Source organism: Pygocentrus nattereri, chromosome 10, assembly GCF_015220715.1.
Source record: "Pygocentrus nattereri isolate fPygNat1 chromosome 10, fPygNat1.pri, whole genome shotgun sequence".
Taxonomy (NCBI): Eukaryota; Metazoa; Chordata; class Actinopteri; order Characiformes; family Serrasalmidae; genus Pygocentrus; species Pygocentrus nattereri.
The window spans coordinates 14,732,514-14,876,692 of NC_051220.1; the positions used below are offsets into that span (position 1 = coordinate 14,732,514).

At 40.2% G+C, this 144,179-nt stretch overlaps 2 protein-coding genes across 9 annotated transcripts; one reads left to right on the plus strand and one right to left on the minus strand.

Annotated features, from left to right (window-relative positions):
* Window positions 1-4,422: 4,422 nt before the first annotated feature.
* Window positions 4,423-86,333, minus strand: togaram1 (TOG array regulator of axonemal microtubules 1). 8 transcript variants are annotated; one of them, XM_017713802.2, is made up of 22 exons: window positions 86,247-86,333; window positions 83,540-83,970; window positions 56,018-56,081; window positions 52,387-52,485; window positions 45,773-46,014; window positions 45,419-45,648; window positions 35,631-35,707; window positions 34,806-34,970; window positions 34,634-34,699; window positions 29,934-30,103; window positions 29,232-29,379; window positions 28,910-29,137; window positions 28,234-28,351; window positions 26,627-26,732; window positions 21,380-21,615; window positions 20,423-20,581; window positions 20,150-20,276; window positions 19,761-19,873; window positions 19,496-19,667; window positions 13,002-13,221; window positions 6,332-6,418; window positions 4,423-5,867 (listed from the first exon to the last, which is right to left on the minus strand). In XM_017713802.2, the coding sequence occupies exons 1-22, from the start codon at window positions 86,257-86,259 to the stop codon at window positions 5,608-5,610; spliced, it is 3,531 nt and encodes a 1,176-aa protein (XP_017569291.1). In that variant the 5' UTR covers window positions 86,260-86,333; the 3' UTR covers window positions 4,423-5,607. The 8 variants fall into 8 exon arrangements, with proteins under 8 accessions (XP_017569291.1, XP_017569292.1, XP_017569288.1 ...); XM_017713803.2 differs by lacking the exon at window positions 86,247-86,333 and adding an exon at window positions 84,905-85,656; XM_017713799.2 differs by lacking the exon at window positions 86,247-86,333 and having other exon boundaries at window positions 29,232-29,334; window positions 83,540-85,661.
* A 21,571-nt stretch (window positions 86,334-107,904) lies between these two features.
* On the plus strand, window positions 107,905-113,630 carry LOC119264156. Its single transcript, XM_037541961.1, has 5 exons — window positions 107,905-108,147; window positions 108,790-109,865; window positions 110,133-110,449; window positions 110,618-110,787; window positions 113,613-113,630. The coding sequence occupies exons 1-5, from the start codon at window positions 107,905-107,907 to the stop codon at window positions 113,628-113,630; spliced, it is 1,824 nt and encodes a 607-aa protein (XP_037397858.1).
* Window positions 113,631-144,179: the final 30,549 nt, after the last annotated feature.

Consider the following 144,179-nt stretch of genomic DNA (forward strand, 5'->3'; position numbering starts at 1 on the left):
AGCAACTAATACTAATTCTATACTAATTTCAGTATAGACATGAGATAAAACATCTGAAATCTGATTTTGTGTATATCTGGTACAAAATGCCTTACAAGTAGTTAAAAGACCTATATTTTTCCTCATAATTCCACTTTTCTTAAAGACTCATGTGTCCATAGAATGATAAAGTGCAAGTGCAAAAACTCAGCAATACTACTTGTGCTGATTTTGTGTGTTTACTGAGATCAAAATGTGGTGCTAGTGGTCAGAGACCAATTTTCCCTTCAAAGAGCCAATTTACTTATACACTGCTCAAAAAAAATAAAGGGAACACTCAATTAACATCCTAGATCTGAATAAATGAAATACTCATTGAATACTTTGTTCTGTACAAAGTATGCTGTGCTGACAACAAAATCACAAAAATCAAATTTATTAGCCAATGGAGGCCTGGATTTGGAGTCGCACACAAAATTAAAGTGGAAAAACACTACAGGCTGATCCAACTTTGATGTGATGTCCTAAAAACAAGTCAAAATGAGGCTCAGTATTGTGTGTGGCATGCTCCTGATGAGGTGGCGGATGGTCTCCTGAGGGATCTCCTCCCAGACCTGGACTAAAGCCTCCACCAACTCCTGGACAGTCTGTGGTGCAACGTGGCATTGGTGGATGGAGCGAGACATGATGTCCCAGATGTGATGAATCAGATTCAGGTCTGGGGAACGGGCGGGCCAGTTCATAGTTTCAACGCCTTCATCTTGCAGGAACTGCTGACACTCCAGCCACATGAGGTCTAGCATGGTCCTGCATTAGGAGGAACCCAGGGCCAACCACACCAGCATATGGTCTCACAAGGGGTCTGAGGATCTCATCTCGGTACCTAATGGCAGTCAGACTACTTCTGGTGAGCACATGGAGGGTTGTGCGGCCCTCCAAAGTAATGCCACCTCACACCATTACTGACCCACTGACAAACCGGTCATGCTGAAGGACGTTGCAGGCAGCAGATCGCTCTCCACGGCGTCTCCACACTCTGTCGTGTCTGTCACATGTGCTCAGGGTGAACCTGCTTTCATCTGTGAAGAGCACAGGGCGCCAATGGCAAATTTGCCAATCCTGGTGTACTCTGGCAAATGCCAAGCGTCCTGCACGGTGTTGGGCTGTGAGCACAACCCCCATCTGTGGACATCAGGCCCTCATACCATCCTCATGGAGTCAGTTTCTAACCGTTTGTGCAGACACATGCACATTTGTGGCCTGCTGGAGGTCATTTTGCAGGGCTCTGGCAGTGCTCCTCCTGTTCCTCCTTGCACAAAGGCGGAGGTAGGATGAGCTGCACTACCTGAGCCACTTGTGTGAGTTGTAGAGTTCGTCTCATGCTACCACGAGTGTGAAAACACCACCAACATTCAATAGTGACCAAAACATCAGCCAGAAAGCATAGGTACTGAGAAGTGATCTGTGGTCCCCACCTTCAGAACCAATCCTTTATTGAGTGTGTCTTGCTAATTGCCAATAATTTCCACCTGTTGTCTTCCATTTGCACAACAGCATGTGAAACTGATTGCTAATCAGTGTTGCTTCCTAAGTGGACAGTTTGATTTAACAGAAGTTTGATTTACTTGGAGTTATATTGTGTTGTTTAAGTGTTCCCTTCATTTTTTTGAGGAGTGTAGATTGTTTCTTGAGTAAGATTATTGTAACCCAGACTTAAATACTGCTCAGTGGATTAAATTTAAAATAATAATTAATTCCAAAATGCAAGGTTAATATAAATATACCATGTACCTTAGCATGAGGGTCACTGTGAACTGGATAATAAGAAATGTTGAATTTCAGATAGTCCTATTTGATTTGAAATCTTGTCTCTGTGGACTTGGACTTTGTAGACAATTAATAATTAATTATTTGCAGTGCTAAAAATTATATAAACATATTAATTTTACTTCTTTGAACTAAAGAGTACTAGCCAATCAGGTTCAAGCCCCTCCTACCACACTCACGTCAGATATTAAGTTTTATCTGAGTGAGATACCACATCCAAGAAGCCCTGGAACTCCATTTTGACACTGAATGGTTTTATTGGAGCCTTGAGACAGCTTTAGTGTCAGAGTGTGGAATCCCTTCCCTTTGGCATCATCAACTCGAACGGTCCTGATTCCTCCTGTCAGGTTTCTTGAACACGTGGAACCTTGAGTGATCTAGCAGCCCTGATAGCAGGTCACCCCATCCACTGGCGCCCTCTTTGAATTCTGATTTCTCCGGTAAGGAGTGGCGAGCCAAATTCTGAACAGGAAATAAAGCAATTGCACGCAGAAGAGAACACCTTGGAACTGAACTGAAACACACACTTACACATTTTTATTTTTTTATTTTATTTCATTTGTAAATTCATTTGATTCATGTGTATTGTTTATTGAAGTGCTAGTAATCTCCAGGTTTCATAAGACCCCAATTAAACTCAGCCAATTGTGCTATTTTTTTTTTATAAAACATGGCCTCACTCACTGAATTTGTCCTTCAAAGCTCACCAGCTCCTTCACGAGCCTAGGTCTGGTCCAAACAGTATGCGGAACCTCACTACCAGTGTCGAACCCGTTACATTATGCTAATAAAGTAACAGTTTTTGTTCTATTCTGATATACAATATGGTGCCAGTGCGCCAAGGCCACATTTACTAAATATTACTGTTCTTAAAGAACCGTTTGTTCTGAATAAGATTATGTTAATGAAGGCTGGAAACTGTATTTCCTGTATTGCTAAAATGCTTTCATTCTTCAACAACTTTTTTGGCTTAGGCTGGAACCAAACTGCAGACTTGATCTGTTAGCAACTTTATTTGTAAATTTCTATAGCTCATTTTACGGAATTCTGGTCATGTGATAATAATACGTTGACCACGTGTGAAATAGGCGGTGCACAATCATAGTCACATGATTATAACATTTCGATTATGAAACTCATACGTATTATCACGTTCAGATTAAGTATCACCACCTATACGGGTATGTCACGCTACATCGATACCACGTTGCAACCATGCATTGCGTCTAGTCAGGTGTTGTCACGCTCCCTGATTGGATTTAATGTCAAAATGTGTAAACACGTAATTTGTTACTGCATTTTTTGCTTGCATTTTTTACGTGTGGACGCGTGAAATTTTCCCTCGTGCAGGCGATTGCTCATAAGCGTTTTGGCACTATTGGCTTCTTTGTTTACCACACAGAGAACACTCGGCCAGCCTATTGGTTAATGTCAAGCAACTTATTACTGTTAGAGTAGCAAGTCACAAACAGATCGAACCGACTACTGCTGGAAGCAAAGTTTTAAGCACTGTTGTGTATGTGGTACTGAGCACATGGTAAACTCAGTATCTGTACCAGGGCAGGCCGAAAGTTTCCTAGTGCTCCAGACAGCTACTAGCATGATTTACCTGTGAAATAGCAATAAAAATCATCTAAGATCCTTTAATTACAAAAAAGAAGGATAATAACATTTTTCCAGTATTTATGAAAATTTCTATATATAAATAAACGAGTCATATTAATCTGATAACATTGGTAACATTTCTTTGTAAAAATCCAGTCATATTTGGTTGTTTTCTCTTTAGGTTGTGAGGAGCTGGATGTGTGCCGTTTCTGTGTTTAGACAGTAATTAGCTTAGGAATCAATAGTGTTGAAGCATTTTCCCCTTACTTGCAAGTTCCTTTCAGATATCCATATGTCCATAATGGGGCTGATTACATACAAACAACAAAGCATACAAAGAATGATATGTATGATGAGCGAGGTTTTTCTCATAGTTTAATGGCTTTTATTAAATGTAGTGGCAGGAATAACAAAACATAATAGGAACTGAAAATGTGAAAGATTATCTATAAATAACTAAATAAATAATAATCATGCTGACTATAAATATGTGTTTGTCATAAAATGTTATGAATAAAGGTATTTATAATCATTCCACGATGAAGTAAACATTTTTCCTTTTGGATAAAGCCTGTTTTGTAATTGTTTAGGAATTGGAAATCCAACAATATCAAGCAATAAGTCTACCAAGAAGATTTTAAGTGAGAGAAAAGACAGTAGATTTTTCACCTATAACCAAGAGGAGTTGATTATGATAGACTGTGGAACTGTGTACAAAAGAATGGCTCTGCTCCAACAAGTACATGGTACAAAATACATGCCATGGTTAAATTGGGATTAAATGGGGGAAATGTGGCAGTAATGCCATTGCATCCTAGTCAAATAGTCAACAATGTTATTATATGACCCACAAATTGAAATGACATCATTCATCTGATTCTATGCTCCCAATAGGCCCCATCTCTAAAATTGGTATGGACATATGACTGGCATTATTAGCACTCAAATAGCTTTTGGTGCTTCATAAGAACTGTATGTATCTTTGTTGTACTTTCAGAATACAGTATACAATTCTGTATTTTATTTTGAGATTTTTTGTGGCAGTACTGGGCGTTTTTTTTTTTGTTACACTGGGGTATTAATTTTTCCCTTCACCTGTGAATAAGAAAATGATGCGTGTTGTAAATCTAAATCTAAAACATTTTGATCAATCTACATACCACAGATAGTTTATCATTTAATTTTCAGATTAATTTCAAAATAAGCTACTTGATACAGGCAGTATACTAAATAAGAATTAGACATCTGGGCATAAATTTGTGTTGTCTAATAATATACCTGTTAGTTTTAAGCCAGCTTTTACCATTTGCCTGTAATTATTCACCAGAAATAGTTGTTTTACATCCAGATTTCATTTTGGTGTCTGACTAATACAAATACATTCTTTTCATTCCACCAATAAATGTGTTTATGCAAAATGATTGGAACTAGGGTGCCACTTATAACAAAGGCCATAATTACTTAGCTAACTTACTACAGAAGTGTTCATCTATGCACATGATGCATTATACAGCAACTACATTAAGGTAATACTGTGCCTCTACACTTCCTAACTACACAGTACAAATGCTTTTTGTAAATAACTTTTACTTGCACAAATGTTTAGAACAACCACTTATGACTCTTCATATTCAAGTTTTTATCACAAACATCAAAAAAATAAGGGTACATAGCCTTTTCATTTTGCATTTCAAAAATTACATTCTGCATGGTTGTCTCAGGATGTCAGCATTCTGAAAAACCTACAAACAGAAAAATAATCACAAAACAATGTATAGTTATAGTCACCATACAAATTATGAGGATAGTGTTAATGTTTCAAAGTGCAAAAAGAGCAGCGCTCTTGGAAATATTAATCCTGACTACATAAACTAAAATCTGTACTCTTATACTGAAGGACTTTTCAGGACTTCATGTTCTGCTATTTCAAAGTTCTTTTGTCGCCTTTTCTTGTTCAATTTTTTAAAGTGCAAACTTTCTGAGAAATGCAAAAACATATCTACTGTAAAGTACTATAAACGTTTATAATCTGTGTTGTTTTAGTCTGGACATCTTAGGTGATAGATCTCAAGGTTGGGAGGTTATTCAGGAACAGAATCTTTTCATTTCTTGTTAAAAAGAACAGACACTGTGAGAAATGCAAAAACACATTTCCTGAAGTAGAATTCATGTTTGATTTCATTTGAGTGGGATATCTCATGGGGTTGGAAGGTTCTTCAAAAAGTCATTTAGGCTCTGGTGAATGTTCGAAGGTTGAGAAGCAGCGCAATCTATCAGCGCCTGGCCCATGTGCATATAAAGGGCTTGGCACAGGATGGCAGTGGCCCCTCTCACACTACCACCCCTCCCACGGACAGTGCCACTGTTGCTTGAAGTCCCCAAGATGTGCCAGAGTAGAGGCAGTACTTTCTGCTCTACTAGCTGTGGTTTGCGTGGGTACAGCTCCTTAACCAGTTCTACAAAATGAGAGAGAGAAAAAAACAAAAACAAACTGACAACACTAAGCATGGCATGCCACATCCTTCAGGAAAAGGATTCAGAGGATAAAGAATATGAAAGTAGAGTTTAGGTAAAACTATAACTTGGGTTTACATGTAAATAAATTTTTCCAGTGGCTAACCAACCTAACCAAGAATTTTTCATCATATTTTTACCTTATTTGCAACAGTGAAAACTACTTAAAGTCTTTGGTTATGATTACTGACAACTGATGATCCACTTAGACGAGATGGAATTCACTGATAAATGTAAAACTAGACTGAATGATTTTAGAATCAATGGCACTGTAATATGATTACTATGAATGATGACATTTTTGGCACAGAAAACTGCCAATAGTGTTTCTTGAAACTGTTGACTCTGTTCAGACTCTCCGTGATCATATCAAAGGCTAAATGCACTATAGATATCATGTACTTACCTGCAACTTTATCAACAAGGTCCACCTTAGCCTTCCCACTGAGAAACTGAGCCTTTGTGCAAAAGATCTGAAGAAGAACTGTATTGTCTGAAAAATGAGCAACAATTGGTAACTGTTTTGAACAAATGGTAACTCATTTGATTTCTCCGAAATGTGTTTTGCTCATTTTGCATTGTAAATTAAAAACTCAAACTATCCAAAGAGAATGGCTAAATATGATCACTAAAGACACATGCATTACATACTCTATTCTCTAACTTCAAGAGATCACACCAAAATCCAGGTGCAAAAACAGCCGAAGAATCCATCTATTCTAACCCACAAGATATGTTAACGTAACTTTTTTTTTTTAAACATCACCAGTTTAAACATTTTATAAAAATAATGCATGAATAATCTTTAACAATCTTATGCCATAAAAGTTCAATCTGCATTACGTTTAAATACTCATTCACCTGTTCATACACCTGTTCTTTTTTGATATATAGCATATCAAGGCTGGCTGGTAACTCTTTCACTAAAGAGTTGCCAGATAAGCAGTCTTTCCACCAAACTGTGTAAGATTTAAGATTAAGTTGTGGGTGAAAATTTGTGGGGTGGGTTTTTTTTGGCTAACTTTCAAAAGAATTGAACTGCTAAAAATTCCTTACCGAGTCATATGGGTGTACAATAGATCTAGTTTGAATAGGTTGAAACAAGGCTTTGATGTCATGGCATTGGTATTTTATCCTACATCCATGTCCTGACAAGCCTAAATCTCAAGATGGATGAATGTGCATATAAATTTATGAAAAATAAATATTATTAAGTCTACACTATCAACTAAAATCATTCATTAAAACCATTTTAAAAGCAAAAGTCATCCACAAGTAACAACAGTTGACAAAACAAAGATATGCACAAAAGGAAACCTCAACCAGCTAATGCAAAAAGCAACTAGAAAGGAAAGGCAAAGGTTTGAACATGCCCAGTTTTGAACAAGCTTTTCTTCCCACCATGGATTGAGCTGAAAAATGTTCAACTAAATGTTCAACTAAAAAGATCCATATAACTTTTCACAAGTCAACTAATCAAAAACAAGGACATGTCAAATTGAACCAGAGATTGAACATGGGGCACTAACACAGTTTTGCTCATATTTACAATTTTAAAAATATTCTGCTGGAAGATAAAAAAATATTTATTCACTGGCATTTCAGCCATTCTCCTCCCAAAAAAAGTGCACCAAGTGTCTCCTTAGTGGCAGAAGTTTTTTACAGGGGTGCTAAAATCTTTCACGAGTGGCTGCTTTACCTATGGCTATTGTGATAGCAGTATTAGTCACTTACCCATACTGGCCCGCAGTCTTAGCTACGCACTAAAATTAGCGTGAAGATGATATGAAGTTTCAGTATTCAAGCGCGCATCTAGGACTTGCTGTCACCTTAATTGCATCAAGGCTGGGTAGAAAATGACAGATTCTAACAGACAGGATCCAACATTTAAAAGTCCTACAGGTAAATCGTGTGAACATATCTGAAGCTTAAAATTTAAATGCTGGTGTGTTGACAAAGAACTGAAGGCATGAGGCAATCGCAGCTAGGAACCGTTGCTAATCAGTGACTGGAGGGCTGACAATAAGGCAGAGGTTGGTGTAGAGCATAATGATTTGACTGGCCATTATAAAGTGATCAATGAAAACAAATCTAATTTCTTTATCTTAAAAGTGCAGCTTTTTTTGTTTTCATTTTCTGTTCTCAGTGCAGTAAAAAAATGATTTAATCCACTTTAAGTTAATTTTAAGTAATGATACATTTAAATACCACAAGCCCTGTACTATATATTTTATCCAGAATTATGAGTGTGATGTGCCGTCATGTTGTGGTGGTCCTTGCGAAATTGATTATATTTAATCAACGTCTACATAGTCACAGCTAAATTAAACATTTGTGCTCTTTCGCCATTTTATTTATCAAGTTATAGGCTTATATATACATTCACAATACTGAGTACATATATACTGTTTGTGTATATATGTATGTATGTATGTATGTATGTATGTATGTATGTATGTATATATATATATATATATATATATATATATATATATACACACATACACACACGCACACACACCCACACACACCCACACACACCCACACACCCATACATACATACATACATACATACATACATCTGATGTTTCCTCAACGAGCTCAACAATTTCTATGCTCGTTTTGTTTAAGGGAACCCAACAACTGCAACCAAGGCAGATGTGTCTGCAGACCACCAACCACTGACTCTTTCTCCCACCGATGTAGGAGTGGCGCTGGGCAGGATTAAAGCCCACAAGGCTGCGGGTCCTGATGGCATCCCTGGACGTGTTCTCAGAACATGTTCTGGTGAGCTGGCAGGAGTGCTGACGGACATATTCAACATGTCCTTGGCCCGTGCTGTGGTACCAAGCTGCTTCAAAACCACCTCCATCGCCCCGATACCCAAACATTCCAAACCATCACGACTGAATGACTACCGCCCGGTAGCCCTCACCCCCATCATCACAAAGTGCTTTGAGCGGCTGGTCCTAGCACAGCTCAAATCCTGTCTCCCCCCCTCCCTGGACGCCCACCAATTTGCATACCGCCAGAACAGGAGCACAGAAGATGCAGTTTCCATAGCACTGCACTCTGTCCTCTCACACATGGACAATAAAAATACCTCCATCAGGATGCTGTTCGTAGACTTCAGTTCAGCATTCAACACAGTCATCCCCTCAAAACTCATCACAAAACTCACAGACTTGGGTATTAGTTCCCTCATGTGCAACTGGTTACTGGACTTCCTGACCAACCGACCCCAACATGTCCGGTGGGACAACCACTGCTCATCCACCATCACCATAAACACCGGTGTACCACAAGGCTGTGTGATGAGTCCCTTCCTCTACTCCCTCTTCACCCATGACTGCAAGCCTGTCGATGGTTCCAATACCATCATTAAGTTTGCAGATGACATCACGGTGCTTGGCCTCATCAAAAACAACGATGAGACAGCCTATAGGGAGGAGGTGGATCGTCTGGCTGAGTGGTGCGACACAAACAACCTTCTGCTCAACACTGAGAAAACTAAGGAGCTCATTGTGGACTTCAGAAGGAATGCTGACCCACATCCACCCATCCACATCAAGGGGACGGCAGTGGAGCGTGTGAACAGCTTCAAGTTCCTTGGTGTCCACATCTCCAAGGATCTCACCTGGACGACCAGCTGCTCCAAGCTGGTAAAGAAGGCTCACCAGCGCCTCTTCTTTCTGAGGAGGCTGAGGATGAACCACCTGTCCTCAGACATCCTGGTCAACTTCTATCGCTGCACCATTGAGAGCATCCTGACCAACTGCATCACAGTGTGGTACGGGTGCTGCTCTGCCTCAGACCGGAAGGCGCTGCAAAGGGTGGTGAAAGCTGCCCAGCGCATCATCGGAGCACCACTTCCTGCCATAGAGGACATCTACAGGAAGCGGTGTCTGAAGAGGGCTGGGAAAATCATCAAAGATCCCAGTCACCCAGCACACAGACTCTTCACCCCCCTGCCCTCTGGGAGGCACTACAGGAGCCTCCAGACTAAGACCACCAGGTACCGGAACAGCTTCTTTCCAACAGCTGTCACACTCCTGAACTCTGCCTCCTGACATCTAAACAAATAACACTGGACTGTACCCTAACACACATCAATAACACACAGACTTACACACCACTCAACACCACTTACCGGCACTTACATCTGCTGTATATACTGCCCATTATTGTATATACTGTGTAAATACTCTACCTGTTCATAAGTACATACTTATCCCCCTTCATATTTATAACCTGTTCATAGTACTTTATACCCCTTCATATTTATAAACTGTTCATAGTACTTTATACCCCTTCATATTTATAACCTGTTCATAGTACTTTATACCCCCTCATATTTATAACCTGTTCATAGTACTTTATACCCCTTCATATTTATAACCTGTACATTCTTGTTTATAACCTGTATAACCCCCTTCATGTTCATACCCCGTCATATTTTTTTAACTTGTATATACTATACTTACTGTACATTGTAAGATATATATTTATATTGCTTCTAAGCACTTCTGGATGGATGCGAACTGCATTTCGTTGCTTTGTACTGTACCTGCGACATACGCAATGACAATAAAGTTGAATTCTATTCTATTCTATACACACACACACACACACACACACACACACACATATATATATATATATATATATATATATATATATATATAGTGTGTGTGTGTGACTAAGAATCCTTATAATTATTCCAATAACAGCTTTTTGTGAATTTTCCCATTTGTTCAGTCTCAAAGGATTGTTTACATTTTGTTTTAACAATCAACAAATTGCAAAGTATATATATATATATATATATATATATATATATATATATATATATATATATATATATATATATATATACACACACACACACACACACACACTCACTGCTCAAAAAAATAAAGGGAACACTTAAACAACACAATATAACGCCAAGTAAATCAAACTTCTGTGAAATCAAATTGTCCACTTAGGAAGCAACACTGATTCACAATCTATTTCACATGCTGTTGTGCAAATGGAATAGACAACAGGTGGAAATTATTGGCAATTAGCAAGACACACTCAATAAAGGATTGGTTCTGCAGGTGGGGACCACAGATCACTTCTCAGTACCTATGCTTTCTGGCTGATGTTTTGGTCACTATTGAATGTTGGTGGTGTTTTCACACTCGTGGTAGCATGAGACGGACTCTACAACCCACACAAGTGGCTCAGGTAGTGCAGCTCATCCAGGATGGCACATCAATGCGAGCTGTGGCAAGAAGGTTCGCTGTGTCTGTCAGCGTAGTGTCCAGAGGCTGGAGGCGCTACCAGGAGACAGGCCAGTACACCAGGAGACATGGAGGAGGCCGTAGGAGGGCAACAACCCAGCAGCAGGACCGCTACCTCCGCCTTTGTGCAAGGAGGAACAGGAGGAGCACTGCCAGAGCCCTGCAAAATGACCTCCAGCAGGTCACAAATGTGCATGTGTCTGCACAAACGGTTAGAAACCGACTCCATGAGGATGGTATGAGGGCCCACATCCACAGATGGGGGTTTTGCTCACAGCCCAACACGGTACAGGATGCTTGGCATTTGCCAGAGAACACCAGGATTGGCAAATTCGCCACTGGTGCCCTGTGCTCTTCAGATGAAAGCAGGTTCACACTGAGCACATGTGACAGACGTGACAGAGTCTGGAGATGCCGTGGAGAGCGATCTGCTGCCTGCAACATCCTTCAGCAGTGGGTCAGTAATGGTGTGTGGTGGCATTTCTTTGGAGGGCCGCACAGTATGTGCTCGCCAGAGGTAGCCTGACTGCCATTAGGTACCAAGATGAGATCCTCAGACCCCTTTTGAGACCATATGCTGGTGCGGTTGGCCCTGGGTTCCTCCTAATGCAGGACAATGCTAGACCTCATGTGGCTGGAGTGTGTCAGCAGTTGAAGATGAAGGCATTGAAGCTATGAACTGGCCCGCCCATTCCCCAGACCTGAATCAGATTGAGCACATCTGGGACATCATGTCTCGCTCCATCCATCAACGCCACGTTGCACCACAGACTGTCCAGGAGTTGGCCGATGCTTTAGTCCAGGTCTGGGAGGAGATCCCTCAGGAGACCATCTGCCACAGGAGCATGCCCAGGCGTTGTAGGAAGGTCATACACAATACTGAGCCTCATTTTTTTGACTTGACATTACATCAAAGTTGAATCAGCCTGTAGTGTGTTTTTCCACTTTAATTTTGTGTGTGACTCCAAATCCAGGCCTCCATTGGTTAATAAATTTGATTTACATTGATGATTTTTGTGTGATTTTGTTGTCAGCACATTCAACTTTGTACAGAACAAAGTATTCAATGAGAATATTTAATTCATTCAGATCTAGGATGTGTTATTTGAGTGTTCCCTTTATTTTTTTGAGCAGTGTATACATCTTGCTGCTGTCAGAACACCTTGTATCTACATTTTTGACATTTTTCAGTTTTTGATAGAATTTGAAAGTACCCATTGTCCTTTACATTGTGTATAAATTCCATGATGAATGGACAAACAATAATGAGTAAGAACAACTTGCCAAAATGTCTAGTTCCATTGACTTACATTAAAAGTAAAGTATGTTTTTTCCTTTTCTTGTAAAGTTACCATTTTGGAGATTTTGGAGGTTTTGTTCCACCGACAGTGAATATATATATATATATGTGTGTGTGTGTGTGTTTACATACATATATACACACATACATGTATATATATAAAACTATAAAACAGTAAAAGGTAGATTATTTCATGCTATATACTTTCTGACTAAATTTACTGTAATTTAAAAATCCTTATTAAAAGTACTCAACATGTGAGTACATGGAAATGGTATAACTAATTATTAGCAGGGACTTCTGCTGGACCTGGCAAACCTGCCCTCAAGTAGTTTTTGATGCAACATAAGAATTGTGCTTTACATCAGTGACACTTTGTTTGTTTGTATAACTGAAAATAATTATACAAAAACATAATACAAAGGAAAATCTTTTATTTGCAGACCTCAGCAAAAAGTTGCATATTTTAAAAAGACAAAGGAACTCACCAATGTTACTGATGAGAGCTTGAATGGCACCTGTTGCAGCCATGTAAACTGCATCATTCTTGGAGTTGAGGTGATTGTCCACTATAGCTGGAACGAGGATGTAAACCACTTGGGCCAAGTTGTCTCTGAGCAATGGGATTATCTTCTGTAAGGCCTCCAAGGCATACAGGTTAACCTTGCTATTTGACTCCTGAAGTCGTGATTTAAAGGCATCAAATATCTGTTGCAAAGCAAGAGAGACCTATAGTGAGCAAGATGCCAATCATTCTTCACTATATTAGTTTGATTAAGCCCCACTGTCACATTATTTTCATTACCCTGTATACTAGCAGCTTCACTTTAAACAGAGCTTATTTAATATCTGGTGCCAGGCAGTGTGTGCAAGTAAGTGAACTAAGTTCTTTTTGAGTAATTTCTTGAGTTGTCTGACCAACAGCTGCTCATAATGCTTAAGCAGTTTGTTATTTATTGTAGTCAGCTGGCTATGGAAGCATATCAGTATCAAAATTAAAATGAAACTGTAATATATGTAAAATGACAATGTATTTTTATGTCTGCATATTTAAATTTTCCACTCATATATGTAAAGTTAAGCTCAAAATTCATATTAGTACTGATTTTAATTTGCCATTTTGTATACTATTATTGACATTTAAATTACAAATAGATTATAGAAGCTTTATGAGAATCTTTATTTAAATTAAAATGTATTTCCAGACCTGCATATTTATGTGTAATATGCTTATGCAATAATTTTCTCAAATTGATGTTGATTGTGATTATTAAAATGTAATTTATCTTAAATGCAATTTCACTCAATAATAATGCATTTCAATTGCATTATCAAAGAGAACATCAAGCTAGAAAATGGTGAATTCAATGCATATGGGAAACAGTGCTTCTCCTCTTTGTAGCTACATATTCTCACCTACTGCACTCATTCTGTATAAAAAAGTCTTTGACAGGTTGGGAATACCATTAAAATAATAGTCTGGTCAAACTCATTTTCAATCATCTTGTCAGGATGGGGCCAACAGTATGCTAAGCAGAAAAGACTTTATCTAAAAACATGGTGGCCTTAGAGTTTATGGCTACTCTTATGTTAGCTGAATTTGGCTAGAATATGACAGAGTACCAACAGAATCTGGAGAGATGGAGGTTTGCACTGGAGAGGAGAGGAATGAAGGTCAGTAGAGATAAGACGGAATACATGTGTGTGAATGAGAGGGCGGCAGGTGGAAAGGTGAAGATGCAAGGAGTAGAGGTCGTAAAGGTGGATGACTTCAAATATCTTGGGTCAACCATCCAGAGCAATGGACAGTGTAGAAAAGAGGTGAAGAAGAGGGTGCAGGCAGGATGGAGTGGGTGGAGACAGGTGTCAGGGCTGATGTGTGACAGAAGGATAGCAGCAAGAGTGAAAGGGAAGGTTTACAAGACAGCAGTGCGTCCTGCTATGATGTATGGTTTGGACACTGTGGCTCTGTCTAAAAGACAGGAGGCTGAGCTGGAGGTGGCAGAGATGAAAATGCTGAGATTTTCGTTGGGAGTGACAAGGCTGGACAAGATTAGAAATGAGCAGGGACAGTGAAGGTGGAGCAGTTTGGAGATAAAGCCAGAGAGGAAAGGTTGAGATGGTTTCTTCTTTCTTTATTTCTTTTTTTTTTTCTTTATACTTTTTTGATCCCACAACCAGGGAAATTCCACCTCCGCATTTAACCCATCCGTGAAACACCACATACACACTAGTGAACACACACACACTAGGGGGCAGTGAGCACACTTGCCCAGAGCGGTGGGCAGCCCTATCCACATCGCCCGGGGAGCAGTTGGGGTTTAGGTGTCTTGCTCAAGGACACCTCAGTCATGAAATGTCGGCCTTGGGGATCGAACCGGCAACCTTCTGGTCACAGGGCCAGCTCCCTAACCTCCAGCCCACGACTGCCCGGTTTGGACATGTGTTGAGGAGGAATAGTGGATATATTTGTCAAAGAATGTTGGAGGTAGAAGGAGAAGAGGTAGACCTCAGAGAAGGTTTATGGATGTAGTTAAGGTGGACATGGAGATGGTTGGTGTGAAAGTAGAGGAGGCAATGGATAGGGCAAGATGGAGGCAGATGATCCACTGTGGCGACCCCTAAAGGGAGCAGATGAAAGAAGAAGAAGAAGAAGAAGGAGAAGAAGAAGATGATGACAGAGTACCAACATGGTACAGTGGCTGATGCCACTATGACAATGCGGTTATGTGATTTACATGTGATTTATGAGTACATTTTTGGTAACAAATATAACATCACACACAAAACACAGTTGCTGGAACACAACAACATCTCTGATGTTTACAAGATAGAAAATTGCCCACAAACCTTGATTGATCTCTATCTCCTGCATCTACTGCCCATGGTTGGCTATCAAAAACATTGTTAATGCAAAGAGGATGAGCACTGTTTCCCATTTACATTTGAATTTTGCCATCTTTCTAGCTAGGGGTTTTCTTTGCTAAAGCAATTTAAATGCATTACTAGTGAGTACAAATGCATATAAAGTTGCATAAAGTATCTAAATCATTGTGTAAATAAAATGTCAATACTAATATACACAAATAGCAAATTAAAATCAGTCTTGAATCTGAATTTTCCTTTTGAGCTCAACATTGCACATATGTGTGGGAAATTTAAAGGCAAATATACAAATGCATTGCCATTTTACATTTTAATTTTAACACTGATATGCTTTGGTTACATTTAGAAATCTCTGTGCCTTCTTGCATTAACTACTTACACTTATCCCTGATATTTTACATGAAAGCAGCATGTTTTTTATAAAACATTTTTTATAAAAGCTCCTGGTAGGGTCTCCCATGGCAAACTGGTCCTAGGTGACAGGTCAGACAAAGTGTGATCCATAATAACCCCTATGAAAAGACAAAAACAGGACTTGTGTACCCTGCCCAGAACAGGGTTACCGGGGCCCCACCCTGGAGCCAGGCCTGGGGGAGGGGCTCGCCAACTTACTCATGGTGCCCGGCCAGGCCCAGCCCAAAGGAATTACATGAGTCCCTCCTCCCATCGACCCACCACCAATGGGAGGGGCAGTAGTAGGGGTTCAGTGCTTTGTGGATCGGCAGTGTCCGAAGGCATGGACCTTGGCGTTCTGATCCTCGGTTGCTGAAACAAGCTTTTGGAACTTGGAACGTTACCTCACTGGCGGGGAAGGAGCCTGAGTTGGAGCGCGAGGTTGAGAGATACCGGCTAGATATAGTCGGGCTCACCTCAACACACAGCTTGGGCTCTGGGTCCAATCTCCTTGAGAGGGGCTGGACTTTATTCTTTTCTGGAGTTGCCCATGGTGAGAAGCGGCAGGCAGGTGTGGGCTTTCTCATAGCCCCTCAACTCGGTGCCTGTATGATGGGGTTTTCTCCAGTGGATGAGAGGGTAGCTTCCCTACGCCTTCGGGTTGGGGAACGGGTCCTGACTGCTGTCTGTGCTTATGGACCGAACAGCAGTTCAGAGTACCCAGCCTTCTTAGAGTCCTTGGGAAGGGTGCTTGAAAGTGCTCCTCCTGGAGACTCAATTGTCCTACTGGGGGACTTCAACGCTCACATGGGCAATGACAGTGAGACCTGGAGGGGTGTGGTTGGGAGGAATGGCCTCTCTGATCTGAACCCAAGTGGTGTTCACAGTTTGTCCATCACGAACACCATGTTTGAACACAAGGGGGTCCATGGAAGTGCACATGGCACCAGGACACCCTAGGCCACAATTCAATGATTGACTTTGTATTCGTGTCATCGGACTTGTGGCCATGTATTTTGGACACTCGGGTAAAGAGAGGAGCTGAGCTGTTAACTGATCACCCCCTGGTGGTGAGTTGGATCAGGTGGTGGGGGAAGATGCCGGCCAGACCGGGCAAGCGCAAACGTATAGTGAGGGTTTGCTGGGAACGTCTGGCAGAAGAACCTGTCAGATTGATCTTCAACTCACACCTCCATCAGAACTTTGACCAGATATCGGGGGGTAGGGGACATTGAGAATGGGCCATGTTCCGCTCCTCCATTGTTGAAGCAGCTGACTGTAGCTGTGGCCATAAGGTAGTTGGTGCCTGTCAGGGTGGTAATCCTCGAACCTGGTGGTGGACACCCCAGGTGAGAGATGCCGTCAAACTGAAGAAGGAGTCCTACAGGGCATGGTTGGCAACTTCAGTCGTCGCCAAGCCAAAAACCCGTGTGTGGGAGGAGTTTGGTGAGGCCCTGGAAAGTGACTAAGTTGGCTCCGAAAAGATTCTGGCAAACCGTCAGGCGACTCAGAAGGGGAAAGCAGTGTGCCACTAGCACTGTATATAGTGGAGATGGTGTGCTGCTGACTTTGACTGAAGACGTCATTGGGCGGTGGAAGGAATACTTTGAGGACCTTCTCAAGCCCACCGACACGTTCTCCAGTGAGGAGGCAGAGTCTGGGGACATGGGAATAGGCTTGTCCATTACTGAGGCCGAAGTCGCTAAGGTAGTTAAGACGCTCCTTGGTGGCAAGGCTCCAGGGGTGGATGAGATCCGCCCTGAGTTCCTCAAGGCTCTGGATGTTGTGGGGCTGTCTTGGCTGACACGCCTTTTCAACATTGTGTGGACATCGGGGGCGGTGCCACTGGATTGGCAGACTGGGGTGGTGGTGCCTCTTTTTAAAAAAAGGGGACCGGAGGGTGTGTTCCAACTACAGGGGAATCACACTCCTCAGCCTCCCTGGTAAGGTCTATGGGGACTATACTGGAGAAGAGAGTCCGGCTTATAGTCGAACCTCGGATCCAGGAGGAGCAGTGCGGGTTCCGCCCTGGTCGTGGAACACTGGACCAATTCTTCACCCTCTCCAGGATTCTGGAGGGTTCATGGGAGTTTGCCCAACCAGTCCGCATGTGCTTTGTGGATCTGGAGAAGGCATTCGACTGTGTTCCCCGGGGTATTCTGTGGGAGGTGCTTTGGGAGTACGGGGTACATGGCTCTTTGCTACGAGCCCTTCAGGCCCTGTACAAACAAAGCAGGAGTTTGGTTCGCATAGCCAGCAGTAAGTCAGACTCGTTCCCAGTGAGAGTTGGACTCCGTCAAGGTTGCCCTTTGTCACCGATTCTATTCATAATTTTTATGGATAGAATTTCTAGGCACAGTCAGGGGATGGAGGGTGTCCGGTTTGGTGACCTCAGGGTCACATCGCTGCTGTTTGCAGATGATGTGGTCCTACTGGGGACATCAGGCCGCAAACTTCAGCTTTCGCTGGATCGTTTGGCAGCCGAGTGTGAAGCGGCCGGGATGAGAATCAGTACCTCTAAATCCGAGACCATGGTTCTCAGGCGGAAAAGGGTGGAGAGCCCTCTCTGGGTCGGGGATAGGCTCTTGCCTCAAATGGAGGAGTTCAAGTATCTCGGGGTCTTGTTCACGAGTGATGGTACAAGGGAGCGGGAGATTGACAGGCGGATTGGTGCTGGGTCAGCAGTGATGCGGGCTCTTTACCAGTCTGTTGTGGTAAAGAAAGAGTTGAGCCATAAGGCAAGGCTCTCGATTTACCGGTCGATCTACATTCCCACCCTTACCTATGGTCATGAGCTTTGGGTAATGTCAGAAAGGATAAGATCGCGAATACAAGCGGCCGAAATTAGTTTCCTCCGCAGGGTGTCTGGACTCTCCTTTAGAGATAGGGTGAGAAGTTCGGTCATCCGGGAGGGACTCGGAGTAGAGCCGCTGCTTCTTCATATCGAGAGGAGCCAGCTGAGGTGTCACAGGCAAGTCCACCTGGGAGGAGACCCCGGGGAAGACCCAGGACACGCTGATGTGACTATATCGCCCAGCTGGCCTGGGAGCGCCTTGGAATCCCTAGTGGTAGTGGCTGAGGAAAGGGAGGTCTGGGCCTCATTGCTTAGGATGCTGCCCCCGCGACCCAAACCCCGGAGAAGCGGAAGATAATGAATGGATGGATGGATGAATGGATGGATGGCATATTTTTGTTTGATTATTACATCATACATGTGTGTGCACAACTATCTATCTATCTATCTATCTATCTATCTATCTATCTATCTATCTATCTATCTATCATTATAAAATTAAATCTACATTTTTTTCTTGAGACTTTAAACTGTTTAAACTTTTTTCCATATTGACTCTGTAGTCTCTTTGTTCATGGTTCTGAGGTACTCCTAATGTCCAGTCCGTTTCCCCTTTTTATCAGGAATTAACTAGGCTACATTTAAAATAGGTTAAGAAAAATACAGACTGAAAATCACAAATTTCATTGCAACCTCCCATTGCCACTAAAAAGAGCAAATATTGCTTCAAATTTGGATAAATTCCTGGCATTTTTGGTGGCAAAAATCACCCAAAAAAGATGTCTTCAAGGTCCTTGGGGGACCTCTATGTGCATGAATTCTGATATTTCTTCTAATGTGTTGACATTTACATTGAAAAGCTGGTTCGAAAGCTGCTAAATGCACAAAAAATCAGTTCAAATAAGTTACCGGGAACATGTTGCCCAGGATCATATAGGGGTTATCCTCACAGTCAGTGACCAACTGATCAATGCCCTTGATGCGTTCCCTGAAGTCTTTTGAACTCAGCAGGACTGCAAGCTGCTTAATGTACTCTGTCTTGTCCGCAATGCTGTGGGTCTGTGCTTTTCCACTGTCTTTACTGAAATACACAACAGTAAAAGCTCTTTTACAGAGCCTGAGCAGACAATTTCTACAATGTATTTAAAATTAAAAGAAAATAAATCACAAAGACCTGAGGGCAAGTTGAGGTTCACGAGCATGAGAGGAGACACGCACCAGTCCACCACCAGGGATGGAGTGTCTGCCTCGAGCTGAAGGAGTATCATGAGGCATCTCACCCAGTCCCTGAAATCACAAACATCAGTCTCTGACTGTTGTGATGATTCTCAAAATAATAATGCAAAATTCATTACACATATTCAGATTCAGATTCAGATTCCTTTATTGATCCCAGGGGGAAATTGCAGTTGTTACAGTTGCAGCCATTTATGTAAAAATAAACATAAATAATAAATAAACACTTTACTAACAATACAGAACAAGTCAGTAAATGAGAACTCTGATGTTAACAAAAAATACTTGGCATTATCATGCTTTCAAATAGATGTGCTGTATTGTCACCTTGGTTTTCAGTGTGAGGACAGTGTCCCTGATGGCTGCCAGGTCTTTGTCAGGGATGTACTTTGCCATCATTTTATCAAAGTCATGATGAGATGACAGTAACAGCAGCATCTGTCGACCAAAGAATCTAAGAGAAATAATGGAAAAACAAAAGTTTAGTTCAACTGTCTCAATGTGTTGAGAAAACAGTGATTCAGTATTAGCTGGTTAATGTAAGCTCTGTAAAATATCTCTGTGATATTACTGAATGAAAGTAATAAGGGTAGTGAAAACCTGGTCTCTTGGGAAGAGTCCTGTGCCAGTTTGGCTACTGCAGGCAAGATTCGGTCAGTGAGATCTTTGGTCCCAGAAAGTAAACGCCCAGCACCAATCTTTTCTACCAGAGTAGCCAAGTGCTGAGAAGTGCACTTTCTTACTACTGGATTCAAGTGACTTTTGATGTTAAAAGAAAACAGAAAAAGTAACGTTATTTATTTATGGTATTCACAATTAAATGGATAACTCATCCATTCATATGAAATAGTACTTTCTAATTCTGTAAAAAACATTATACAGTCATAATTAAATAACATACTTTGTTGACTTTCTAAACAAAAATGCGTTATCACATATTGTACAGGGAAAAAAACGTAAATGGAAAAGTGGCATTACGAAATTTAGATTTATTAGCTTTAATACGGAGTTTAATATATTGGAAAAAATAAAACATAAAATGTGCCATAACTTTTGCACAGGCTATAATTTATGTATTATTTCTCTCAATATGTTAAATTAACCAACTACACAGTGACTGTGCAAAAATCTGTGTACTTATTTTCACTTAGAAGAAAAAAAAAAATCACCAAAACAAGTAATTTGACCAAGGGTGCCCTTGCATACAACATACAATTGCTAAATTTCCTTCGGGATCAATAAAGTATCTATCCATCTATTGATCCATCTATCACTGTATATAGTTATGGTTGGAAAAAAAAGTATCTTGTGCTTTTGAATAATTTTTATCTGTTTTTTGGACAAAGATGTCCTTATACATGGATGTACTATTTAATGCAGGATTACACGGGCATCCTACTATATAACAAGTACTTTATGGTGCACTGCCCATAAACATGACCATCTCTCACACTACTGTGTCAGAGGATAAATGCAGAAAAGACTTTGAGACAAGAAAAACAATAAAATATTATATGACTTCCTGTGACTGCAGCATCTAGCTGGGAGCTAACTGACCCAAGTCCTCCAGTGAGTAAGGCACTCATGCCGCGGGTAGGTGTGCAGTTCTGCACCATGCTGTCCAGCGCTGCATCAACATCCTGCCTGATAAAGGCATTGGATTCTCCTGCTTTGTGTAAGAGTGCTTTGGTTGTAGCTTCCAACTCCTGGTCCATTCCCTTCTGCAGACCAGAGTAAAACTCTCCCAAAGTCACTATTGCCATGCGTGACACTCCAGAGCGCAGGTTTCGAACCTTTTTGACCAACAAAACAAAGAACAGACATGCCAACATTTTGGCTTATTCCAAACATTACAATTAAGAAACAAATACAATCTTTACATGAACAACTTTGTATATGCTAGTTAGTAAGCTCAATGCCAAACAGCATTCTATTAGTAATGCTCCATCGGGGGGTGTGACTGAGCGGAACAGGTGCAAGGTTAGGGTCGGGGTCAATGTCGTCATTGCATTGCTGTGTATAGCTCAAAAATGGCTCCACTGGACCACAGCACTGCGAGACTATACAGTGACAACTAAAGTATGCTGACCTGTCAAGGAAATACAGATTTGTTTACCTGGTCTCTTTAAAGTAGCTCAATTTGTTCATTAGTGTCTGGGTACTTTAGACATTGATATTTAGCATGTAATGATGAAGTGCTTACTTCCTATAATTGCTAAGTGGCTGACAGACAGACTAGCAAACAAACTTCTGTGTATCATACTACAATTAGAATAACAGTTTAAAATAAAATGTGAAAGTTGTTTTTGAATAATAAATTTCAAGTGCTATAATAACTTTCACTAACTTTACTGAAAGACCTGTATACACTTTAAAGCAGTCACAAGGATTTTCAACGTACATGCTAATTACAAATAAGAATTTAAAGGTGTTATATCGATATTTATGAGTCAGTAGATTATTCGGGTTATTATTTAGTCAATAATCTTAAGGCAGAATCTTAAAGCTGTGTCATCTGGGACCACCAAATGTCGCTTGCTTTGTCAAACATAACATATATTAAAATAAAATAAAATAAAAACAATAATAATTATTATTATGCCATAAGTTTAATATGTCAATTCTGTGAATTTTAAATTTGATATTAATGATTAATATTGCATATTAACTGTTTTCTAAAGGGATTTTGCACTAGCATACTTCCCAAAACAAATAAAGAAGGAATACTCAAGAGCTGACATTGATAAGCTGTAATAAAACTTTTGCAGAACTTAAAAAAATGGTTTGGGGAGATATCAAATTTCTTAACTAGTTCCTCAAAAGACATCAGAATATCGTCATCAGATGTATCATCTTTAATTTGCATTATCCCTTTTTGAGTCGAGAGCTTAAAGCCTGTATCAATCCTGGTATGTGTAACTTATTTCCCCAAATTAGGCTGTAATAAAGAGAGAGGAAATGATTCCTTCAAATTTCTTCACTTCAGCCATATCACTATCATATTTCTCACTACAAGATTAGAGATTGATTTCTTTCAGTTTTGAAGGGTTGGCTGAATACAAAAACGAGGGTTTACCATCAGTGAAAATTACTCCATCTTTTCATACTGGTGTGTCTTCAATTGTGTAATAATGTTATAGACCTTCACTCAGCTGCCTAGTAATACAATCTTAAATTGAGTTTCAATCCCACTCTATCAAAGAGTAAGTATAAGACAGATAGACGCAGTCTGGGATACCTATTGTTCCAATAAAAATTGCTAAACAATTTCTGTAATCCTAAAGCAGAAGCAGGCAGTCTATTCTAAAAAAAATAGTAGTTTGGGGGAAAATATTCATTTTGATTATATTAATTCTTCTAATCAGTGACATTGGCTATGTTCACATGCAAAGATTTTTGCCAATCCGATTGAATACAATCGGATTACAGATTCAGACTGAGGTGTTTATATGCTCACTCTGCTCAACAATCTGATGAAAATCTTCATTTACATGCCCACTACAAGTAATCTGAATGACGCGCAAGCGTGGGGCAGTGCTTAGAGTAAACGTTACCATGACAGCGAGAACATGGTCCAGTTGGCGTGAGATGAGTTTCCAGTTGGCGCGCTTGTGTTTTTAATGGCTTTAAACTGATGTCAGGCTCAAAAAAATGTCTTTCACATGCTTTTATAAAGGAAGACGTCGTGCTCTGAGACACATTAAATGGACCTAAACCTTTCGCTATGACGCGACGCGCATGCGCAGAATGTTCTTACACCTTCCAATTGGAGTGTAATCATGCATTTACATGGCTATTATTTAACGGATTATTTAGAGGTTTACCTCATTCAAGCGAATAGAAATTGTATTCCGAATGGCCTAAATCGGATTAGTCTATTCCAATTGAGGTGTTTTCATGGACGTATTGTATTCCGATTGAGCTATTAGTCAGATTATTAACGGCTTATCAGGCTGCATGTAAATGTGGCTACTGAGATTTGTCATTCTATTAACAGATTTTTTAATGTGTTCATCTACTATGTTATAGTTAGAGTGAGCAACTTACTGTAGATTTGGTAGTATTTTTAGCCTTAAATAAATAAAATAATTTACTGTGTTGAATTTGCAATCCTGCTGTGAGATCTTCCTTTCTTCTGACTTAAGTAACAGAACAGAGGATTTTGAATTATTTACTCCGCACCCTGAGAGTTTGCTACAATTGTTAGTTAATTCCAGATATATTGATATAGAATTGTTTACATATTTAGAAAAATGATCATATCATCAGCATAAAGAGCCACCCGATGCTCCAGTCCTCCAATGTATATATCTTGAAGTCCTTAATAGCTGGTCTCAGCTTTAACTTGAACTTCTTATAAAAATTTATAGGCAACCCATCGGGTCCTGCTGCTTTTCCATATTTCATTTTCTCCAGGACATCCATAATCTGCATAGTTATCTCAGCCTCTAAAGGCTGTTTATTTGGGGGATATTAACACAATCTAAAAATGTTTTATATGCAACATATTATAATAACAGTTTATTGCACCTATTTCTTGATTTCTTTCAGTACTGTACAGTTTTTTGTGTAAGTTTTCACACATTTATTTTAACTGCTCCCCATTATCATTTTTAAGATCTTTGAGATCGAGTTTCTTAATATGCCAGGCCAAAGTTTTTTCAGGTTTCTGGTCAAACAAAGATCGTTTGAGTTTAAATAAGCTAGCAGCCGTTTCCAAGGCAGAGGTTTCATTATACTGGACCCTCAATACAAAAATGACTGAGTCTGGGCTTTGGGTCTTAAAAGAATTTGAGCTCCAATATTTTAGGTTTTCCAGAACCTGTGTAGCTAATAATCTGCCCCCTAATAAAAGCTTTAAAAGCTTCCTATCTCATCGCTGCTGTGGTTTCTACTGTATTTACTGCAAAACAGCTCTATTTGTTCACCAATATGTCAGATAAATTTTGGATCTAGAAACCATTTCTGTTGAAATCTCCATTTTGAAATACCTCTTACTAGACCACAATCTTCATAGATCAAATTAGTTGATGCATGGTCTGAAATCAAAACACTGTAATAATTACACTGCTTGACCTTACGTATTAAATTTGTTGAAATGAGAAAATAGCCTAGAGTATGAATTATATAAGCTAGAGGCATGAATATGTTACGTTTAATTCCTTGATGCACTATATTTCCAAATGTATTCACTCACCTATCCAAATCATTGAATTCCAGTGTTCCATTCACTTCTATACCCACAGGTGTATAAAACCAAGAACCTAGGCATGCAGACTGCTTCTACAAACATTTGTGAAAGAATAGGTCACTATCAGGAGCTCAGTGAATTCCATTGTGGTACCGTGAAAGGATGCCACCTGTGCAACAAGTCCAGTCATGAAATTTCCTTGCTACTAAATATTCCACAGTCAGCTCAAGAACAGTGCGTAGACAGCTTCATGGAATGAGTTTCCAAGGCCGAGCAGCTGCATACAAGCCTTACATCACCAAGCGCAATGCAAAGCATCAAATGCAGTGGTTTAAAGCACCGCCACTGGACTCTAGAGTAGTGGAGACATGCTTTCTGGAGTGACAAATCACACTTCTCTGTCTGGCTATCTGATGGATGAGTCTGGGTTTGGCGGTTGCCAGGAGAATGGTACTTATCTGACTGCAGTGTGCCAAGTGTAAAGTTTGGTGCAGACGAGCGAATACTATTGGAAATATAGTTCAAATTGGTTTGTGGTTTTTCTGCTTTTATTATGTGTCTGATCTATTTGTGATGATCTCTCTTAAATGGGATCTAACGCACAGCTCAAGTCTCCTGCCATTATATTATGACTGTCCAAAAATAATATTAGAGAAATGTTAGAAACAAATTATTAAAAAAATAAGATCATCATCATTATTTGGAGCAAAGTTAATCTACTCAGTAAGAAGAATATCTTGAAAGAACAAAAATCTGCCTTGTATGCCATCATTCTTTTAGCATTAAACAGATTTGCGAATGACTTTTAATACCCTTTGCTGATGACTTAAACTGTGTTGAAAAACTCTTTAGTCTAATATTATCTGACAGTGTTAAATATGTTTCTTGGAGAAAGATTATTTTAAAATCCATAGGTTCCATTCTTTTGAACACTTGTTTAATCATTAGTTTTCTGTAAACCTCTACATTTCCAAGAAGTAAATTGGATTTCTAATGCCTTCGACATGACTGTTTAAATCTCTCCAACAAGACAGCCATAGCATGCCTTTACTCCATAAGAGAAAACAAAAACAAAAAAATACAACACATGCAAAACATCAGTATGCCTTCTTCAATCCCTTAAACTAGACTTCATACATGAACTCCCAAATACAGCTACTGGAATTTGCCCCTCTCCCTTGTTGTTCATCCCAGAATCACTGGGTCTGCTGCTCCCTTTGTTACAAATTGCCCCATTCATGATAAATATTTCCCTCCCTCACATTCAGGAAGGCCAGCTATCCTTGCAGAACACTTCTAGAAAACAACAGAGAACATGGCCTCACAATGAAACAAAAAGTAAATCAATAGAAGTAAAACAGGAAAATCAATGCAAATAAAAAACAAGATAAAACAGAATACTAGAGATATAAGAGATATAGGAAAAGGGAAGTACAGAGTTTTCATTTCAGGGGAGATGGACAAGCAATTACAAGTATTGGGGTGAAACAAATGACACTGATATGCAAGTTATGTAGTCATTGAAGTGAGAAACTGATGTGTGGGCCCACATATGGGCCTTTTGAGTTTGAGAGGTTTAGTTACAGGGAATTCACAAGAAAGTAGTGATTCACCTCTTGAATGAGAATCAAGCAGACATCATGGAGCCTGCTAATAAGCACATCAGTATGATACTGTGCTAAACCTCGTAGAAAACCCAGGCCTTCGATTTTCTTTTCCCTGTATGAAGAGATCAGAAAAATACAGATACACTGAATAGGCAGAAGGTTATTGTAAGTGAAAATTAGTAATGAAAAGACAAGGAAAGACTGTATTAAACGTAATCTTGATGAAGCATATAGAAAAAGCAAAGTTACAAATTACTAAACACTTCGAGTTGACAGGTAAAATTAAGCTTTTGTTTTGGGTTCATAATACCAAAGCCCATTTTAACCCCTTTTCTACAAAAAAGACAAATGAGAAGTACACAATGTTTAAACAGTACAAAAAATAATGTAATCATTAAAAAACAATCACATGGAACAGCAACATCTGCTCTAATTTCTATATGATGTGGCAATAAAGTTTTCAATGGCATATTTGTCATGGCACGCTTAATAACTTGCTAGACATAGCAACAGCAACCAAGGGGGTAAAAGGACAGCTGATTTATTTGACATGTTGTACCCATATAAAAGCTAGCTATACTTGTACAGCTACTGAATGATGGCTATAAACTAGTACTCTATGTCTGCTCTTTTTCAGTGTATTGCACCCAACTTCTGTTTCTGGGAAAGCAGCCCAGATGCAGAAAGGTGTTTTAGTGACAGTACGACTGTGTCACACCCTCCGTTACACTCTGAGATTTAATGCTGGGACCCACAAGCAGCAGGAGATACACTGCTTGATAAAATGCTACTACTACGTTAGATTATCTTTTTTTAAGTTAGAAAACAATATTAGACTGCTTTGGGGATTGATTTTCTTCTATTTGCATGAATAGATCTCACACACACACACACTAGAAAGGCAAAAGGTTATTGCAACTGATACAGTACTAGCCTATAACTCTGCATAGACATTCCCTCTTTGAACTTCAACCTGTGAGTGTTTGAGGATACACCCACAAAGTCGCCAGCTGTTTTCAGCTCACTGTAATGAAAGAGAGTTAAGCAAAGCAGGGATACTGCAGAAATTAGGAAATAGAATTCCACTCTGAAACTATAGGTCTAGGGTCTTTACTATACTCAAATTATTGTAAAGTTGAGAATATTTTATTATTATCATTGTTATTATTATTAGCAGTTGCAATCCTAAAATTGGGGGTGCAGCAACACCCTCAGCACCCCCACTTCCCATGTCCCTGCGAAGCACTATGTATAGAACAGATGAAAATTATATTAACTATAAAATAAAACTTAAGTATAATAGCTAAAATACCTCATGGCACTTTTACTTTTGGTAATTAAATATATTTAAAGGAAATAATTTTGTGCCTTAATTCAAGCAGAAATATAAATAGAGGACTACTTTTATTGTAGTGAATGGTAGACTGAAGGGTTAGAGGGTTTGAGGCTAAGATGCATATATTTGAATCTCAGCACCCATATCCTAAATAAATCAAAATCATGTGGTGCCTAGAGATTCCCACCACTAAAAAACAGGCATATGTTATAAAGGAGATCATTCATGTGTCATTCATGTGCTTCATGGGTCATAATTCTGTCGGTGGCAAACTCACCAGTCTTCTGAGTTAAGCAGTCTGAAGCTCTGAGTAAGGGCAAAGTCTGGTTTAGAGAAAGGACGCAGTTCTTTTTGCTCAGGAGGATCTTTCTTTGGGGTACCTGGTGTGAATTCATCTAAGGAAAGATTGCAAATAAAAATATGTGATGATGTATCATATATCAAGCAAATAAAAATATATCAAGATGTGGTCATAAACAAAAGGAATTGATGGTTTTCTTTCCTAAACTTATTATATGTGCAAACTTGAAGTCCAGTAATAGTTGAGGTAGAGGTAAGAAAACATAATAATATATTTAAAAAATACATTAACTGTATATTAGTCTAGATCAAGGGTGTTTAATCTTAGCTGCAAATGGTCAGTACGGAGGTAGGATTTCCTTCCAGTAAAGCAGAAGAACACATGCTCAACTGTTAAACAAGTGGAATCAGGTGTTCACGTGTTTGTTTGGAAATGAAGACTTGCAGCCCTTTGCAGATATGATTGGACACCTTCCTCTAGATCAAAAACATTGGTTTGGATCGGGTGTGACATACGAAATGCATAGAAAAATCTGCTGAACAGGATGGAAAACATCATTCCATGTAGCAAGACATATTTTAGTTCTCAAAGTAAAAACAAATACTCACAACTGTAAGTCACTACACATAAAGGGCTGGACAACAACACTTACCAGAGCTATGAGAGAGAGATGGATGTGTTCTATTTAGACTGGTGGCTCTTCTCCGACGTGGCTGCATGCGTCTAGTGGGGAGTGCGGCAGGTGGACTGGGCTGATGGTGTGGACTGAAACATTTAACTGGATTTTGGCATTTCTGCAGACCAGTAGGGCTTGAAGCCAAATCATCTGCAGGTGTTTCTGTCTTACTTGAGGCTACAACAGTATCGTTCAGCTGAAAATCTAGGAGAAGTAGGTAAAGAGGCAATAATGACGCCATCTGTTTGAGCCCTGTTTGACATGGAAAAACAGGATAAATGTTTAGTTAATCTGTAACCTTTTGGACGTGCTGATTCATCAGAGTCCACTTCAGACACTGTGTGTCTAAGATGCTGCCTCATTCGTTCCATGCGCTGGGCTTCTTGTTGCTCTAAAAAATGCTGATGCATATTTTCCCTTGTGAACCTGGACATCTTTACTCTTTCCTGTAAATTTATAAACTTAAAATGCTGCTTAACATCTACATGTGAGAAACAATTAGAAACTCTAGCTGGCAAAAAGAAAACACACAACACAGTACTGTAGAAAATATGTAAATTCAAAACCAATGGCCTTAATCAATAAGAAAACAGCACAGTGAAAGTTATGACGTATGATGGCTCTGTAACACTGTCTAGAATTCAATGCCTGCTAATGTTCCTTTTCGGTTAAAATGCTCTCTAGAGAGAGAGAAAGAGATGCCTTTGAAGACGGTGACTAGTTAGGCAGCTGCCTCCAGAATGGAATGCACAACATATGTTGTTCTGAAACTGAATCATGTAGACAATTGTGGAGTTGCTACTAGGTTCATATTTTGAGAATAACAGGACAAGACTGTGCTGGGCATTTAAGCTGACACTAAATCACATTAGATTCATTGTATTACAAAGTAAATAAATCAATGTTAAAGTAATGAGAGCTAGAATAAAGTTGAGACTGAAGGCACTTAATGAGTGAAACATGGCTTGATTGGGCAATAAAGCAAACAAACACGTCTCACCACTGTCTCCTCTGGCTCAAGGCTCATGTCTGAATCAGCATGGCTGGCAGAAACAGCATTGCCACATACTCCAGCTGGTGGATCCCAAGGGACTTTGCTTAGAGAGTCCTCCTGCCCATGACATATTGCTACACTGGGGTGGGCAACAAGGACAAGGGAACCAAATACACCTGAAATTAAGTGAGAAAAGTTTGTTTACATTTTTTAAAAAGTTACATTACCTTCAGGTTATTTCACCTACAAAAGAACACATAAATCAAAGTGAAGGCAAGACATCATATACAATCCCATTTCCAAAAAAGCTGGGACACTATGCAAAATATTAATAAAATCTAAAATCATTGTGCTAATCACTTAAACCCAACATTTATTTGAAATTAGTACAAAGACAACATATCAAATGTTGAAACTAAGGCATTTTATTGTATTTTGAATTTGATGATAGCAACACATTCCAATAAAGTTGAGACAGGGCAACAAAACAGGCAACAGGTCAGCAACATCACTGGGTAGAAAGAGCATGCCACAGAGGCTTTCAGAAGTAAAGATGATGAGGGGTTCACCACTCTGCAAAAGACTGTGTTTGCAAATATTACACCAATTTAAGAATAATGTTTCTCAGTGTAAAATAGCAAAGACCTTTTGCTTTTCATTGCCTACAGTTCATAATATCATTAAAAGATCTTTGGGTTCTCAGGTGGCACTTCATTAAAAACAGACATGATTCTACAGTGGAAATGACTGCATGAGCCCAGAAACACTTTTCATAAGCCATGGTTAAATGCAAGTTAAAACTCTACTACGCAAAGAAGAAATCATATACAAACACGACAAAGAAAGCACCACTACCTTCTTTGGGCCTGAGCTCATTTGAGATGGACTGAGGCGAAGTGAAAAAGTAGAGCTGGGTGATTTTTGCCTGATTTTTGCTTTTGAGTCATGAGTTGCTGCTTTAACCCTTGGATGCATGAGCGACCAATACCTACACTCTTCCATGAGTGGGGTCAAAAATGACCCCAATTAGAATCAATGTGTTTTTGCAATAAATGAATAAAAAAAAAAATGCCTTTAATTTTGGTTAAAGCTGATTATATTTATTATATTTGGGTCAACAAAAGACTGATTTTACATTTAGCATGCATATTTATAACTTTTTATAACATTTTTTCATAATAAATAACATAAAAATTCTTCAAAAATTATTGTTAGTATGTCCATGTGTCTGCAGGACAAAAAAGAAAATGAACATACATAATACCAGAACACTGTCCACTCACATTTGCCCACACAAAATTATTTTGGGGTACTGGGGTAGTGCATTTCCAACAGCAATTGGTGGCTTTGCGGTCTTTGCTTCTTGGACACATCTGGCACCTCTTTCTCTTCTGTCTGCCCTCTCTCCTGTTGCTGGTTTGCAGTGTAAAAACTTTTAATTTCAGAGATTTTGAAAAATAACAACCCTCGGGGTCATTTTTGACTCCACTTATGCATCTAAGGGTTAAACTACCCTTTATGGTCAACACTTGCCAAACAGTGGAACACTTCACCAATGGGAGAGTGGGAGAAAGTTTCTGGTGAGCTGTTTTTACCAGCTCGAAAAGCACAGCGAGAATTTTTGTAATATTCATAATTTAAGAAAGAAAACAGATTATTTTAGCTGTCTGGTAATGAGTGCTAGGATATCTGGCTGCTAAACTTTCATTTAACAACCACATTAGCGTAATATGAACAGCAAACATTAGCTGGCTTGGTACGTCAATGATGGATCACACTGCATTACTGCCAGCACTCCTACTATGTCAGAGCATATCACAGTATTCAAAAACCAGCTAGCAGACATGTGGATTTTACGAAGCCCCGCTGGTGACATCCTGTATGAATAAAATTAATGTATGGCCACAACTAAGTAAGGTATGGGAAGGAGATGATTAAGTCATGCCCATGACTTTGTAAAGCATGGGAACAAGACTGTAATGTGTGGCCTCAACTTAGTAAGCTGCGATCTCATTCCCATGCTTTACTAAGTCGAGGCCACGCATTAGGATCTTGTTCCATGTTAATAAGGCATAGCCATGACATAATCATCTCATTCCCATGCCTTAATAAGTTGTGGCCAGACATTTATTTAATTTATACAGGATGTCACCAGCGGGGCTCCATAAAATCCAAGTCTGTTAGCTGGTTTCTGAATACTGTGATATGCTCTGACATGGTAGGACTGCTGACAGTAACGGGATGTGATCCATCATTGATGTACCAAGCCACCTAATGTTTGTCATTCATATTAAGCTAATGTTGTTGTTAAACAAAACAGTTCAGCAGTTGTAACCAGATAGCCTAGCACTTATTACCAGACACCTAAAATAAATTACACATTATTTTTATTTATATAGGATGTAACCAGCGGGGCTCCGTAGGATTTCTCTATTCCAGCACAGTAGTTTGAGGGGTGAACCACAATATATCTGACGCTCTCTGTGTAAAAGCATTAACTGCAGTGTGATTTTCACACTGGACAGAGTCCTCCTTTTAGGTACGTTTAAACTGAAATCAGCACTTTCTGGTATTGTTTGATCTACAGTAACATCAATACACCGTGTTGTCCAAGTGACGGAGTGCTGCCTCAAGTTAGCCAGCTGCTAAAAATAGCTACCCTGAAAAGACAGCATTCTCCAGCTTTCCAATGCTTCATAGCTTCCTCAGTTTACTTTTGTTTAAATCAGGGCTGTAACTCATGTGAACCCACTTTCTTCCACTTTCGTTGCTTGGGAATGCACACATACTAAAATATGACTTTTTGAGCGCTGTGACACAATGCTGGAATTGTGCGCAGCAGACGTGATTTAACACAGCTAAAGCTTGTTAGGATGTTCGGAAAGAAGTTCGCTCTGGGACAGTATATTTACGCTACTTATCTCGTCATTCACATTTGGTGACAGAACAGATTGCCGATCGTTCCATTCAAACGGGGTATGTATAACTGCACATTTCAGACGTTGCTGAAGTATATTTCGTAAATCATTTTACTCGTCGCCCCGCCCAATCATGTCGAAAAACAAGGAAGCGTGCCCTCTTGTGATGAAAGCAGAGTAGTGTCGCTTTCCTTGCAGTAGAAAACGCCACAGCTGTCACTAGAACGTGGATGCGTGAGGATGCTCTATTACATCAAACACTTATAGCTCTACTGAGGAAAATTATGTTGTGATAATTATCGTTAGGGTTTTATCGCCCAGCCCTATGAAAAAGTGTCCTGTGTCGAATCAAAATATGAAATTCTTCTTGGAAATCATTAACACTGAATCATCCAGGCTAAAGACCATCAGGCTTGTTAGCAGCTGTGATGGGAGTGCATTAGTGCACATGGCATGGGTGACTGGCACATCTGTGAAGGCACCATTAACACTGAACGATATTTACAGGTAATGGCAACATATGTTCAGATGATGTCTTTTTCAGGAAAGGCCTTGTTTATTTCAGCAAGATGATGTAAAACCACATTCTGCCCAGTTTACAATAGCATTTTACAATGGCTCTATAGAAAAAAGTTAGAGTGCTAAACTGGCTTGCCTGCAGTTCAGACCTATCACCCACTGAAAACATATGGCACTTCACTTTATGAAACAAGAAATATGACAAAAGAGACCCCAAAATATTGAGCAGCTAAAATCCTATATAGGTCAAGAGTGTGAAAACGTATCACTTTCAAAACTATAGTAGTTGGTGTCCTCAGTTCCCAAACCAAAGAAGAGGTGATGCAACACAATGGTAAACAAGCCCCTATCCCAACCTTTTTGGAATGTGTTGCTGCTGAGAGAAATTAAGCTTCTATCTTCTGACCTGAGGGTGATCAACTCCCTCCATTATTTGTCTTATCTGCTGATCTGAGGGTCTCCCTGCATTGTTGGTATGGCCCTTTGATTGCCGACCATAAAGTCACACAATAACCCTCCAGGGTAGCAACCATCAAGGAGTGTTGATGTTCGCCATCCTTGCAGGGAGTCGGCACCTCTGTCCTTTTGATAAGGTAATCATCATCCACCTGCTTAACCCCCTCTTCTTCATCACCCTCATCCCCCTCACTTACCCCTGGTTAACCCCCTCTTCTTCATCACCCTCATCCCCCTCGCTTACCCCCCCTAAAACTCCTCTTCCTCACCTTTATCCTCCTCCCACAATTTCCAGTGTATATAAGGTCCTCCTAAAATATTAAGACTAGCTGTGATAGATTGGCTGTGATAGACTGGCTGTGATAGACTGGCTGTGATAGACTAAGCTGTACCTACATTTCCTGTGTGTCAATAAAGTCAAGTCTATGCTGAAGGCCTCCTGACTTCTGAATCCTGAAAGCTGAATTTCTAACACTGCCATCAAATTCAAAATAGGCATATATTTTTCAAACAACAAAAAAAGTTAACATTGAATTAGTTGTCTTTGTACTATTTTCAAATAAATCTAGGTTTTAAATGATTTGCACCTCAATTTTATTTTGTATGTTGTTGTTGTGTCCCAACTTTTTTGGAAATGGGGTTGTTTGTAAAACATACTAAATTTTACTCATAAAAGTACAATAAAAGTAATCATAAAATAGTTTTAAAGTGAATAGTTTTCAAAGCAGATGATATACATGTTACCAACTACAAAAATCTCATTTGAGCTATGACTTTACACAAAATCAGAAGAAGCAGAGAGATTACAGTGACCTCGGCCAACTACTCCTTCAGACATTTCACCAGCAGGGGAAGCCCTGGTGCTGTGTATCTGAGATCCTGAGAGACATAAGTACAGGGAGCAGGCATGTTAAGAAAGCAAAAAAGAATAAAAAATCTTCATCTTTCAGACTCAATTTCAATAAGAGCTTCAGAGTTCTCTCACCTTTCATAGGTCTTAGAGCACGGACAGGCTCCCGACCTGCAGGTCTAACATGAGGAGATGACACTGTTTCTCTGGACCTCTCTTTATCTGTTGGTCCATTAGAGTAAATTACACTCTGACCAATTACACTTACATTAGAGAAAGCCTTTTCTTGCTGTTGGACATCTGCAACACAATTTATTTTATGAATTTATACATACTTAACTCACTTTATGGAATGATCATACAAAAGAGTGCTAATTTGGTCTTATGGCTTAAAAAATCCTTAGGCTACACTCACATTACCAGGCTGAAGTGGCACAAATCCACATTTTGCCCTTCATGTGACTCAGATCTCATGTTTTCAGGGCTGTGCGGACACACAAATCTGATCTTTTCAAATCCGACCTGAGCCACTTTCATATGTTTGGATTCAATTCGTGGCCATGCGACCTTAATGTGAACACTCACATCAGAATTCGTGTGCTTTTTTCCCCCCACTGTGCGTGCGCCATCATGGCAGCAGCTTCAACGCCTATAAATCATGGAAAAGCTTTTTTTGCCTTCCTCTCACTCTAACAATGAACTCTAATAATGAAAAGCTGTGAGCTGATCAGAGTTAATCATCTTCACAGCAAATGCTAGTTCTACTCGGTATTTTGTTTGCTGATGATGCAGGTGATGCACGTGATTCATTCACTTGGCATTACTGAGTAGGATGTGTGCTTCCAGGTCATTTCTGGACTTAAATCACTTGCCTAAACGACTGATCAGATTTCAGCAAAAAATCTGATTTTAGCAATGAGGCTTGTAATATGAATGTAGCCTTAGTGAGTGTTAGCCTACCTTTAGAACTTGCCTCCACTGAGGTCAGAGTCTTCTGTCTCCCTGATGGCACTCTACCAATCTGTCCTTTCCAAGGGCTGCAATGAGAATTTAACAAATGTGACATTTTTGACTACACATTAAATTTCAATAAAGAATGCATAACTGTACAGATTTTATTTTTTTTACTAATTTATTTTATTAAATTAGTAAGCATACCGTTGCCAAAGATTCTAAAAAATAATAACCCCAATTCCAAAAATGTTGGGGCGCTGTGCAGAATGTTAATAAAAACTAGAATGCAAGGATATGCAAATCAATTAAACCATATTTTTAAAGGAGAATATTACAAAGACAATATTTTTTTAATTTGATGCCAACATGTTCCAAAAAAGTTGGGACAGGGGCATGTTTACTACATGTATAATCACCTCCTTTTTAAAAAGCACTCTGTGTTTGGAAACTGAGAAGATCCTTAGATATGTTTTCCTGTTCTTGTTAGATATAAAATTTCAACTGCTCATCAAGTCAGGGTCTCTTTTGTCGTATTTTTCATTTTGTAATGCAGCAAATGTTATCAGTAGGTGACCGTTCTGGACTGCAGGCAGGTCAGTTTAGCACCCAGACTCTTTTAATACGGAGCCATGCTGTTGGAATACATGCAAAATGTGGTTTAGCATTGTCTTGCTAAACCATACTCTGCATGGAAAGCAAGGCCTTCCCTGAAAAAGATATAACAAATATATAGATATATAAGAAACATATGTTGCCAAAACATGTATATATATATATATATATATATATATATATATATATATATATATATAAAATTCAGCATTAATGTAGCCTTCATAGATTTGCATGTCACACATGCCATGTGCATTAATGCAACCCCATACAACCATGAATACTGGTATTTGAACTGTGCACTGAAACAAGCTGAATGGTCTTCAGCCTGAAGGACACAGCACCCATGATTTCCAAGAAGAATTTCAAATGTTGATTTGTCAGACAACAGGATGCTTTTCCACTCCCCCTCAGTCCATTTCAAATTAGCTCAGGCCCAGAGAAGGTGGCAGCGTTTCTGGAACCTGTTATGTACAGTTTCTTCTTTATATTTTTAAGTTTTAACTTGCATTTGTGGATGCAGCAATAAACCGTTTTCACAGAGAGTGGTTTTTCAGAAGTGTTCATGAGCAAATGCAGTGATTCCACTACAGAATCATGTCCGTATTTAATGCAGTGCCGCCTGAAGGCCCAAAGATCATGGCCAGCAAATACTGGTTTATGGCCTTGTCCCTTGCATACAGAGACTTCTCCAGATGCTTAAAGTCCTTGTTTTTAGCTGTTTGGCTAGACAGGGAGGGGTATGACGAAGGCCACAACCCTGGGAAAGAAGCTGTTCCTCTGTCTATTTGATGGGATCTTATTGTCCTGATCCGTTTGCTTGGTGGCAGAGGTTCAAACACGGATTGACCAGGGTGTGCAATGTCTTTGAAGATACTGCTAGTCTTCTTCCTCAGTTGGCTAGAAGCGTCATAGTAAGTCTGGGAGCCCTGATCCAACAATGCACCATGCCACCTTCACCACACAATGCAGATCCTTGAGCTCAGCAAACATGCACATGGTACAGCACAATGTGATGTACTTGGTTTTAAGTGGTGCTTGGTTGGTCTTAAAGTGGTATTTCAGTAGAAATTCACCAAGAGTTTCTGTGGGAGCAATGCCGGTTTCAGCATCCTGAGGAAGAATATTCTTTGTAGGGCTCAGCACACAGCCCTGTGGAGTTACTGTGTTTAGAATGAGGATGCATGGCTTCGGTTGGCCCATAAGGAAGTTCATGATCCATGAGCACATAGAAGAACCATGACAACTCAATTTTTGTGGGGGATGAAGTCCACAAATAACACTCACATAACTGTCTAATTCTTTAAATTCTTAAAAAAAATTTAACCAGCCTGCAAACTGGTGCTTATCCAGATCAGGTGGTATGTTGGTTTTGATGTGTGAAAGCACAAGCTTTAAAAGTATTTCATGAATATAGGCATTAGAGCCACTACTTATGGTAAATCAGGCCCTCCACAGAGCTAATGTCTTGGGCATGATGGAAAATTTAAGAGATGTTGGAACAGTAACTTTTTGTAGCAACAGACTGAATATCTGTTAGCTGCTTGGCACATGGTTTCAGTACTTGGCTGGGCACTCCATCTGCACATGCTGCATTGCTAGCACTGACTTTCACCAGTGTGGTCTTCACCTGGTGGTGCTATAGAGCCAGTAATGGCCTTCTGGCAGTTGGAGCAGGGCACAAAACAGGTTCAGGACATCAGGCAGTGTGGCATCACATTGAACAGCATGTGGTGTTGTCAGTAACTGCCTTGATGTTGTCCCATATGCTACATTGGTTGGTATTAAAGTGATTTTGTCTATTTCTCTTTTTATATCTGCACTTTATATCCCTGATGCCTCTCTTGAACTTCCCCATGCCTCACTATAGGTTTTGTTTGTCATCTGATCTCTCACTCCTCAAGGAGTGTCCCCACCTTGCAGATTTAGGCTCCAAATGTGTAATGAATTTTTCCATGATGTAGCATGTTCTGATGCAATACAGAAAATCCATTAACCAGTGAGCTACAAGGTGACCTTTATCATCAACACACAACAGAATGAATGGAATATCTGAAATTGCTGGGATATGACACTCAAATCGTGTGGGAACATGATAACTTAAAATTTTCAAGGCAGATTCCTTTTCAAAAAGGATTTCGATCACTTACCAGTCCATTCAAGAAGCAAAGCCCGACTGATGGATGTACTGCAATATGCATGGAAAGCTTGCAGCAAATTAGTTTATAATAGAGATGTTCTTGAAGGAAGTCACATACTGGACTGTTAAAACACTGCAAATTGGAAGTTAAATCACAAACCCACCGTTTGGAATAGCATTCTGAACAGCTTGGCAGAGGTTAATGGAACAGTCTTCTGTAAGGCATGAGCCAAAAACCTACAAATATACAGTACTGTGCGAAAGTCTTAGGCACCCAAGACAAAATTTTAAAAATCTATTTGTGTAGTATGTGTTTATTTGCTGAGAAAAGTGTTAATATTTAAATAAACAAAATTTACCGAATATTAATTAATAATGATTGTGTATAATATATATATATATATATATATATATATATATATATATATATATATATATATATACATACACCCACATATACACCCACATATCCACACACACACACACACACACACACACACATATATATATATATATATATATATATATATATATATATATATATATATATATATATATATATATATATATATATTTTTTTTTTTTTTTTTTTTTTTTTTTTAAGTGATTTTATGGATGTTAGTTGTTTAAAATGTTAACCATTTTCAAACCTCTCCTCGAGGAAGCCCAGTATTACATGAAGTTAAAAAAACAACTCCTGGTTGTCCAGTGCTCATGTCATGTCATGTCTCTTGTCCATTAAATTGTGCTCATGATATAATTGATGATAATATCAAGTCTCTGTGGCGGCTGTGAAGGTGTCAAGGAAAAAATGGACCCAAGAAATTCTTGTTACTTTTTATTGTTTTTATGTTTATTTGAAGTATGAATATGACTTTATTCTAATGTATATTGTGATAAACTCACTGCTGAGGTAAATTGTTGAAAAATTTGCTTAGATGCCTAAAACTTTTGCACAGTACTGTAGTAATAAGGGGCCTGTGGATTATTTGTTTGGATTAACCCCCCCTTTTTAACACCATAGCCCCACCCCATCTGGCTAAACCAAATTATTATGCAAGGCTAGTGAGAGGTTACATAAAACAAACAATAACTTCAGGACAATAAACACAATACAGACAAACTACATAACAAGAAGCTTCCTTTTACCGGTAAGTATATTCATTTATATTGATTTATCAAAAAGACAGCTCTGCTCAACTTTTTAATGCACATATTTCTGCAGTCAATCATACATTTGATTATATAACTAAACAAATCAAATATAACCTCTGTCACTAGCCATGGCCACGGTCTCTTCACACTCAAACATTGCTCTAGTGAACTCTAAACTCTTATCAACTACACACAGTTTTATTCACCTGACCAATTTACTCTGTAATTCTGAGTCTCTGCCCCTGCATCCCTGTTTAAACTCCGGTAACTCTATTGGATGTTAAAAAAGAACACTCAGATTCTATTATCTTTCGTAGAGGCTCCAACCACACAAATGCTGAATTAAAAAGTTATAAGCAATTAATCAGCTGTTCCAGAAGACAAAACACTTGACTACTGCTACAGCACCATCAGGGACATGCACCAGGCAGCCACCCTTGGAAAGTCTATATATATATACATACACACACACACACACACACACACACACACACATACATACATACACATAAATAAAACATAAATAAAAACAGAATATGATGATTTGCAAATCCTTTTCAACCTATATTCAATTGAACACACTACAAAGACAAGATATTTAATGTTCAAATGGATAAACTTTATTGTTTTTTGCAAATATTCACTCATTTTGAATTTCATGCTGGCAACACGTTCCAAAGAAGTTGGGACAGGGGCATGTTTACCACTGTATTACATCACCTTTCCTTTTAACAACACTCAATAAGCGTTTGGGAACTGAGGACACTTTGTTGCAGCTTTGTAGGTGGAATTCTTTCCCATTCTTGCTTGATGTACAACTTCAGTTGCTCAACAGTCCGGGGTCTCCATTGTTGTATTTTGCGTTTCATAATGTGCCACACATTTTCAATGGGAGACAGGTCTGGACTGCAGGCAGGGCAGTCTAGTCCCCGTACTCTTTTACTACGACGCCACGCTGTTGTAACACGTGCAGAATGTGGCTTGGCATTGTCTCGCTGAAATAAGCATGTCCCTGAATAAGACGTTGCTTAGATGGCAGCATATGTTGCTCCATAACCTGTATGTATCTTTCAGCATTAATGGTGCCTTCACAGATGTGCAAGCTACCCATGCCATGGGCACTAACACACCCCCATACCATCAGAGATGCTGGCTTTTGAACTTTACACTGATAACAATCCGGACAGTCCTTTTCCTCTTTGGCCCGGAGGACACAACGTCAATGATTTCCAAAAACAATATGAAATGTGGACTCGTCAGACGGCAGGACACTTTGCGTCAGTCCATCTCAGATGAGCCCGGGCCCAGAGAAGCTGGCGGCGTTTCTGGGTGTTGTTGATATATGGCTTTCGCTTTCATTTTAACTTGCACTTGGAGCAACGAACTGTGTTCACTGATAATGGATTTTTAAAGTGTTCCTGAGCCCATGTGGTAATATCCGTTACGGAATGATGTCAGTTTTTAATGCAGTGCCGCCTGAGGGATCGAAGGTCACGGGCGTGCAATGTTGGTTTTCTGCCTTGCCGCTTACTTGCAGAGATTTCTCCAGATTCTCTGAATCTATTGATGATATTATGGAATGTAGATGAGGAAATCCCTAAATTCCTTGCAATTGCATGTTGAAAAACGTTGTTCTTAAACTGTTGGACTATATGCTCACGCAATTGTTCACAAAGTGGTGAACCTTGCCTCATCCTTGCTTGTGAACAACTGAGCCTTTCACGGATGCTCCCTTTATACCCAATCATGACACTCACCTGTTTCCAATTAACCTGCTCACTTGTAGAATGTTCCAAACAGGTGTTTTTTGAGCATTCCTCAACTTTCCCAGTCTTTTGTTGCCCCTGTCCCAACTTCTTTGGAACATGTTGCAGGCAAAGAATTCCACCTACAAAGCTGCAACAATTAAGTGTCCTCAGTTCCCAAACGCTTATTGAGTGTTGTTAAAAGGAAAGGTGATGTAACACAGTGGTAAACATGCCCCTGTCCCAACTTCTTTGGAATGTGTTGCCGGCATCAAATTCAAAATGAGTGAATATTTACAAAAAACAATGTTTATCCGTTTGAACATTAAAAATCTTGTCTTTGTAGTGTATTCAATTGAATATAGGTTGAAAAGGATTTGCAAAGCATTGTATTCTGTTTTTATTCATGTATTACCTAACGTCCCAACTTCATTGGAATTGGTGTTGTAATTGTTTGCAGTAAAATAAAGCTTTGCTGAGCATTCTAAGTCACAGTTCTAACATAATTTTAACAATAAACAAACAATCTTAAACGCTGTAATTAATGTATAACTGGTAATTCACCAACCTTTAATGCTGAAAATTGTCTTGCAGACTGCTGGTCACATAGCAACTCAGCTAATTATCTCTAGCTAGTGGCAAACAAACTGGCAAAAAACAGCAAGACTCAAGATGAACATTGAGAATTAAGAGATGAATAAAGACACTCAATTGCATTTACATGCCCTCCAGTTGGCTTCTGGATTTGTTTAATCTGCAATGAGAATCTGGCAAAGAAAGTCCAATGTTTTACAGCCCCTTTACACACTTTAAATGTGTCTTATAGTAAACATGATATCTGATATAATAATGTTATATGTAGAGATTAAAAGATGCAGTTCTTCTACTAGACAATCTGTTCAAGTTATGGTCTAAAATATAGTCTGCTCTATTCAAGTTCACCAATGTTATCGGTCTTGAGTGAATTTCACCCATCTCAATAATACATCTGATGCCTTGGTCTGCAATAGTTGCTTCATGACATGCAAAGATGCAGTGCAAGGAATAACACTGTACAAACACTGTATCATATGCGTATCTGTTGTATGTATACAGATTTATGCTGCTATGCATATGCATCTTAAAATATTTACTTTTTACTTTTATGAACACCTGAGATTAAATGCTGAGCATGTTTTACATGCTCTTAAGAATCAAATATCCATCCATCCATCCATCCATCCATCCATCCATCCATCCATCCATTTTCTAAGCCGCTTCTCCGTCAGGGTCGCGGGGGTTGCTGGAGCCTATCCCAGCAGTCTTCGGGCGGAAGGCAGGATACACCCTGGACAGGTCGCCAGTCCATCGCAGGGCAGACAGACAGACACAGACAGTCACTCACACACTCACACCTAGGGGCAATGTAGCATGTCCAATTGGCCAGACTTCATGTCTTTGGACTGTGGGAGGAAACCGGAGAACCCGGAGGAAACCCACATAGACACGGGGAGAACATGCAAACTCCACACAGAGAGGACCCTGGTCACCTGGCCGGGGAATCGAACCCAGGCCCTCCTTGCTGTGAGGTGACAGCGCTACCCTAAGAATCAAATTACTAAAGAAAATCAGATTTTATCAGTAACAAGATTATGATAATATGCATTTACATGCACTTGATTAACCAGATAATTCCAGGACTTCATGAGTCAACCAGTAATCAGATTTCTGTTTTTCAATCAGACAATAAACTCACAGAAGAAGAAGTGATGTTAACATAATGTAAAACATCAAACATCATGCCATGGCCCTTTTTTCAAACACCTAGCCACTTCAACTGAAAATATGCTCATACATCATCTAGAAGATGAAGAATATTGAAACCCTCATGTTCTCAAGCATATAGTCGGTTCAACAAGGCTCAAAAAGTGTTTTGTTGACATCTTGTAAGTGCTGTGCTAAACACTGATTACTTATTTCCAGTACTGTGGTCTATTTTTTCACATGCACTGCAAAAGCCTAAGGAAATCCATGTAAGTGTATACATGCACTATTCCAATTACTGAGCTGAAATACAGCTTTCCTTATTTCTAGACGTTACTCCAATCTAAAGGATTAAACTATACATGACCATTTTAATCAGATAACTTCAGAAATCCAAATAGGATCAGATGATTAAATGCACGTAAACACATTTAAGCATACTTTGGCTCATCTTTAATAAGATTGTCCATGCTTTGACTTAAGTACAAGTCTCAACTTGCCTTGTCTTGTAATCTAAATATAGTATTGGACTAAATTACTGGGTATTACTGTGAATAACAAACACAACCTGACAGACTAATAAATTGAGCAAAGCAGGTTTAAAAAATTCTAAACTCTGGGCTTAAATTTAATAAGATCAGTAACTTCCTTACTCAAAACAACCCAGGCTCACTAAACAGAAACAAGTTCAAACTTCATGGAATTCATGAAGTTCCAAGACGGATTGACATGTGACCCTCATATTGTCTGTTTCTTTTTTTGTGGAAAATGAATAAAAATATAATTTTTAAAAATAAAATATAAATGCTTGTAAAAAACTTATTATGGCTTGCAAAAATGCTATAGGCTGAATTGGTTATTTAAAGGACCCAAGCTCATTAAACAGAAACAGTTGGGCCTTTGAGATAGAAACCGTTCACATGAAACTAAAATAAATCTACATTTTCTATTGTCCTTCTACTGGAAATCCACAAAATGTGAAATTAATTTCATTTAATTTGAATATGCAAACACTGGTGGCTCTTAAGAAAGCTCCATCTTTGTATGTCTGGCTTCTTAGCCAAAGGGAGCAAACTTATTTATGGTGTGCGTTTTGTTGAGGCAGAATTTTTTTTCTATTTAAGAGGTCTGGGGATCTTGCCCATCAAACTATATTTTTTTCCAATGGTATTAAATGGTATTTCCAATGGTATTTTTCCGTGGGCTGGAGGTTAGGGATCTGGCCCTGTCACCGGAAGGTTGCCGGTTCGATCCCCAGGGCCGACAGTCCATGACTGAGGTGTCCTTGAGCAACACACCTAACCCCCAACTGCTCCCCAAGGCGCCGTGGATAGGGCTGCCTCCGGGCAAGTGTGCTCACTGCCCCCTAGTGTGTGTGTTCACTAATGTGTATGTGGTGTTTCACTTCACAGATGGGTTAAACGCGGAGGTGGAATTTACCCGGTTGTGGGATCAAAAAAGTATCACTTAACTTAAAGAATCAGAAATATAATCATTACATGAGTGTTATTTAAAAGTGTGCATATATGCATGAATTATAGTGGGCCAGCTATAGTTAGATTAGATGTTTTTGTGCCTTGAGTTTATGTTTATAATGTCCAAGGCCATTCTATCAAGGGAACGGGAGGATGTAAACAGGGTAGGCTCCGCTGAGTCTGCACATCACACACACACGCACATACACACACACATACAGAGGCACCTTTCAACTCAATTGATGACATTTCATCTGCTTTGACAATGAGGGCTTGTCTCGTTGATTGGTCCAGGCCATTTTCGGATGCACCAGTTATAATACAAAGAGAGTTGTGACTTTGGGGGGCGTCAGACTACAATTATGACTCTACAATTATGACATACAATACAAATATTCTGCAAATCAATATACAAGCCCAAAATTTGGGATAATGTGCAGTAAGTAAAATAAGTAAAAATATGTAAATAAAAATAAAATGCAATGATATGCAAATCATGTAAGCCATATTTTTAAAGGAAAATATAAAGACATATCAAATGTTTTTTTGTTGTTTTAAAAAAAAAAAAAAAAAAAAATACATGCCCATTTTGAGTAAAAGGTTCTCATTCTTGTTTGATATAGGATTTGAGCTTCTCAACAGTTCGGTGTCTCCTTGGTCATATTTTTAATTTAATAATGCACTAAATGTTTTCAGTGGGTGACAGGTCTGAACTGCAGGGAGGCCAGCCAGTAAATACTGGTTTTGTTGAATTTATTTATTTTTTTTATTTAGACATTTACATTTTATTTTTTTAATTTATTTTTATAACATTTTGCACATGCATTGCAACTTTTTTGGAAATCTGTAGATCATAAATCCAAATAAGAGTGCACTGAAAACAGAAAAAGGAAAGAAAGAATGAAAGAAAGAAAAAAGTCCAACCTGCTCTTAGTGCCACTGGTAATGGGAGTAGGAGGGGAACAGAGGCTGGAATGGCTGCTCTCGCTCAAGGGACTGGTCACAGATAGTGAGGCGTGGGAGAGAGAATCAAGAGTTGGAACAAGCTTCATTGCTGTGTCTGGACTGTCTGGGTCTGGTTCAGAGCCACTCAGGTTCACCTTGGCCCGCTTCTTAGCTGCACTGTTGCGCAAAGAGCGCAAGGAGTTCATCATCTAATAAAAAATAAAAAAATACATACATTAAGCAAATTAGATCAATTTCTTGTTTTGATCAAGGACTAGGTGTCAGGTGAATCACAAAAACACCCAGGCAAATTTAGAACAATTTGTTGATCACCTCCTCTCTGTCCACTGGCTCTTCATCTGGGTCCTGCAGGTTCATGAATGACAGGTCAAGATTAAGATTCTTGCTAAGCTGATCTTGCTGGGCGCCATTCTGCATAGACTGCTGTGTGACTGGGAAGATGGGTGGAGACAACCTGGCGGCACTCAGGGCCTGAGGAAAAGATGAAGCTGAGGTGCCACTTGCCCGAGAAGTGCGCATAGGCAGGGCTGAACACCCGCTGGGGCTAAGCTCACCTGCGGAAGGATATGAAATGTATTAAATTGATTTAATCTATCGGATGTCCTCATCATACAAACACACAGGTATGTACTTTTAACTTCTCCTGCTAATTATGTCAAATACTCTCTCTCTCTATATTCATGAATGTATAAGCAAACATTAGTGGCATAATGCCAGTGGTATGGCTCATGTTGTTTAGGTGAAAGCTAGTTGTTTCCTGTTCTCATGTATTTGCTATTTCTGTGGCCAGAAATGAATGTGTGTGCACTGATGTGGATGAGATGGCACAACAAGTAATATGTCTTTTACAATTTGCCAGTTCGGTGATACTGTATTTTCGGAAGTTATTTTGGCTCTTTTACTTGACCACATCCTGATTCCCACAAATCCACAACCCCAGGCAAACATGGTATTTTCCTGACGTCAAGCAAACTAACTGTACTAAATACTACATTTATCCTTTCTAGACAAAAAACTTATTTATGGTTGCTAATATGAAATAGAGCAGCTGATACATCATTATGCACAGAATAACATACAGTTAAATGATACAGATAATTATTGCAATATAACTTTGCTCGACAGAAATATAAGGAACGTTCGAAAAATGTTTGACATAGTAGAGCATTCTCACACTTCCACATTTAGCGACTGCCCTGGTGGTGTTTTGCATTGCAAGGAAAGCGACACTACTCTGCTGTCAGCACAAGAGTTTAAATACATCATAGAAGGCATTACAACCCACAATGGACAACGCAGTGGCCATCCATGGGTGATCAGCAGCGTCTGGCTAGAATTGTAGTGAACATACAAGCAACTCTGTGAAAAATCACATCCACATTCAGGAGGCTCCACACACATACACCGCAGGTCAGTGCAGCACTCTTTACCCTCCATGGGATATGTGAGCAGAAGACCCACTAGAATGCCTCTGTTAACACCATAATACCAGACATAGTGCCTCACCTCAGCTTGTGAGCTTGCTAACTGGACCCTAGAAAACTCTACCCACAGGCCTCATGAAGCCATTTACCACAGATGCCAAGAAAGCACTGTGAAGTTGGTGGTGGATCTATACTGGTGTGCGCTGTGTTCTCTGTTTCTGGGTTGGACCGTTGGTTCACCTAAACACATCATTGACCACCAACTGCTACGTTTCACTGCTTGGTGACCATTTGTAGAGCTTCATGAACTTCATGTACCTCCACAACGTTGGGATATTCCAGCAGGTAAATGTACCATAAGGTGTGGCCTGTACATTGGCCTGACATGGGCCCAAGCATTTATGGGATGTGGTAGAGGGGACCATTCACACATGGATCCTACAAATACCACGGAGCTGTGGGTGGCTATCCTGACAGTATAGTTCAACATCCCTCCAGCATCTTCCGTCTACTTGTGGAATTGATGCCACATCAAGTTGTTGCACTTTGCCAGGGTAGAGGCAATACAGGTTCCTGTCCCATGACTTTTTGCATGTCAGTATGTTCTATTTAATTATAAAAAATGATTATGTTTTGGTTTATATTCAATTGACTTTAGGTGGTGACTTCTGAATAAGTTTTAAGAAAAAAGAGACAGGGAACCTTACTATCGTTTGCTTCTAAATGTTACAATGCAAGCTGGACAAAGAATCTAATATTATATTTAATGTCATATTTTGCTAATTATATTAAAAAGTGTAATTTATTAATATACATAACTTAATGTATTAATATGTCACGCACACATATATATCTGTGTGATGTATATTAATACATTAAATTATGCATATTAATAAATTATATATACATACATATATATACATATATTTACACATATATACATACGTATACATTTATACACACACGTAATAAATAAATGGTCTTGATTCTTATTTACCGCTAATGATCTTGGCTACAACACAGATCACTGCACTGACCTGTTATTCATTCTAATCCAACCATTGCCTGGTTACCCAGTAATATATACCCTCACCATTATAGTCTCTCCATGGGCTTGGATCCCTGTGATGGGGGTTAATCCCTTGCTTGCTAGGCCATGTGTTGGACATGGTGCATGATGAGTCAGCATGGAATCCTCGAGGGAGGGTGGGAGTCAACTGGGCACCTGCCAGAGATGCCAGAGGGTAGGAAGGCAGCAGGATAGACCCAGGGAGAGTTCGATTGGAAGGAAGAGAAAAGGTGCGCTCTACAATGGAGTTACCAGACAGCAAGCGGCCATGCACAGGCAAACCTAGAATGTAGCAAGTGTCTATTTTCAACATAGTACAGAACTGGCTGGGATTTATAGCATACAGTGTCCTCTACAGTTATTGGCACCTTTGCTGAAGAAAAAAAGACTGAACAATAAGAGAAATCAAACCTTTTATTTGAGTTAAATTATTCATACAAACAAACAAAAATGTTAAGTTTTAACCTTACTGGCACCATCATGTTTAGTACTTCACATACACTCATTGTGTCAAGTTATCAGCACTAAAGGCCAGTGCAAAATGAGCCTTGATGTAGCTGCAATAAGTGCTTGCAATATGCTAAGTCTTTAGGTAATACCTGTGCATAGAAACATGTACTAATTGTGCTATGCTTGTAAATTGTAGTATTTGAAAGACATATTGAAAAGGTAAAAACTGTCAATCATGGAGCTATCAATAAGCTCAGGACAAACTATAAAATGTAAGTTCAAAGTAAAAGAGGTAGAAGTGTTCTTTCCCAACAAATCATTCTCCATGAGTGTAATTCTACCCTAGCTCAAAAATACACAGAACAACTCCACCATAAATTAGTAGCCTAGGAGTTTCAAGAGTTTAAATACTATTTTGTTAAATATCAGCATTTCAGCAAATTCAGCATATCTTTGAGTCTTTGGGTCTGTGCATCTGTCTAGCCTCTATAATTGCTGTCATTTTTAAAAGAGGTCTCCAAACAACAGTTTTGAAGCACTACCACTATTGACAATAACTATAATAACTAATATAGCTGCAAATGATAATGAGCGGGTCCAAGCCTATGGCAGCACAATAAGCTCTTATGTAGGGGTATGTGATATGACGATATAAGATCATGAAGGATTATAATTTGCCCACGATATGCAATCACAGGGAGATCGCTGGATCGTGTTCCAATGCACGTTATATCTGCTGCAGTTCTATGCACATACAAGCGATGTGGGTTTTTATTTTTCCTTAGTCAAATCCCACTATTTGCTAGTACCTTTCATGCCCAGAGACATGCAGACAAACCAATCATAGCGTACCATCATGCCTCGCTTGCTGGCGAAGAGTTAGTCCTTAAAAAAAGTCAACATCAGTAATGTGGAATTGGTATGGCTTTTACCAAACCGACGTAACACGGTGGTTTGCAAAGTTTGCACAGAGAAGGTTCTCATGTCTGATGGCAACACGACAAACCTTTTCAACCATTTAAAGCAACAACATCCCACACAGTATGCTAAATGTTAAGCACTGAGGAGGTCTGCTACACTGCAGACAGCAAGGGCTAATGCTAATGTTACAGCAAAACCAAAACCTGGCAAAGGATATGGTTCCTATCAAAACAGTGGAAAACGAGGGGTTCCAAAGACTCCTCAAAAGTAGTTGATCCGTGGTATGAGTGCTGGGGAAAAGCACATGACCTGCATGACTACAGACAGTGGGGCTGATATGCTGAGGGCTTTGGGGCTCAACAGCTGGACTCGTCTGCAATGCTTTGGCCACAGACTTCACCTATCCATCGGTGAGTTAAACTAAAATAAAATAAGATGGTTCAAAATAATTGATTATTTTAATGCTATAAAACATACAGTATTAAAATATTTTTACCTTTTAAAATCAATGTTAATTTTCTGATGCGCAAAAATTGCATACAGAGATTAAAATCTGTTCAAAAAGATACTTTGGCCAAAATGGTCTTTTTTTTCCTTCTAGCACTATACAGTATTTTTTAATGGGGAGATTAGTTTGTTTGTACTGTTTAGTTACTTGCAAAATAGTATTAAAAACCAACATGAAAAAGAATCGTGATAAAATCTTGATCGTGGTCCTGCAAAAAAAAAAAAAAAAGTGAAATGATATTTTTGCCCCCACCCCTCCTCTTATGTAGTTTGAGTCAAAGGCTATGTTTACACAGCAGGTAAAAGTGGCCCGAATCGAATTTTCTCACCAAATCTGATTTTTTTGTTTGGCTGTTCACATTATCTTTTAAATGTTACCTGAATGTGACATCAGTCTGAACAAATTAGCTCCTAAACCGACCCGCATGCACAAAACAGCAATGCTTCACGAGCCGGCTCGTCCAGAGGTCCATCCATCCATTTTCTAAGTCGCTTTTCCCTCAGGGTCGCGGGGGGGTGCTGGAGCCTATCCCAGCAGTCTTCGGCCGGAAGGCAGGATTCACAGGAATATATATATATATATATATACACACACACACACACACACACACACACACACGTACACACACACACACAATATTGCCAAAAGTATTCGCTCGTCTGCCTTCACATTCATATGAAATTGAGTGAGATCCTATTCTTAATCCATAGGGTTTAATATGTCGGCCCACCCTTTGCAGCTACAACAGCTTTACCTCTTCTGGGAAGGCAATATGGGGATGTTTAAGGGAACATTTGACCATTCTTCCAGAAGCGCATTTGTGAGGTCAGACACTGATGTTGGACCATGTCTGCACCAATTCATCCCAAAGATGTTCTGTCGGGTTGAGGTCAGGACTCTTTGCAGGCCAGTCAAGTTCTTCCAAACCAAACTCGTTCATCCATGTCTCTATGGACCTTGCTTTCTGCACTGGTGCGCAGTCATGTTGGAACAGGAAGGGGCCATCCCCAAACTGTTCCCACAAAGTTGGGAGCATGAAATTGTCTAAAATCTCTTGGTCTGCTGAAGCATTAAGAGTTCCTTTTACTGGAACTAATGGACCGAGCCTAACTCTTGAAAAACAACCCCACACCATAATGCCCGTCTGCAGGAATTGACTCTGCAGAAAATTGGTGACCTGTGCTTACTCACTCTGCACTGTCATTTTACATGGCCTACTGCTTCGTGGCTGAGTTGCTGTCATTCCTAATCGCTTCCATTTTGTTATAATACCACTGGCAGGTGACTGTGTAATATTTAGCAGCGAGGAAATTTTATAACTGGACTTGTTGCACACATGGCATGGCATAACTGGACTTGTTGCACACATGGCATTCTATCACAATACCATGCTGGAATTCACTGAGCTCCTGTGAGTGACCCATTCTTTTATACATGTATGCAGAGGCAGTCTGCATGCCTAGGTGCTTGGTTTTATATATGTGGCCATGGAAGTGACACACACACACACACACACACTATATTGCCAAAAGTATTCCCTAGGACATAAACCCTAGGACTTGATTACGAAAATAGGTTTTGCATATTATGCAATTTAGCAAAAAAATCTACCTGAAAAAGTACCAAGGAATCTTGTTTGAAAATGTTTGTTCAGGAGTGTTAAGGCAAAATGCGTTTCAGAATACTGATGATAGATATTTGTATTTTTTTGTATTCTGTATTTGACAATGCCTTTGTATTGAAATAATATTTCTCAATAAAGTTTGTTATAAAAAGCAAAATACATTTTGGTGCACTATAGGGCCACCAATAGGCCAATGAGTGTCATTTTTCCTGGCCAAGTGCTTTCACACCTGCTGTATCTTGATGCCAAGTTTGATGTTTCTGGGCCTTACAGTTTTTGCTCTACATTTCGTTTTAGCCAAGAAAAAAGATAAGAAGACAAAGAAGAAAAAACCCAACAATTGCAATCAATTGTAATAATACTGAATGAGATGGGACAATGAATATATAGAATTTCTCCATAGAAAATGCATCCAGATCTTTCCTGGACTATGCAGCTTTCTTCTGTCACTGTTAAAAAAATAAAAGTCAAGGTGCCAGCCAATATTTCACCGTATGTATTACAAACTCACCCTACAACTTCTTTCATTTCAGAATTAGAGTGAAGTGACTGTCTTGATCATAATTACCAGTCAAAACAGCCACTAAAAATAACATGCACACACATGGGCTGCTAGAAGAAGAACATGAAAACGACAATGTAACGATGGACAAAAATCCTATGAAAAGGATGGAAGCTGTAATAAAGGCAAAGGGTGAACATTCTTGAATTACTGCCTGTAATTTTCAGTTAAATATAAACTTTGTTTTTTTCCAGATGCTAAAACTTATTATAAAAAATTATAACACACTTAGTGGCCGTTTTGACCAGAAATAAAATAGATGAAAGGTGGTCTCTGACTTTTGCACAATAATGTGTATATATGTTTACTAAATAAAAATTTTATTTAAAAAAAATTTAATTGTTAAATAAAAAGCCAACATCAATCACCTCTTTCAGCATCAGCCAAGTCTAGGCTACCACTTCGGCGAAGCCTGCCTACTGTTTCTGCCAAGCTTGGAGTGTGTGGCTGGAAAGTTTCTGCTGAACCTGTATATTTAAACAAAAACAGACAACTTGACAAATGAATCACTCATACTGTACATACTGTTCATAATAATAATAATAATAATAATAATAACCAGAAAGGGAAAATTTGTGAACAAACTTTTAGTTTGACAAAGCTAGCTAATAGAGTTAAAATGGTTCATTGACGATTGTTAAAATGTTGCTATGTGGATGCTGCAGTATGGTATGGATGGTAATGTGTTGCTAGGTGCTATTGACGTTCCACCTTAAATTCTGTGCCACCTGTGTCAACTGTGTCAACTGCTGCTCATGCAACATCACTGGACAGCCGAACATGCTTGGAGGAAAGCTCCAGCTGCCTGATCTGTTATGTCACCTAACAGACGCCTGCGCTGTGAGCTGGGGTCACCCCTACAGCACATCTTCAACCTGAGCCTGCGCTTGGGGAGGGTTCCCACATGGTGGAAGACATCATGCCTCATTCCAGTACCCAAGAGGGGGCAACCCAGTGAACTCAAGGACTTCAGGCCTGTTGCTCTAACATCCCATGTCATGAAGACACTGGAGTGCCTTCTTCTACACCTTCTCAGAAAATATTGTTTAATCCATATCTGCTTCTTACAAGGAAAATTACTGCCAGAGCAGTTCACACATTAGTTTTTTGCAGGACCGTGCCATATTATGAATTAATACCACCATATTTAAATTAGATAATATTGTGACACTTTACATCACACAATCAATAAAACTCATCTGCAATCCAGTTTATGAATGAGCAAATGTGTTTGCCACACTTTGTTCTTACTGTCAAGGTAAATCTGCTGCTGCATTTTTTTTTATCTTTAAGTGCTTTTTTTTTTTTTTTAAATAATAGCATTGCATTACAATTTGCAGAATTATATCTTTATTCATTTTGTTCCAGGCAGAGGTGTTTTTAATTTTGCTTGAAAATCAAAAAAATATGTCATTTGAACAGGGATATCCAAATATTTCTTTGTTAAGCAGTGGTAGGTGACACACTTTGCTTTCACTTTCTTATAACTTTTTTTGGCTCTGGCACGAAACAAAAGGTCAGCATTACGAAGTAGGCCCAGTTTCTTCAATTAACCACCACTGCCAGCCAGAAGCACACTCAACAAGACTATGATGGCTATGATGTAAAGTTCAAGTTACCAAACTACAATCACCAGGGACTTGAAGTAGGACACCAACATAAATTCCATTACTTAGAAAGTCCTTGGGAGCACGTGCTTCCTGTGCCAGCTTAAGTAGTTCAGCCTTACACAGGACCTGGTAATTCTGTTCTACACAATCATTATATTGTCTGTCATCACTACCTCCATGGCAGTCTGGTGATGACAGCTCTGCCACCAAACATGACATTCACAAGCTTCCGTGCATAAATAGGTATGGAGGGAAAAAAAAAAAAAAACATCTGGTGTTAATCTGTCCAAACTACTTCACTAACACGCCCCCAGAACCAGAAAGTATGCATGTATGGGAAAATCACTGTTGATCCAATGCACTCTGGCCATCACCTATTTCAGCTCCACCCCTTGGCAGACACTTCACTCAAATGAAGGTTACAAAGAGACAATGAGAAGTTTCCTTTCTTATGCCATGAATGAACAATTACTGCACATAGCAATACTTAACCTTTTTCTTTGCATTAATTTTATTTTTATTTGTATTTGTGGAAAAGGGGGCGTGGCCGAGTGTCAAATGCAGTAGAGAGAAGCCGGTCTGGCTGAACCAGCGGTCTAAGTAACTGATGACGCTCATCTGTGCCTTGATTCTGCCAGCCTACTTATAGCCATCTCTCCCTTCAGTAGGCGGCAGAGCCCCAAGAGAGAAGGAGACCCGTGGAGGCATGAGAGCAGAGCTGACCTGAATCGAGCCGACTGAGTGGAGCTAAACAAGCAGAAGAGAAAAAGGACTGAAACGTCCCCGCGAGCCGTGCCTTATTTTGTAGGCTGAAAACCTGAGTGTATTGTTTGAGAAAATAAAAGAAAGCTCTCCGCATTCACCCCCTGTCCCTGGAGTCTTTCCTCTACCCACTGTTAAAAACCATTACAGTATTCTAATCAGCATTGCTACCTCTTACATGGCTTAGATTTTTGCACATTTGATCCATTCTTTGTGTGTGACTTGTAGGGCTGGGTGATAAAACAATAATGATAATTATTGCAATATAACTTTGCTGGACAGAGCTAAAAGAAATGTTCAGTAAATGTTCGACATAATAGACCATTCTCACACTTCCATGTTCTAGCGACAGCTATAGTGTTTTCCACTGCAAGGGAAGCAACACTTTCCAAGAGAGGGGGCACTTTGAGTTGATTGGAGGGTGACAAGTAAAAGAAGTCACCAAATATACTTCAGCAACGTCTGAAATATGAAGTTATATGTATTCCCCGTTTGTGTGGAGTGATCTGCGATCTGTTCGCCTGTGACCAAGTGCGAGTGACTAGATAAGTGACGTAACTGTACTGTCCTCACCTCACCTGACCTAAATGAAAGTAAACTGAACACACTGTGTGTGGCATTGGAGAGTGGGAAAATGCTAGCTTCCCAGGCTAGCTGTTTATAGCAGCTGGTTAACTTGAAGCAGCATTCAGTCACTCGCACAACATGGCGAATTGTTGTTAGTGTAGATCAAACAAGACAAAAAAAGTGCTGTTTTCAGTTTAAATATACCTAAAAGGAGAACTCGTTAGTTTCGTGTGAGATTCGCACTGCAGTTAATGCTTTTACACAGTGAGTGTTGGATATATTGTGGTTCACCCCTCAAACTACTACAACAGCATAGAGAAATCCAGACATCTGCTAGCTGGTGTCTGAATACTGTGATATGTTCTGACATGAATGTGGTAGGAGCAATGGCAGTAAAACAGTATGATCCATCACTGACCTACCGAACCAGCTACTGTTTGCTATTCATATTAAGTTGACAAGAAACTTAACACTTTAGTTTAGCACTTTTAACCAGATAGCCTAGCACTCATCACCAGACATCTAATATAATCTGTTTTGTTTCTTAAATTATAAATATTACAAAAAATTGTGGCCATGCTTTTCTAGCTGGTAAAAACAGCTCACCAACTTTTTCCCCACTGTCCCATGACAGATTTGTGAAATATTCCTCTGTTTGGCAAGTGTTTTGTCATGTTCTGACAAACAATAGTTTAAAAAAGCAACTGACCACTCAGGAGCAAAAATCAGCCTTCCAACTAGACAAGAAGCAATAATTTGCCATTTTTTGCAATATGTATTGATATCGAATCGTATGACAATTTTTTCTTTGGCCATATCACCCAGCTCTAAATATGTGTATGGATGTGTGGGTAGCAGAACTTTGTAGGGCTATTGCAACCATGTGAAAACAGCTAGTGTATTTTTCCCCTCCTCCAAACCTAATACAACTCATTAAAGGCTTGACAAGTAACTGACCTCTAAAATAGTAAAGGAATAACGAAGAACCAGTTATGGATACAATTGATGCTTTCAGATGAAAACACACGAAAAGCCAAGAAACAAACACTAAGAAACTTACCAAAGTTGGTGACATAGGATTCCTGATTCAGTCTCATAGAGGTAGCCAGATTGTCAATGCTTGCCTAGGGAAACATAAAACCTATTTAGCTTAAGACCCTTTGATATTTAGTTGAATATTTACAACACATTCCACAAATATTTGGACACTGACAAGATATTGTTATTTCGGCTGTCTACCACAGCGTATTGGAAGTTGAAACTGTCAACAATATGAGCTCAAAATATAGACTTTCAGCTTTAATGTAAGTGAACTTGCCAATTCAGCTGAACAGTGTAGGAATTACAACCATTTTCATACAGAGGCCCTCTGTTTTTGCCAGTGCATATCATTTTACTCCTCTGCTTTAAAAGTTTTGGACTGCATTCGTAGAATGCCTTGGGCTGCATTCATAGGATGTCTTGGGCCTCTGTCATAGGTTTTACATCATTTGGCTGAATCTGAAGAGATAATACAGCCCTATACCCTTTAAAATTCATCCTACTAAACTAATTCTACTGGCAGCCACAAATGGTCATGCCATAACACTGCCTCCACCGTGCTTGACAATAAGGTGGCATGGACCATGAGCAGTCTCGTCTCGTCCCTACATGTTTAACTGTTCTTAAGATGTTACCAATGCCTTATCATCTCGTAGCAAACTGTATTTACTCTGGTGAAGTCTTCTCTTGATTGTTGATTTTGAAACAGATATACTTACCTCCTGAAGGGTGTTCTTGTTCTGGCCAACAGTATCAAACAGTTGATTTGGCCACACCTGATGTTTCTACTGTCTCTTATGAGTTTTGATTTGATTTTTAAGTTTAAAAGATAGCTTGCTTCCTACAACATTGAGCCAATTTGGATGCAAATACACTCATATGAAAGTCACTGAGCTCCAAATGCTGTGATAGATTGCTAAAATAAAAATAATTTTGTTTAGGTCCAAGTATGTACACAAAATGCGACGATCTTATTAACTGATTTAATGACTTTTAGGAAGTTTTATTAATAAATAAATAGTAGAATTTGTGCTAATGCTTGGCAATCAATAAACAAACTACAATTAATAATACTGGCAACTGATATAAATGCATATTTTAGATCATTACATATTTAACATGCATTTGTTGTGTCCAAGACCATTATTTTGTCAAAAAAAATAACAATTACATAAATACCTGGTATATGTCAAATTAAATACACATGAACACACGCACACACACACACACACACACACAGTATCTCATAAAAGTGAGTACACCCCTCACATTTCTGCAAATATTTTACTATATGTTTTCATGGGACAACACTATAAAAACTATAAACTTGGATATAACTTAAAATAGTCAGTCTACAGCTTGTATACCAATATAGATTTACTGTCCACTGAAAATAACTCAACACACAGCCATTAATGTCAAAACAGCTGCAAACACAGGTGAATACACCTCATAGTGAACGTCCAAATTATGCCAAATTGTGCCATTGTACCTCCCTGGTGTCATGTGACTCATTAGAGTTACAAGGTTCCAGATGTGAATGGGGAGCAGGGCTGTTAAATTTGGTGTTTTGGGCACAATTCACTCATACTGGCCACTGGATATTCAAAACAGATATTCAAAACAGATGCATGAGTGCTGCCACCATTGCCGCAGACATTGTAGAAGTGGGAGGGCAGTCTGTCAGTGCTCAGACCATACGCCACACAATGCATCAAATCAGTCTGCATGGCTGTCATCCCAGAGAGAAGCCTCTTCTAAAGCTGATGCACAAGAAAGACTGCAAACATTTCGCTGAAGACAAGCAGTCCAAGGATTACTGGAGACCAAGACAATCTTGTTTGGCTCAGATGGTGTCCAGCATGTGTAGTGGCACCCAGGTGAGGAGTACCAAGACAACGGTCTCTTGCCTATAGTCAAGCATGGTGGTGTCATTATGGCCTGGCAGTGGGGAGCTGCAGGTCAATGAGGGAAACATGCATTCCAACATGTGCTGACATTCTGAAGCAGAGCATGAACCCCTCCCTTGGGAAACTGCGCCGCAAAGCAGTTTTCCAACACAATAATGACCACTAACACATCTCCAAGATGACAACTGCCTTGCTGATGAAGGTCAAGGTAAAGGCAATGGACTGGCAGTAGAAAGGCAGTATGTCTCCAGATCTAAACCCAACTGAGCACCTGTGGGGCATCCTCAAGTGGAAGGTGGAGTAACACAAGATGTCTAACATCCACCAGCTCCTCGATGTCATCATGGAGGAGTGGAAGAGGATTCCAGTAGCAATCTGTGCAGCTCTGGTGAATTCCATGCCCAAGAGGGTTAAGTTAGCACTAGATAGTAATGGTGGTCACAAAGTATTGACACTTTTAGCACAATTTGGACATGTTCACTGTGAGGTGTATTCACTTGTGTTGCCAGTTATTTAGACATTAAAGGCTGTGTGTCAAGTTATATATAGAAGACAGTAAATCTAAACTGCTATACAAGCAGTACACTGACTACTTTAAGTTATATCCAAGTTTCATTTCTGTTGGATTGTCCCATGAAAAGATATAATAAAATATTTGCTGAAATGTGAGGGGTGTACTCACTTTTGTGAGATACTGTGTATACATACATAAACATTATAAATTACAAACCAGTAAAGTAACTGAATAAGGACACATCTACAAAATTTAATATATACGTCAAGATGTAAGTTACAAATTGAGCTTGCTACTGGTCAATTATGAAAGGTTGTCATTGAAGGGTACACAAAGCACATCGATACACATTGCCACTTGCCAAATTTCAATACCTTTCAATTTCTCTAAAACCAAATGCACACCACTTGATTTTAGCTCTAATTTTCTAGTTGCAGAAGTTTTTATGGGATCTTTGTCAAAGTACCTAGCTCTTTGACAAATTTTGACAAACTCGGACTCAAAGTCACCGGCCTCCCTTGGTATGCGGTCAAAGCTTTATCAGATGTGGGAGTTGAAGATCGTTCTGGTAGGTTCCTCTGCCAGACATTCCCAACAAACCCTCACAACACGTTTGTGTCTGCCAGGTCTGTCCAGTATTTTCACCCGCCATCTGATCCAACTCACCACTAGGTGGTGATCAGTTGACATCTCCGCTCCTGTCTTCACCCGGGTGTCCAAAACACATGGTCGCAAATCCGATGACAACTATGAAGTCGATCAACCAACTGCGGCCTAAGGTGTCCTGATGCCATGTGCACCTATGCATACCTTTGTTTTCGAACATGGTGTTTGTTATGGACAGACTGTGGCGAGCACAGAACTCCAATAAGAAAAACACCACTTGGGTTCAGATCGGAGAGGCTGTTCCTCCCAATCACGCCCTTCCAGGTCTCATTGGTCACTGCTCACATGAGCGTTGAAGTCAGACAATGGAGACCCCGGCAGGGGGCCCTTTCCAGTACCCCCTCCAGGGTCTCCAAGAAGGCCGGGTACTCTGAACTGATGTTCTGTGCATAAGCCTGTTACCCAACCCAAAGGCGCAGAGAAACAACCCTCTCATCCACCAGAGAAAACCCCAATGTACAGGCGCTGAGCAGCAAGCCCACTCCTGCCCAACTCCTCTCACCCTGGACAACTCTAGAATGGAATAAAGTCCAACCCCTCTCTCTCGAGTCTGTTCCAGAGCCCCCGCCATGTGTTGAGGGGAGCCCCCCCTATATCTAGTTGGTATCTCTCAGCCTCATATGCTAGCTCAGGCTCTTTCCCTGCCACACTGCACCGGACCCCCATAAGCGCCTCTCCCATAGGTGGAGGGTCCATGAGAGACTGGCCCCATGTAGCTCATTTGGGCTGAATCCATGGTTCATGTTGAGACATGACCGTGCGTGGTGTTTCTCATTAAGGGTAGATGAGTAAGTGAGTGATGGAGAGAGGACTGTTAAATCGGAAGTTTCATTTCAGAAGTTTGCCAGATGGCTCCCTTGACAAAACAAAGGCTGTTCGCAGTTATTGTCAGGCTGACAATTGTCAACAGGATTCACAAGCTACATGAAACGGAGGGAGCAAAACTAGCTCAGGATTTTGAACTCACAGCCACTATTGCTAGGTAACATCATATCACTAGGTAATGACAGCAATCTCAGAGTTACAGGTCATTATACAGATGAACAGTAGCAACTTCATTCACATGCTTTAATGGCCATGAAAACAGAGGAGAGGCATCATGCTGTGACCTGTGCCAAACATTTTATGGATATTGTGAAGCAGTGGAACATCGAAAGTAAAGTGACCACCCTAAGCACAGATAGTGCAAGGAATATGATAGCAGCGACAAGACACCTATCGTTCGAACATTTGCCATGCATCTCACACAGTACCCAACGTACTGTCACAGTGTTGCTACAAAATGCATTTGACTTCGCTTTCTAAGCGTTGCAAGGTGGTGGGGCACTTCAAACATAGTGCACCAAATACCTCTGAATTAGAAAAACAGCAAGTTGCACATGGGCTGAAGACTGAGTCACTTGTGCAAGACATACCAATCCAATGGCACTCCATGGTGAAACATCAGCAAAGACACCAAGAACCAGTAAGTCGGCCTAGCCCCGCACAAAACCAAATGTCGAGCTGGAAAAGCTGCAGAAGCTGGAGGCATTGCTGGAGCTTCTTGTTCTCTCACTGGTGAAGCTCAATTTTGTGTCACTGCTGATATGCACAGTGCTACCTCAGTCATTTTAAATTTTGTTTTGTAGATACTTTACTGAAATCCTGAGAGGAGAAAAATTTGTTTTCTGTTCTTCTATATTGCCTACATTTTACCATCTGTCTCGGGTAATGGAGAGTTCAGAGGATGACCCTGCCTACATTGTGCAGTTCAAGCAGACCTTTACCTTGGACATGGAGAAATGCAAGAAAAAAAACAAACAGTACCTGGCTGAAAATTTCCACAAACAGTGCAAACAGTAACATCTTAACTACCACAGAAGAAAGTAGCTCTCTTGGTTGTTTCAGAATCTGAGTCTGATGAAGAGGAGAACTGTATTGAAAAATGTCTGGAGCGCTATAGAGCTGAGCCTGTCATTAGCATGGAGGACTGTCCCTTGGAATGGTGGTCTAAACATGCTGGGTCACACCCCAGATTGGCCTGCCTTGCTCGCAAGTACTTAGCAACACCTGCCACATCAGTACCTTGTGAGAGGTTGTTTTCTCTTTCTGGGCACATTGTGCAGAAAAAGCGAGCTGCTTTGTCATCTAGCAATGTGACCAGACTTGTGTGCCTAAGCAGCTGGCTTGGCTCAGCAAAATAGAAGCTGTGCCTAACTCCATTATTCAAAATTAAGGCCAACCTGTTTTTACTGTTCAGATTAACTAGCCTAACTTAACCAGTTTTGTGATTGTGAATTAGGTTTATGTTCTATTAAGATGAGTTTGATGGAGATGTGCAAAGTGCATACAAAAACCAAGTGAGATTTCAATATGTTGTAGCACTGTAGTATGACACTACATGTCTTTAATGAAGTCCAACTTTGTGCATTTCATTTGTTTGTTTGCGCAGTACTGTGAAGTCCCATAGGCTGTGACTGAATACAACTCCAGCACAATTGAAGTTTTATTTAGTTTTTATTTTCTTTACAGTTTACTCCCTTAGAGTTTTCGCTTGTCCCAGCAGTTTTTAACATAAGTACATCAGCATAAAATGTGTTCACCATTTTAATCATAACATTTCACTTAAAAATCCTTATTTTCTATAACACTTACACAGATTAAAAAAAAAGAAGTGATCAATCGCGATTAACGATATGAAATTCTGAAATTAATAGTGATTACATTTTTTAGTTGTTTGACAGCCCTACTTCAAACTTAAAATGGGTTCATATTCATATATACTAATATACACTGGTTTGTAGAACATCCAAGAGGTTGTCAACATAGATGTCAGAACTACATGACCAATGGCAGCATTTCTCACATTAGCATTTGCACAATGGATTGGTTCTATATTTAACCCTTTGATTTGATGTAGGTCATAGTGAGGCTTAATGCACTCAAAAGGGGCACTTTTGATGTGAGGAGCTCAGTGAAAGTATGTCAGAATTTGTCAACAGGCCTCAATATGATATGACTATTGATCAGGCACCATTTCCAAAGACGTTTACCAAGTTTTGGTTAGACTGACCTTTTGACATTTGTATAATAAATCTTTGTATAATGTAGTCTTTGAATGAATAAGCCAAAATGGCAGTCACATGGCATGGTTTGTTTAGCTGTAGACCTTGTAATAACATTGTAATAGCATTTTAATTGATTAAGTTTTTATTTGTTTGTTTTTTGTTTTTTTAAGAGGTAAAGTACCCCCTAAAGGCCTATCTTGACCAACATTGAAATACACCATCACAGTCTCAATATGTACAAACACTTTAAAGTTTGGAGATGATCTAACCAAAGACTGGTGAGAAATAGCAAATCAAGCTAGCAATAAGCAATGGCCACAGTAATTAATTGATTGTGCCACAATTCACTGAGTAAAAACACATGTTGTTGATACTTATTTACCTAAAGAAGGGTCAGAGTATGTCTAGACCAATTTTGAAAAGGTTGAATCAAAATCTATGTCGCTGACGTTCCAAATTGCTTCCACTTTGTTCTAATTCCACTGACAGTTGACTGTGTTATTTAGTAGTGAGGAAATTTCATGAGTGGACTTGTTGCACAGGTGGCATCCTATTATGGTACCACGTTGGAATGCCCTGAGCTCCTCAGAGCGACCCATTCTTTCACAAATGTTTGTAGAAGCAGTCTGCGTGCCTAGGTGCTTGGTTTTACACATCTGTGGCCATGGAAGTGATTGAACAGCTGAATTCAATGATTTGCATGGGTAAGTGAATACTTGGTGTATGTGAATGGGCAGGGTTCTAGAAAGGGTCCTGCCTACAGACTCCATTGTCTTACTGGGAGACTTCAATGCTCACATTGGCAGTGACCGTGAGACCTGGAGAGGCGTGACTGGGAAGAATGGCCTGCCCGATCTAAACCCGAATGGTGAATTATTATTGGACTTCTGTGCCAGGCATGGATTGTCCATAACAAACACAAAGTTTGCACAAAAGGATGTTCATAAGTGTACGTGGTACCAGAGCTCCTTGGGTCAAAAGTCAATGATCGACTTTGTTGTCATTTCATCTGACTTGAGACCATATGTTCTGGACCACTTGGATGAAGCTTGGGTAACCCAAGAACCCACTGGTGGACACCGGTGGTGAGGGAGGCCGTTAAGCTGAAGAAAGAGGCCTTTAGGGACTGCATGGCCCAAAGGACTCCTGACTCAGCAGACAGGTACCAACACGCAAAAATGGTGGCAGCCGAAATGGTGGCAGAAACAAAATCCAGGGCATGGGAGGAGTTTGGTGAAGCCATGGAAAAAGACTTTCAGTCATTCTGGCATGTCAAGTCCCATTTCCCTGGTGGAGGTCACTGAGGTCGTTGGCAAGCTCCTCAGTAGCAAGGTACCAGGGGTGGATGAGATTAGTCTGAAGATGTTTAAGGCTCTGGATATTGTGGGGCTGTTGTGGCTAACATGCCTCTGCAATATTGCATAGACCTCAGAACAGTACCCTTGGACTGGCAGACCGGGGTGTGAAGTCTCTCTGTGTACACCTTACTGATAACCTCACTTGGTTCATCCACACCAACACCATTGTGAGATCTGCCCTTCAGCGTCTCTTCTTCCTGCATAGGCTCAGGAAGTTTGGTCTACCTCCTCAGATCCTAACCAACTTCTACAGATGCACCTTAGAGAGCTTCCTCACAGGTTGCATCACTGTCTGGTACAGCAGCCTGAAGGGCCATCATAGGCAACAAACTACCAGCCTTACAGGACATCTACCAGTCCCGCTACCTCAGGAAGATCAATAAGATCTGGTCAGACAGCAGCCACCCAGCACACAGCATTTTCACCATCAGGAAATTTCCCAGCATACAGGCTAGAACAACCTGGTTAATGAACAGTTTCTACCCACAGGCTGTCAGGCTTCTGAACAAGCTGTGAAGCTGTGGGTCCTTCCCCAACTACCATTTTCACTCAGTCACTTTGTCAGCATTATTATTGTATCATATGATCTCTGCTATGGCTAATAACACTTTAAAACTAAGTTTAAAGAACAATAACACAGTCTCTTAAGTCACTTTAAAATGTATGTTGTCTCCATATTTTGTGTATATTAAATATTAGGGGTGAAACAATTACTCGAGTAATTCGAGTTACTCGATTACATAAATTGATCGAGTAATTTTCTGTGCCTCGAGGAATCGTTTTATTTAATTTAAAACTCAGAGCGTAGTATTTCGCACTGAGTACTTTTTGGTACTCAATTTGGCACAACACGCTTACGTCACTCACGCACAGCAAGAAGAAGGAGGTGGACGCAGCAGAGGTTTTTAGTTGAGGGAATATGGAAGTGGCAAGGGAAAACAGCGAAAACGTACGAGAAGAAAAGGGCAATTGGAAAAGAGAAAATGTCAAAAGTATGGGAGCATTTTAGGCTCGACAGCAAGAACACAGTGACATGTATTCGGTGCAACATAGTCCTTGCCTACCACAACAGCACATATTCAATGCTGCACCATCTCAGCCGAAGACACCCGGAATGGAGCCAAGGAGACAAGGTAAATTTAACTTTTAACAAATCAATGAGATTAACATTAATGTACCATAATAACATAACGAGAGCCCTGTGGAATGCTGATTATTAGGAATACTGTCGAATGTGTGGCTAGTTTATTACAACGGAGACATGTTCTCGACTTAATACAGGCTTTATGTAATCAGTAAACACAGCGCTGTGGAGTTAAGAAGATAGCTAAACAATAAATACATGTTAAAGTTAGCTGAACTAAAGTTACTTTGGTCGGAAACTATATGCTTGATTTTTTTTCATCTATGATTACTTTTGGCTAGTGAGACAAAAAGATAATTTCAGATACTGTGTCTCTTAGTTGATGGATAAAATCAATTACCACTAGTGCCTAATGTGCCCCAATGTCAATTTTAGGGTTCATAAATGCACAGCCATGAACCTACTGTATTATGTCATTTAGTCTTAGTGATGTCAATTAACTAATTATTATTTATGGTCTTTTTTTAGTAAATCATCATCATCACAGTCTCGGATGGACAAATTTATCTACAAAGCACCATTATGTAGACCCGAGCAAGCAGCTGAGCTAACAAATAGCATTTTAAACATGATGGTCACAGACATGCGCCCACTGAGCACGGTAGAGGATGCTGGTTTTAAAGCAATGATTTCAACTTTCCACCCCAGTTATGAGCTTCCATCAAGAACTTTCTTCACAAAACAAATGGAGAAAAAGTATGAAGGTGTCAAAGCCAAGATGAAACAGGCCCTGCAAGAGGCTGAGAGCATTACGCTCACAACTGATATTTGGACGAGCATCGCAACAGAAGCTTATATGGGGGAGACATGCCACTATCTTGGGAAGAATTGGAAAATGGTGTCACACTGCCTGACAACGATGCCCCTTGAGGAGAGACATACAGCTGCAAATATTGCACAATGGATTGAGGAGGTTATAACCAAATTTGACATTACAGCAGAGAAAATCAAAGCTGTCGTCCACGACAATGGCGCTAATGTTGTGGCAGCATCGAAGATTTCGCAAGAAAGGTTCGGATGGTCATCAGTGCGTTGTGCAGGGCACACTCTAAAGGGGCAGTCGTGGGCTGGAGGTTAAGGATCTGGCCCTGTGACCAGAAGGTTGCCGGTACAATCCCCAGCGCCGACAGTCCATGACTGAGGTGTCCTTGAGCAAGACACCTAACCCCCAATTGCTCCCCGGGCGCCGTGGATAGGGCTGCCCACCGCTCCGGGCAAGTGTGCTCACTGCCCCCTAGTGTGTATGTGGTGTTTCACTTGCATGGATGAGTTAAATGCGGAGATGGAATTTCCCCGGTTGTGGGATCAAAACAGTATCACTTACTTACTTACTTACTTAAACTTGGTTGTTCAAAGCTCTCTGAGGATTCATCAGGCTATCCCAAAGTGTGTCGCGGCTGCAAGAAGCCTTGTTGAACAGTTCAAAAAAAGTGAACTTTCATGTGCCAAGTTGAAGGACAAGCAGAAATAAATGAATGTCAAGGAGAACATGCTGGTGGAAGATGTCTGTACACGCTGGAACACCTACGCCATGTTGTCCAGACTACAAGAACAGAGATGGCCGGTGACTGCCACACTCTCTGATCCAGCAGTGACTCAGAGAGGGAAACATTACCTGGACCTCAAACCTGAACACTGGAACCTGATTGAGGAGCTGAACCATGGCCTTGAGCCCCTTCAATCAGCTACAGTGTACCTGAGTGGACAACAATAAGTCACACTCTCTGCACTTTCACATCTTGTGCACAAACTTAAGCAGAACATACAAAAGCCAGAACTTGAGACTGCACCTGTGAGGTCATTTCAGACATGCAGCAGAACAGGTCACAGAACGATGGGAAGAACTAACTAAGTTTACTCATGAATCTCCAAACATCACCCTGCTTGCTGCTGCTTTGGATCCCAGGTTTCAAAAACCTTCGAGATTCTTGCCTGCTGATGAAGTATTCAAGGTCCAAAATGCAGTATGAGCCATGGCACTTGCTGCCAAACAGCAAGTGAGGCAGCCCACCGCAAGTAACCATAGAACATCTAGCACAGAAGCACCAGCAGCATATGCCAAGGAGGCTACACCTTTCTTTGACTCAGACACCACCCCAAGTGATGAAGACCAAGATGAGGAGAAGCAGTTAAATGCTGCAGAGCAGGATGTAAGTAAATAATTTTGTTTTTAATCTTAACAAATTTCAGATCACTTTATAGGACTATTTTTTACCTTCCCTGAAGATGTGCTATGAAGTACTTAGGCTTATAATAAGGCATTATACTGGATAGAAAAATCATACTGATACAGATGATGACTGAAATAACTGTACTCCAAAATGTAAATTAACAAAAAAAAATTTATACTTTTGTATTTTGGAGAACATCCCCTGTCCAAGAAGGAGAATCCACTGAATTGGTGGGAAAAGAATGCAGTGCGCTATCCAACATTGGCAGAATTGGCAAGGTCTCTGCTGTGTATTCCAGCTACATCCACACCATCAGAGCGTCTGTTTTCAGCTGCATTGCTTCAAAAAAGAGGGCAAGCCTAAGCCCTGAGCATGTTGATATGCTCACCTTCCTGCATTGCAACCAAATGCTCCTTTAAAGAACACAAACACACACAGTGGCCTTTGCCTCGAATCTATTACAGCACTCACAGCAGAAATGTGTGAAACTGCATGGACCTGTTCCTGTTCAGATGTCCAGAAGCTAAGCTGTTCAGAAGCTAAAATGCACAATATAAAGCCAATGTTTATGCCTTTTTTAATGTATTTTTATTTTTTTAATGCCCTATAATTTTGATACTTACAAGAAACCCTAAGTTGAAAGTAATTTATTTTTTACTTGTGGTATTTGCTTCTATTTTGTTTTATTTATTTCTATTTGTGTTTGCAATTTGGAAATGTATGTTGTGAATTTAAAAATATAACTTATTTAAAAAAGAAAACCAATTGTGAAATATCAATATCAAATGAAATGTCTTGTTTTCTCTTGTGTATTTTTAATTGAGCTTTACATAAGGAAATATGTTTTATCCAATTACTCGAATCGATATTTCAGTAGAGTACTCGATTACTAAAATAATCGATAGCTGCAGCCCTATTAAATATAGTTAAATTAGTTTTTTTAGGTTTTACTTTATTTACTTTCTGTAGAGTGATTATCTGAGCCTCACAACAAGCATTTCAATGCATAAATGTCCTGACATGTTGTGCAAATGACAAACAAACTTGAAACTTATGGATTTATGACACAACCAAATGTAGTAAGAGGATAGTTTGAAACTAACTAGTGTTAACTAAGGACTTAGTAAAGACTTTATGCCCAAACCTAAACACAAACTTGTGCAAAACTGGTGCCACCCGGTCCTGGACCTTATTTTTTTAAATATACAATTTAAACAGCAGTCACAATATTGGTTAGAAAATTAAAAAAATAAGATCTCCAAATCATTCAGCTCTAGTCATTCATAGTTTAGGGAGATAGAACAGAGTAGGAGTTTGTCCAGAACTAAAAATTCTGGTTCTTATTATACTAGAAAAATTATGTTTTATGTGATTTATTTACATGTTTTCAAATTTATCCAAAGAATGCCACTGCCACTCTGAGTTTTGAAGAAACACAGAAGGTAGTTTGCAGGGCAAGGAGGAAACATTTCTCCATGGTCCTAATAGCTTACATAGCTCTTAATTAGCAGTTGCTGCAAAAGGGACAGTTTTTTTCATTTGTTTTGTTTTAATGGTAGCCAAGGTTAAAATGATAAAGATCAAACAATTTTAGGTCACTTTAGCCAACCATTTGAATCAAAAGAAACAAAAACAGAGAAACTTTGTTTCGGGCAGTCCTGTGGTAAACAGATGGGTCATCATCAGGGCAGTCAATATCTAAACATCAACTATTTATTTGCAGCCTTTTATGGAACACTTGGAAAGAAAGCCTGATGTACAATCACTTCATAACCCTACAATTTAAACAGGGAAGGAAACACTACAGGCCCCACAATGCACTCTTAAAGATGGTTCTACCAGGGTTCTTAAAGTAAAAGCTTCTTCAGTAAAGAAAATCGTTCTATATAGAACAGTCAAAGAACCATTTGCATGATTAAAGGGTTCTCTGCATCATGAAATGGTTCTTCAGAATAGAGAATGTGCTGCAGATGGTTCTATACAGAACCTTTCTGAAAAGGGTTCTATATAGACCCAAAAAGGGCTCTTCTATTTTTACAAGCATTTTCCCCAAGCACTTTAACAGACACCATTTAAAAATTTACAAATACGCCTACAGAGATATTTTGACATTTATAGGAATCTTTAATTGTAACATTATGCATTACTAATTTTACACATTATCTCACTTCTTTTTTTTTGAAGCAAAACCACAAACTTTATCATTTACATTTTAATGACCAGCCCTGACAGACTGCTTTGTCTAACCAGAAAGAAACAGCGACACCTTGCAAATCATGAAAATAAAGCATTTGATACCTGGGCCTCCATGTATTGGTACAATATTCTTTTGGACTGCTACAAATACTACACAATCATCTAATTACAATTATAAGAGATGCTGAAACAAAAAATTGTGAATTTAGTGGTATTGGGTTGAGGCAGATAAATGAAAATAAATAAAAGCAGTAAATGCATTATTAAGACGTGGTTTGTGAAATTAAAGTGCTAACTTTGCTTATATTTTTATTCTTGTGAAGAACTTCTGGCTTTGCTTAACTGCAGAAATTTGTGTGAGTGGGCAGGCACAGTGATGTGTGCACAATACAAACATGAACAGGAAAACTGTTTATCACAGTTATTTATGCCTATTAAATGACAGCCCAAGAACTACACTGTGATTTGATATTACTTATGTCAGTTCCATGGAGTCTCAAATAAAATAAAATCGTCAAGCAAAATATTAAGTATCAAAATGTCCAAAATATTTAGCAAATAATGAGATTTACATTAAATTTAACTTTAGAAAAGTTGACTTGATAGTAGTAATTGACTTTAGTAGTAATTAAACATTACGTTCTCATGAAAAATCAGAAACAAAAGTGCTTTCAGAAGCAAAAAATGAGGAAAACATTTGTATAAAAATGAAAAAAACCAAACCAAACCAGACCAAAAATCTGCAAAATGAGTAAAACGTACATATGAATGAGTGAAAATGAGTAGTAATCTTTTTGAAAAGTCATCTTTTGTATTTGAAATATATTTTACTTGTGGATTTTATTATTTTATTTTAATGTTTTGGCACAAAATTAACTCCATACAATTCTAGCTTAAACAATGAGGTTTTAACATTTTAACACATTGAAGCAACACTCTTTACTTTGTACACTGTAATGTTTATCTGTACAACCTTTATGCGATCAAAGCAATTTAACTGGCTCGATTTCTTCAAGTCAAATACTTTGAATGAAACAATTTAATGCAAAACTTTATTTTTTTTTATTTAATTTTGCATAATTTCAAACAAAACATTTGAGATCATCTTTTACATTGTATGTTTTACAGTGAAATGATATATATTTTATTCTGAATTTATGAATGCAGTATATATTTTAACCAAAAATGTAGCCAGCATGAATTCTTCATGATGAATGGAGCAACAGAAATGGAAAAAATATTTTAATTAAATTAAATCTTGTTAAATCAACTTATAGTTAAAAGTTAATGTTTTTTCCTTCTCCTCTGAAGCTACTATTCTGCAGCTAAGAGATTATGTTATGACAGCAATGATATGTATAGCAGGGTTTTGGGCCTTTACTTCATATGTCTTCTTCTTTCGGCTGCTCCCTTTAGGGGTCACCACAGCGGATCATTTGCCTCCATCTTGCCCTATCCACTGCCTCCTCTACTTTTACACCAACCATGTCCATGTCCACCTTCACTACATCCATAAACCTTCTCTGAGGTCTACCTCTTCTCCTTCTACCCGCATCTCCAACATTCTTTGACCAACATATCCACTATTCCTCCTCAACACATGTCCAAACCATCTCAACCTGGCCTCTCTGGCTTTATCTCCAAACTGCACTACCTCTAATCTGCTCATTTCTAATCTTGTCCAGCCTTGTCACTCCCAACGAAAATCTCAGCATCTTCATCTCCGCCACCTCCAGCTCAGCCTCCTGTCTTTTAGACAGAGCCACAGTCTCCAAACCATACATCATAGCAGGACGCACTACTGTCTTGTAAACCTTCCCTTTCACTCTTGCTGCTATCCTTCTGTCACACATCAGCCCTGACACCCGCCTCCACCCACTCCATCCTGCCTGCACCCTCTTCTTCACCTGTTTTCTACGCTGTCCATTGCTCTGGATGGTTGACCCAAGATATTTGAAGTCATCCACCTTTACGACCTCTACTCCTTGCATCTTCACCTTTCCACCTGCCTCCCTCTCATTCACACACATGTATTTCGTCTTCTCTACTGACCTTCATTCCTCTCCTCTACAGTGCAGGTGCCTTTGACATTGTAGACTGGGGTTCAATCCTCCATCAGGGCAGCACCCTACACTATACCAATAAGAGTCCTTGGGCAAGACTCCTAACACCGCCTTGACCTACCTGTGTAAAAATGATCAAATTGTAAGTCGCTCTGGATAAGAGCGTCAGCCAAATGCCATAAATGTAAATGTGAAAACCTCCACCTCTCCAGATTCTCTTCCACCTGCTCTCTACTCTCACCACAGATTACATTGTCATCAGCAAACATCATGGTCCATGGAGCCTCCTGCCTGACCTCATCTATCAACCTTTCCATCCATTGCAAACAAGAAGGGGCTCAAAGCTGATCGCTGATGTACAGTGGGGAAAAAAGTATTTAGTCAGTCAGTCACCAATTGTGCAAGTTCTCCCACTTACAAAGCTGAGAGAGGCCTGTAATTGACATCATAGGTAGACCTCAACTATGAGAGACAAAATGAGGAAAAAAAAAATTTCAGAAAATCATATTGTCTGATTTTTAAAGAATTTATTTGCAAATAATGGTGGAAAATAAGTATTTGGTCACCTACAAACAAGCAAGATTTCTGGCTGTCACAGACCTGTAACTTCTTCTTTAAGAGGCTCCTCTGTCCTCCACTCATTACCTGTATTAATGCCACCTGTTTGACAGTCACACTCCAAACTCCACTACTGTGAAGACCAAAGAGCTGTTGAAGGACACCAGAAACAAGATTGTAGACCTGCACCAGGCTGGGAAGACTGAATCTGCAATAGACAAACAGCTTGGTGTGAAGGTGGGAGCAATAATCAGAAAATGGAAGACCTACAAGACCACTGCTAATCTCCCTCGATCAGGGGCTCCATGCAAGATCTCAGCCAGTAGGGTCAAAATGATCACAAGAACGGTGAGCAAAAATCCCAGAACCACACGGGGGGACCTAGTGAATGACCTGCAGAAAGCTGGGACCAACGTCAAAGGCTACTGTCAGTAACACACTACGCCGCCAGGGATAGTCAGATGTGTCCCCTGCTTAAGCCAGTACATATCCGGGCACGTCTGAAGTTTGCTAGAGAGCATTTGGATGTTCCTGAAGAGTATTGGGAGAATGTCATATGGTCAGATGAAACCAAAGTAGAACTGGTTGGTACGAACACAACTCGTCGTGTTTGGTGGAGAGTGAATGCTGAGTTGCATCCAAAGAACACCATACCAACTGTGAAGCATGGGGGTGGCAACATCATGCTTTGGGGCTGTTTCTCTGCAAAGGGACCACAACGGCTGGTCCGTGTACATGAAAGAATGAATGGGGCCATGAATTGTGAGATTTTGAGTGCAAACCTCCTTCCATCGGCAAGGGCATTGAAGATGAAACGTGGCTGGGTCTTTCAGCATGACAATGATCCCAAGCACACTGCCAGGGCAACAAAGGAGTGGCTTCGTTAGAAGCATTTCAAGCCTAGCCAGTCTCCAGATCTCAATCCCATCGAAAACCTTTGGAAGGAGTTGAAAGTCTGTGTTGCCCGCCGACAGCCCCAAAACATCACTGCTCTGCATGGAGGAATGGGCCAACATACCAGCAGCGGTGTGTGCCAACCTTGTAAAGACTTACAGAAAACGTTTGACCTCTGTCATTGCCAACAAAGAATATATAACAACGTATTGAGATGAACTTTTGTTATTGACTAAATACTTATTTTCCACCATTATTTGCAAATAAATTCTTTAAAAATCAGACAATGTGATTTTCTGAAATTTTTTTCCTCATTTTGTCTCTCATAGTTGAGGTCTACCTATGATGTCAATTACAGGCCTCTCTCATCTTTTTAAGTGGGAGAACTTGCACAATTGGTGACTGACTAAATACTTTTTTCCCCACTGTAACCCTACCTTCACCTTGCAACAATTTGTCACTCCAACTGCACACCTCACCACTGTCTCACTATCCTCATACATGTCCTGCCCTAACATACTTTTCAGCTCCACCTGACTTCCTCATACAGTACCACAGTTCCTCTCTTGGCATCATATGCCTTCTCTAGATCCACAAAGACACAATGTAGCTCCTTCTGACCTTCTCTGTACTTCTCTACCAACACTCTCAACGCAAAAATTGCCTCTGTGGTACTCTTTCTGGGCATGAAACCAAACTGCTACTCACTGATCTGAACCTCTCGTCTTAGCCTTGCTTCAACAACTCTTTCCCATACCTTCATGGTGTGGTTCATCAACTTTATACCTCTGTAGTTAATGCAGCTCTGCACATCACCCTTGCTCTTAAAAATGGGGACCAATACACTGCTTCTCCACTCATCAGGCATCCTCTCACTCTCCAGGATTTTGTTAAACAATCTGTAAAAAGTCCACTGCCTTCTCTCCTAAACATCTCCATACCTCCACAGGTATGTCATCTGGACCAACTGCCTTTCCATTCTTCATCCTGTTTAAAGCTGCCCTCACTTAAACCTTACTAATTCTCTGCACTTCCCGATCCACTCTCTCCCCCCGTTGTCCTCCTCTCTCTCTCTCTCGTTTTCCTCATTCATTAGTTCTTCAAAGTACTCCTTCCATCTACTCAACACTCTCTGTTCACTCACTAGTACATTTCCCTCTCTATCCTTTATCAGCCTAACCTGCTGTACATCCTTTCCAGGTCTATCTCTCTGTTTAGCCAAACGATACATGTCCTTTACTCCTTCTTTACTGTCCAGCCTCTCATATAGCTCATCATAGGCCTGAGCCTTTGCCACCATTCTTTTCCCTATGCGACTAGCCTCACAGTACTCCTGCTTACTTCCTTCACTTGCCTTTACTTCATATGTATGTAACATAAAAAAAAGAACTTAAATGCTAATAGTTCTCCCTTTTGAAGTATTGTGCAAGTACCCACATTCTAAGTTTCCATTCATATGTACTGAGCTTCACTGGTTTGTAGAACATCCAAGAGGTTTTCAACATAGACGTCAGAACTACATGACCATTGGCACCATTTCTCACATAGTACCACTTGCACAGTGGACTGGTTCAGTATTTAACCCATTGACTTGATGTAGGCCATAGTGAGGCCTAATGCAGTCATAAGGAGCCCTTTAGGTGTAGAGCAGCTCAGTGAAACTGGTTCAGAATCAGTCAAAAGGCCTCAATATGATATCAGCATTGATTAAGGACTAAAACCATAGACGTTCACCAGGTTTTGGTCAGAATGACCTTTTGACCTTTGTATAATAAGCCTTTGTATAGTGAAATCTTTGAACAAATAAGGCAAAATACCAGACAAGCCGTACAATTTTTGACATGACATGCAATTAGAAAGTTGTTCAGGTGAGTGAACTGAGTCAAATAGCACCAATTGTTTATTGATCTACCTTGTAATAACATTGTAATAGCAATATAATTGATTTTGAGGTGTTTTTGAGTGCTAAAGCGCCCCCTAAAGGACAATCTGGACCAAAAGTAGCATACCCCCCAAGAGTCACAGTATGTAAACATCTTTCAAGTTTTTAGATGATCTGGCCAATGACTGTTGAGTTATAGCAAATCAAGCTAGAAATACCATGAACGCAGTAATTAATTGATTTATCCACACAACACTGAGTAAAAAACTCGACATGTTTTTGATAATTATTTACCTACAGAGGCTCCCGAATCATTCTAGACCAAATTCCAAAAGTTTGGATCAAAATCCAGAGACTAGTTTGAAAAGCATGCTTTTCAAACAGTTAATGATTACTAAAAAACTGTGAAGTAGTTTAATAAACATATATTGGGAAAATTGTTTGGTATGATGTCCTACAGTGGACTCATATGGAATTTCTGCCAACTTTCTAATAATATAGTAATAACATGTAATAATAGGTTTATTTTTATGAATAGCACCCCCAGTGGTCAAATCTTTTGAAACTTGACTGGTTGTTAGGAAATTGATACTTGTAGATAGCATTCAAGTTTCATGATGATTGGTCAATGATAATTCTGTCAAAACCCTGCTTAATTCTGATTGGCTGATGGCGAGCACAAATTTCAATGTATCAAATTGTCCTTAAAATATCACATGTAGTATGGGGAGTAGATGCTGCATGCAAAGTTTGAGCTTGATAGCATGTACGGATGCTGAGAAACAGCTATGTAGCATTAACCCCGCCCCCTAATTACATATGCGCATAAAAATTCAATGACTACCTCAGAATCTTGTGCCGAATGTGTATATCAAGTTTGTAATTTTTTTGGCTGAACGATTCTTGAGTTACAGATTTTTCAATTAATTCTGAATTAATTTGAATTTATCCAGACGTGTTCATTTGCATATGGCAGCCATGATGCCTCAAAATGTTTTTGATAATTATTGATGTGTAGGCTCTTCTGAATTTTTTGAGACTAAATACATGAGGATTGGGCGAAAATTGGCAGACCAGTTTGCAAAAGTAGGTTTTGCATATTATGCAGTATTGTGAAAAATCTAAGTGGGTGGAGCTAAACGGTCCAAATACAAAAGCGGTTTATTTGGACCCAAGGAACCTAGAAAAAAATGTGCCATGTCTGGCAAAAATCTGGTTTAGGAACTATAGGCCCAAACGCGTTGACCTTCGCTATAGCGTCCCCTTGTGGCCGACTGGGCTGATTTCTTGCGCCTCAGTAGCGGGAAGGACTACTACCTATTGACCAATTTTCAAGTCTGTAGGGCTTATGGTTTGGGCTGTGCGTTCCGTTTTAGGGCAATAATAAGAAATATAGCTGCAAGCGGCGATGAGCGGGTTCAAGAACGTACAAGCAGTACCAGCCCTTCAGCAGTTTAGCCCATCAGGCGTAAAAAGGCCTCAAGCTGTTTGTATGTTGTTCAAAGGCCGAGCGAATAGAACAGAAATTGTCAATTCATCAAAATGCCTTCAGTTTGCATAAACAGCAAGCAGAGGTCTTTACCCACATTATAAGTTTCCATTCATATGTACTGAGCTACACTGGTTTGTAGAACATCATTCAGGTTTTCAACATAGATGTCAGAACTACATGACCATTGGCAGCATTTCTCACACAGTACCACTTGCATAGTGGACTGGTTCAGTATTTAACCCATTGACTTGATGTAGGCCATAGAGAGGCCTAATGCAGTGATAATGGGCCCTTTAGGTGTAGAGCAGCTCAGTGAAACTTGGTCAGAATCAGTCAAAAGGCCTCAATATGATGTCATTATTGATCAAGGACTAAAACCATAGACGTTTTTTTTTATGACTATTTACCTAGAGATGCCTGAGAGTTATGCTAGGCCAATTTCGATAAATTTGGGTGAAAATCCAGAGACTAGTTCGAAAAGTATGGTTTTTGAACAGTTATGGATTACTAAAAAACGGTGAAGTTTAACATATTTGCAAAATTGTTTGACATGACGTACTACATTGGATTCATATAGAATTTATATCAGAATTGTATTAATATAGTAATGACATGTAACAATAAGTTTATTTTTATGTATACCGCCCCCCTGTGGTCAAATCCTTTGAAACTAGACTGTTTGTTAGGAAGTGGATACATGTAGACACAAGTCAAGCTTCATGATGATTGGTCAATGTTAAGCCTGTCAAAGGCCTGCTGAATGCTGATTGGCTGATGGTGGCCATAAATTTCAATGTATCAAATTGGCCTTCAAGATTCACTTATAGTACGTGTACTAGATGATGCCTGCCAAGTTTCAGCTTGATCGGATGCATGGATGCTGAGAAACAGTTAATTGGCAATTGCCCCGTCCCATATGACATATGACATATGCCCACCAAAATTGACAGGCATCCACAGAATCTTGTCATGAATAAACATATAAAGGTTCAATGTTTTTGGCTAAAGAATTCTTGAGTTATAGAGTCTTAAGTGAATTTTGAGTTTTGCCATAAGGGCTAATTAGCATATGGCAGACATAATGTTTGCAAATATAAATTTTTTATAAATCCTAATAAAATCCAAATTTTTTATAAATCCTGAATCCTGATAATCAGACCCTCCCGAGTTTTCTGATACCAGAAAATTGAGGATTGAGTGAAAATTGTAGGACTAGGAAAGTAGGTTTAGCATATTATGCAAATTAGCTAAAATTTAATGTGGGCGGAGCTAAATGGTATCAGCGGCAAAGTTGTTTGTCTTGGCCCAAGGAATGAGCCACAAAAAGAATTTTGTCTGTGCACATCTTGGTTTAGGAGTTATGAAGCAAAACGTGTTTTGGTGCTCTATAGCGCCCCCCTTTGGCCAATCGGGTCATTTTTGCTGCCTGACGAGATGCACTCAAACTACACCTACCCACCAAGTTTGGTGTCTGGATGGCTTACGGTCTCTTCTCCACAATCACTCTTTCAGGAGAAAAAGAATAATAATAAGAAGAAAAATCAAATCAAATCAAATCAAATCAAATTTATTTATATAGCGCTTTTTACAACTGATGTTGTCACAAAGCAGCTTTACAAAAATGGGAATCACAGCACAGAGAATCAGACAAAACACTGAACATAATATACAGAATATACAGAACCCCCGTGAGCGCTGAGGCAAGGAAAAACTCCCTCAGAGCTGGAGGAGGAAGAAACCTCGGGAGGACCAAGACTCACATCTAAAGGGGGGACCATCCTACCACTGGTCAGACAACTTATAAGTTAAACCAAAATCCAAGCAATAACAATAGGGTTCTATGCACTGCGTGCTTGAACCCTAATAACAACAACAACAACAACAACAACAACAACAACAACAACAACAACAGCATGTTCATCTTATACAATGAACACAAAACAACACTACACGGGTCAATGACGTGATGCCAAAATTGTGTGTCTGACAGCATTTCTTTCATTTTAAGATGAAAAAAGGTTACATGCATAAAAATGTACTATATATGTGTAATACTTCTCCCACATATCTAAGTATACATATCTCTAACTTTTCAAAAAAATATTAGTTAATTATAATATTCTTCTTACTTAAAGGGTCAAAATACCATGTGGTGCGACCGTCTGGCCTAGACTGCTGTTTTGAAACATTCTTTGAAATTACTCTAAATCTATTCATTTTTATTTTTTATGCCATTTAGCATGATTTCCAAAGTGTTTTGTTGTTGTGCTCAAAACTGCAAAGCATTTCTAATTTTATTTCCATCATAATATACAAACAAACTTTGTCCAATGTCCATTTTATGAAAATCACGTCAAGAAATTATAACTTTGGGACATTTATGTTAAAACCAACTCAAAAACAGGAGACTGCATCATATAGCAGTTTGCCAAGGACCCATGAAAGCAGCAAGCAGATTTGTAAGTCTCTCTGAAATTTGGGGGGAAAAAAAAAAAAATTTAACGGCTGGCATGTCATTGCCACTTTTGTACATCATGTGGTATGACCTCAAATAAATAATAGATATTAAATTTTTCTACAAATGTATATTTTCATTAGAAATTTCAATGTTACCTTTTCTGGAAAGCTAACTTATTTTCCTTCGGTGGCCAATTCTGTGCTGGTAAATTTTTACTGAACTTGAAAATATCATGTGGTGTGACCGATTATCATGTAGTGTGACTGACTCATTGTGTTTTCTATAATAGATATATGTAATAGATTGGCAGTTTCTGTGCTTTATATTCAAATGATGACTTATATAAAGTACTTTATTTCAGTGTTTTTGAAATTAATTTTAATGCAATTTGAGTAAGTTTTTCAAATAATTTGGAAACAACAGTTTGTTTACAATATGTACAATATAATAAGAAAAATGCCAAAAATAAGCTTGCTAGGAGAAGAGAAATTAGTCTTTTTTTAATTTTTAAAAATAAAAATTGTATTTTTTCATTACCTGGAGGAAATGCATTTTTTGTTAACATTGCATCTTCTGTCATCTATCATTAGTCCAAAATGAAAATAAACTATACAACACAGATTTATGGCATGATGCTGTATTACATTACTGTTTTAGCTGCACTGTAAAAAGTTTCTTCAGGTCTACCTAAAAATATTACTTTTGTGGCAACAATTGAATTAGCTGTACTCAACTTTACAATTTACTAAGATAAAAAAAAATCATTCAAAGTAATTGTTTAGTTAGGAAAAATTGGACACAAAGTTTTAATTTACTTGTTACCACATTAAGTCATTTTTTAGGTTTAACTAAGAATCTTTTTACTGTGTACCAGAGAAAAAATGGCAAGGAAAGGTTCCATAAGTAAAAATAGAATTTGTCCTGTTCTGTCACCCACTTTTACAAATGCGGGATTTGCTGGCGAAACAACAGCTTCTGGAATCTGCAAGTTATCAGATGTATATAATGTATTTAAATGTCTACAGATATTAGAAAGTAAATGCCTCCCTTTGATAAATCCTGTTGGGTTCCCTGATATAATAGATGGGAGGACAGTCTCAATGCGTTTGGCCAGAATCTTAGCTAAGCTTTTTTGTTCATTATAAATCAAATTGATGGGATGATATGAGCTGCAAAACATGTGTTCTTTATCCTTTTTAATAAAAAGTGAGATATTTGTCTGTGTCAGGGAAGGGGCATAGAAGCTCTTCTTAGAGACTCATTAAACACCTCCAGCAAAAGAGAAGACAGTTGGTTGTCAAATTTCTTTAAAAACTCCATTGAAAACCAGTGTGGTCCGGGGGATTTACTACTACTTAAGAATCTAACAGCTTTAGAAATTTCCCCCAAGGTAATCAGCCGACCCAGTGCTAGTTTATTTATGAATACGTGCATACCAGTAATGTTAACCTGGCCATCCAAAGTATATAGTAGTATAGTAGTAGTAATTTTTTAAAACCTTGTTAATGTCTTGGATGAGTCCATAAAATTCCATAAGTGTCCCTAATTTGGTGTATTAGTCAAAAAATTCAATTAATGTGCGAGAAAAAAATAATGGAATCTGAGATTTGTTCAGAAATTCTCCTCTGAAAATAGTGTTGGAACCCTAACCCTAACCCTAGTGTTGGATTAAAACGCCACTGAGGGCAATCTCTCTGATATTGACTAAGATGCAGTACAGCATAGTCTGAAATAAGTATTGTTCACTACGAGCTTGCAATTGACAAAGAAATAGTCAATTTGGGAAAAAGAACAATGTACTTGAGAACACAAAAAAGGGCTCTTGAATGAGAGTGAATGAAGTTCACACCATTGGTCGACACAACCACTTTCATCAATAAAGGAAGACAATGATGATGCCATTTTTGAGGCTACTGCTGATGTCAAGTTTGACCGATCTAGTGTGAGATTCATAACAAAATGTCACCTCCAAGAATTCATCAGTGTGAATTTAGATCAGGAATGATGGACAGCAACCTATCCATAAAATCAACCATCCCAATTTGGTGCATATTAAGGGTGGGAATCTCTAGAAACCTCATGATTTTATTTGATTACGATACAGAGGGCTGTGATGCGATTATACAACGATTATCGATGCATCTTGATGCATCTTTTTTCCATGTAGAGTTTTTATTTGTGGCAGTACTATATCTTCAGAAGGGCTGTATGCAATATTGCATGAAAGCCATGGTTTTTAACAACTGAGAACTAGCGAGCCGACTGAGGGTCACATATCAACACAGTATCGCCAGCTAGTAGCTGACAAAAAGGCAAAGAGAAAAATTTAATACGAACATTTGGAGATGAATTAACTTATTCGCATTAATAAGCACTGCAGTTGGTTTCCTGTACAGCAGTTGAAAATCTGCAATGCGAGACTGTCAAACAATAAGAAGTTGAGGAAGATGAAGTCAGCTTCTTCTTTTAAATTTTTCCGCTTCACATTAAATGGTGCCGCATTTACATTCAGTAAACAGTCGAAAAGAGTCAAACAGTCGAAAGTTGAGAGAACGGTTTAAAGAAACTATTCTACTTTTTAAGAAAAATAAAAAATATTCTACTTTTTCTGGCAGAGATGGGAGGAAAGTGGCTGTAGCTAAAGCTTAAATCAGAGCAAAGTATGTCTGCATTTTTGTTTATATTTTCTAGCCTATACTTGGACATACTGGACATAAAATGTTGTGGCTCCCAGGGTGGTTTTATTTTTGTTGAAAAAACAAAATGGCTCTTTTTAACATCTGGGTTGTCGACTCCTGACCTTTTAATGGAGAGGGTGCCTTTCTTACTCATCCAGTTGTGTTTTTATTTCATGCACGCCACACCCTTTGTGTTCATTTAACATTACTTTATAAATAAAAATGCAGAAAATTGACTTTTGACATTTGTGGATCAATCCAGAATCATTCACATCTGCATCACAATGCATCAAAGAAACAATCCCGCCCACCCCTAGGGCATATATATTAATTCAAACCACCTGAGTTTGGAAAGGTGAGCCCACTACAATAACATATCTACCATAGTGGTAGATATAATATTGAAAGGTATAAAGTATATTCTTTTATTAATCAATATTGCTACTCCCCAGGCAAAGAGGCAAATTAACAAAAACATACTCTAACCCAACAAGACAACAACAGCCCTCTAAACAGTCAAACCCACTTTAAATGTACTTCCAGTGAACACTCCTCAAACAGATTCTGTTACTGGCTGGTACAATACAGAAGTGTGTGGCAAAAAAACATTACGATACTTAGTCTTTTTCACAGTAAATTTACATACGACAATATTTTGATAGACAGACACAATTCATTAGAAATGTCACATTTAAAACTGCCATCAAAAACTCAACACAATGAGTTTCAACTGATTAAAAAAACTGAACATTTCACATTCTGTGCTACATTAAGTCCAGTTAAACAAGACTTATGTTCTCTATTTAATGAAACATGCAGCTAATCAGAGTTCTTTAAGCATGAGCCACATTCATGAAATATACAGAGAGGCATGTTTGTGACAATAACAAAAGGTATTCCAATAACAATATAGTCACATTGCCCACATGTAATTACATAGGAACTCTCAAAATGTTCAGAATTGGTCTGCAATAATGTGCAAATACATGCATGCACAGCCTCACTTTATAATGCAGTATTTGGATTGCCATGTGCACTTGAAATTTAAAGTACAGTTAGCGGTGTGAGCAGTCCAGATTTTGAGACTGCTTTAAAAAAAATTTCTAATGACCACATACATGGGTAACTACTGGTTATGTTTGCTACATGCACTGAAATACACTGTATAGTATATTACTGATATATCCTACATAACAGTATATGTAACCTACATAACCTCTCTATGGATGCTATCATTGGCCACCATACCCTTCACAAGACAAATTCACTCAAAATAACCAACTAGATGAAACAGAGCAATCATCATATATGCAGGGTTTACACACCAACTTGTGTGCTTATGTTACAAACATGCAGAGCCTCATGCACACACATATGTGCATTTGCTCCAAACTTAAATTCAAAGGCAATAACTAGAGCTTAATTATATGACTTAGCATTGAGCAGTAAAAAACAGTGCAGCATGCTTCAACTACCATACTCATTCCAACACAGCATAAGAGATAAGCTAACATCTCCTACTTTTACAAAGATCAACTATAGGACAGAAACAAATAAGCTAACACAAGAGAACTTCAAATTGCATCTGCCTTTATTTTACATTCAGCACAACAGAAAGAGGTGGGACTGATGGTTAATAACTTCATCTATCTGTATCCACACCAGTCCTTAAATTCAGACTTTTGGTTTTTAAATATAGTTTACATCTCTTCTAGGTAAACAATGATTGTACTGGCTCCCCATATTTCCACATCAATTTGGTTATATTAAAGCTGCATAAAAGAACAGCTTTATACACTAAACTGTAGACCTTAAACAAAGAAGCAAGGCATAATAATAAAAAAGAGTGAAATTGCACCCCCTAAGCAATCAATAAATGATGACCCTGCAGTGATTTGGTCATTCCTTTTTGATCAGTCTACACTTTCCATGCCCTGGTCAGCAGGCTAACAGGGAGTTAAGCAAATTTTCAGGGAGTGTAGTAGAGAGTGGAGAGTAATTTTCAACCCCAAGTGCACTCTGCAAATGCTCTCACTGAGGTGACATTTGCAGCTTAACAGCAATAATGGGTCATTTCACCACTAACTTATTATATTAGCATATTGTATGGGCAGACAAAGTGCTTGGGGTTCTCTTGTAGGGCCCATATCACGAAAACAACATTTTGAAATCATTGTTTTTTGAAGCCAAAATAATCAATGCATTTACATTCATCTGCCTAGTCGGGCTACAGCAGATTAACCCTGTCCATTCACAGGAGATATAACCAGTGTTTCAGGACTGCTTTTTGAATGGGGCACAATAGCGCAACAATACTGCACAAAGATAATTAATTATAATTTTTAAAGACAAAGAAAAAATTTGGAAATGGTCAAAATTAAGTGACAAGTACATGGTACAAAAACCCAGGCAGAAAAAGTCAGATTTTTTTTCTCATGTTGTCCTATACATTCTCTCCTAATTGCTCTTTTTTGTTCATGCAATATTGATAGCATGAGCTAAACACCTACCTTATCAAGTGACTTTCCATTTGATGCACTGCTGGGCTGCAGGTTTACTGTGAGGTTTGACCTCTCCCAGGGCAGCTTGTTTTTCCCTTTCCCAGCGCTGACTGTTCTCCTGTGTAACGGTAGGTCATCTGTCAGGGATCCGAGGCTGCCGTAGCCATTCAACCCATTCGAGTCCAGTTCTGCTCGGAGGCTTCTAGCACTATTAACTCTCCCTCCATTGAGGACCCAGTCCAGATCAGCCCCAGAGCCCAACTGGGGTCTGCGTCGCTGACCAGGCTTAGGGATAACCAGTGCGTATTCTACCATGCCATCTGCGGACAGGCGAGGAAGAATGTGCCTAGCCCTCCGTGCCTGTACAGCAGCCATAAGCCCCTCCATATCTCCAGTGAGCTCGACCCTGTCAATGGCCTTCATGAGTGGCTGCTTTTTTCCTGTGTCAAGGCAGTAATCAAAAACAGCAAAAAGCTCTAGAGCTGCATGGCGGACCCTCTTTTTGTTGTCTGCAAGAAAAGGAGCAACTACAAAACACAGATCAGGGATGCTGAAGTCTTTCCTCGGATGTGTGAGCATTGCAGCTGTAATGATGTTGAGGACATCCTCTCTAACACGGGAATTTTTGTGCTTCAGGTGTCCAATTACAAGATCCAAAACCTTTTGTGGACCAACAATCCTCATGAGCTGCCTAAAAACATTCATGTATTCATTCCGGGAAACAATGCGTGTGTCTCCCAACGTTTTGAGAGCCACAAACACAATCTGCTTATAATATCTGTCCACACTGTAATTCAATTTTTGAACAAGGAGACTGATAACCTGTAGAGTGCCATACAAGACTTTAAAGTTAGTATCTTCTAAAAGTCTATGTAAAAAGTGGATGAATTCCACAATACTGTCAGAGGAAACAGTTTTCAAGTCCAGATCGGAAAGAATGGTTTTCAGCTCTTCTACCCCATTTGTTCGATTATGGAAGTTTTCATAATCAAGGAGCTGTGCATGTAGTTCTGGTGGTATTAGCCCATAAATCATTTTTGATTGTACTCCTCAGATCATGGCCAAAGCCAAGGTTTCTATGTGGCAGGTCATCGATATGAATCTGTACATTTGTTGAGATTTTAAATGATTCACATTGTTAAGAGCTGAAAGATTCACTATGAACTGTCCCTGATCACGTAAGGCATGCATAACATGAGAGCATATAATAATGTTATATCATAGCTTAATAAAGGCACTATAATAAAAATAGATCAGAAAAATGTAATTACAAATGCGAGATTAAACAGATGAACTATAAGGTAATCCTAAAAATCAATACTCTCTGACACTGAATAGGGGCAAAGAAATTTACATAGGTTAAAAAGAGCGTACCTCAAATAAAATCATGCGTATCTTTAACTCTTCACTGCGATGAATGGTAACATCAATCTTCAGAGCTTGTAACTAAGGCACTGCAGTATTCCACACTGTGTTTAATCCAAGATTCAACTTGCTAGCCAAAGTTACCCGTCCAACTAGTTAAGTGCGTTACCTACGTGCCTAGCCAGCACAGAAATGAAACTACTAAGTATAGATGTAGCAAATATATAGCAAACAAACAAAGAACCATCCTATGTAGCTATAAAAAATGTCCACCGGCTGTACAGTTGAGCCTATAGCAACCGTTTCAATCATAAAAAAAGGCGTGGGGGGGGCTGGTTGCTTGTATCGGGCAAACAATATTGGACCTTAGCAGCTTGTTACTATCTACCGTCAATTCAACGTGTCATAATGATGGAAAAAAACGATCATGTAACGAAAAAGCCGTAACTTAACTCTGTCATTCATGCATCACATGTATTAGATATTAGCTAGCATCCTTACAACGAGCATGGCCTCCGATAAAAACAAGCACAAAAAGCGCCTTTTCTTTAAAATTACAGTTCAAACTGTCCTTTAACGTGTGGAAAACTAGAAACTTCTCTAGGCTTTCTTCTTGGTCCACGGTTAGTTCTGTCGCCGTTGCTGCCTACTCCAAATGATGTTAGGAATCAAAATGGCGCATCATGTCACAAACCGACTGCTTCCATGGTGACGCGCGAGCTCGTGTAACCGCGGACAACTGAAATCGCGCGTGGAAACGCGGGAGTTGTAGACAGCGCACGCACACACCTATGTGTGTGTGCGTGTTTGTGTGTGTGTGTGTGTGTATATATATATATATATATATATATATATATATATATATATATATATATATAGGTGCGTTCCAATCGCTGTTGTAGTTCCCTACAAAGCGTACTGCACAGGGCATTCATATATATATATATATATATATATATATATATATATATATATATATATATATATATATATATATAGGTGCGTTCCAATCGCTCTTGTAGTTCCCTGCAAAGTGTACTGCACAGGGCATTCAGATATATTAAGGGTGATTCCAAACCACAGAAGTTGGAAGGGAACTTCAAACTGTACAGGGAGTAGTCAACATATTGAACAATGGTTTATCACTTTAAAGGAAGCTGCAGGACAGCTTACACATCAGTTACGAATGAAGGTTTTTTCGTCTGCTGTTCCTTTACCGACATCCAGTGCTCAAGTGTGTAGGGAATATAACAGTACTGCTTAGGGACCCTACGAATTGGAATTCCGCAAATAAAATTCTTCGTCTTCTTCGGTATGCAAGCTTGTTATGTGGTGCATTATCGCCACTTACTGGACTGAAACATGGAGCGCCAATGCCAGGATATAACGTTGAACTTCTCAACGGCGTGCTCAACCTAACCCCGGGCTGCATAGACCGATTATGGCACGTCATAACCGATCGCCGCCTGGTACGGTGCATGCTGGTTAGTTTCTTTGTCTTACTTGAGTCGGCGACGTCACGATGACATACGTCGTTATAATCTCGCAAGTGCGTATGAAGGCCAATAGTGCCCAAACACCTAAAGACGGCAATATCATCACTGTACAGGCGTAAAATGTACAGACGGAAATAACGTGTGCACGCGCAAAATATTTCCATGTGCAGACGGCAGACATGATCGTATACAGACGAAATATTTTGACACCTGTACATATGATTTTTTTTATTATGTGCAGGAGAAATTTAGTTACTTGTAATAGTGGCAGTAAAATCGCGTGTCTCGACGCCCTTTTAAAGCTGCAAATCTAACAATGATACACGTTATTTCCCAAAGTGTGCTGATTCCCCCTAGTGGGCCACCAATGTATTAAAATTCCCTATACAGGATATAAGACCTCTTACACTGACACACTGACTGTCTTCTGATATGGCCTCTGGCAGATAAGGGGAGTTTTCACTCTTTTTAAGAATATTTTAGTAGACTCTAAACAAAGTTATGCTTTTGAAATAAGATACCAGATGTTATGTTTTCTGCATCTGTCTCTTTACTGATGAAGAAACCGTTAGAACCATTAGAATTAAAACCTAAAAGTTTTGTTTTCTAATGGGAATTAGCTTAATGATTACCATTAGAGACCAATTTTTCTGTAGGACACCTTTAGATCCATCTGGAGTCAGTCCCTGAACACCTGTTAAACTCTTGTGGTCCTTTATAATGTGACAAAACCCATCAGGAAAACACTCAATGTACTTATGTTATAACTGAAGTTTGAGGGGGAGGAACTTGGATGAAACTCCTTGTTCTTCTAATCTAATACTCTGTAAATTCACATCCTCACTTTCCGTTCCCGTGACGAAGGGTTCGCAATCCCCACTGCCACTCCATCTCCTCCCTGTTTCTCAGTTCTACATCAGTCCTTCTACAGCTATGAGGGGGTCTGGCCTTCTTGTTACAGGCTGAGGCTGCCCAGAATTCCAGCTCAAGTTCTGCTCTTCTTTTAATCAGTCAATCATACTCCCGTCAATACCATTAGAGACTATTGGACACCACCAAGAACCAACAGGAAGTTTTAATGGTTTCTGTGATTTCTTTCAGCAGGGCTCTTTAGTTTTGTACGTTCAATGCTTCACTGATCAGAAGAATCAGAAGAAGTTTTATTGCCATTGTCAATGAACAGGATTCACAGACTAGGAATTTGCTTCGGCATGAAGGTGCAACATAAAAACAAGTAGTAATAGGCATGCAAAATTAAGTCCACATAAATAAATACTCTATGTAAATATAAAATATAGATAGAATGAATAAAAATAAAAATACAAAAGGCATGTACAACAGTACTATATACAACAGTGCACGTGGAGTAGTGCAATTCAAGTAAAGTGACCAGGGCAGGGTTATAAAGAGGTAAGTGACGTGATTATATATTGTTCTTGAGTCCAATGGCAGAGGGGAAGAAACTGTTCCTGTGGCGGGAGGTTCTGGTCCGAATGGACCGAAGCCTCCTGCCCGAGGGGAGTGGATCAAATAGTCCGCGTGCAGGGTGAGAAGGGTCTGCTATAATCCGATCCGCTCTCCCCACAGTCCTGGAGACGTACAGGTCTTGGAGAGATGGGAGGCTGCAGCCTATCACCTTCTCAGCGGAGCGCACAATGCACTGCAGCCTTTGTCTGTCCCTGGCAGTGGCCCCAGTATACCACACTGTGATGGAGGAGCTGAGGATGGACTCGATGATGGCCGTGGCTGGCAGTTTGGCTTTCCTCAGCTGCCACAGAAAGTACATCCTCTGCTGGGCCTTCTTGATGAGGGAGCTGATGTTCAGCTCCCACTTGAGGTCCTGGGTGATGGTGGTGCCAAGGAACCGGTAACAGTCCACAGTGGTGATGGGGGTGTCGGTAAAGATAAGGGGGGGCAGGGGGCTTGTGGCTTTCCTGAAGTCCACAGTCATCTCCACTGTCTTCTGGGCATTGAGCACCAAGTTGCTGTTGCTGCACCAGGTCACCAGCTGGTCCACCTCCTTCCTGTAGGCAGACTCATCACCGTCTGAGATGAGTCCAATGAGGGTGGTGTCGTCCGCAAACTTAATCAGTTTGACAGAGTCATGGATGGAGGTGCAGCAGTTGGTGTACAGGGAGAAGAGCAGAGGGGAAAGTACACAGCCCTGAGGAGATCCTGTGCTTAAAGTCCGCGTGTCCGAGACAATCTTCCCCAGCCGTACTCGCTGACTGCGGTCCGTGAGGAAGTCTGTGATCCACCTGCAGGTGGAGTCGGGCACATGGAGCAGAGAGAGCTTGTCCTGGAGCAGAGTGGGAAGGATAGTATTTAATGCAGAGCTGAAGTCCACAAACAGGATCCTAGCATAGGTTCTTGGGGAGTCCAGATGCTGCAGGATGAAGAGGAGGGCCAGGTTTATGGCATCATCTACGGACCTGTTGGCTCTGTAGGCAAACTGCAGGGGGTCCAGAAGGGGGTTGGTGATGGACTTAAGGTGGGATAAAACCAGACGTTCAAAGGTCTTCATGACTACGGACGTCAGGGCCACAGGCCTGTAGTCATTAAGTCCTGTGGCGCGTGGTTTCTTGGGGACAGGGACGATGATGGAGGACTTGAAACAGGCTGGGACATGGCATGACTCCAGGGAAGAGTTGAAGATTCCCGTGAAGACTGGGGCCAGCTCATCAGCACAGTGTCTCAAGGTGGCAGAGGACACGGAGTCAGGGCCCGAAGCCTTGTGTGGATTTAGCCTCTTAAACAGCCTGTTCACATCGTCCTCCTGGACTGAGAGGGCAGAGGGGGCAGGTGGGCAATCCAAAGTGGTTGAGTGTATTGTGGTGTGGGGGGTGGAGGATGGGGGGTGTGAGTCCATGACTTCAAAACGTGTATAGAACTCGTTAAGGTCGTTAGCCAGTTTGAAATCTTCTGAACAATGAGGTGCTCTGGGCCTATAGTTGGTGATCTCTTTCAGCCCCCTCCATACAGTGGCAGAGTCGTTAACATAGAACTGCTGCTTCAGACGAGCATTGTACTTGGATTTAGCCTTTAACACCTCCCTGCTAAATTCATACTTTGCACCTCTGTAGCTGACTCTGTCTCCCTCTCTGAAAGCAACCTCTTTCTGCTGGCGAAGCTGTCTGAGTTTTGGTGTGAACCATGGTTTATCATTATTAAAAGTGATTCTGGGGCGTGATGGGATGATGCTGTCTTCACAGAAATGTATATATGACGTCACTGTATCTGTGTATTCATCTAAGCTGTCTGTAGAAGCCTTGAACATGTCCCAGTCTGTGGTGTCCAAACATGTGCATAGCTCCTCCACAGCTTCTCAGACATGTCCTAAATCTAGATTTTAATTAATTGAAAATGAAAAAAAAAACGAAGAAGGTTGTTTTTCATGTATCTCATAGAAAACAGAAATAACACCTCAGCTGGAGTTCTCTATTTTGTCCCTTCAAAACCAATACACGGTTGATTATTTTGATTGGTGAGTGTGGGTGGACTTAAGTGGACTGAGAAAGTAGGACGCACTTTGTGGATAAAATGCACAGTCAGCTGTAGTACAGTACAGCCTAAAATCACCAGACAAAACCAAATGAGATCAAATAAAGTATTACTATGACTGACAGGATGCCAAAACATGACCCAACACTGCTGCCAAAACAAAGCATGATGCAAAAATCTAAGAGTAGCTTACTACACAAGTCTCATTCCAAAACTATATATATTTATTTTAATGATTCTGGGTTTTATAATTATTAGATAGGTATTTAATTTTGATCAGATTTATGTGTAGGCCCAAGTACATAAACAATAGCTGAAAAAAACACATTTTCCTACACATTTAGGTATACATTTAAACACAAAAATACATAATGATAATGGATAGAATAATATCAGTAATGGATGAAGTGAAATTGTGGTATTAAAGAGTTTTGAAAATTTGTGTGATAATATTTCATATGTTAATTATGGACACTTATTTTACTCACCCTCTTTACACTTTAGCAATCCATTATGCTGCTTAGACAGTATTTAAATATGTTGCTGCAGGTGAAGGACTCTCTGTATTACACACCAGCACATTTGTGCCTTGTTGTGCACTGTTTTTTTTTACTGTGCTGTTAAATGTTGCCCCAAGGCCTTGGAGAAAGCTATTTCATCTAACTGCACACCTGTATATGGCTGGAATGACAGTAAAGATTAAATTACCTGACCTGATATGCTACAAACTCAATTCCAAAAAAGCTGGGACAGTATGTGAAATGTCATTAAAAATAGCAGTGGTTAGTAAATTGTTTGGCCTCAGAAAATACAGTTTGCAATTATCCCTATCCAGTAGGCAAAAGCGACAACAGTTAAAGCCAAATAAGCTATATTGGGAGTTGCTTTATGTACCTGCTTTGTCTGTTTTGAGACATAAATACAGCATTGACATACTATGACACAGAATAAGAAAATGTTTACACAGATTGTGACAAAAATTCATACATCCTTTTTTCCAAAAAAGTTAGGATACTGTTAAGTTAGGATATTAATGTGAATAATAATGCAATGATTTGCAAATCATTTAAACCCTATATTTAATTGACAATAGCGCAAAGACAGTATATCAGATGTTGAAACCGAGACTTTTTTTTTTTTTTTTAAATATGCCCATTTTGACTTTGATGCCAGCAACCTGTTTCAAAAAAGTTGGGACAGGGCAACAAAAGACTAGTAAAGTTGTGTAATGCTAAAAAAATACCTGGTCTTTAATTGGCAACAAATCAGTAACATGAATGGGTATGAAAAGAGTATCCCAGATGCTGTGTCTTTCAGAAGTAAAGATGGGGAGGGGTTCAACACTCTGTGAGACTGCGCAGGCAAATAGTGCAACAATTCAAGAATACTTTTTCTCAATGTAAAACAGCAAAGAACTTGAGGATTTCATGATCTATGGTTCATAATATGATTAAGAGATTCAGAGAATCTGGAGAAATGTCTGCATGCAAGGGACAAGGCTGAAAACCAAAATTAGATGGCTGTGATCTTAAGGCCCTCAGGTGGCACTGCTTTAAAAACAGACATGATCCTGTAGTGGAAATCACTTAATTGGCTTCTGAAAGAGATTGTTTGTGAACACAGTTCATTGCTGCATTTACAAATGCAAATTAATACTTTATCATGCATAGAAGAAACCAGGATCCAGAAATGCGCCACTTTCTCTGGGCCAAGCTCATTTAAGATGGACTGAGGTGAAGTGGAATGAAATGAAAATACAACAAAGTAGACCTAAAACTGTTGAGCAGATGAAATCCTATATCAAGCAAGAACAGGAAAACATTTCTCTTTCAGGACTGCAACAATTGGTCTCCTCAGTTCTCAAACATGTGCGCAGACTGTTGGTAAAAGGACATGTGATGAAATACAGTGGTAAACATCCCCCTGTCTCAACTTTTCTTAAACATGTTGCTGGCATCAAATTCAAAATGGGCATATTTAAAATAAATAAATAAATAAAATAAAATTTTGAGTTTCAACATTTGATATGTTGTCTTTGGGTTCTATTCAGTTAAATATAGGGTTTAAATGATTTGCAGATCATTGCATTCTGCTTTCATTTACATTTTACAGAGTGTCCCAACTTTTTGGTAACAGGGTTGTACAATCTCACAATTTGCACTGACCACAGTCTCAACCAAGCAATTAGGCATTTTGTATTTGTTTGATATAAATAACGCAACATTTAAATCTTTAATCTAGGTGTTGAGGTCCTGCGTTGGGTTAATGTCAACAACATTCAGGCCCAATTATTGTAATAAGTAATATTGGAAAAAGTGCAACTAAGAATTTACTCCAGAATGTTTGACTGCATGTCAGATGTTCAAAATAAGTTTTAGGATCATTATTTGACTATACAATGGCAGCAAGAAGAGAATACTTTAGACCTTTCGCATGAGCATGTACTTCATATCTCACTGGATAGTGTATTGCTGTATGATTATTTTACATGAAGATATTGAGATCTAATGTGCTGTTTGAATGCAGCTTAGCATTTGCAGGTTCTCTGTATTTAGTGTGAGCATATGGAGAAATGTGAATAACATGATGTACATTATTACTTGATTGAAAATATACAGACTTTTGTGGTCTCATGTCTGGTAAGAGATAAATCAGTGAACCCTGGCCATTGAAACTTTCAGGCAGTTCACTACAGGCCATTCCTGTAGGCGCAGGAACCCAGCTATATTCTTTAACTGGTTACCAGTTTTTCCGTGGACCAGGCTCATAAAAGCAACCCTATACTACACTGACAGAACGAGGTATGCAGACATCAGCAGACAACAAGAGTCTGCCTGTTAAGATTGGGTAAAATGTCTAAAATGTGTTATCACTGCCTGTAACTGGGACAGGAATACTCAAAACTGGAGTACAAATCGATCATACAGATCATCCTACATAGCGGCTTCATCCTAAAGACTAACCAGAAGTACGAAGCACTCACTGCACTTTTAAGGGTTCTGCCCTGCATTCTTCTGTTTGATCACCCTCATTAACCCTATTATTTGGTTGTAACACCCATTTTCAGTGAGGCATGTGTCCATGTTTTTCACCCATGACACAGTACTGTTGCATCAGTAACTAAAAGAATTTGGAATGGCATTTCCATTTGGCTTCTAATGGGACAACTATGTGATGTTTGAGCATGACCCACTATCCTGGAATGGCAAAAATTTTACCTTTTCTCTGCCTTTTTTGTATTAGGTAAAATTTATTTTGACAAGTTGGTTCTTTACAACAGTATTGCAGTAGTGCTGATAGAATTCCTTGCCCTTTTGAAATGGGTATCAGGACACACCCACTACATAAACACAGCTTGGGTCAGAGGAAGAGAATAAAGGAAATAGTGGGAGAGTGGGCAGCACTCCAAGTTAGCTGGCTACTATACATAACTAGCAAAGTTTTCCAAATTTGCTGTCTGAATTTGTTTTGTCTTACTCAGAAGAATGCCCAATTGTGGTTACCTTAGTCAATAGTCCAGAGATGGCATGCTTTAGACCATTACATCTGATGCTTGCCATTGTATTTGGTGATGTAAGGCTTTCCTGGCGTATAGTTTTTGTGGTGATGTTAATGCCAGGACTTTACAGCTTTTGAGTCAGCAGAGTGTTGGCGACTTCTATGCACTATGCCCCTCAGCAGTCCGTGATCCCACTCTGTAACTTTACATGGTCTGCCACTTTATGACCGAGTTGTTGTAGTTCCTAAACATTTCCACTTTTCAATAATATCACTCACAATTGATCATGAAATATCTAGGAGGGAAGAAATTTTGTGAACCGACACGTTGGAATGTTGGCATTATTACAGTGCCATTATTATTATTAAATGAAAACATGGGGGGGGTTGGATTGGGGGGGGCTGTGAAAAATTGTGCTGCATTTGTGCTGTTTTAATTCTCCATTAAGCCATAAAGGTTGGAAAAGTAATGTCATGCAGCTCCGCCCATCAACATCCAAATTGCACCAAAAGGGTCTAATTCATTTGTGTTGCGTTTGTGCTGATAAAAGAAATGTTTGTGCTCCTTTAATTTTCAAGTTATAGGTTAACAATAATATTTTAAGAAAGTGACATCACTCAGCCCCCCATCAACGTCCGAATCACACGAAAAGGGTCTCATTAGTTTGTGCTACATTTGTGCTCATTTGTGCCGTTAAAACACTAGCGATGACATAATTTACCACAGATTTGAGAAAGGTCTTTTTGCTTTCTGAGCAGCCATTGTCCCAGATCACTACAGAGCTATGTTTTTTTTTTCGCTTCAGATTTAACTATTCAGCTTCATCACTGCACTCAGTAGAAGTCCAGAGCTGAGTAAAAGCCATGATTAGAAATTACTGCTTTGCTCTTTAAAAAACATTCAAAATGAATATCAAAGGTTTTGTGAGGCTACACTTTGTTTAAAGAATAAAAAACATTCATGTTGGTCTTTTAGTGTATCATGTGTGCTCATGTTAATGTGTGACTTGTTAAAAGGATCATCATATATCGAGGAAAATTGCTGGAACCATCAAAAACACAACAGATTTGAACAGTGAGCAATGTGGACATTAACCCACTCTTGAATTTTTGTGGATAAAAAGTAATTTAAGCGCTGTGTTACTGCAAGATATAAATCAATCAGTTCAGAATAGCTGATTCACAAAGATATAAAAATCAATCAGTGATGGGCTGATTGTAATCAAATGTGATACATAAGTATATAATCATCTGAGGCAGTATGTGAAATTTGGCTTGAATTGGCTGGCTCTTTCAGTACTCAGTTTACTGTCAATCTAAAATATAATTTCTGTCTAAGAGGCCTTCAAATTTTTCAAATAAATACATGTTCTAAATCACACAGGAAAGCAGGTAAATTGATTTGAATTCATAATCACTAAACGACAAAGTATTGTAATATTGTATCTATATTCCAGAGGGAAATGGTATGCAAATGGTATATTTCAAATCATAAAAGCAATCACGTCTTATTGTATTTTTCTTTGTAGACAAACAAATTGGTCTAAGTCATGCATTTCAACTGACAACTAAGCAAATCCAAGTTTTTAAAGTTTGAAAGTTTTAAAGGTTTTAAAAGTTTGAAAATGGATGTTTCTTACAGCTCATTGAGTTTTTATCGAATCACCTTAAAATTGGTCACACAAAAATCTGAGGAGACTAAAGGGCAATAATTATTAAAACATTGTGCATTTTAAGCACAGTGTGGCTGCAAAAGTTTAACAAACCCTTATGACCTAGCTTATTCTGACTCACATGGCTACATCAGTGATTTTCTGATTATAACTGATTTTGAAGCATATGTGACAAACTATGAGTGTATTCTGAATTAATTTTCAATCATGTAACTCAAAAATGACAAAAACTGAGAGCTGACAACTAAATTATGTGTGGTTCATTATTGCTCCCTACCAATAAATTGTCTCAAAAAATGCAGTGCTCCCATGGGCTCCCATGTGGTTCACCATAAGAGCATCTGTCTTTTGAAACTAAGGTTGTGAGTTTCCCATGAGGGTTAATGGATGGACCTATGTAAAGTCAAGTGCAGATACTACTTAGGGATCATAATCATATAAAATGGATGTCTTTTCTCCAGACACAGACACATAAAGCCTCATAGACCATGGTGCTTGGACCCCACATACTGTTGCATGCGGCTATATTTTTATCTACATACTGCGTGCCTAAACACTTTTGTAATTGTAAGGATTTTTCTTATTCTTAACATTTGAGTTCAAGCAAACAGGTCATATAATCCTGTTGTATTTGCTTGGAGTTTTTGGAATTCCTTGGATTTATCTTTTTATTATTAATATTCTTTTACATCCCTAAAACGTTTGTAGGGTAGATACTTAAGTCATCCACACCCCAAATTTGGTGGATAGGTGTAGTTTTATATCCACTACTCCCTGTTTTGTTCTGGCATGTTAAGCTATGATTCCCTTAGATGTATATGGGAAAGAAACATTTCTCTCAGATTTGATGACAGTGCATGGAAAAATGTCTACAGGAAAATATTCCCAAGATGTAATTCCATTAACAACCAAGAACCAAAAGCAGAAAAGTTTTTTTTTTTTTACAGAACATATCTTACTCCCATATATCTTCACAAGATGTCATCCCCATTATGCCATAAATGTTAAACTGATAAAGGTACACCAAGTTTTTATCTTTTGAACCACAGCCCTTACATGGTATTGAGTGGCAGTGAGGAACATCTTCTAGGAACCTTAACATCTTGCAAAAAATGTATTTTGTTGTTATGGATATGGTTGACTCAGATATCAAGTCCTTTTCCACTGGAAGTATTTACTTTTAAAATTCATGTAACAACATCTGGTCATCAGTATGGGGAATATTAGGAGGGATGTGAAGGGATGCGTTTTCTGAAGTTTGTAATTTGTAGTTGTTATTTCATTATTGTTTAGCCTCATTCGGTTACTGTTGTGGTGACTGCCAATTTGTTATAAGGATAAGTCTTTGAAAAAAAAAACAAAAAAAAAAAACATATATTTTTCTTGTAAATCATCAGTGTCTGAAAACTTTTATAGATATCCCTAGATTTTTTTTTTGTATAGTCTCATGCTTGGCCTCAAAACAACTGGTGATATCTTAAGCTTATAATTATATAATTATTGCCTTTTAAGCATGGTATTATTGCAAATTAAAAATTAATCAGTTCGTTGTTTGATTTGATGTGCACATTGACAACCAGCTGAGGAAACTTACGATATTTGGCTTTAATCAGCTTAAGCTGATTTAAGCAAAGGTCACCGCAGTGCCAACAATCTAAAACATCATTACTTAAACCTTAAATATAAATGAGGACAGAACAATTGATACATTATAAAAAGCTTTAACACTTTCTGAATGTAATTACGTTGCCTTTACAGCAATTCCTGGAATTTTATTTGAACAAATCTTCATCACAGAATCAGGTGGTTTTTTTCCAGCTACCAGAGGAGCCACATCAGTAACTGCAATTGAAATTTTTTCAAATCAAATCAACTGAAATGTACCATCAGTCCAAAAATGTACTATATTTATCTTTTAGCAAAGAGTATTTCTTATGCTTTCTTCCTAGCCTAACAGTTTTGCAGATGCAGGTCATTGAGGAAAATGTACAATTGTTCCGCTATTGCTAAAAGTTTGAAAGGTGATGTTTTCTTACTGCTCCTTGAGTGAAATAGGACAATAAACAGCAAATTTGGTGGAACACAACAGAACAGTACACAACGAAGTTGGTGGAACACAACAGAATAGTAGACAGCGAAGGTGGTGAAACAGAACAGTACACAGCAAACGTGGCTAAACACAACAGAACAGTAGACAGCGAACATGGTTAAACACAACAGAACAGTAGACAGCGAACGTGGTGAAACAGAACAGTAGACAGCAAACGTGGTGAAACACAACTTAACAGTAGACAGTGACCGTGGTGGAACACAACAGAACAGTAGACAGTGAATGTGGTGGAACAGAACAGAAGACAGCGAACGTGGTAAAACAGAACAGTAGACAGTGACCGTGTTGGAACACAAAAGAACAGTAGACAACAACCGTGGTGGAACGCAACAGAACAGTAGACGCTGACCATGTTGGAACACAAATGACTAGTAGACAGCAACCGTGGTGGAACACAACAGAACAGTAGACAACGAGCCACTGTGGTGAAACAGAACAGAACAGTAGACAGTGACTGTAATGGAACAGAACAGAAGATAGCGACCGTGGTAAAACAGAACAATAGATAGTAAAAATGAAAGCGTTACTTTAACACCTGCAGAGTTTAATTTAACTCCATGTCACATAACATGTGGTCCCAGTTACTCTATGGAGTAACCTTCAGAGTAAATTCTACAAAAAATGGTGTTGAAATTAACACCAAAATGGGTAAAAATATTTAACACTGTGGTTAAATCACACTTTTCAGAGTAATATAATTAGACTTTTCAGAGTTAATTTAACTCAAAATTTTAAACTGTCACTCTTACGTGTAATTGAATTTAACCCTGATGCAGTTGCATTTAATGAGTCTATAATTTGTTATTTTTAAATCTCAATTGCATGATACAATGTTACTGAATTATGTTCCATAGCACATTTGTATGTCAAAAGGCCTATGATATCCTGCCTTCCGCCCGAAGACTGCTGGGATAGGCTCCAGCACCCCCCGCGACCCTGACGGAGAAGCGGCTTAGAAAATGGATGGATGGATGGATGGAAGGCCTATGATAATGCAGGTGGTCAACATGAAATAAAACAAAACCATGTTTTGACCTGGTCACTTCATATGCATGGAAATGTTCTTGAAAAGCTACGGTAACTAAAGGCACAGTGAGCAGCAACAGTTTTCCATGTATTTTCAGAACAGAATCAGTCTGATAGAGGCATTTCAGAATCAACTTTGCCACAGATAACCAAGTGTGGGCAGTAAATAAACCCATGATATTTAGCCCAATGCACCTTCATAACCATAAATGCTACTGGGCACCTGCATTGCTATAGCAATTCCAGAACCTCGTTTTACCATGTTCAAAGATGCCATTTTCCCTGGACCAATGTCTAAGCAACTAAAAGTTGCTGAAGATCGCCAACTGTACGCCATATGATTCTGATGGTTTTTTGCCATTGTTTTGGTAATATTTTAAAATGATTTTAGTTGTTTTTTGAAAAAATTATGTTTGCCTTCACACTGCATGCACCAACTATGAAGTACAGGTCCAATTTTCTGGATGCAGCAGAGATAATGGATAAGAAAATGGTGCTTTGGTAAAAAAAAATTCTGGAGAAACAACAGCTTGAACAGTTTATTGTGTTCTACAATCAAATGCTTTAAATAAACACACAGACCTTGGGATAACATGGGAGAGAATATAATATTAACTATCTGAAGTAATAAAAGAAGTAGGTCCCAGTGTTGGTCAGTAGACGTTTACAAATCTCCAAATATAAGAGGAACATTCCTCAGTAGGCACCATAACCGAACTGCATTCAGTCCCAGATCATTAGATTTTTCACTTAAACTCACAGCCGCTGGTCTATTGTTTTTCTCCATGAATCCATAATCAAAACTTTTTACAATGTCTGGCAAAGACAGCTCTGACTCAGATGCTATATTTTCACTTGACACTTCAACTTGTTTGGCAAGTATTGAGGGTAAGTATTGAAGTGAACATGTTGCTCAGGCAAGAAATGTATGATTATGATTAAGATTAAGATTAAGATTAAGTGACCCTTATTAGTCCCACAATGGGGAAATTTCACCTCCGCATTTAACCCATCTGTGAAGTGAAACACCACATACACTCTAGTGAGCACACACACACTAGGGGGCAGTGAGCACACTTGCCCAGAGCGGTGGGCAGCCCAATCCGCAGTGCCCGGGGAGCAGTTGGGGGTTAGGTGTCTTGCTCAAGGACACCTCAGTCATGTGCTGTCGGCTCTGGGGATCGAACCGGCGACCTCACAAGGCTGGATCCCTAACCTCCAGCCCACGACTGCCCACCTCCAGCCCACGACTGCCCACCTCCAGCCCACGACTGCCCACCTCCAGCCCACGACTGATGTACCAAAGACGAAATGGGCCTTAAAGAGTTATTTAAAGGCTCCCACTGAACCTGTCGCCTTGCATGGAAGTGCATGCTTGTCAATCACAACAAAGTAGGAGTGAATGCTGCTCTTTGTGGAACCCAGGGCAAGAAGGTAGGGCTGACTGCTTTGGGTGATGCTATCTAGATGCTGCTGCATACTGGTTCCAACCTACAAGAAATATTTAATAAAAATATTTAGTGATTAAGCTCTGACAAAACATCAGATTACCTCACACTGTGCATGAGACGGAGATGATGGAATATAGATTTCAGACAACTGTTCAACATACCTTCTGAAATCTAATGAGCTGATCTACTGCTTGAGACATCTTTCCTGGCCTCTTTTGGCCTTGTGCAGATGGTGGTAGCAGATGTAGCAGCAGCAAGATAGCAGACATGTCACTATCCCAGCCTACTTAACACTAAACAAACATTAAGTTGACGTAATACCACAATTACATTAAACTGAGAACTTATACCATTACCAAAATGCATATTGTGCACCTACATACAACAGTGATGACAAGATAAAACAGTATTCATACCATTCTCAACTGCAACATCTGACTCAGCTTTGCGCATCAAATCCAAGTCCATGGCTTTCCCCCATCACTTTTCTTTTAAAAGTTGTTGGCCACCTCTCCAGGAATTTGTTGCTTGTGACCTCGCCAAACATAAGTCTGAAGTCTTGTTCTATCTTCAATGCAACAGACAGACATGAAAAAAAAAAAAAACATATTCTCGATATCCAAAATGGATATTCTCGAGTGATACCTGAGGCAGTATTGGGTATTTTGGTGGTGTAGTGATTTAAAATGAAAAACCAGTCCTGGTGTGTCCAGCAATCGTGGGAAGACCAAAAAGACATCTGCTGATTTGTCTTTATTACTGACCATTGCTTGGAGACAAATGAAGGTGGTTTTCATCTTTGCAAGGACAGATACTCTGCATCAGTAGAGTATCTCAAAACAGCAAAGGCTGCTTCAACGTCCTCATCAGTTGGCACATCATCACTGGTGAAGTGTTGTCCTAGATGGCCTGGTCCACCAACTTAAGACAAAAGACAATTTGATAGCCTCCTGTCTGTGCAATTCACAGTAAACTATCATGCGGATCACAAATATGATTGCCATACCGGATCGGTCAAGGCCCAGGTTAACAACGACCGCCTGCGGTGCTGTTGACCAGCAGGGTGCTGGTGGAAATTGGACTACTGTAGGTCGAAGACCATCAAAGAGGAGAGGAGGAAGGCGGGTTAGAAGACGGCGACACAGAAGGAAAGGCAGGAGTGTGGAGATTAGAGTAGGGACTCTGAACATAGGGACAATGACTGGTAAAGGCAGAGAGCTTGCAGACATGATGGAGATAAGGAAGGTAGATATTCTGTGTTTTCAGGAGACCAGATGGAAAGGAAGCAAGGCCAGGAACATTGGAGGTGGATTCAAACTGTTCTATCATGGTGTAGAGAGGAAGAGAAATGGAGTAGGGGTAATCCTAAAGGTACAGCTTGTGTGTTCTGGATGTAAAGAGAGTGTCAGACAGGATCATGAGCCTGAAGTTGGAGGTTGATGGGGTAATTTTGAATGTGATCAGTTCATATGTACCACAGGTTGGTTGTCAGTTAGAGGAGAAAGAGGAGTAAGATGGATGAAGTGGTAGATGGTGTCCCTAGAGAGGAGAGATTGGTGATTTTCAGAAGAGGAAAGAAAACAGGGTGATATACAAGAGTGGAGGGAGGTGCACAGGTGGATTATATCCTTAGCAGGAGATGCCACCTAAAGGACATTGGAGATCGTAAAGTGGTGCCAGGGGAAAGTTTAAGGCAAGGCAGCATAGGGTGGTTGTCTGTAGAATGAGAATAGAAACAAAGAAGTGGAAGAGAGTGAAGACATAACCAAAGATTAGATGGTGGAAACTGAAGGAGGAGGATGGTTGCAGGCAGTTCAGGGAAAAATTGCAACAGGCCCTTGGGGGCAGTGAGGAGCTACCTGAGGACTGGGAAACTACAGCTAAGGTGGTGAGAGAAACTGGCAAGAATGTGTTAGGTATTTCGTCTGGTCAGAGGAAAGAAGACAATGAAAGTTGGGGGTGGAATGAGGAAGTCCAGGAGAGTATTCAGAAGAAGAAGGTAGCTAAGAAAAAGTGGGATAACCAGAAAGATGAAGGAAGTAGGCAGGAGTACTGTGAGGCTAGTCGCATCACAAAAAGAATGGTGGCAAAGGCAATGGCTCAGGCCTATGATGAGCTGTACGAGAGGCTGGACAGTAAAGAAGGAGTAAAGGACTTGTATCGTTTGGCTAAACAGAGAGATTGAGCTGGAAAGGATGTACAGCAGGTTAGGCTGATAAAGGATAGAGAGGGAAATGTACTAGTGAGTGAACAGAGAGTGTTGAGTAGATGGAAGGAGTACTTTGAAGAACTAATGAATGAGGAAAATGAGAGAGAGAGAGGAGGACAACGGGGGGAGAGATAGTGGATCAGGAAGTGTAGATAATTAGTAAGGTGGAAGTGAGGGCAGCTTTAAAAAGGATGAAGAATGGAAAGGCAGTTGGTCCAGATGACATACCTGTGGAGGTATGGAGATGTTTAGGAGAGAAGGCAGTGGACTTTTTAACCAGGTTGTTTAACAAAATCCTGGAGAGTGAGAGGATGCCTGATGAGTGGAGAAGCAGTGTATTGGTCCCCATTTTTTAAGAACAAGGGTGATGCGCAGAGTTGCAGTAACTACAGAGGTATAAAGTTGATGAACCACACCATGATGGTATGGGAAAGAGTTGTTGAAGCAAGGCTAAGGCGAGAGGTCCAGATCAGTGAGCAGCAGTTTGGTTTCATGCCCAGAAAGAGTACCACAGATGGAATTTTTGCATTGAGAGTGTTGGTAGAGAAGTACAGAGAAGGTCAGAAGGAGCTACATTGTGTCTTTGTGGATCTAGAGAAGGCATATGATAGGGTGCTAAGACAGGAACTGTGGTACTGTATGAGGAAGTCAGGTGTAGCTGAAAAGTATGTTAGGGTGGTGCAGGACATGTGTGAGGATAGTGAGACAGTGCTGAGGTGTGCAGTTGGAGTGACAAATTGTTTCAAGGTGAAGGTAGGGTTACATCAGGGATCAGCTTTGAGCCCCTTCTTGTTTGCGATGGTGATGGACAGGTTGACAGATGAGGTCAGGCAGGAGGCTCCATGGACCATGATGTTTGTAGATGACATTGTAATCTGTGGTGAGAGTAGAGAGCAGGTGGAAGAGAATCTGGAGAGGTGGAGGTTTGCACTTGAGAGGAGAGGAATGAAGGTCAGTAGAGACAAGACAGAATACATGTGTGTGAATGAGAGGGAGGCAGGTGGAAAGGTGAAGATGCAAGGAGTAGAGGTCATAAAGTTAGATGACTTAAAATATCTTGGGTCAACCATCCAGAGCAATGGACAGTGCAAAAAAGAGGCGAGGAAGAGGGTGCAGGCAGGATGGAGTAGGTGGAGACGGATGTCAGGGCTAATGTGTGACAGAAGGATAGCAGCAAGAGTGAAAGGGAAGGTTTACAAGACAGTAGTGCGTCCTGCTATGATGTATGGTTTGGAGGCTGTGGCTCTGTCTAAAAGACAGGAGGTTGAGCTGGAGATGGCGGAGATGAAGATGCTGAGATTTTCGTTGGGAGTGACAAGGATGGACAAGATTAGAAATGGGCAGATCAGAGGGACAGTGAAGGTGGAGCAGTTTGGAGATAAAGCCAGAGAGGCCAGGTTGAGATGGTTTGGACATGTGTTGAGGAGGAATAGTGGATATATTGGGCAAAGAATGTTGGAGATGGAGCTGCCGGGTAGAAGGAGAAGTGGTAGACCTCAGAGAAGGTTTATGGATGTAGTGAAGGTGGACATGGAGATGGTTGGTGTGAAAGTAGAGGAGGCAATGGATAGGGCAAGATGGAGGCAGATGATCTGCTGTGGCGACCCCTAAAGGGAGCAGCCGAAAGAAGAAGAAGAAGAAGAGTAATATGTAACTGATAAGTCAACTTACGTTTGGGTGATTTGCTTCCTGAGGCACCTGTTTCCTCTGCAATTTTTCTTTGTATGGTCTTCAATCGCCATGCCAAATATCCAGACCCACTCTCTGGATCATAGTAATGTTCCTACACAATTACATATAAACATATACAAATACATAATATAAAAACATTCCAAAGAGTCAACTTTTGTGTCAGACTGGTCATAAACCGTGATGTCAGGCTGTCTTCCTTCTTTTATGTTCAATTTAAGGAGCACTGGTAAAAAAGCAAGTTGCAGAAATAATGTGTTCTGGTCATTTAGTGGTGCATGTCTATGGTACACTCTCAGAAAAAAACATACGACACTGTCACTGGGGCAGTACACTTTTTGTCACTACCCTCAGGGGTACATCTCAGTACCTTTAGTCAGGGAACATAACTGAACCATAATCCACTGAACTGATATTTTCTAAGTTGTACTGACTCTACACACCCCGTCTCGTCTCCAGGCTTTTTATTTTATTGTTCAGTTTTAAAACATTAGATTATAAAAATATACAAATGTCTACTTTTACACTAGGAAAAACTTTTGGTACACAGTTTTACTTTACACAGTTTTACTTTTAAAGTACACAGTTGGACTTTAAAAATGCTGTTGAATATTTGAGGGTACACTTACATTGTATGATTTGATTTGACCATAATGAACGAATCATGTACCTGCATGGTACCTTTATTTCTAACAGTGTATATCAGTTTAGGTCCACAACTTCACCATGCAAGCATTAAACATCTCATCGTATTCCAAAGTTTGGATTACTGTGCATTTTTGGCTCCACAATTATTTTAGTCAGCCTCATATATTCACAAAATACTGATGAAAAATATGGAAGGCATAACCCATCATAATTTGATGTTATAATGCTATTTTTTGAAGATAGAAAGCTCATACTGAAAAATGACACTCAATTCTTAAGAGTTGGAAAACCATGGTAAACCAAACTTTGTAATATTGCTTTAAGCTAATGTACTCACCTTCTTTCAAGAAAACATCGAATGACAGCTCAGACAGCTTAACATACTTTTGCTCTGCCCAAACTGAACTCACAGCAACATGTTGCATCTGTTTAAAAAAATCATTATTAACACAATCAGAGCAACTAAAGTTACCTAAGCTTTTTTCAGTACTGCTCTGCAAAGCAGAGACATCACAGTATTGTACAATGTTAGACAATTTAGTGCTGGACGTCTAGAATAGGCTACACTGCTTTAATGTCAGTTATTCTCTAGAGCTGCAATTTGGTGAACTGCAACATGAGCAAAGCAGACACATTGTCCCATTAGGTGCCAATTGCCATTCATGTAATTCACCCTGCACTTCACACAATGCAGCTAGTTACTTAGCTATCCCTATCTAAAATTGCTCCAGCTTCTGTGAACATGTCAAATTTACTCATGGCTCAACAAAGTTGATGCTAGCTCATATTACAAAGCTACATTAAACAAACCCATCATGTAGTCAACGAACTGCCTCTAGCGAATTAGCTAACCTAGCTAGCTACACTAATGTTACCCATTTAGCTACCTAGCTACCATACTAACATTTACACAAGCCTCTTTAGGGTTGAGATGCTAACATAGCTAATCACGTTAGCTTAGAAGAGCTAAACATTAATCTTCTGTGACCTGCCATTTCACTAGTATAGATTTCCTTAAAACAAACCGTGGTTAACTCACATATTTTTCATTAAATATAATGATAGAGAAACTGAGGAACTCACAATAGTAGTTAGCTAGCTAACATGCTAAATGCGTGTTATGAAAGCCTCAGTTCAGGGTTGATATGCTAGCTAACATAACTAATAACGTTGGCTAAAATTTGTATATTGCTAATTTTGGTCATGTTAGCTGCTGAGCTAACATTGTTTTAAGTATGTACGCATTCGTGTAAATATGCAGTTGTCAACTGAAACAGGAAAATCTAAATTCATCTAAATTATGACAGCCCACCAAGTTATCTGAACGGTTGCCCAGGAATTAAGGTTAACTTGCAAGCAATCTAGCTAGCTTACTAGCTAGCTAATGGTAAGTTGTGCGGCCACATTGGAGCTCAACAACACAAGACCTACAATGATTAATATCAATTAATATCAATACGATGCTAAAATTAGGTCAAGTTGAAAAAAAAAATTGCTGTTTGTTGTTAACAACACAGTAAGGTTAACTTACTTACCAGACAGTGTAAGCACTTTGAAGGAGTTTTCCAAAATGACCCATCAGCATGCATAGACAACCAAAGCACAGCATAATGGTGCGTCTTTATGACTGTGTAAAGTAGAATATTGAGTGCAAATCTGCAGAATTTTACACTTTCTTTCAACTCCACCATTAGGTTGCCTTTACTTTCCACAGTTTTATAATTGCTCACTGTAGGTTAAAGTAAGTCAACTCTGAAATATTAACAGCCAGTTTTTTACTGTGTAGACAGTGTACGTGGTGCAACAGAACAGAACAGTAGACAGCGAACATGGTGAAGCAGAACAGTACACAGTGACCGCGGTAAAACAGCAGTACACAGCAACAGTGTTAGAACACAAAAGAAGACAGCGACTGTGGTGGAACACAGAAGAATAGTAGACAGTGACCATAGAGGAACACAACAGAACAGTAGACAGCAACCGTGGTGGAACACAACAGAACAGTAGACAACGACCATGGTGGAACAGAACAGTATACACTGACCGTGGTAAAACAGAACAGTAGACAGCGAACATAGTGAAACAGAACAGAAAACAGCGACTGTGGGGAAATAGTAGACAGCAACTGAGGAGGAACAGGAGCAAGCATTGTGGAACAGAACAGAACAGTAGAACGAGAACGTGGTGAAACACAACGACCGTGGTGAAACACAACAGAACAGTAGACAGTGAATGTGGTGAAACACAACAGAACAGTAGATAGTGAACGTGGTGAAACACAACAGTAGACAGCGAAACAGGTGAAACAACAGAACAGTAGACAGCAAAACAGGTGAAACAACAGAACAGCAGATGGCAAACGTGGTGAAACAACAGAACAGTAGACAGCGAAGGTGGTGGAACACAACAGAACAGTAGACAGTGACCATGGTAAAACAGTAGACAGCAAACATGATGAAAGAATAGTAGACAGCAAAGGTGGTGAAAGAATAGTAGACAGCGACAGTGGTGGAACACAACAGAACAGTAGACAGTGACCATGGTGAAACAGTAGACAGCAACCGTGGTGAAACAGTAGACAGTAAACGTGGTGAAAGAATATTAGACAGCGACCATAGTGGAATACAACAAAACAGACGACAGCGACTGTGGTGGAACACAACAGAAATGTAGACAGCAACCATGGTGAAACAGTAGACAGCACCTGTGGTGAAAAAGACAGCGACCGTGGTGAAAGAGTAAACAGTGACAATGGAAAAAGAATAGTAGACAGCGAATGCAGTGAAAGAATAGTAGACAGCGACCATGGAGAAACAGAAGACAGTGAACGTGGTGAAACAGTAGACAGCAACCGTGGTGAAACAGTAGACAGCGACCATGGTGAAACAGTAGACAGGGACTGTGTACAAAGAGTAGACAGCAAATATGGTGAAAGAATAGTAAACAACGAAGGTGGTGAAAGAATAGTAGACAACGACAGTGGTAGAAAACAACAGAACAGTAGATAGCGACCGTGGTGAAACAAAACAGTAGACAGCGACTGTGGTAAAAGAATAGTAGATAGTGAACATGGTGAAAGAATAGTAGATAGCGAACGTGGTGAAAGAATAGTAGACAGCAACCATGGAGGAACACAACAGAACAGTAGAGAGCGACCATCGTGAAATAGTAGACAGGGACTGTGTACAAAGAGTAGACATCAAACGTGGTTAAAGAATAGTAGACAACAAAGGTGTTGAAAGAATTGTAGACAACAACAGTGGTGGAAAACAACCGAACAGTAGACAGCGACCATGGTGAAACCCAGAGGTGTCAAGTAACGAAGTACAAATACTTCGTTACCTTACTTAAGTAGAAATTTTGGTTATTTATACTTTACTGGAGTAATTATTTTTTAGATGACTTTTTACTTCTACTCCTTACATTTTCACTCCATTATCTGTACTTTCTACTCCTTACATTTTAAAAATAGCCTCGTTACTGCCATTTCATTTGGACTTGTTTTCATTCCGGCGTGTCATCGTTTAAAAAAACTCTATCCTGACTAATCGCGCCATCCGGATAGAGTGAATTTGATTGTGGTTGGATGAGAAGTATAAACATATAATATTCCGACATCCTATTGGTTTGTACGTGATCCATCGCACCTGCACAGGTCACGTCACACTCCAGCGAGGACGTAACAGACGTACGTAGCTTAGTATAAAGATGTCCGTGGCAGAGACTCAAGAGAATTCGAGCGAAGTGTCCCAACTAAGCACCAGCGAGGAGGTTGGTAGCCAGGAAGACCAACCAACCCTTGTACATCCCTGGCCGTACCTGGAAGAATTTTTCGAAATGGTTGGATGCAAAAACAACTCCTTTCGAATGCGCTGCAAGCTCTGCGCACCCAAGTACCACGAGCTAATGGCTTTCAAAAACTCGCCGTCTAATTTGAAAAAGCATATTGAGGTAAGTTGAAAGTTTATCAGTCGATTATTGACAAAATATTGTAGTAACCTAGTGCTACATGCTATAGTTGCTTCCTAGCAGTAGGCTATAATTCAACATTGCAAGTTCGTTTGTTGGGCTCTTTGTGAGATTTGAAATTTGACTTCAGCCAAATGTTATCTGAGCTTATATTATTGCTATTTGCAATATTTGTAAGTTAATTGTGCAAAGCTATAGTCTACAGCTGGTTGATAAAGCATGTACTAAGGATAGGCATGATCCTGTCTGTGTATGAGAGCGCGTGCGCCTGTTTGGGGCAGGCCCCATGGCTTCTTGTAAACAGGAAATAGGCCCAACTACCAACTATCGGTCAAATGCAGTTTAAAATGAATTAAATTTGGACTATGTAATCAATAATGCTACTTTTCAGCCATGCCAGCAGTTGCTTGTAGTCCTAAAACAGCTTTTAGTGGCAATATTATGGTCTGCTCAACATAATTGCATAGACCAGTGAAACTGCTCCCTAACTTGGTAGTCTGATCTTCATTCATGATCTTCAAGCATGACATTTAATACAGAGGAAGTCCTAGATAGTCTGAGCTTGTAGTTTGAGATAAAAAATACGAATCTCAATCTGTGTCTGTGCATTCGTTTTCTCCGCAGAAGAAACACCCCACTCGTCTAGAGAGATACACGCAACTTACTTCAGCATCCCTCAAAAGGAAGTCATCCACTGAAGGTTCTTTGGCCCCACCCTCCAAACAAACCAAGCTGTGGGAGACTCAAAGAGTGTCCCAGGCAAGTGTGGATAAAGTTGTCCTCAAGTTCATTGTCCAAGGCTTGCACCCGCCACACGTTGTCCAGCAACAGGGCTTCATTGATCTTGTGCAACATCTTCGGCCAAATACAAATGTCATGACACGCAATACTGTTGTAAACAAAGTCACAAAGGCCTCTATTGAAATGAGAAGAAAACTGAAAGCTGCCCTTAGTGAAATTGAGTTCATAGCAACAACAACAGACTGCTGGACAGCACACCGTCACAGTTTCATTGGTGTCACTGCACACTGGTTTAACCCCCAGACCTTGCAGAGATCTTGTGCTGCCCTGGCATGCAAGCAACTTAAAGGATCACATACCTTTTCTGCCCTGGCTGGTGCCCTTAATGATATTCACACAGAATTCAATATCAGAGAGAAGATCGTTCGCACTACAACTGACAATGGATCAAACTTCCTGAAAGCCTTCAGAATTTATGGGCAGACTGATGAGAACAACAATCCTGAACCTGTAGGAGAGAGTGATGGAGAAGAGGATGATGGTGGCCAAAATGACGATGACGATGAAGAGGAAAGCGTTGAGGGTGTTGAATTTGTTGATGCCGGAGCCCTGTTGGATGAGGATGACTACTTGGAATACCAGCTACCTAAGCACCATCGCTGCGCCTGCCACCTTCTCAATTTAGTGTCCACAGTTGATGCTTTGAAAGCAGAGGTCAACCCATTGTACAAGCGTGTGTCAAGGTCTACATTTGCCAAATGCTCTAGCCTGTGGAACAAAAGTTCAAGATCAACCACTGCATCTGAAGTAATTGAAGACCACTGCAAACTCCAATTCTTAAGGCCTGTTGCTACAAGGTGGAATTCACTCTTCTCAGCCGTAGAAAGAATAGTGAGACTAACAAGAGAACAAGGCGAAGGAGCCCTTGCAGCTGTCTGCAGTGAACTAGATACACCCAAGTAAGAGTTTTTTTTTTTTTTTTTTTTGCCTTTCAGTTAATGAAGTGATTAACGATAGATGAAGTCACAGTTTTATACTTTGAATGCTGTAGAACACGTATGCAGTCCCCATATTTACTATGGATGTGATTTGTAGAAACACAACTACATTTCTAAATGTCTCAGATGACAATATTTTTCCTTTTTAATTATGAGTTCCTCCAGTTGAAGATGCTACATCATGTAGGCTAAGTGTTCCATGTTGTTTGTCTTTTCTTCTTTGTACAGGTTTACTCCAGTGGAACTTGCATTTCTTGCAGAATATGCGAAGACAATGAGCCCAGTTGCAAAGGCACTTGATGTTCTTCAAGGTGAAACCAGTGTGCAGATGGGATGGTTGGTCCCCACCATAACTCTACTAAGGACCAAGCTCCAGCAACTTAACATTGCCTCCAAGTTCTGTGAGCCTTTGATTGCTGCACTTCTTTCAGGCCTTGAAAAACGCTTCGGAGAGATGCTTACAGATCCAGAGCTGATAGCCGCAGCCATTTTAGTTCCCAAATTTAAGACCTGCTGGACAAGTGACGAAAATATCTTCAAACTTGGTAAGTGTCTCACTTCTCAACTTCCCCTTAATATGTATAATTTCTATGGAGACAGTGAAATGAGTTTGAAATGTCATTTAATCTCACACACCCCACTATCCAATACATAATTACAGTACTGTCATATAATGTAAGTTGTACTGATTGGTTTTTTTTTTTATTCCACAGGCCTTGACTATATCAGAAACCACTTGGACTGTCAGGCCGAGAATCACATCAGTGAGGGCTCCCAATCATCTGAGGAAGAGGACTTCTTTTCCTCCTTGAAGAAGACCAGCCCTCTTGAAACGACCCAGCAGTTGGATGCGTACCTGGGGTGCCCAAGAGACACAGTAGAGGTACTGAAGTCCTTCCCAGCTGTGTGCCAGTTATCACTTAAGCTTAATATGGCACTCCCTGCTTCAGCAGCCTGTGAAAGACTGTTTACTGTTGCAGGGCTGATCTTCAGGCCAAAAAGAGCACACACTGGCTCAAAGAACTTTGAGAACCAGCTGCTTTTGCGGCTGAACAAAGCCTATTGGTAACTTTTTGTTGCACGTTCTGTGCTTGACTGATGTAGATGCTGTTATTGAAAGTTGGACCTTGTTGCCATTAGCTATAGAATTGAGCATAATACATATGAGGAAGGCATCAATCAGGATTGAGGTTTATAATTTTTTTTGTATTAATCACTAAGATTAATCGTTAATTTTGACAGCACTAACCTCTACTGTATATAGACAACCATGCAAGTGTAATTTTTACTAAACCTGCCCTGGGTACACCAATTTTCTTGTCTTAGTTTTGTTATTAGTTGCCCTCACAGATTCCTGCAACTAAGCTTGGATGTACATTTACATTCCAATAAAGGTTATTGATAACATGCCTTTGAAGTTTGACTGCATCATTGCAATACTTATAGGCAACTAGTCATCATATGTTCCGCTCCATGAACACATGTTAATGATCAATAGTATACATACTGTATATGGTTCTTTAATATTTGCATTGTACTAAAGTACATTCATTTTCAATGGGCATGTGTGTCCATTTTTCAACATTAACATTTTAATATAACAGTCATTATGGAGAATGGGGTTTTTGGGGAGGTGGGCTAGTGCACTATAGACCCCTGTGGTGCGACCTAAGCTTTTGTCCTTAATGGCTTTTTTTTTTTTTTTCCTTACATTACTTTTACTTTTATACTTTAAGTAGTTTTGAAAGCAGTACTTTTACACGTTTACTTGAGTAAAAAGCTTGAGTTGATACTTCAACTTCTACAGAAGTATTTTTAAACCCTAGTATCTATACTTCTACCTGAGTAATGAATGTGAATACTTCTGACACCTTTGGTGAAACCTCAGATTCAGGAGGAGCAGTGCGGGTTCTGTCCTGGTCGTGGAACACTGGACCAACTCTTCACCCTCTACAGGATTCTGTGGTGGAACAGAACAGCAGACAGGGGACATAGTGAAATGGAAGTGGAATGTGAACATGGGGGAACAGAACAGTAGACAGAACATGGTGAAACAGTGGACAGCAAACATGGTGAAACAATATTAGACAGGGAACATGGTAGAACAGAACAGTAGACAGTGACCGTGGTGGAAGAGAACAGCACAGCAAACGTAGTGGAACACATCAGTACAGTATACAGCAAACATAATGAAACAGATCAGAACAGTAGACAGCGAATATGGTGGAACAGAACAGTAGACAGAGAACATGGTGAAACAGTAGAGAGGGAAAGTAGTGAAACATACAGAAAAGTAGACATCTAACACGGTGCAACACGTACAGAACAGTAGACATAACATGGAACACCATAGTAGACCATGAAAGTGGTGGAACACCAGAGTCGACAGAATGTGGTGGAACACACAATAGAAGACAGAACATGGTGAAACAGAACAGTGCACAGCCAACATGGTGGAACACAACAGTAGACAGGGAATGTGGTGGAACAGAACAGTAGACAGGGAACGTGGTGAAACTCATACAGAACAGTAGACAGTGAATGTGGTCAAATAGAACAGTAGACCACAAACGTGGTGAAACAGAACAGTAGCACTCTGCTTTCGCCTTTTTGCCCTTTGAATGTTGCTTTTTTTTTGCCACAGTTATGACACAGCTCAGTGGCAAACTTGCATTCAGCGGCACTGTGCTGGCCTTTGCATCGATAACAACTGGGAAATTTGCGCTGAGTTCTGTCAGCAGATACTTTGTGGACACCTACTTGAGTCTTTGGCACTCGTGCATGCAGTGCTGTGTCCTCGGCTAGCTTCCCTTGCATTTCTTTCACATCTTTCGATGCTGATTCGATAGCCTGGCATAATTCCAAAGCCTTATCAAAAGTCAGTTTCGTTTCAGATAAAAGTCGCCGTTGCATTCGGTCATCATTCACTCCACACACCAATCTGTCCCTTAACATTTCCGACAATGTGTCTTTGTAGTCACAATGTAGTGCTAATTTCCTCAATTCAGTCACATACTCAGCTATTGACTCACCGCTCTTCCGTATGCGTGAATTAAATTTAAATCTTTGCACGATTTCACTGGGGTTGAAGTGCTTCTTAAGCTCAGCAGTAAGCTGGTCATACATTTTTGCTTTTGGCAATTCAGGACTGACTAAATTCCTCAGCAAGCTATAAGTAGTAGCACCAACTCCGCTTAAAAGTACAGCCTTACGTCTTTCTGGCTCTTTAATATCATTAGCTTCGAAGAAACAGTCCAACAATTCACTATACTCTTTGTCATGTTTTGCATTTTAATATTTTCTTTTCATGCAATTTTTCTTGCTTGCATTTCTGGTAAGACTAATGTACCTACTTTGTCATTATGACTCTTATTATAAAAAACGATTTGAGAGACTTTATTTTGACGATTCAGTTGAACAGGAAGTTTAGTTACAGTCTCAGTTTTCACCTCACCTGCAGTGGAGACAGCTGCCTTTGTCCGTCGCTCCTCATTTGCTACAGTTTATGTTTCCGTGTTTGTTTAAGCAACGTCTGTAAGTATTTTGTTTTTACCTTGTTTCGTATGTTAATGTTGGTGGGTTGAAAATGCAGAAGGGAAAGGAACGAAGTATTTTCTTAATGACCTGGCGAACACATAGAGCTTAGCTACAGTGGCTAGTGTTTATTCTTTGCTATTTCTGATGTACGCTTGTATGTTTGTATTTCAGTTTCACAAAAAAGATTGATTCAGTAAAAATCACAAGAAAGAATCTGCTTCTGTGGAGTTTCTGGATCCTTGTTTAGCTGTTTGGATAGCTACCTTTAGTGAGGCCAAGACAGTGAAAAGACGGCATCACAACAAACGTGGAACAGCGCTGTTTCAAAGCTAAGTGGCGAACGAACTCACAAGTTGCTTACATCTAGTGAACTGTCTTTCGAGCACTATTTAAATGATGGAGCGCAGACCATCGGCGAGATTTGAAACACGACCGTTTGCATCTCATAGCGCCCAAGCTTCAGTTAGCTCCAGATCTAGCATAGCGTTTTTGCAAGCTAAAGCGAAAGCTGAAGCGGCTCAAACTAGAGCAACATTTATGAAAAAGGAGGCAGAAATTAAACTGGAGCAAGCACGTCTGCAAGCCGCACTCGATTCGCTCAGAGCAGATGAAGAGCTAGAAGCAGCAAGAGCCGAAATGCAGATGTTAGAAGCTGGATTAATGGAAATGGGCCATGAGATAAGGAGTCGTGCCTTTAGTTCAGATCTAGATGAAGCTAAAAGGCAACTTGTTACCAACTATGTGTTGGAACAAAGGAGTGTTAATACGGGTGCCACACCATATCAGATGAGGAATGCAGATGTTAGCATGCCAATTCCACACGCTGCTACAGATCTACAAGCGCCAATGAATCACACAGCTGCTGATTATGGCCCGCCTCTTCTTCTAAGAGCTCAGCGAGAAAGCAGTCCATTACCTCGCTCACGCAATGGTGATCCACCTGTTTCTGCTCCGCGACACTCTATCCCTAGAGTGCCCGAACATAGTTATTACCAGTCTTTCAATCTCTCCAGTGATCTTGCTAAATTCTTAGCTCGTAGCCGCATGATAACGTCAGGGCTCACTTCGTTTGACGACCAGCCCATAAACTACTGGGCATGGAAGGCATCATTCAAGAGTGCAATAGCTGGCTTAGATCTATCCGCAGCAGAAGAGCTGGATCTTCTTGTGAAGTACCTTGGCAAGGACTCAGCTGAGCAAATCAAGCGAATTAAAGCTGTTAACATCCGACACCCGCCAGCTGGATTGTCATTGGCTTGGGAACGGCTCGAGGAGGACTACGGCTCACCTGAGGCTATAGAGCATGCACTTTTCACAAAAGTGGAAAAGTTTCCCAAGGTTTCATCCAAAGACCCACGGAAGTTGCGTGACCTAGCAGATCAACTGTCAGAGCTGGAGTATGCAAAGCTAGATGGCAGCCTGCCAGGCCTATCATACTTAGACACTGCCAGAGGCATACGCCCCATAGTGGAGAAATTGCCTTACAATATACAAGAGAAGTGGATATCGTATGGTTCAAAATACAAACGCACTCATCTTGTCAGCTTTCCACCATTCTCTGTGTTTGTGAAGTTTGTTCTCGCAGAGGCTAAAGCACGCACAGACCACAGCTTTAATCTCTTCGCTTCTTCATCTACACCTGCAAATGTGATAAAGGGCTATTCAGACCGGTCAGTTAAAACACCTGTGGTGGTTGTTCACAAGATGCAAGTCTCTTCTACCGCAGAGTCGCCCAGTGAAAATGAGAACGGTGCAGTGAACCCAGGTAAACAGTGCCCGATCCACCAAAAGCCGCATCCGCTCAAGAAGTGTCGCGGGTTCAGAATGAAGACAATGGATGAGCATAAGCAGTTGCTTAAAAAGTACTCCAACTGTTTCCGTTGTTGCTCTTCTACTCAACACCTAGCTAAAGATTGTACAGTTGAGATCAAATGTACCGAATGCGAGAGTGATGCTCACACATCAGCACTCCACCCCGGTCCAGCCCCTTGGTCTTCCAAAGCGTCTCCTCCTTCAGCAAGTCATGGCGGGGAGGGTGACAAAGCGGACAGCCGAGAGGTGACTTCAAAGTGTACTCAGGTGTGTGGAGAAGGAGTAAGCCCACGAGCATGTTCCAAAATCAGCCTAGTCAATGTGTACCCCGCTGGATGCCAAGAACAGTCCAAGACAATGTATGTCATTTTGGACGATCAGAGCAATCGCTCTCTTGCTCGTTCCAAGTTCTTTGACATCTTTCAGATCAAGGGATCTTCGCATGCATACTCATTGAAGACATGTGCTGGGCTAACTGAGATGTCAGGAAGAAGGGCTTGCGGATTCATCATAGAGTCAGTAAACAAGAAGCTGAGTCTTCCCCTACCTACTCTTCTTGAGTGTGATCAGCTCCCAAGCAACCGCTCTGAAATACCTACGCCAGAAGCTGCCCGCCACCACACTCACCTGAGGCGTATTGCGGATGAAATCCCACCTTTGGATCCCGACGCCGACATCCTCCTCTTGTTAGGCCGGGATATCTTAAGGGTGCACAAAGTCAGAGATCAGATCAATGGTGTGGGCAACTCCCCATTTGCACAAAAGTTGGATTTGGGGTGGGTAATTGTCGGAAACGTTTGTCTTGGATCCACCCACAGACCACTCGAGGTGAATAGCTTCAAGACCACAGTGTTGGAAAATGGTCGTACAAGCTATCTTCGGCCGTGCAGTGGTCAAATCAAGGTGAAAGAAATCTTTGTAGAGAAACCCAACAGTCATCATCAGCCAGCGCTTACCCAAGCATGCAGCTCGATGACACCTCTCAGTAGTGAGGGCCGGGCACAAGGTATCTTTGATCGCACCCCAGACGACCACAAGCTCGGACCTTCAGTTGAGGATGTGGAGTTCCTGCGAATCATGGATGAGGAGTTCCATCAAGATAATGCCAATAACTGGGTTGGTCCCCTACCTTTCCAGTCGTCAAGACGACAGCTACCTAACAACAGACAGCTCGCCTATGACCGGCTCATGTCTCTACGACAATCACTGGACAAGAAACCTGCTATGAAGGCGCATTTCTTGGACTTTATGGAGAACATGCTCAAGCGACAACATGCAGAGATTGCACCACCGCTCCAAGGAAATAAAGAGTGCTGGTACCTACCTCTGTTCGGAGTCTACCATCCAAAGAAGCCGGACAAGATCCGTATCGTCTTCGATTCCAGTGCAGCCTATGACGGAGTGTCGCTTAACGACGTCCTCATTACGGGCCCCGACCTCAATAACAGCTTAGTGGGCTTGCTCATGAGGTTCAGGAAAGAAGCGGTTGCTGGCACAGCTGACATCGAGCACATGTTTCATTGTTTTGTGGTGAAAGAGGACCACAGAGACTTCCTTCGCTTTCTGTGGTACCAGAACAATGACATGGCACGTGAAGTCACTGAATATCGGATGAGAGTCCACACTTTCGGAAACAGTCCCTCACCTGCTGTTGCTATCTACGGCTTACAAAGGGCTGCGGAAGAAGGGGAAGCAGAGTTTGGTCCTGCAGCGCGAAGATTTGTTGAACGCGAGTTTTACATGGATGATGGGCTGAAATCATTCAGCACTGAAGAAGAAGCCATCAGTGTTGTAAAGCAAACTCAACAAATGCTTGCAGCCTCAAACATCAGGTTACACAAGTTCACTTCCAACCGGCCTGCAATCCTGGAAGCCTTTTCGCCTGATGATCGTGCACAAAATATTGAAGATTTGGATCTCTTTGCAGATGACCTGCCTATCCAACGCAGTCTGGGATTGTCCTGGAACATCGCAATGGACACATTCACTTTCCGAATCACCTGTGAGCAGAAACCCTTTACACGAAGGGGGGTGCTGTCGATGGTGAACAGTGTCTACGACCCGTTAGGATTCCTAGCCCCAGTCACCATTCAGGGCAGACTGCTCTTGAGAGAGCTCACCAGCCTGGCATGCGACTGGGACTCACCTCTCCCACACCACATGGAAGCAGAGTGGATGAAATGGAGAGACTCATTGTAAGACCTACAGGAACTTCAGATCCCACGCGTCTACACACCCATTTCCACATTAGCAAAAGGAGCTTTGTGTGTTCGCCGATGCATCAGTGAAAGCTGTGGTGGCAGTGGCATACATCAGAGTCTCATCTCGAGAGGGACATGTAGAGACGGGCTTTGTGTATGGGAAAGCGAAGTTGGCGCCTCAACCTGATTTGACGATTCCAATGCTGGAACTCTGTGCGGCAGTGCTCGCCGTGGAGATGGCGGAGATGATAACTACAGAGATGGATGTGACGTTTGACAACGTAGTATACTACACGGACAGCAAGGTAGTGTTAGGATACATCCACAACCAAACACGGATGTTCTACATCTACTTGCACAACAGAGTCCAACGCAGTCGGCACTCACCATGCTCTGGACAGTGGAGATATGTACCTTCGGACTTGAATCCAGCGGACTACGGATCTCGCTCTGTGCCAGCGGCTCTTCTCAGCAGCACGACATGGCTTAAAGGACCAGCCTTTCTCACCAAGTCATCTCTGTACCCCTCTGAGTCTCAAGAGACTCACGACCTCATCGATCCTGCGGCGGACTCTGAGATACGTCCCCAGGTGACAGTAAACCTCGTATACATCCCTGTGGATACTGTGGAGCCTGAGCGCTTTGAACGCTTCTCCAAGTTAAGCACTCTGATCAGAGCAATAGCGCACCTGATTCACATTGCTCGCACCTTTTCTCGTGCTGCTCCTACCAACAGCTGCCGAGGTTGGCACATCTGCCCACCTTCGGTGGAAGAGATGACACAAGCTAAAGTGTGCTGAGGAAGTTTAACTGAAGAGTGTCCAGGGAGAGTGCTATCAAGAGGAGATCAAGTGCGTACGAGAGAGCTTGAACACTTCTTCTTCAAGCAGCTTGTGTAAACTGAACCCGATTCTTAACTCTGATGGACTGTTGAGAGTTGGAGGCCGCATAAAGCACTCAGGCCTAGATTTGGATAACATCAATCCCATCATTGTCCCTGGTCGTCATCACCTGTCAGTGCTTCTCATACGCCACTACCACGAAGCTGTGAAACACCAGGGCAGGCATTTTACAGAAGGTGCCATGAGGTCAGCAGGCTTCTGGATAGTTGGTGCAAAACGAAGCATTGCTAGTCTTCTGTTCAACTGCGTGACCTGCAAGAAGCTGCGGGGAAGAACAGAACAGCAACAAATGGGAGACTTACCAGCCGAGCGGCTGCAGGTAGCGCCGCCCTTCACGTACGTCGGTGCTGACGTATTCGGGCCATGGGAGGTTACTTCACGCCGTACTAGACACGCCAATTCCAAGAGATGGGCAGTGATGTTTTCATGCATGTGTACACGAGCGGTGCACATCGAGTTGATCGAGACGATGACTGCCAGTAGTTTCATCAACGCTTTGAGACGTCTCTTCGCCATCCGAGGGCCTGCACGCCAGATCCGTTCTGACTGCGGGACGAACTTTGTAGGTGCCTCGCGGGAATTGCAAATGTCCAGCACTGATTCCCCCTCAGAGAGCGTAGAGAGATACCTCAGCGACCAGAACTGCACCTGGGTGTTCAATCCGCCCCATTCATCCCATATGGGTGGAGCCTGGGAGCGGATGATCGGGATCGCCAGGCGCATCCTTGATTGTATGCTACAAGAGCAAAGAGCCCAGTTGACACATGAGGTCTTGTCTACACTTATGGCTGAGGTAACTGCAGTGATGAACGCTCGACCTCTCATCCCAGTATCGTCAGACCCAGAGTCAACTTTGATCCTCACTCCATCCATGTTTCTGACCTTGAAGACAGGGTCCGCACCTCCTCCCCCCGGCAACTTTGAGGGTGGGGCCAGGTACAAGGAAGAATGGAAGAGAGTCCAAAATCTGGCTGACATCTTCTGGGGCAAGTGGAGGCGCGAGTATCTCCACACATTGCAGCTCCGTCAAAAGTGGCAGGACAAGAAGCCCAGCTTGAAATGCGGAGACGTAGTTCTACTCAAAGATTCTCAATCAAAAAGAAACGAGTGGCCCATCGCTGTCATCACAAAGACTTTCCCAGGGCAAGATGGACTCGTCCGGAAGGTTGAGGTAACTACTGCTAGGGATGGAAATAAAAAGACTCTCTCTCGTCCCGTCACAGAAGTAGTCTTACTTCTGTCTGAAGAATGCACCAGCAATGTAGATAGTTAAATGTGGGTTCTTACGGACCCCAGGCGGAGAGTGTCATGTTTTGCATTTAAATATTTTCTTTTCATGCAATCTTTCTTGCTTGCATTTCTGGTAAGACTAATGTACCTACTTTGTCATTATGACTCTTATTATAAAAAACGATTTGAGAGACTTTTTGACGATTCAGTTGAACAGGAAGTTTAGTTACAGTCTCAGTTTTCACCTCACCTGCAGTGGAGACAGCTGCCTTTGTCCGTCGCTCCTCATTTGCTACAGTTTATGTTTCCGTGTTTGTTTAAGCAACGTCTGTAAGTATTTTGTTTTTACCTTGTTTCATATGTTAATGTTGGTGGGTTGAAAATGCAGAAGGGAAAGGAACGAAGTATTTTCTTAATGACCTGGCGAACACATAGAGCTTAGCTACAGTGGCTAGTGTTTATTCTTTGCTATTTCTGATGTACGCTTGTATGTTTGTATTTCAGTTTCACAAAAAAGATTGATTCAGTAAAAATCACAAGAAAGAATCTGCTTCTGTGGAGTTTCTGGATCCTTGTTTAGCTGCTTGGATAGCTACCTTTAGTGAGGCCAAGACACTCTTCCCAAGACTGAGTTGCATTATCAAAAGGGGCTACCGAGCCGATTACAGCTGCCATCTTTGCATGCTACGCTGGTGGTGAAAAAAAAGGCCTGCGGGGAAACCACGCTCACCTCTTGAGAATTGGAACTACTGTATTCACCGGAGCTCGCTTCTCTGTGACTCATCGGTAACTTAAAATCCTTTAAATCCTCGTCGCCAATTGTGTGATATCCTACGGTGGCGTGTAGCAACAATCACACTGGATTTGTTTTCTTTGGCTTCATGCCATTTATTTTCCAACACTAACACAACAACTGAAACATGTGTTCAGCCCGCGACACTTGTTCTCGCTGCGACCCCGATGAGCGTATCACAGTTCCCAGAAGGTAGCTCCCTCTATAGGCAATTACTGTAAGTGTTCTGACTTGTCATTCAGTCTACCACACTCATGCTGACATTGCAAAGAAGCAGCTAAACATGTTCAAGCGAGAGTCGTGAATGTAAAGATATGGTGGTTTTATATTGTTTTAAATGTACATATTTAATTATACCTTAAACTTAGCTCATTAATAGTTTTGCTCAACACATGAGTGACTTTCCCCATTTTCCTTTGTTTATTTCTACTACTTTTGATCTTTCATTGGCTGTTTCAGGAGTCAGTTTAGATTGAGTCGTTGACTGGTTTAACATGACGATTACGCTCAAGTGTCGAAAAAAAATTTCACACATTTGATAAACTCAGACTATTCTGAAACCCATCCGAGTCTGCGGCTCATACACAAATCTATTCTCCCTCCAACTGTCTACTCCAACTCACCCAAAAATCTACAGACCAGAACAGACCAGCTCAGACTCTTAATCAACCCAGAATGAGAATCAGGGCTAAAATTGTAAGGTATGTGGTGTAAGCTTGGCTTTGGAGATCGCACTAGCTTTCAAGTTTTAAGTAGTAAGGCAATGTCACCAGATGTCAAAGACATGGCTGGTGGATCTATGAAAGTGAGATTTATTGACAGTACAGGACGCCAATTTCTAAAAGTAAATACAAAATGTAAACCAGAGTTAAAGAAAGAGTGCCATCATCCATGTCAGTAATAATCTGTGAATCTGTCAGCTCCAAGACATCAAATCAGACATAAAATATAAACTAGAAAGAGAAAGTTTGTAAACAAACCAAGTTGATAATCTTAGCTAATAAAGTTAAAACAGTGGAAGACTGTTGGTTGTTAATGTTGTGAAAATGTCACTAAGTGGATGCTGCAGTATCCAAGAGGACTCATGATGCGTTACTAGGTGCTACCATAAATGAAGTTACACATTCTGTGCCATCTTAGTTTTAGTGCTACCTTAAATGGAATTCCACCTTAAATTCAGTACTACAAAACATGTAGTACCATCTTAAATTCTGTGCCACTTCAATAAAAGTTGCACCTTAAATTTAGTTTTGTTAATTGCAGTCCCACCTTGATTTTAGTTTGACCTTAAATTTAAATTATGTTAACTGCTTTTTCACCTTCTGTACCAACTTAAATGAGGTTCCACCTTAATTTTAGAGCTACCTTAGAGAGTCTCACCTTAAATTCTGTGCCACCTTTAGTGCTTCCTTAAAAGCAGTTCCACTTTAGATTTAGTGTTAAAGTCACTGCTACATTGAATTCAGTTCTAATGTGAAAGCAGATACACTTTATCCAGTGCCAACATAAATGCAGTTCCACCTTAATTTCAGTGCCAGCGTAAACTCAGTGCTACCTTAAAAAAAGTCCCACCTTAAATTGAATGTTTCCTAAGTGCTGTTCAACCTTCGATGTTTTATTTGATGTTTTCACTGAAAGTCACAGTGGAAGATTCTTTCATTTATGTACCATTATCTTCTAACCATGTAAGGCCATGTTTGGGACACTGAATTTAGCATCTGTTACAGGTGTTCTTTACTGGGTGAATGCTGTTTTAGCACCTAATCTGCACATTTACATACAGCTGACAAAGTAGCATTGAGAGAATGCTCGTCATTGTCAATACAGGAAAATACACAATCTGAGCATTTAAACCACACAAGTTTAAAACACTTTGCAGAAATATTCAATTTAATGTTTCTAGAATGAGAGTTACCAGAATATCCTACCTAAATGAGGGAAGATGCGTTGCATGCAGGTACTGGCAACCCGAACTTTTACAATTATATTACAGGATATTTTTTTAACCTAATGCTACAAGACTGCTAACCCATGGGAACAGTCTCTGACAGTATAGTTAGTGTATGTGTGTGTATATATATATATATATATATATATATATATATATATATATATATATATATATATATATATATATATATATATATATATATATATATATAGTGTGTGTATGTATGTATGTATGTGTGTGTATATAGATATAGATATAGATAGTATAGTTTATAAACTAGAGCAGACAGTATGTCATCTGAAGATGTTTCATGTCAAAACAAAAACTGGCATCTCCAAAAAGATACAATAAAGGAGGAGGATTTTTCTTTACTTTAAATACAAGTTGTAACAAATTGCTGCTGTCCAAAAAAATAACAAACACGTATTTTGTTGAATTGTATTTTTCTGCATCATGTGAACATGATGGTGGTCCTTTACATTGTAAAAACTTCATAATGTAGGACAAATGCTCCAGAATGACTTGTAATCTCTGATTTGTTACAATATGTTGATGAGTATCACTAATACTCTGTGAGTAAAATGAGACCAAACTGTTTTCCATTTTTACAGTTTGCTGATGTTTATTAAAGATAGTTATGAAACAACTGTGCTGTGCTGTTTTTTTTTTCATGTGTTAGTTAACACATAGGTTCTGAATCAAGCTCCTGAAGTTTACCCTGCTTTAACACTAAGTCATGGAGGGTTTGTTAATGCACTGATTTGATTAAGGCCAGCAGTGTTTGAGGTGACTGTGCTGATCTGGAGCAAGGTTTCGTGACCACTGTGGGCTTCAAACACCCTCAGGCTCATACTAAGGGGGTGCCAGTGGTCCATACTGGGTCTGCAAAGTATAAAATGATTCCAAACAGAAAACACTGAAAGGAGGTCTGCAAAAACAGCACAAAAGATTTGCCTCTTGACTTGAAACCAGATATTTTTCCCTGCTGTTTCAGCAGCCTACCTTCAACATTATGAACAAACGGTTTTAGTAATGTTCCACATAATTTGCCACCGCTTTGTTGATATTTTAATGACCACTGATGCACATTATGTCTTGCAGGAGTGGACACTGTGCTAATAAATTCCTAAAAATTGAGTAAAATGCGAATTTTGTTGTGGGCCTTCATGCTTACTAGAGACAAACAAGTGGGCCTGGAGGAGGAAAAGGTTGAGACCCCCTGATCTGGAGTTTTCCTACTGTAAGAAATCGTGTTGATGTTCTGATGGAATTAATGTGCTTTAGATGTTTGTTTTTATAGCTGTAGAGCACTGTGGGTATAAAATGAACTGCTGTGCTGAGTTGAATGCTTCTGATTAGAAGGTGTGAAGAGTTTTGAAAGAGTGAACTTAAAGGTTTCACTGACTGTATTAAAAAAAAACTAATTGTAGTGTTTTAGTCCAGCAGCTGGCGATGTTTAATAAGGCATTATTTTATCGTTATCAGTTGAGGCTGGATGTAGAGAAAGACGCTTCATATGGGAGGCAAATCCTGCCACAAAGGAAATGAAAATGAAAACAATAAAATGTAAATGCAAATCTCTTTTTGCCATTTCTTTTTCCAAACATCTGCACAAATATCCTGCCAAAATTGAAAATGAAATGAAATGCCTTTATTTTGCAATTTAATTTTTAACATGAGCACAAGCCATTTGTGACGAAAATAAAATGAAAACAGCTATTTGTCACTTCATTTTAGTCATTATTCTGGTTTTTCACAGCCAAATCTAAAATGAAATCGTTAACAGACAAAAGTAAACAAACTTCACTTTGGTTTTCCTCATGAAATGCAGAATACGTATCAAAACTAAAATCAAAATGCAATACTTTCTTATTTCTTTTTCATAGCGATAGGCAAATCTGACTAAATTAAAATGAAAATGCAAAATGAATAAATCAACAGCAAAGTGACAGTCTGTGATTCCGTTTTCGGTGCTGAAACGCTTTAATAGTCAGACTGAAAAGGAAAATGAAAATGAACATCAGCGCAACCTGCTGGAGATTCACTTTTAATTTTCTTCTTCTTCTTCTTTCGGCTGCTCCCTTTAGGGGTCTCCACAGCGGATCATCTTGCCCTATCTACTGCCTCCTCTACTTTTACACCAACCATCTCCATGTCCACCTTCACTACATCCATAAACCTTCTCTGAGGTCTACATCTTCTCCTTCTACCCGGCAGCTCCATCTCCAACATTCTTTGACCAATATATCCACTATTCCTCCTCAACACATGTCCAAACCATCTCAACCTGGCCTCTCTGGCTTTATCTCCAAACTGCTCTACCTTCACTGTCCCTCTGATCTGCTCATTTCTAATCTTGTCCATCCTTGTCACTCATAACGAAAATCTCAGCATCTTCATCTCCGCCACCTCCAGCTCAGCCTCCTGTCTTTTAGACAGAGCCACAGTCTCCAAACCATACATCATAGCAGGACGCACTACTGTCTTGTAAACCTTCCCTTTCACTCTTGCTGCTATCCTTCTGTCACACATCAGCCCTGACACTCCATCCTGCCTGCACCCTCTTCTTCACCTCTTTTCTACACTGTCCATTGCTGTGGATGGTTGACCCAAGATATTTGAAGTCATCCACCTTTACGACCTCTACTCCTTGCATCTTCATCTTTCCACCTGCCTCCCTCTCATTCACACACATGTATTCTGTCTTGTCTCTACTGATCTTCATTCCTCTCCTCTTCAGTGCAAACCTCCACCTCTACAGATTCTCTTCCACCTGCTCTCTACTCTTACCACAAATTACAATGTCATCTGCAAACATCATGGTCCATGGAGCCTCCTGCCTGACCTCATCTGTCAACCTTTCCATCACCATTGCAAACAAGAAGGGGCTCAAAGCTGATCCCTGATGTAACCCTACCTTCACCTTGAAACCATTTATCAATCCAACTGCACACCTCACCACTGTCTCACTATCCTCATACATGTCCTGCACCACCCTAACATACTTTTCAGCTACACCTGACTTCCTCATACAATACCACAGTTCCTCTTTTGGCACCCTATCATATGCCTTCTCTAGATCCACAAAGACACAATGCAGCTCCTTCTGACCTTCTCTGTACTTCTCTACCAACACTCTCAATGCAAAAATTCCATCTGTGGTACTCTTTCTGGGCATGAAACCAAACTGCTGCTCACTGATCTGAACCTCTCACCTTAGCCTTGCTTCAACAACTCTTTCCCATACCTTCATGGTGTGGCTCATCAACTTTATACCTCTGTAGTTACTGCAGCTCTGCACATCACCATTGTTCTTAAAAATGGGGACCAGTACACTACTTCTCCACTCATCAGGCATTCTCTCACTCTTCAGGATTTTGTTAAACAACCTGCTTAAAAAGTCCACTGCCTTCTCTCCTAAACATCTCCATACCTCCACAGGTATGTCATCTGGACCAACTGCCTTTCCATTCTTCATCCTTTTTAAAGCTGCCCTCACTTCCACCTTACTAATTATCTACACTTCCTGATCCACTATCTCTCCCCCCGTTGTCCTCCTCTCTCTCTCTCATTTTCCTCATTCATTAGTTCTTCAAAGTACTCCTTCCATCTACTCAACACTCTCTGTTCATTCACTAGTACATTTCCCTCTCCATCCTTTATCAGCCTAACCTGCTGTACATCCTTTCCAGCTCTATCTCTCTGTTTGGCCAAACGATACAAGTCCTTTACTCCTTTACTGTCCAGCCTCTCATATAGCTCATCATAGGCCTGAGCCTTTGCCTTTGCCACCATTCTTTTCGTTATGCGACTAGCCTCACAGTACTCCTGCCTACTTCCTTCATCTCTCTGGTTATCCCACTTTTTCTTAGCTACCTTCTTCTTCTGAATACTCTCCTGGACATCCTCATTCCACCACCAACTTTCCTTGTCCTCTTTCCTCTGACCAGACGAAACACCCAACACATTTTTGCCAGTTTCTCTCACCACCTTAGCTGTAGTTTCCCAGTCCTCAGGTAGCTCCTCACTGCCCCCAAGGGCCTGTTGCAATTTTTCTATGAACTGCCTGCAACTATCCTCCTCCTTCAGCTTCCACCATCTAATCTTTGGTTCTGTCTTCACTCTCTTCCTCTTCTTTGTTTCTAATCTCATTCTACAGACAGCCACCCTATGCTGCCTTGCTACACTTTCCCCTGGTACCACTTTACAATCTCCAATCTCCTTTAGGTGGCATCTCCTGCTAAGGATATAATCCACCTATGTGCACCTCCCTCCACTCTTGTATGTCACCCTGTGTTCTTCCCTCTTCTGAAAATACATGTTCACCACAGCCATTTCATTCTGTTTGCAAAATCTACAACCATCTGACCTTCCGCATTTCTGTCTTTCACACCATACATACCCAGCACCTCTTCATCCCCTCTGTTCCCTTCACCAACATGTCAATTGAAGTTTGCACCAATCACCAATCTCTCCTCTCTAGGGACACCATCTACCACTTCATCCATCTTACTCCAAAATTCCTCTTTCTCCTCTAACTGACAACCAACCTGTGGTGCATATGAACTGACTACATTCAAAGTTACACCATCACCCTCCAACTTCAGGCTCATGATCCTGTCTGACACTCTCTTTACATCCAGAACACTTCTCACAAGCTGTTCCTTTAGGATTACCCCTACTCCATTTCTCTTCCTCTCTACGCCATGATAGAACAGTTTGAATCCACCTCCAATGTTCCTGGCCTTGCTTCCTTTCCATCTGGTCTCCTGGACACACAGAATATCTACCTTCCTTCTCTCCATCATGTCTGCAAGCTCTCTGCCTTTACCAGTCATTGTCCCTATGTTCAGAGTCCCTACTCTAACCTCCAGACTCCTGCCTTTCCTTCTCTCTTGCTGCCTTCTAACCTGCCTTCCTCCTCTCGTCTTTGATGGTCTTCGACCTACAGTAGTCCAATTTCCACCGGCACCCTGCTGGTCAACAGCACCGGAGGCGGTCGTTGTTAACCCGGGCCTCGACCGATCCGGTATGGCAATCATATTTGTGATCCGCATGATAGTTTTGGCACAAGTTTTACGCCGGATGCCCTTCCTGATGCAACCCTCACCATTTATCCGGGCTTGGGAGCAGCACCAGAAGTACACAAAGTACACCCCTAATGGCTGGTTTTCACTTTTCATTTTCCAGTTTTGAAAAAATCTGACCAACATGCAAATATATGTTAATTAGCACTAGGCAGGGCTACAGGGGACATTTTAGGACAGACCCAGCTGTCCGAGTAAAAACACATCATGTCTCAGATCCGGTGACCAAATGGCCCCAGAGACAAGGTATCAGACCAAACAGCCTCAGAAAAAACTGAAAATGTTACTAGCATATATCGAGATACGCCATAGTTTAAGTCTTATGAGTCAGTCTATGCTCGACCAGGCTTGTGTTTGGTCTGATAACTTTTCTCTGAGGCTGTTTGGTCTGATACCTTTTTGAGGTCGGCTAGTCTGACAGCATTTGATGTTCAGTTTCACCAGATCTGAGTCATGATGGTGGTTTTTCTGGAGACTCAAAGTCCTTTACCTTGAGGAATGATGGCGATTCTGACACAGACGGCTGAGGATGTCCTAAAATGTACCCGTAGCTCTGCCTCATGCTAATTAACATATATTTGAATGTTGGTCAGTTGGAAAATGAAAAGTGAATCTCCAGCAGGTGACGCCAATATTTGTTTTCAATTTCCTTTTCATTCTGACAGTTAAAGCACGTCCACGTCAAAAACGTTATCACAAACTATTACTTTGCTGTTGATTTATCCATTTTGCATTTTCATTTTAATTTGTTAGATTTGCAGCCGATCGCTATGAAAAAGAAATAAGTAAACTTTGCATTTTGATTTTAGTTTTGACAAATATTCTGCTTTTCATGAAGAAAAGCTAAAGCCAAAGTGAAGTTTGTGTTTTCTTTTGTCTGTTAGGTTTTTCGTTTTAGATTTGGCCATGAAAAAACAGAATAACAACTAAAATGAAATGACAAATAGCTGTTTCCAATTTATTTTTATTTTTGTCACAATTGGCTCATGCTCATGTGAAAAATGAAATTGCAAATGAAGGCATTTCATTTCATTTTCAATTTTGGCAAGATATTTGCACAGATGTTCAGAAAAAGAAATGGCAAAAGGGGGTTTGCATTTACATTTTATTGTTTTCATTTTCATTTCCTTTTTGGCAGAACTTGCCTCCCATAGCTTCATACCTGTAGGTCATACTTGCTAGTTTTTGAACTAGTTATTTAACTCCACTCCTCCTTCACTTTCTACTCTCACTCACATTCCCACCTTCAGCTCCATTCAGTTTATTAGTGTTCTGAGGTGATGTATAAAATGGCAGACCACTGGAATAATCATGGAAGAAATGCATTTCATATATTCATGGGGACAGTCGTGGGCTGGAGGTTAGGGAACCAGCCTTGTGACCGGAAGGTCGCCGGTTCGATCCCCAGAGCCGACAGCACATGACTGAGGTGTCCTTGAGCAAGACACCTAACCCCCAACTGCTCCCCGGGCGCTGCGGATTGGGCTGCCCACCGCTCCGGGCAAGTGTGCTCACTGCCCCCTAGTGTGTGTGCGTTCACTAGAGTGTATGTGGTGTTTCACTTCACGGATGGGTTAAATGCGGAGGTGAAATTTCCCCATTGTGGGACTAATAAGGGTCTCTTAATCTTAATAAAAGTGTAAAAATGCTCTAATACAGCTTTATGTTATATAATTAACAGTTTCTATTGGTTTTAGATGATGAATGAAGAATATTACTTAGAGTACACAGTAAACCAGAAAGGTAGATTTTTTTTTACCTCAGGAGAGTCTCACATCTGTTAAACTGAAGCTGCGACCACCACCACTGTTCCTCCATTTTAACAGCTTTAATATGCTTTTAGGGGAGGAAGAGGATGAGACAGGTTAAACCACCTTCACTCAGCTGTCTAAATAGATCCATCCATCCATCCATCCATCCATCCATCCATCCATTTCCCAAACCGCTTCTCCGTCAGGGTCGCAGAGGGGGGGGGTGCTGGAGCCTATCCCAGCAGTCTTCGGGCGAAAGGCAGGATACACCCTGGACAGGTCGCCAGTCCATCGCAGGGCAGACAGACAGACACAGACAGTCACTCACACATTCACACCTAGGGGCAATTTAGCATGTCCAATTGGCCTGACTGCATGTCTTAGGACTGTGGGAGGAAACCGGAGGAAACCCACGCAGACACGGGGAGAACATGCAAACTCCACACAGAAAGGACCCCGGCCCTCCTTGCTGTGAGGCAACAGCGCTACCCACCACGCCACCGTGCCGCCTAAATAGATCTAGTTACATTTATTAACTTATTTTCCTGGAGTTTCCACTAGAGGAGTGTAAGGAACCTTTTTTCTTGAAAGTAGCATGATCTGAACTGAAGCTGCATGTAATGATAGCCTTACCACAGTAGTGTGCTCACTGCCACCACCTTTGTTGAGCCAGTAGGGTCTGGCAATCACAAGACTAAATTACTAGGCACCCAAGAAATAGAATCTATCTGGGATTGGTTTTATCAATCACATTTCAGACTTTAGACATTTCAATTCAGTTCAGAATTACACATGTAGGGCAAAAAGGCCAGACCTAAAATATAGAATTAAAAGAACACAAAAGCAGTAATAACTTGCACTTCTAGGAAACATACATAGCACACAGTTTAATACAACAAAAGTAAACAATTGCATAAACACATGAAATGCTCTGTGTTGAGGCTCACTGGCATTAGGTGTAATATTTGTACAATAAAATATCCAAGGTTTGCGCTTACCTAAAGTAATATAGGTAATACCTTAAGTATATAGAGCATTGACTACCCCACCCCTATATTATAGGGAAGGGGTCCCTTCACAGGCCAATCAACTGAAAGAGTGTTGTGTGCACGTACATCAATCAGGATATTAATTTGCAATACCATTTAATTTTAAGTCATTAAAAAAGGCATCAAGAACAAGGAATCTTTAATATTTTAAAAATACTAATAACTGTGTGGGAGGCCCAAAAACAATAGGCGTGGCCAAGGAAGTGGCCAAACCCACTGCGCCCTTTCGCAAAAAAAAAAAACTACTAATCAACAACACTAATAGCCACACAAAACCAACCTCACCTAAGATCACCCATAGAAAGACTACACAACCAAAAATAAGACACCCCAAAATAGCACTACCAGAGCACCCAGGCAGTCCACTCCTTGACCACCAGACAAAGAACATGCTACATGCACTTCTCTGGTTCTCACCTGGCTGGCTCCTCCCGCCACAACTGCGCCATTTTACACTAGAGGAGTCGTCTGGTCTGTAGTCAGCACCATGTCGTATGAGGAATTCCGGGTCTGAGCCCCATTTCTCTATGGACCAGAATGAACAGGGTTTTAGAAAAATTGCCTCTTATCCGCTGTGTTGAATATGAATGTTCAGAACACGATAGGTTTAGTCCTGAGAGCATACTCCTCGCTAACACCACTGGATCCACCAAATTACGAGGTGGTTAAAGAGCTGAAATATGAATACCGCTATATGTGAGCTAAAGTTACTGCGCAATTCACCTCATTAGGCTGGCAGCCTCCTTAAGAGGGTTTTGGCAGTAAACATGTCCCTGTTCAGACTGAGGGCAGATGAGAAGGAGTCAGAACCAAATCACTAGGTTTCCCTGCAGTTCTCTGATCTTCATCTGATGCTCACTGAAACATGATAGATCTCTCCTTTTAGCTGGCTTTGAAGTGATCTACAAACGGATTTGCACTCAGGCGGATGCAGTACAGACTCAGCTGAATAATCACTGCCCTGATAAACTGATTTTGGCTCTCAGGACATCCTCATTATTTTAATGTCAGTAACATTTTACTGAGGACATTCGCCAGCTTTTTGTTCGACTTTTCCTGTTCCACCTTAAATGGTGCAGCAGTGCATGTATATGGGTATTTCACTGCACGGATGGGTTAAATGCAGAGGTCTAATTTTAAAAAATGGTTCTCAATTCAATTCAGTAGAACGCTTCGAAAAGCTAGCACCACTCGTTAAGAGCATCGAGTAGCTTAGCGACAGAGAAGGTCGCAGCATTTCTGGATCCTGTTTATATTTGGTTTCTTCTGTGTTTTAGAGCTTTAACTTGCATTTGTTGCTGCAGCAACAAACTGTGTTCACAGACAGTGGTTTTCAAAAGTGTTTGAGCCCATGCAGTGATTTCAGCTACAGAATCATGTCTATTTTTAATGCAGTGCTGTCTGAGGGCCCAAAGATGATGGCCAGCAAATGTTTTTTGGCCTTGCCCCTTACATAGAGATATTTCTTAAGATTGTCTGAATATTTTAATGCTATGTACCGTAGATAAGCAAACCTTTTTTCTATTTTAAATGTTGAGAAACATTATTCTTGAACTGCTGCACTATTTGATGGTGCAGTCTTTCACAGAGTAGTGAACCCCTCCTCATATTTACTCCTAAAGACTCAGCCCCTCTGAGATGATCTTATTTCCAATAATTTTACTGACCTGTTGCCAATCAACATCCAGATGTTTTTTTTAGCATTGCACAACTTTACCAGCCTTTTGTCCCCCGATACCAACTTTTTTGGAACGTGTTGTTGGCATCATTCAAAATAGGCAAATATTTTAAAAACCAAAATCTGTTTTTATTATATGTTATTATAAGTTATTATTGCTGATTATTATTGTTTCCCCCTGCAGAGGTGAAGGACTGGTATGTGCTGGGTTGGGTAGACCAGTGGATGTCTATTTAAGCAGCAATGCACTCCTGTAGCGAGAAGGAGATGGTTGGTTGATTGTTAAGCCAAAGTATTTTGAGGGAAACAATTGCTTCCTCAAAATTTAACATGTTTCCTCTAAATAGTTTTTTTTTGTTATTAACTTTTATTTTTATTAACATTTTGGTATTTTCTTGACGCCATTCACGAGATAAGCACCCTTGAATGTGCTATTGTGGTAAAACTGAAATTCTCCTAGTAGGAACTAAGAACATCCTTGCAAAAAGTCAGTCTTTCACTCTGAATCTTGATCATTCCACTGTCTCTCCGTCCTCCCAGGTTACAAGTCTGGGAGTTGTTCGTGATAGCCATCTCTCCTTCAAAACACACATTTCCAATATCACACGCTCAGCCTACTTCCATCTTAGGAACATTAACAGACTGCGTCCATTCCTCAGCCAATCCTGCACAGCTATTCTGGTCCATGCATTAGTAACATCGAGACTAGACTACTGTAATTCTATTCTTTTCGGCTTACCTCAGAAACACTTACATAGACTCCAGTTAGTTCAAAATTCAGCAGCTAGGATCATCTCCAGGTCGCCTGTAACCGAACATATCACCCCTGTCCTTAAAGAGCTCCACTGGCTCCCTGTCAACTACCGGATCCAGTATAAAATCTTACTAACTACATTCAAAGCTCTACATGGACTTGCTCCCTCTTATATCTCTGATCTCCTTAAGACATACAGTCCTGCTCGCACCCTCCGATCCTCGTCAGCTGGCCAGCTCACTCTCCTTCCAGTCCGCTTGTCCACCGTGGGAACTAGAGCCTTCAGCCACTCTGCCCCATCTCTCTGGAACACCCTTCCTACCCAAATTCGCAATATTGATTGTCTAACTACCTTCAAATCTCGGCTTAAAACCCATCTATTCACACTTGCATACTCCTGATTCCTCATCTTCACTTTTCTCTGTTTGTCTTGTTTCTCATCTGGTTGAAAGTATTTGAATGTATGTTGATTTGTTTATCTGTTTATTTGTTTTTTTGTTTTTTATCCTCTTTTATACTCTACCATTCTTCTTTTAACCGTTGTAAGGTGTCCTTGAGTGCTTTGAAAGGCGCCATTACTAAATAAAATGTATTATTATTATTATTATTATTATATCCGACCCTAATGGACGCTATGTGATTGTAATGGGTCAGCTTTTTGGGAAACCAACCGTTCTTGTGAATATTTATGCCCCAAATTTTGATGACATTAATTTTTTCAACAAAGTCATAGCCAGGATCCCGATAACAAGTAAATATTCAGTAATTATAGGTGGAGATTTTAATTGCGTGCTTGATCCGACGTTAGACCGGTCATCCACAAAAAATGCCCAGCTCTCATAATCAGCCTTAATGATTCAGAACGTCTGTGAGCAGTGTGGGCTATTAGACCCATGGAGATTCTTTTCTCCAACTTCAAAAGCCTTTTCCTTTTTTTCTCCGGTACATCACTCATATAGTCGTATCGATTTTTTTCTAGTCGATAAAAACTTGTTGCCATTTATTTTATCAAGCAAATACCATAGTATTATTATTTCTGACCATGCTCCATGTTCATTCTAGCTTAACCTGATGAACCGCCGGCTGTTAATCCATGGCGATTGAACCCTCTTTTGCTTTCTGATAATAAATTCGTAGCATTTATAACCAGTGAAATAAAGTTTTTCCTGGACACCATTGATACCCCAGAAATATCAAGATCTATTCTATGGGAGACCCTTAAGGCACACATACGAGGTCAAATAATTTCTTTTACATCTCAAATTAAAAAGCAAGAGACAGCTAAATTAAAGGAGCTATGAGATGCTATATTTAAATTGGATGAGCAATGTGTCATGTCCGCCAACTCCACCCTGTTTAAAGAAAGAGTGCGGCTTCAAACTGAATACAATTTAATTTCTATTTCTCAGGAGGAACAGAGACTGCTAAGAATGCGACATAAATTTTATGAATTTGGTGATAAAGCGAGTAAACTTTTAGCCTTACAAGCTCGCCAATCCACTACATCTAGAATGATAACTCAGATACAGTCCTCAGCTGGTGCCATATTATATAGCCATAAAGATATCAATGACAGATTTTTTAGTTTCTTCACATCTTTGTACGCCTCACAATATCCCACTGATCCAAATCAAATGCATTTTTTTTTGCTAATCTGGATTTACCATTAATTAGTGATCAACTTGATCCTAATCTGGGAGACCGACTTGAACTATCTGAAATTACCACTGCAATAACAGCTATGCAGAGTGCCAAGTCACCAGGACCAGATGGTTTCCCCCTGGAGTTCTATAAGAAGTTCTCAACCCAGTTGGCTCCATTACTTCTCTCTGTATTTAACGAATCCTTTTCTAATAGAAGTTTACCACCGACTCTAACACAGGCATCAATATCTCTATTGGCCAAAGAAAATAAGGATCCAACTCTTTGTGACTCGTACAGACCTATTTCGCTTTTAAATGCAGACTTTAAAATATTGGCTAAAACTCTTGCATTGCGACTCGAAATAGTTCTACCCTCAATTATTTTGATGGATCAAACAGGCTTTATAAAAGGACGCAACTCTTTCAGTAATCTTAGGCGCTTATTTAATGTAATTTACACGGAATCTCCTTTGGAATCACAAGAAATAATAGTCTCTTTGGACGCAGAAAAGGCATTTGATAGAGTAGAATGGCCTTATCTCTTTCTTACTCTTGAAAAGTTTGGTTTCCCCCCTAAGTTTATCTCTTGGATCAAATTGTTATATGCATCCCCGGTAGCATCTGTATGCACTAACAATCTTCACTCACGATATTTCCACTTAGAGCGAGGCATGAGACAAGGGTGCCCCTTATCTGCTCTATTGTTCACTATAGCGATAGAACCGTTGGCTGTAGCTCTGAGACAATGTTCTGACTTTAGAGGTATTTGCCGTAAGGGTATTGAACATAAGGTCTCACTGTATGCAGACGACCTCCTGCTTTATGTCTCAAACCCCCTGTCATCAGTCCCCAACATTCTCTCTATTTTAGAGAACTTTGGGAAATTCTCTGGTTACAAACTAAATTTACAGAAAAGTGAGTATTTCCCTATCAACTCGCAAATTAATGGATTACCCAACACCATCATTCCTTTTAAGTTAAAGTACAGAGTATTTAAATATCTGGGCATAATGGTCGCACGTTCCCTCGATGCCATTTTTGACTCTAACTTTGTCCCTCTGTGGTTTCTTTAGTAGCGATGCTGTAAAGGTGTAGGAACAAACTCTTCGGTGACACTCGTCTCTTGCATATAAAGATGTTTATTAGCATTGAGAGGTCGAAGTCACAGACAAGCCTTCGCGAAAGAGCTTGGAGAGAAGAGCCAAAATTCTCTGACACGTACATTCCAACTCCTGGTTTTTATACCGGTGTGGACATCTGGCTTCTGTCAAAATAGCCTCAGTTTGTTCAATGTATGGATCTTCTTTAGCCAAATTTGGTATAAACATACGTTATTGTCCAGAGTAGCCCCAGTCTAATATATAGCATTGTTTACATTCAGGGGGGCCCATCCTGTGCAGCTGCCTCCTGAATCAGCTCCACCATATTTCAGTCAGAGGCCCACAGGATAAACTCAACCAGAATCTACACAGTCTAATAACCAATATGATAGAAAATAATGTTACGACTATAGAATTAATAAGGTCAAATTCACCACAGTTCCCCCCCTTTTTGGGACGTTTACGTCTCAAAAAACCAAGAAAGGGCTCTTACTAGCATACTTTAAGTACATGGAGTGCGAGAACGAAAAACCTGTCAGGCAGCTTTCTTTCTTAAATGTCCATCAAACAATCTAGACAGGAAAAAGTCTCTCGCGGTCCTCCTGCCCTGAGCAACCACCTATTGTACTCCATGTCAATCTTAAAAGAATGATAACAAATCACTTAAAATGTAATTGGCAAATACATATGAAACCTCAGAAAATAAAATCAAAAATGTCCACCTTCCAGCTGGTCAACCCATCGGACTTTCCAGCAGACCTAAAAAGAAAAAAACATCTGAGGTCCCAATGTACCTACCCCATAACAGAAACATCATTCTTCAAACAGGTACAATAAACAGAATATCAGCAATTATAACATAATGGAACACAAACAAATACTTGTAAAGGTATACATAAACATAAAAATATGTCACACTGGGACAAGTTCCTTCAGCATTCCCAGTGGCCTTTCCCCCCTTTTTTCTCATACTAGAGGAAAGAAAGAAAGCACCAGCCAGTATCTTTTTGCAAAACCACAGACATACAGTAATATATTGATTAATACATTAGTTAATATAAATCAAATAAATGGAAATTAAGTATCCCATTACATAATGACAAAAGACAAGAATAAATGTCAAGATTATAATAAGCTCAATACTCAAATTGGATATTTATCCATCAATTTAGGAGTTATCACTTCTTCCTCTTCTATATCAGTCATCTGTAAGACTGACAACTGACCATTTTCCCCTGGCATCACAACTCCTACCCATCTCAATATCATAGCTTTCGCACAGGTCAATATCAGCGTACAAAAACAAAACATTGCACACAATGATATAACCACTGCTATCAAAACCTGAACCATAGCTGACCCCAACGGACCCAACTTCTCTAACAACCAAGCATTAGCTGACCATCCAGCTCCCTCAGAAGGACCAAATGCATCTCTTATATGTTTCAATGCATCTATAACATTAGTTACGTTATCAGTGCTATCAGGAATTAAAGTATAACAATCATCTCCTGTCAAATTCAAAGCCACACAAAGACCTCCTTGTTTAGCTAAAAATCAAGCGCCATATCATGTTTCAACAATGTCAATCTATGACTCTTTTGAGTATTAGACAAATATTCAAAACCTTTTATTGTCTCATTTGCAAAACCTTGTAATGTGTAAGTAATATTATCAATATGATCAGCCAAAAACGTCACAACATACCATGGAAATATTCCAATTCCCCACTTCTCTCCAAGACTTATTCTCCAATGATAGGCTTCCAAGTCATGAAATTTTGCCATCTCTCTTTTCCTCCTATTTCCCAACTTCATACGGTAGCTTTAACGTTGCCATATAACAACAACCTGTCCATCCATATGGCAAAAATATATAAGCTTTATCACCACAAACCCACCAAATGTCCTTAAAATTCCCAATGGTTACATTTCCTGGTGAAATTTGATTCCTCACCATTAAAGTTACACTCGACTTTCGCTTTGATAAATGAAAAACCACTTCATATAAGTTTTCCCAAGGATACTTTGTACGATCACCCAAAGTCATCATATAAGTCTTACACTCTGATATTCCCATAAACACCCCTGGACCTCCACGAGTTTTATTTGAGCAAAAACACTTGTCAGCCTGCACTGGTTTCACCTCTATTGCCTCACGAATCGCCGTTGTCACATCCTCATGCTGATCAAGTAAATTTATGTATGGCAAGTTACTTAACCAAGCACATTCTAACTGAGGTCTAAACAAATTCGATGATATAGCCATCCATCTATTTTGTGGCGAGCGTTGATGGTATAACAACCACGATACTACATAATATTGACATTTGATAGCTAATGGTTCCGACACCGCTTCTAAAATTAAAGACCATGAACCTGGTGCTGGAATCTTCACTATACATGGACCATCCACTTTACTCACTGGTCTCACAGAATGAGTCAACTGCTGAAACCATAAATTTCTCCCCGCAAATGGGTCTGCTATTTTCATTGCTGAGGAATCAAATCCATATGCTTTCCACTTAGCTTCTCTCTTCTGTAATGCACGATAATGGTCAATCATATCTTCTGATATCCAATCAGAATAAAAAAACTCATCATCCACCATTGGTTCTCTTATTTCAAAAGTCTCATTACTAGTCTTCACACTAGACTCTATCTTTAGCATAGACTTCTGAGTTACATTTACCCCCTCTTTAAATTTTATTGACGTCATTTCAAATGTCTGTGTCACATTTACAGAGTTCATAGGCAACAAAGATGTTGTCTCTGTTTCATTAGCCAAAATTAGCCTTGTCCTATCTTCACTTGTAATGTTTCCTGAAGTAACAATAGTAGAAGCTGTCACCATTGCTGTAGTAACATTCAACCCCTTCAGAGACATATCTAAAGTAGTAGTCTGTATTGATGTATTAACACTCTTAGTTATTTCCGGAGCTAAAGTAGTAACCCTCATCTGTGTATTATTCACCCTCGGAGTAGTTGCTGTAAGTACTCCAGTAGGACATCTTTTAACACAACTACCACCTACATTACGAGTAATGTAGCCTTCTCTCCACCCCTTACTAGATGGCACAAACTTAAAATGTTGCTTGAAATAAGTACATGTATATTCTCCCTGATCTTCCCATGTGACATTACGCACAAAAAGCGAACAATCATTCTTAACTTTGAACCACCTCATGGCATTATATAAAAGATACTTCCTCTTATCATGAGGAACTGCATCAACTTCAGGTCCCTCTAACAGCACATCTTCACCACGACTATTTCTCCACTGAGGAGGATTATTACCTCCAACATTAAATCTCTCACATCGACAGGGAAGATAAACCCCTCTTCCTATTTTAGCTCTAACTACCGTCTTTAAAGGATCTGGTGTTGTCAAAATTATCTGAGAAGCTGCTGTAGTTGAATATGACTCATTTAGCAGAGTTATATTATCTAAAATCCTTTCTCCCTCAATTCTCGTACCGTTTGGGTCTAACTCTTTTCCGAACTGGCCTTGGGCTCCTCCATCTAACTGAACCCCCTGATGCTCCTGCAGCTGAGTTACTGCCCTTTGTGGCCTTTGACGCTTCACACTCCACTGAAATAGGTTCTGCTGGTTCTGGGACATATTGGAAGTCAATGTCACCAAACCTTCTTTCCTGTCCATTAACTGCAAAGTCACTTCTGGCATCATCAGAAATGTACACAACATCATCAACATCTTCCACCCCATAGACAATCTCACCTTCTGAAATTTGACTCTGGAAATCTTTATGCATTTCGACTTCTTCACATTGTTCTGCATTCCCTTCTGACTGTTTTGAACCTTCATCATGACTCTAATAGTTCTCAAATCTCCTCTTTTAACCCTAAGATATATTTTAAACTTTTGGAGCTCGTACAAAGGTCTGTCCACTCTCGCATCCACACCTGAACATACTCTCCAGAACTCCCCACTCAGCGACACCCACCATGAAGCCCGCTCGCCCCCCTGACAGCATGACAGAGAGTGACTGCAGAATAGCACCAAGCCAGCAATTAGGGACCTGAGCAAAATCAAATTTGAAGTCTCAGGGGCCACTTTTCAGTGCTCACCCTCAGAGCATACTCAGAAATGACCAGCCCAAGTACAGTAACCCCAGCATTGGAACCCCCTGGGACCATTCCCATGGAGACCGTACTCAAATCCTGGGTATATTGAGAACCGGTCCGGCCGCGCGCTGACCGGAGTCGGACTCACTCAGTCTTGAGACTGTCTTAGGATTTCTGCAGTTTCAAAGTCACCCTAATCAGGTCGAGAGGGACACAAAAGCCACACAGCACAGCGCCCCAGAATAGAAAAAGCCCATGAAGAGATGACCAGGCACGAACACAGACAACAGACTGACCCAGCACCAGTCCAATACTATTTTCACCTATATTAGCAAATATTCTCCTACTAACCAGCAAACAAACATATATACCCTATTTTAAATAATCTTTCTCAGGGGCTTAAAGGGATCACTTAACTTATGTGTCCTTTCAAAAAGGCTCATTTTCTATCAAATCCCCCTTGAAAGCTCATGGTTTTTATTCCTAATTTATTAACAAATACTCTCCTCATTTACCCTAAACAATAAAAGTCCTCCTTAGGGCTCATGAAAACTCCTAATACGTCCTTTGTGGGGCTTATAAACTTTAATCTCACTATGTCCTCCTTATAAGAGGCTCATAAATTTATTTCTATCAAGTCCCCTACAAAGGCTCATAGATTTATTCATATTCATAAAGTACACATTAACAAATTCTAAACTGTCCCCTTGGAGGCTCATAAAGTTTCAACAATACAAGCAGCGTGCACACTGAGAAAGAAACAAAGGAGGGGCGCTTAGCCCACACACAGATAGAGCGTCCTGCACTGAACACACACACACAGGTCAACTGGCCCCCCTTTTTTGCAGACAGAGAGAGAGAAAGAGGGAATGACTAGTCTTTTCACAACACACACAGACTATTTCAACAAAACACATACAAATTCAACATAAAATTCTCTCACACAGGGATTGATCATTTCCCATTCATTCATAACCTAGACGGATGCGTTATGGCCGCATTCCCTTTATTTTCCTTATCCTTTAAAAACTCTAAATTTATGCTACCTTTGAGACAAAGTTATCCTAACGACAAGACAGCATCCATCCCGAGTGGCCAACTACAGGCGAGGGGCTTCTTTCTACGGCGGATTTGCAACTTTAATCTCCAGTCTTATAAACTCATTATAAAACTGACCTTGAAATCAACTAATAATAATCAAGGTTTTCATCGGCCTGCCTATTGCAGCCTCTTACAAGAGGGCTTTCTTTCCCCATTTGCGGCCCCTTTTCCTTTACTCTTTTCCTTTCCTTATTTCTCTTTACACTTTTTTCCTTTTTACACTTCACTTTACTTCTTCTCTTTGTTCCTTCACTTTTCTCTATTACCTTTAACTACCGAATTCCCTAGGCCCAGGGTGTTCTCCCCCAAATTTAGACTATTACACTTATTCCTCAAGGCCCAAGTTTCACACTGTGGCGAATGGAAAACACATGACTTACTGTTAACGAGATAAAAAGTACCCTAATCTGCGTTACGCTTGCATGGTGTCAATCAATCTCACTTCTAGTGTTACTCCTAGGGTATTAACTTCTTCTTAACTCTATTTACTCTTTTCTACTCTTTTTTCCCTTTATTCTACCATACTCCCCCCTGTTGCGGCGTATTACAACGCAACACAACAAAATTTAGAACGAAGAGGCAAACCCACAACCAAGACAGCATGGCACACCCACACAAAGCTCTTTAACGGTGCGACCAAACAGCACAACAGAACAACACAGCCTCACCGAATGGACCAGCGCTCACACGTGAGAAAAACTCACCCTTTCCTGTCGACAATAGGAGCGGAAATCGATGCGTTGAGGCAATCGTCTGCATCTGCCGGTGACAACACGTCCGTTCGTGTTCGTGACGCCAAATTCTTGTGGTTTCTTTAGTAGCGATGCTGTAAAGGTGTAGGAACAAACTCTTCGGTGACACTCGTCTCTTGCATATAAAGATGTTTATTAGCATTGAGAGGTCGAAGTCACAGACAAGCCTTCGCGAAAGAGCTTGGAGAGAAGAGCCAAAATTCTCTGACACGTACATTCCAACTCCTGGTTTTTATACCGGTGTGAACATCTGGCTTCTGTCAAAATAGCCTCAGTTTGTTCAATGTATTGATCTTCTTTAGCCAAATTTGGTATAAACATACGTTATTGTCCAGAGTAACCAATATAATAGAAAATAATGTTACGACTATAGAATTAATAAGGTCAAATTCACCACACCTCTCTATGACCGCACCAAGAAAGAGTTTGTAAGATGGTCCGCACTGCCACTCTCTTTAGCAGGGCGAGTTAATTTAGTTAAAATGACAATTCTACCCCGTTTTCTATACTTATTTTCCAATATCCCTGTTTTTATTAGAAAAAGTTTCTTTAATAATGTAGATAAGTTGATTACTGCATTTCCGTGGGGGAATAAAGTTTGCCGCATTAGGAAAACCTCTTTGCAGAGACCACGGCAGCAGGGTGGAATGGCACTACCAAATCTCTTATTTTACTACTGGGCATGCAATATTCAAAAGATAGCCTTCTGGATGTCACCAGAGGACTTCCCATCTATCCCAATATGGGTGTATGCAGAGAGGTCTTACAGCCAATTTTCTTTAAGCTCTTTGGTATGCTCTTCTCTTCCCACAACCGGATGTACCACTCCATGTCCTCTTAATCCTGTAGTCACCCATACCTTAAAAATTTGGTCCCAATTCCGTAAACACTTTGGGCTACAATCAATTTCAGTCTTGAGCCCTATAGTGTCAAACCACTTGTTCGTGCCTTCCTATTCTGACTCGGCTTTTAGCATATGGTACAAGAGGGGAATTAGAAGCTTTAAAGATCTGTTTTCAGACAACTCTTTCCTATCTTTCACTGAACTTTCCCAAAGATTTAAGTTACCACAAAGCCACTTGTTCAGGTATCTTCAGATAAGGAGCTTTACTCAAAAAGCATTTAGCTCCTTCCCTAGTTTACCTCCACTGTCAATAATTGATATGTTGTTGAGTTTAAATCCTAATAAACGTGGCACTATTTCCTATATATATCTTACCGTTAGCTCTATAAATCCTCAGATGCTAGAGCATCTTAGGGCTGCATGGCAGCAGGACCTATCTATAGTTCTATCTGATGCTGATTGGGAGGGCATTCTTCACCAGGTGCACTCATCGTCCCCGTGTGCAAGACATGGGTTGATACAATTTAAGATACTCCATGCCTAATGTTTGCATGCATGCATGGGACAGAGTGAACTTCTGAACCAGGCACGGGCAGTGCATCAAATGAAAGGGTTTCTGGTGCCTGCACAGCAAAAATATGAACACGGGCAAGCTCCTAATTAAAAGACTAGAGAAGAACAGGTCAAAACTAGCCCATAAGTCAAATTAATGAGGGAAGTGCCCAACTAGAGGTCAGAGTGACTTGACACGGAAGGATGAGAAAGTTATATAAAATCTATATCTTAAGATCAATGGGAAATAAGGGTTTCCAAAAGATTCATTAAAACAAGATGTAATGGTAACCAAAAGGTGATTCAAGGTCATATAAAAAGGGAGGGGTGATAAGCTCATTTAAACAGGGTATAAAGAAAGATTATTGTAACAATCTTTGCATTTGGTTGTCTGGAAGCCATCTTGCCACCTGAAGCTCAATAAATGAAGAAGGCCTTTTCCTTCCTTCGAAAAGAACTCATCGACTGAAGTTTGATTTTTCTTTTTCCTTTACTTTGGCAGAATTTCTTTTTAAACTTTTAAAATTGTGCTACCCTTTTTGCATAAGAGAACAGAACAAACTTAGAACTAAAACTTAACTTAGAACTAATTAGTTGTAATATAACACACGTCCGGACTTGGGGCGGAGGCTGGATCACTCTGACTCCCAACAATTTGGTGGCCAAGGGGTGAATCTGCAAGGCGTCAGTGGCACCAATCCTACAATGTATACGCTACCTCATAGCTGAGTAAAAAAAGGCTCTGCCCACAGCGCGCACTAAACAAGATAAGCAAGCACCTGTTGAAAAGTTCTGCTTTAAATGTGGGAGCAGGCTTTTGCTCACTGAGTTGTGCTTTTGCAATTTGATAAGATGGATTTAAAACAATTGTACAGTTGCAACTTGATAAGATTTGAAAGTGTTGATTTGTGTCTAACTCCTAGTCTAACTCGCCTGATCCAGGTCACCTGTATATCAGAGCCTGGTGTGTTGGATGTGAACTCTCCAGGGTGGGAGATCTCCAGGACCAGGACTGAGCACCCCAGCACTATAGAGTACAAAATAAGCAGATGGAGAACCATTAAAGCACCAGCAGCTGGTTGCACCACCTAAGACCATTTAACTAAAGTGGTCTTAACTGCTAAACTGTTGCATTTTTAAAGGAGCACTTTCAACTTAGATGTTACAGACTTATGGAACTATGCTGATGTTAACACCATGTACACTAGCAGCAAGAGAGCGACAGTTGTATTTCAGATTTTTTTCAGTTTATTAGTGTTCTATGACGAGAGGCAAAATGCAGCTTTTTGAAATCACTGCCATCACATTGTGAATGTGCTCTCACCTGTTGCTGTTTTTATTTATTAAGCACACAGAACTTTAATACTGAAAGTTGACTAGGTTTATGTGTGCTCTGTGATTTGAGGGTGATAACATGATGGCATTATAGCCTCTAAGCCTGCTACCATTATAT

Excerpts from the sequence above, each read along its gene's own strand:
- togaram1 (XM_017713798.2), bottom strand. The coding sequence starts at position 84,565 with ATGATTTATGGGCTAATACCACCAGAACTACATGCACAGCTCCTTGAT. Across the intron at positions 56,082-83,539 it reads ATGGAAAGTCACTTGATAAG|GCAAGCATTGACAATCTGGC; the intron begins GTAGGTGTTTAG and ends ATGTTTCCCTAG. Across the intron at positions 52,486-56,017 it reads ATCCTATGTCACCAACTTTG|GTTCAGCAGAAACTTTCCAG; the intron begins GTAAGTTTCTTA and ends TTAAATATACAG.
- LOC119264156 (XM_037541961.1), top strand. The coding sequence starts at position 107,905 with ATGTCCGTGGCAGAGACTCAAGAGAATTCGAGCGAAGTGTCCCAACTA. Across the intron at positions 108,148-108,789 it reads ATTTGAAAAAGCATATTGAG|AAGAAACACCCCACTCGTCT; the intron begins GTAAGTTGAAAG and ends TTTTCTCCGCAG. Across the intron at positions 109,866-110,132 it reads AGTGAACTAGATACACCCAA|GTTTACTCCAGTGGAACTTG; the intron begins GTAAGAGTTTTT and ends TTCTTTGTACAG.